Source organism: Hemibagrus wyckioides, linkage group LG13 (genome assembly GCF_019097595.1).
Source record: "Hemibagrus wyckioides isolate EC202008001 linkage group LG13, SWU_Hwy_1.0, whole genome shotgun sequence".
In the NCBI taxonomy this organism is placed as follows: Eukaryota; Metazoa; Chordata; class Actinopteri; order Siluriformes; family Bagridae; genus Hemibagrus; species Hemibagrus wyckioides.
The window spans coordinates 10904263-11048441 of record NC_080722.1 but is presented as its reverse complement, the minus strand read 5'-3'; the positions used below and the strand labels follow the sequence as shown (position 1 = coordinate 11048441).

General features: G+C 36.2%; 1 protein-coding gene across 1 annotated transcript; it reads right to left on the bottom strand.

Moving 5' to 3' along the window:
* Window positions 1-27615: 27615 nt before the first annotated feature.
* On the bottom strand, window positions 27616-128923 carry LOC131363251 (cadherin-12). The gene is made up of 12 exons (XM_058405595.1): window positions 128627-128923; window positions 92958-93424; window positions 77213-77507; window positions 68112-68231; window positions 63818-63985; window positions 61518-61705; window positions 48690-48943; window positions 45480-45616; window positions 39989-40110; window positions 35218-35335; window positions 33589-33840; window positions 27616-28915 (listed from the first exon to the last, which is right to left on the bottom strand). Exons 2-12 carry the CDS (start codon window positions 93207-93209, stop codon window positions 28392-28394), a joined length of 2430 nt encoding a protein of 809 aa, XP_058261578.1. The 5' UTR covers window positions 93210-93424; window positions 128627-128923; the 3' UTR covers window positions 27616-28391.
* Between the last annotated feature and the right edge of the window lie 15256 nt (window positions 128924-144179).

Genomic DNA, 144179 nt, shown 5'->3' with positions numbered 1-144179 from the left:
CACATGGATAACATCTATTACAGGCTCAGTAGACAGATGGCAGTGATTTTTGAGAGCTGGGGCACAAGGCTGACCTTCAGATCAGCCTCTTCATTGCTGGAGCTAGCTACATGCCAGAAAGAAGTGTGGTAAGTATTCATAACACATATAGTTGTTATTACTCTACGGCATGGGGTCTGAATAGAAGGACAAGACAAGTAGTTTTGGCTGAGACATGCTTGAACTTAAAGGTCATTTCTGAAGAAGGGAAAACATGTTTGTTAATTAAAAAATAGAGAGGGCATTAATAAGTGTGGTTTCATTAGGCAATTTATGATGTTAGTATTTTCATGACACCAACGACATCACTAATAGAAATGGTGTAATTAAATGATCAGTGCTCAAACACTGGTTTGGGCATAATAACTTTAGATGCAGCTGAACATATATAAATTCATTGCCACTTATCAGGTTCAATGTCATGGTGAATCTGGAGTGTATTCAGGAAGCTAATCCATTATAAAATTCATGGGCACACTCACATTGGGCATAGGTACCAGCTTAGTGGGTGCTTTGGAACTCCATCATCCCAATAAAAAAATATACAGAATACCACACTTTAGTAAAGACAATAGTTGCTGGATATAATAACAGTTCTATTAGAAGTTATAGCATCTATCAGATGGTCTCCATTTATAGCCAGAACACATTAAATCCCATGGACTCTTGAATACATATAACCCAACTAGTCTAATGTTAGGCTCTGTATTTAAATATGTACATTGATAATCTGGCCATTTATTGAAACCGTACAGCATTTTATTCCTGAACTTTCCATTCACATACCACATTACACCTAAATTGAGAAGACATCTAATCCTATTTGTTGGCATTATTAAAATTTGGATTGCTCATTTCAAGGGGCCATTCAAATAGGCTAAATCTGTAAGAACCTGATGACAAATACAATAGGTTTGATAGGCTATGTTTCACATGGGGTCCCTGTACCCTCTATACTACTGTATAAAGTGGCTAGAAGCCATTTAGATTCAGTGTCAGCTGGTGATTTAATGGCTGCTTAAATTATAAAATCTAAAATAAAAGGCTATATAACATGGTAACATAGTACATATTTTATGGCCATGGGTAACCTACTACAATATACAGAGCATCGGAAAAGTATTCACAGTTCTTCACTTTTTCCACATTTTGTTATGTTACAGCCTTATTCCAAAATGGATTAAATTCATTATATTCCTCAAAATTCTACAAACAATATCCCATAATGACAGCGTGAAATAAATTTGTTTGAAATCTTTATTTTTATTAAAAATAAAAAAGAATAAAATCACATGTACATCTGTATTCACAGCCTTTGCCATGACACTCAAAATTGAGCTCAGGTGCATCCTGTTTCCACTGATCATCCTTGAGCTGTTTCTACAACTTGATTGGAGTCCACCTGTGGTAAATTCAGTTGACTGGACATGATTTGGAAAGGCACACACCTGTCTGTATAAGGTCCCACAGTTAACAGTGCATGTTAGAACACAAACCAAGCCATGAAGTCCAAGGAATTGTCTGTAGACCTCTGAGACAGGATTTTATAGAGGCACAGATCTGGGGCAGGGTACAGAAAAATGTCTGCAGCATCGAAGGTCACAATGAGCACAGTGGCCTCCATCATCCGTAAATGGAAGAAGTTCCAACAGGACTCTTCCTAGAGCGGGCCACCCGACCAAACTGAATGATCAGGGGAGATGGTCCTTAGTCAGGGAGGTGACCAAGAACCCAATGGTCACTCTGAAAGAGCTCCAGCATTTCTCTGTAGAGAGCGGAGAACCTTCCAGAAGAACAACCATCTTCCATCTGCTCAGATGGAAGGAACTCTTCAGTAAAAGGCACATGACAGAAGAGCCTGGAGTTTGCCAAAAGGCACCAACAAAATTCTCTTGACTGATGAAACAAACATTGAATTCTTTGGCCTGAATGGCAAGCGTCATGTCTGAAGGAAGCTAGACACCGCTCAAACCCGATTGAACATCTCTGAAGAGATTTGGAAATGGCTATGCACCGATGCACCCCATCCAACCTGATGGAGCTTGAGAGGTTGTGCAAAGAAGAATGGGATAAACTGGCCAAAAATAGGTGTGCCAAGCTTGTAGAATCATACTCAAAAATACTTGAGTCTGTAATTGTTGCCAAAGGTGCTTCAACAAACTATTAAGCAAAGGCTGTGAATACTTATGTACATGTGATTTTTTTGTTTTTTATTTTTAAACTTTAAACTTCTCTCACAACTTTTCCATTTTGGAATAAAGCTGTAACATAACAAAATATGGCAAAAGTGATGCGCTGTGAATACTTTCTGGGTGCACTGTACAATTTGGACATACTTTTTACTGCCATACTATTTTACGTCTAGCAGAAATGCAATGTAGCCAGTCCACCTACTATGCATGCTTTTGGGAGGTTGGAAGAAACTCACACAGAATGCAGAAACTATATTTATAAAGTAACTGGAGCTCAGACTCCAGAACCCTCAATCATCCAAACTACCTCATGAGTCATTGTTCTACAACGGAACAATGTGCGTTTCAATCACACAGGATCCCCTCTGTTTCCTTGCTCTAGGACATATGAAGAGCACAATGTAGTCAGCATGAAGAACTGTGCTAATAAGACTTGCTAATGTTTACAAAAGGAGATGGGCAGGAGGGACAAACAGATGGTGATGTACTCTGTCATTAGGACTGCTTAAAACTATTACACATTCACATTAAATCACATTACATGCACTGTATGGTAGTTGTCATAATTTGCAATTGAAATATATATGAATAGGACAAGGAAATATTATAAGTGAGCACTCCTTTCCCTGCCTCAGCAACCATGGTACCATTTCTTTGGCTTTATTCATTTATCTTCATTTATGACAATAGTGTACATACAAAAGATGTCTATTTGAATGTGGTTCCAAAAGAGTAATTACTCAGCAGCTTGTTCTGTTGCAGAACAAATTTGATCTATCACATTGTTTAAAATTTAGGTAAGGAAAAGCTAAGCTATTGACACCTTTCAGAATGTGCATGTCTTTATTGGACAAACACAGCTGTGTATTGACAATTAGGGCTCCATTTCCAAAGGTATGGATTGAATTTAAATTTCAGCAAGAGATACAGAATCCCTTGGGTTGTTAAATAAGCAACTACTGTACTGTATAGGTAAGCTGTGTGTGTAAGTGTGTAAATGTCTAATCTCTGACTTTACAGAAAAAGACACACCTCTTGGGACCGCCCCAGGTTAAACACTGTGCACAGGATTATGAAACAGGAAAGAATGTTTATATATGGCAATAGCTGCAGGTGGTAGCTGGACAAGCACTGGTGGCTAATTTACAAAATGACAGGATTTTCCATTCACAAGGCAGGCCTAATAACAGGCCTTGGCATGACAACATATCTGGTATAGATGGAACTGACCTTGTTTCAGGAACTGATGCAGCAGTGAGGTGATGGGTGGAATAAATTTGAGAAATACCAATGAAGACAGAAGGTTGGGTTGTTTTCTTTTTTGCTTTCATATCTAGCTATGCTAAATGTAACAAAACTATGTAAATATATGCATTTACTTATATGTTTTCTCCATGCTTCTGAGGTTTCCTATGGTTACTCTGGTCTCCTCCCCCAGTCTAAAGACATGTGTTGTAGTTTGATTGGTGTCACTAATTGTCATTAAAATGTGAATGAGACTGTGAGTGTGTGTGTGTGTGTGTGCAATTGTGCCCTACGATGGGATGGCATAATATCCAGGGTTTCCTGAGACCCCAACCCTAGTCAAATATATGATTAACACATTCATTTCTACAATGAATAAAATGTAGAAAATATCCCTAAAACACTCAGTGGTTAATTTGAAATCATGCAAACTAACAAACCGTTCAAATAATTATTTAATAAAATAAGTGAACAAATATTTGTTTGCAAAGCAGTTTGACTTCAACCAGAAGATGGTGCATCACTGACTTTCCAAACACCTCTTAATGAATATGCAAACCCCTGTTTGGGCTAGCAATATATTTCGCATGTAAAACGATGTGAGATTGAAGTTTATTAAGACACATGGGTGAAGTTGATAACAAATAATCTAAACAAGGCATAGCAGAATTAATTAGAATTAATGTAAATATTCGGTTACTATGTTAGAAATATATATCCTCCATTTCATTGGTTGATTATAAATAGCTTCAAATATATCTCTCTATTTTTTAATATTACAAACCTTTTTTTAAGGCTACCTAATGGCATGTTAGGATTTTTATTTCGCACTGAGTATCTGCCATACATAAATGTCACTCTGCTATCTTAAACAGTTTACTTTAAAGATGCAAAAATTGTCAATGCGGTTACTTGTTATTTGTTAACTTTAAAAAAAAAAAAACATCATACACATTCATTTAATTTATTATTTTTTAAACATTATAACTGAGTTGAGTGCCTAGGGATGTGATTGGCTAAATTTTTTTATTGTGCAATATAAAAAAACATCCAAGCAATATGTTGGGGGAAAAAAGATCAGTGGAGTGAATGGACCTGAATCAAGCATACTGTAGGTTCCAGTTGACACTGGCAGAGGAGTGCAATACTCATTTTATACCCATGACTGTACTTTCCTCTGAAGTTCTCTTATCAATGACCAGGCTAATTAAATGAGGGCCAAACATGTATTGTTTTACAGCAGAATGAGACAGAAAACAATCTGAAACAAATAACACAGCATTACCATTTGAATGGGACCTGGAGGAACTGTGCATTATTAAACAGAACTCTTAGAGGGTGAGATAAGATCCATCAATAAACAGGAAGTAGCTTTTTCGGGCAGAGCAGATGACCTGTTATGTGTGTGTTTGCACAAGTGTGCGTCGGTGTGTACTGACGCAAACCAGCCCACAGAGTGAAACTTTATCAGCAGAACTACAAAATAACTAACACAGCGACAAATGACATCATTGAATTTCTGTGTGCAGGGGAACATTGTGTATATATAAGCAACTGCAAAATAGGTACTGAATATTGCTCTTTCAGCACACTGCTACATTTATACACTAATTAGACATGAGTTTATAAATTGTTCTGATGGTTTGAAGCATATACATTTTGCATTTTTGGCAAAGTAAAATGATCAAAGATGAAATACGTATGTGGTGGCAAGTGTGCAATGAGTCACTGATAATTTTCCCTTCCAACATTCTGGACCTTATGGTAAACACATCCTGGAGGGCTCCCAGATTTCTTACAATCTTTTCAGTCTAACATTGTGTTTTGCAGCCTGCCCTAGCCGGTAGTATCAGGGTTTCTCAGAGGCAACAGATCTAAGTTCAGACTTTTATTGTGCACAGTGTAAAAATAACAACAAATAGCAAAAACATACAGACTGTGAAAAAGGTTATAGAGGACAAAGCAATACATCAACAGAAGGATGATAAAGATACACACAAAAACCAGAAGTTAAACAGTGGTGCAAATCAAGGTGAAGGAAGCGAATGACCAATGAGACATGTTCACTGAAACATGCATGGGCTGATGGGTAATGTACTTCACGCACCGATTCGGCATGACCATGACATGTATCAGAACCAGACCAGGTTGTTATGGGTTTTGGAAGAAAATAATAAGGATGAATGCATAGGTCTTAAGAAATAGTACAGAGTGTTGGCTCCCCAACATCTTGCCTGTTTAATAATTAAGCTGGCTTCCCAATACTGGTCCCAATTCCCTGGAACTTCAACATCCTCAAAGTCATCACAGCCTTGTTTTGCGTAGTATCACAAGAGAGTGGTCAAGGACTTCTGTAACTCAACTCAAGAAATAAGTATATAAAAAGAAAACAATTTTTAAAAAAGACATTATTTGTTCAAATATGAATATTTAATTATCCACTGAAATGGTTTGAGAGAGCTTGTATTTGTGTCTTTATGGGATTTTAAAAAAAAAAAATAATCTGATAACTTAAAATAATTATTTTTACACAACAGTCTCTATATACACAGTAGGAATAAATATGTGATTTTTAACTATAATACATGCAAGAGAGCAAATCAACAATGACCACAAATCAATATCTATCTAATACATTATTATTATCTTCAATGAGAGCTCAGACACTGAGCCAAAATCACTGTAAAAGAAAATTTCACAATAAAAGAGCTGAAGGAAGCAAAATGTAATATACAATATACCTATGTACTATTTTAAAACGAACTCCATTACATTATCTTTGCTCCTATGGTAATTTGTTTTCTTAAGACATGCAGTTATATAGAGGGAAATAAATTATAGAAAAAAATATGGACTGTAGATCTCTTTTTCAGAACATTTCTGTTCCTGAATGAGTAATGGTATTCACCATATAATATAGTTGCAGTTTTTCACCAGACCATAGAGCCTCTATGATTTTCTTATTGATTGAATTTTCTATGTGCAAAGGAAATATTAATCATGTTAATGGGAAACATAATTGGGATCTAGTATTTTAAATATGAGTGGCTTTTAATAATAACTGGTTATTAATCCATCCACTAATGTCTAGCATTAGTAACATTAATATAAATTATATAACATTATGGCATAATATTGTGTTGGTCCCCATTTTGCTGCCAAAAGGGCCCTGACCCGATGAGCCGTGGACTTCACTAGATTCCTGTAGGTGTGCTGTGGTATCTGGCACCAAGATTTACACAAGGGTGTACATGGTCTACAACAATGCTTAGGTAGATCGTATGTGTCAAAGTAACATCCACATGGATAGCAGAAGCTTGCCTTCTTCCCATTGTGCATCCTGGTGCCATGTGATTCCCAGATAAGCGACGCACACGCACGCACCATTCACAAGATGTAAAAGAAACATGATTCATCAGACCAGGTCACCTTCTTCCATTGCTCCGTAGTCCAATTCTAATGCTCAAGTGCCCATTGTTGCCACTTTCAGTGGTGCACAGGGGTCAGCATGGGCACCCAGACTGGTCTGCGGCTATGCAGCCCCATGTTGCCCCATGTGCAACTGTGATGCACTGTGTATTTTGACACCTTTCTATCAGAACCAGCATTAGCGTTTTTAGCAATTTGAGCAGCAGTAGCTCATCTTCCAGCCTTCGCTCCCCACATGCATCAGTGAGCCTTGGCTTCCAATGAATCTGGTTTACCACTGTTCCTTCCTTGGCCAATTTTTGATAGATACTGACCACCGCAGACCAGGAACACCCCAGGGAGATGCTCTGATCCAGTCATCTAGCCATCGCAATTTGGCCCTTGTCAAACTCGCTCAAATCCTTATGCTTGCCCATTTTTCCTGCTTCTAACACATCAACTTTGAGGACAAAATGTTCACTTGCTGCCTAATATATCCCACCCACTAACAGGTGCCATGACGAGGAGATAATCAGTGTTATTCACCTGTCACTGCTCATAATGTTTTGGCTGATTGGTGTATCTATCTATCTATCTATCTATCTATCTATCTATCTATCTATCTATCTATCTAATTAAATACATTATATTAGATTTGTAATATATATATATATATATATATATATATATATATATATATATATATATTTTTTTTTTTTTTTTTTTCTCATTTTCTCATTTTCAGTTTTGTGATATCAATGTAATTTAATCTTAACCATTCTTAAGCTAACACACAGACCCAACAGCTTACTGGGGAGATCAGAAGACTCCAGCAATAACAAGAAGACTAGAGCAGGTTCATGCATTTGCCATGGGCTGAATATGCTCAAAATCTACTAATCAATACATCTACTAACCTTACACATTTTTAGTGTATTCTCTGTTTCCACAGTGTGGGGAGCTGCAGATATTTCTGTAGCAGGCCAGTGTTTCTAAAACATTTAATAAATCTGGCAAACTGCCCATGCTCACCACCAAAAATCACTCCACAAGCAATACCAGCAGGAAGCGCCTTTATAGAAAAGGCTAATCGAATAATCAACATAACCCTATGTTGTTAAAATTATCAGCTCAGTACATACTGCTTATCACTTTTACTGTACCTTCTTCTTTACTTTAGGAAAGACATTGAATGGACTTGTTCTTTTTTATCTTCCTAGTTTTTGTCCAGGTATTTATTACCTCAAGAATAAGATAATTTCATCCACTTTACAAAATCTAGTCTTCTTGTCCTGAATAGTCTGAGCCTTGCTTCTCTATTTGTATGGTTGTCTGGTGTTTTTGTATCATCTGCATTGCTTCGCTTGCTTTTTTTATGCTTCATAGGTCGGTATTTGTGTAAGCTTTTCCATATCAAATATTTCATTTGTAATGACTTTCAGTATTCATTTTTTGTATTACAAAAATGCATTTTTGAAATGAAAAAGAAGGTGTACTAGATTTGAAGGACAAAACATAAGTGGGTACAGACAGAAAATCTGCGCAGAGCGATATTCTGGGAAGCAAGATGAAAAATTCAACAGCACCTGTGAGCTTTTTATTTGGGCTTGGTCAGTTAATCAGTACTGTAAACCTTTTATAGTTTCAAAACAACTAAAGTTGGACGTTTTCAGCTCACCTGCTATGTGCAACTTACAGCTCAAGGAGAGTGAGAGAGAATGTGAGAGAGAGAGATCACAAATAATCGAGGGACAACAAGGCTCAGGTGTTTCATGTTAGTTATTACCCCTCTAGCTCATCCCCAAACAACCCCCTCCCTGTGCAGACCCACAGCAAACCACATGTCCACCTGCTACTCCTTGATTAAAATCAACAAGATGCTAAAAGAATTTAATGAAGCAATTTATCGAAAAGACTAAAAATGAATAAAACCATATCATAGTTTAATACTAAATTACTAATACTAGCAAACTAAAATAATAATAAAAAAAATCCAATACATATACATATTTGTGCTGTCTGATTCACATTCACTAATTAGGTTTGTGCAAATAAATCCTTTAGTATAAGATGTGTGCTGATTTACAGCTATATATATTTTATTGTTATTGCTTATACTACTCCGTGCACTATATTTGCTACCATTTTTCATGATTTTTATATATTTGTTATTTAACTGCAAACCACGAATATTCACTTAAAATGTAACACTTTACATGCTCTTGCACCAAATAATCATCATCATCAATCACAGATGATAATCAATCATCATATGCACAGAGAAACAAATTTAATGGATAGCAAAATATTGATGGACTTGATAAATATTGATTATTTCTGTTGAATTTCTGTGAAATCAGTGTTATATTAAATACAGTGAGATGATTCCATCTATCTTAAGCATAACTGTATACTAGGTTATTAAGAAATGTTGATAGGTAAGATCTAACTCTGACCAAAGCAGTTGATCAATACAGTTTAATGGCAGCCAAAAAAAAAGTGTAAAATGTATAAAGGTGAAAACTTTACATTTACAAGAAATGTAAACCCCTGCCATCTGAAGTTGCTCTTGCTTAACCCAAACAATAACTGATTTAAAGTATTTGTCAATAACAATAATTTTATAGATGTATGCATGTAAAAAAATAACTAAAATAAAATAAAATAAAATAATTACAATTATGGATATTTTATTTGTAGGTTGATTCAAATGCACTTAATGCAGCGGGAGAATGAGGTAAGGTTCACGCACTTGTTATTAATCGCTCTAATGACATCTCTCATACAGTGAACGCAGGCAGAAGAATGAAAACACACATGAACGCTGTATGAAAGAACAAAGAACTATGTGGATTAAGTGAGGTAGACATCTGTTCTGAGGAGAACATTATACAATTGCAGCACAACTCCTATTTATAATGTACGTCTGGCACCCACTGACATGGTGACAGTTGTAGAGGAGTAAAATCACTTCAACAGGGGAAACCAACTTCTCTACTTAGCATTCAGAAGCAAAGCACTAAGCAGACAACATCTGTGAGGGGCTAAACTTTGCCCCGTGTCTAGAATATCAGACTCATCTAAAGCAAAAGAAGACAGCTGACTATGAACAAATTTATATTTGTTAAATCAATCATACTATGAATAAGCATTTATCCCCTTAGGGAAATTGGTATGTTGCAGTTACTAACTGTACAATCTAGGTAAAGTAAAAGTAGAAAAGATATATATATATATATATATTTATTATTGTCTGTAGAGCTTCCCCGATCTGTTCTCGGGTCACAGGGAGCCTGTGCCTATCTCAAGCATCATCAGGCATCAAGGCAGGATACACCCTGAACAGAGCGCCAACGCATCACAGATGACACACAACAGGCAATTTAGAGACTCCAATCAGCCTAGAATCATGTCTTTGGACTGTGGGAGGAAACCCACCAAGCAAGGGAGAACATGTAAATTCCACACACACACAGTGAGCGGGAGTGAGACTCAAACCCAGTACGCTGGAGATGTAAGGCGAACGTGCTAACCAATACCATGCCACCTCAAAAAATATAAAAATTAAAAATTAAAATAAGTAAGTTAGAAGTGTATGTGCATAACAATGAATGAATTTCTATTTTCAATCTTACTGATATAGAAGCCAGACTTTAATAATAAAGGTAATTGCGCATGTAACAATGTATTGCACTGAAAAAAAATTATTGCACATAAATTAACGATATTATATAATATATATATAATATTATATAATATTAAAAATATTATATAAATTTAAATATAAATTATAGAAATGTGTCATGAAAATCTATAACTACATCAAGAACCAAGTGTCTAACACTCAGAGGGAGGAGTTTAAAATACCTCAGCTGACAGAAGAGTTAATGCTTGCTTTATATTTTATTTTATAAAATATTTAAATTGGTATAGAAGTGAGTCAAAATACCTTCCATTTCTGCCTTTCAGCCTTTACCTATTGTTCATTTCATGCTCCCAGCTGTCTATGAACTAGAATGTTTATTGTTTTTTGGGGGGGAACAGCAATAAAGTGTCCACATTTCTCTAAAACAAATGCTAAAAGATGTTCCAGCAAGGTAGCTGATAAAAGGACGTTCTGCAAGTGTCAACAAAAAGAATAAATATGGCTCAGCAATTATCATTCCTCTCTACTGGTCCCGATCTTTCAGTGTTTCTCATTGTTCATAATACTCACCAGTCTTTCAAGAAAATAACGTGAAAAAGATATGATCATTACTGTTTCATATGATGAGATGTAGAGGGCAGTGGAGATGGACATAACATTCACTGCTGACAGCAGGCAGGAAAAGGGGTAAACATTGTGAAATGTTACGTGAAACTGGCAGAGAGTGTGTAGCTGAGCAAAGAAGGTGAAAACAATCACAAACATGTCAACTCTCAATGATACGAGTCACATTGATCTACAACGGCTATTATATAAGACTAAATATCAGACACAGTACTTCTGACCTCATCCACATAAGGAAAATAGACTTCTTCTTTTTTTTTGGCAATTTTGACGGGCTCAAAGCTGCTTTACAGCTTTCAAGGCATTAAACGACTCAAGGCAAGAACAGCAACGAAAAAAATCTCTAAGGTAGAGCTATGAGGAAGAAACCTTGAAAGGAGCTAAAACTCAGACAGAGCCCATTCTTCTTTGGCAGGCACAGTGATATAATCATGAATATATCATCTATATTTTATAAATTTCAGTTTATGAGGAACATATTAAAAGACAAGTAATATGGATACCTGCATATTCCCTGGATTGCTATAATAAGTTTCACTACTTAGGTATTTGAGGATGGCAACAGATGATGGGAGACTAAAAAGCACAACAAACAAACAAACAAACATTAGCAAACACTGATGCAGATGGAAGATCCTGATACTGTAATTATGAACGGAAACTAAAGTCCTAAACTTTCAACATAGTGGAAGAGGGTACAGGTTCTCCACTGAATAACAGGATTTGTTCATTTTTCCAAATGCAGCTAATTGATAACGCTTGCCATATTGGTCATGTTCATTTTTGTATATCAGCACCCATTCTGTACATTTTTACACCATAAAAATAGCTTGTATTTGATTAAAACTTCATTACCATCAGCAAGCTAGCTAACTGAGTAATATGTGTTGTGCTGTAGAAAAAGTAAAAAACAAAACAAAACAAAAAACATGTTCTTTCCGACAGCAAAGCTTGCAATTTCCATTTCAGAAAATTCTAACAGCACATGAATGCAGCATAAGTTCTGCAGCTAACTCGTTATCATGGCAGAATCCTCTAAGTAGACCTGGACACAGTGACCAAACTATTGTGGCTCTCACAGCATAATTATCCAGGATTCAGCCTCTGTCATAGCAGTTGGCAATTTCTGCAGAAATCATTCTAAAAAACGTACATAGCAAGCGACAAAATTTTGCTAAGCACATATGTTGAATTGACTTGCAATACCATAGAGACCTCTTTAGTCTGACAAAGCAGCTGCTGCTTGACATAATTAGCCAAATCATTGATCAACAGCACTCTCTAAAAAAAACTTCGGCAATTTCTGAAGATTTTGAGTGCTCCCTTGCCTAAAAGCCTCCTATATAACGTCTATACTGGCAGCCAGAAGTAATTACGTGTACTACTAAATGGCTTCTGGGTGTTTCCTCCTTAGTTAGCCACCTAATTTTGAGCATTTGTTGAAGATGAAAATGCTACCCCTATCCAAAGTAGAGCTTGGGGCAATATATCAATTCAAAAAATCTATATACCCAAACAAATATGTAATATTTTTATCTATCTTTCAGAACGAATATAGATCAGCAGTACAAATTATTCTTCCCTCCCTCCCTCTCTCTCTCTCTCTCTCTCTCTCTCTCTATTGTAGAAGATGAGACTTTGCAGCTTCACAGTGACTATGAATCTCTGTCACAAGACATTTGAGCTAATGATCTGTTAAAAAGAGAACCTTTCCCCTGACTTGTTCATAGGGTAGTTCATTAGGCAAGTTGGAATCCTACACTAGAGTTTGCAACTGAATATAGTGAAGTGTGGGAACTGAGACCTCAGTGTTCCTATGGGAAGTCTGAAGCTATTTGATATTTTTAGCTTAAGAACACCAAAAAGTAAAATTGCCCTAATATTTCTTTCCTGATCCTTGTATCCGTTGATGCAATCAGTACATGATTTTATATTATAGTGCTTTCTAGTGACTCCAAGTAAAAAACGCACATTACTATTTTGATATAGTAGGTGCACTGAGTGGATGAATGGATAAATGGAACTGTGGAGCATAAAGAATCATGTAGTTAAACATGTAGCATGATAAATAATGTGTGGAGCCTTGAAATACTTTCTTGAGATACATCTTAAAATATGCATAGATATATACAGTAAAGAATGTGCCTGTACGAATGCACCAGTATATGAAGTGATGTCCAATGTGCCTTGTATGTTTTCTTTCTTTATCCCATTTTTTTTTTTCTAGTTCTATTTAGAGGGAGCTATACAGATACAGGTACAATTGTGGTTTACAAAATCATTAAATAATGCATGAACATCAACATGTTCAAGGTTTTACAACTCAAAGGGTAACTAAGTGGTAGGAAATTCCACAGCATTTAAAAGCCAATAATGTCAGCATTGGCTGAAATATTGGAGAAAAAATAATCTTTGGAAACTGAAAGAAATAAATATTATAGTTATATTATGTGGAATGTACAAATGCTATGCAATTGCAGTTTTGATCATAATCACTAAGAAAATGCAAAACATTCGATTAAAGAAGTCTAAGTAAGCTAATAATAAAAATACTGTCAAAGGGATTATAGTGTGTGTGTGTGTGTGTGTGTGGTTAAGTAAGGTACATGATAGATAAAGATGTCATATAAAAATACTCCTTGCCCAGGTGCTGTGATACAGTTCAAGGCGCTTTATTTGCTATGTACATATTACATACATGTAATGTAATGCGGTGAAATATTTTGCCTAAGTTCCTCAGGCCACAGTGCTACAATCAACAGAACCAACTACATGCTAAGAATGCAGACCAATAAAAAAAAAATAATGTAAGAACACATATATTATATTATATAAGTAGACTGTATATGTATAAGAGCATGTTTGCAAAGTGTTATTTCACTTTTACTACATCAGTTTGCCAGTTATTACAATTTTACTGCACTGAGGAATGACACATAATGCTTTTTTAATGTTATTGAGCTTTCCTGAGACAAGTTGGTTATGTTTGCTTACATCGTAGCAACTGTTCCCTCACCAACGTCTTCTGTATTCTCTTAAATTTTAAAAGAGGGAAAAACACAGCTTGTCATGTTACTGAGAATGTGGAAAGTGCAAACTCCTCTGTCCTGAATACCCTACGGTGTCAGGGACCTTACAGACAATGCACACACTAGACTTTTTCACAATGCATTAGTAGTTAGTGGTTAGCAAGTTTGTCTTATGCACTCATTCTAAAACTTCATCATTTCTGTAGTAACTTATTCACAAGGGCTTCTCTGATTGACAGAGCACAAAATCTAAAACTAATAATAAAATACTTCTACTATAATAATAATAATAATAATAATAATAATAATAATAATAAATAAATAAATAAATAAATAAATAAATAAATAAATAAATAGATTTTTCCAGACTAATCAAAATTTACACATTGAAAAGTGGCATCTTATGTCAGTGACTGAAAAACTGACACATAAACACACATTAGTAACTGCAAAGGACATTGCTGCATACATTTTTAATCTAATTAAAATTGTTTTATAGTGGTACACTGAAATGTGGCTCTACTATACACAATAATGAATTTTGCTGTAAAGGCTTTAGACTGTGTAGTAAACTTTCTGCATCCTGCATGATTTAATATGTGACCTTGTGTCAGTATCAGCCAGATATCCTTTCTCATATATTTCACCCTGAAGTAGACAAAATAATGTGCAGGGGGAGAAAAAAAAAAAACAACAATAAAGAAAAAACTACTCTGTGGCTACAAGAATTATGTTTGAGCTTTATCTCACAGAAACTAGTCTTGTTTTTGGGAATCATGTTCTACATGTTTAGAGAGTTGTAGTGGGGAAATTGAATTTTGTGAAAGGGATGTACTTTCCTTTCATATATAGAATTTGTTACCAGGCTCTGTGGATTATAGGCTTTGTTTTCTTGTTATTTCTCTCTTTTTCTTTCTGTTTTAAATTATAATGTAGCTTGTAATGTAGAGTGTAATGCATAAGAGAACTGAGAGAGGTCTGTCGACATTATTCTTTATGGTTTAAGTGCTGTTTTGTTGTTTATCGTTTCATATCAGTATTAAAATAAAAATGTCTACTGTACTTTTTTTTTAACTGTAGTTTCCCTATAACACAAACATGATTGTTCAGAAGAGCTATGGATATAGAGATTAAAGGAAAAACCTGCTGGCTCTGTTTTACAGGTCGAAAGGGTAGGAGGCTCCACAGCAGTAAAACTGTATCAGAATCTGGAGGCAGCATCACACTGAGCAGCAGAAGTGCACATATAGCTTTGGCAGAGAGCTATTTTGTATGAAAGGAGGATGCAGCTGCTTTAAAGAGTACTGTGATCAATCAGAGTGCAAGCAGGGACTCTCAGCAAACCTGAGTGATTGTGTGAGGTGTAAAAATGTCTTTCTTTCTGGGATGTAAAAAAAAAAAATGAAGCAAGATAAATCATGTCAGAGCTTTTACCACCCTCAGTGTGAAATTTCAATGTATAAAAAAAAGCGAAGTGAAAGACAATCAGAAACATTTTAGGGGGAAATAGGAAAAATAAAAATAACCTGGTTGCTTAAGCGTGTGCAGCCTGTGTTCAGAGTAAACCAATCACATTCAATCTAATCACATACAAGCTGACATTGATAGGAACTTTATTAAGTAAAAAGATCATATTTAACCTCGTAGGTTTGTTCCTTAAAATTGAACCTAATAGTCATTATTTCTTTGAGAAGCAATGTGTCCAGTGAAAGATAAAAAACTATGCAAGTAATGTTTCCTAATATGTAGTTGAGGATTGTAATGGTTTCACAGTACACACTGCTACACTGCTGAAATAACTGACAAATAATTAAAAAATATATCAATTCAGCTACAGCAGTACCAGGTCCAACTCATTTATAATCGTTTTTTTCCTGTAAACAGGTGTTCTTGTGGTGTCAAATTATTCTGAAGTAGAAAAGATTTAGAATGGTGAACTGTATATAATGAACAGTATCCGGCGGTTGGAATTATTTTCTTATCATGACACTGTGCTAATGAGATTTCCGTAATGGGATCTGCTACCCCACCGGTGTGTAAAACAATAGTCCAGTGGACGTATGAAGTGCAGGATAGAAATTGCTCCGTATTGGACAACTAACTCTAATATTTGTGAAATTATAGCACAAGAGCTGCACACTCTATAACATAAAAACCCATTCTGAACCTTGAAAATGAATTTAATACGGTGTACACGATGTCCCAAATGTCTCCATACAAAATGAAATGAAATCAACACTTTTAAGCAAAATGTCTGCCATGCTTAACAGGAAACATCGGAAGCACATCACACACAGGACACTGTTGCTAAACTTACTAACAATTTCAAAAAGAGTGAAAGTATACAGGTATACACTGTACACACACACACAACTCACATTATTCTGCATTGGATCTAGTCATTTAATAGAAAACAGGATCCATTTAGAGGCTGCTTTTAGATATTAATGGTAGTGCAGTAGGTGGAAGCAGGTTATCTGGCATACTTGTAGATAAAAAGAGAACAGAGTCTCTTTTTTCTTATTAATTACAAGCTTTATATTTCTAGTACCACTTGCAGTGGCAATTGTCTTCCTTTTAATTTTCATTGCAGAAACAAATTAAACGCAAAAAGGGTTTCAGCATGACACTTTTTAGTGATTGGGTTAGTCTTTTTGATTTGTATGCACAGTTTTTACAAATATTTCTTCAATCCGTTTCTACATTCAGTTCTACAATTCCTTCACTTTTATTTTTGGCAATGTGACCTTACTTCTAACAGGTATTATTTATGGCTAAGAGTTCCTGATACAAAACCCACACAGCTTTCTTCTACCTTATCCCTCCATATTCCTGAGGGGAGTCTTGGGTGATATTAGGTTTCCTAAAGGCACTAGAAGTATCTTTAAGTAGATCCTGCTGTATGATTAGTGTGTGTGATATGCTTTGTATTTCTGGCTATTTACATTTAAGACTTTTAGTACATTAAAATATATCGTTGATGAGATTTCCTTGTGTGTAAAATTACATTCGGAAATGCACTGAGAAGTACTGATGCACAGATGTAGGCCTGTGTTCAGAGTTGAATTATGCGCATATCATGAGGATTTAATATTGAAATAGTCTACATCTGCATTCAAACCTTAGATGTAACTACAGACTTGCTTTAATAGTCATGCAGGAGTTGTGCGTGGGGCTGAGATTGCCTACAGCAGAGATATGTTGCAGTTATGCATGATTCAGACCCTGAACTTAAGCGGATTTATCTTCCACAATATTGACTTGAGCTAGGAACAGCATTAAGTCCAGTGCCATTGTCTGCAAGTTTATTGTAAATACAGATTGTCACCCAGACATGTTTTAGACTATTAATGCACTCAGTGGTAATAATAAATGCATTTATGTGACACTAACAGATTAATTACGAAAAGAGTGAAAAGCCCTTAGAACAAAGAAACAAAAAGGTTTGACAATCTGACATGCAGAGCAAAGAAGATGCACAATATCATGACAAGCATCCAGCAAACATACAACAGAACAAAACCATAGCTACAATTTCCCTAAGACGGATAAATTGGGATGCTAACAATTCAGTAGCTTGCTGGATAACTAGCAAACCAATTTCTGTTTAAAATTGACATTTAAAATCTGTTTAAAAGCTGCTTAAAGTTCACATGCTAGCATCACTCTGAAAGATGTTAACGTTTATGCTTATGTTAAGTCAGGCATATGGAGTGTCCTGTTTGTTCTGCCTTCTTGGGTTCATCTCTTGTTTATTTAGGAACTTAGATCCATCTGCCTACTGGTTGACCTTTTTTAATAAATGGGAAAAAATAGAAACACGATTATTGGGAAAATCATAAAAAAATAGATTGCAATATGATGCTTCTGAGCTTCTTTGAGTCACCATGACAATCCTGTAATAATAATTTACAGGCAGCACTGAGTCTAGGGAAATTTGTACTAACATGTGATGCACTAGCTCAGATATATCAAATGTCGTCATCATGCCCCAACTTCAGGCACAAAAGAAGTTTGACAAAATTGCTGTCAGTAAACGGAGGAGAACGGATGCAAGGAAAGCTAAGCAATTTGTGCTTTAATCTGAAAGGAAGTGAGTAATTTATTTAAAAATCTTTTAAGGGATTTTAGATTTTCTCATTGTAAAAACTATATCTTTATCCAGATGTTGTTTCAGCTATAGAGACAAGCATAGGCTAGTGAAAAACCAGCTGCACTTTGTGTTTCTGTGTATCTTTGTACTTTTTTTATTGTAATAGCACACACATTTCATCCACCAATTTGCAATTTTTAGTGACTAGACATAGTTTTATACTCTTTAAAGGTTCTTCGCAACCTAGATCAAGTTAGCAGGCTAGCTTAATAACTCACCTGTGCTTAGCCTCAGGGAAAGCACTAATATTGATCTTACAGTCCAACACCGAATTCCAGCAGGGCAACATTTCACCTTCAACAAAAAACTTATATGTTAGCTAAAGTTTTTGCTAAGTTTGCTCTGTACATTATGTGTTGTTAAGATTCCACAGAATGAGTAGAGTTACACAGCAGCATTGGTGACGCATGAACGTTGCTGCATTACATCATGCAGGGTTACACTAAAGGATAACCAACTAATGCTAGCCAAAAAGAGAAGCTCTTGTTGAACGTAAGAGGTTTTAATTAATGCCTAGCGCTCACTAAATGTGCATGTTAAATTATTCATTCTCATTTCTGTAAGACAGAGGAAAAGGTGATAATCACAACAGATAATCATAGCCATTATAAGTATTTGTATCCAAATTTACATACTTTTGCACTAAATATTTAGTGTATATATGGTTAGGGACTCTCAGTCCTGCAGCCTGGATGAGATTCCTAGACGGGGAACCAACCCAGCCACTGCAGGATTAACTCTCCGTGCCGGTCCCAAGCCTGGATAAAATGGGAGAGTTGCATCAGGAAGGGCAACCAGTGAAAAACCTGTGCCAAAATCAAAATATGCAGATCGGATGATATGCTGTGGTGACCCTGAACAGGGAGCCTGTTTTTTTTTTTGTTTTTTTAATCTTGCAGTAGCATTTTTCTACCCGAGATGGTGAAATCCTAAAATCTAGCTGCTTTTAATATAATTGTCCAAAGTAAAGTAGCTTACTGTAGATGTATTAATAATGAGCAATAAATGAAAGAAAACAACTGCTAAGAGCCACAGACTGATTTGGTGAATTAGAATGCAGTGTGTGTGTATTTGTGTGTATGAACATGTGCTTTTGTGTATGCTTTGGAAACTCGGTGTGAATGTCTGCATTTGGTCACGGCTGAGCTAGCTAATCTCCATATCTGCCTTACACAGCACGGCCTCTGGAGTCACATTTTCCTCTCTGCTGCTGCCCTCTGTCACTTCCAGGCACAGGGGTATCACTAGAGTTTTATGGGTCAGACAGGCTAAGCTTTTACTAGCCGGGTCTGGAAGCACGCTCCCCCAGAATTCATTGGATGTTTTTGTCCCCAAAATGTCAGTTTGTCATGAACTTTTAGAGTAACAATAGGCAAAAAAATGATTAATGACTGGTCAAGTTGGCAGTTTGTATTTACATGCTATACATTCACCTACAACAGGAACAGACCAACAATGGTATTGAACTTGATTAAAGCTATCTCCTAGTTGCAAATACTTATATAATATAAAGGGCTTTTACTGGTGAATTACCATAGAGGTAAAACTCTTAACCCTTTTTACCAGTACACTACAGCTCCACTCCACCAGTGGAATGGAAATCAACTTAAGAAACATTTGTAATCAGTATAAACAAATGGATGATTTTATCACCACAAATATGATATAAAATTAGTCAGGACACTGTTGCCTTTCAGTGTGAGATGTTTTAACCTCTATTCAGATAACCTTACACAGAAATGTTAGATGCTAATGAACAAGCACCTGGGGCATTTCACAGAATAGAAATGGATTTAATATCACCATTTACTTTGAAGATAGAAACAATGCTCAATATGGGCACACCAAAACAGGCAGAAATTCCTTTTTTTTCCGTCTCTGGTTTCTGCATCAGACATGGTCATATGGTATTTTCAATGTGGAGAACATTACTGGAACAGTTCGGATTATATTTATTTGTAAGACTTGAATATTTGATGAATAAGGTGCTAACAGTGAAACAACTGCTCTTTTATTTATTCCAAGAAAAATAGGTTACATAATATTGTGGCATGTGAATAGAAAGTGGCATTATACTCACAGTTGTCAATATTACCAGCCCTTTGAGTTCTTGATTTGGTAAGTGTTTAACGTGGATATGGATAATGAATATTCATTTTTAGCATGATAAACAACTGCTGCTGACTGACAAAACTCAGCTTTCTATTATTTATATTATATAAATATGATGTATATTAGATAAATATGATAAATATTATGCTTATATTATTTTTATTATTTAGAAAATCTACTTAATTCTAGAAAATTATGTTATGACCAGGCTGTGAGGGTAAGAAATCATTTATTTTTTGTCATTGCATGCTAACAGCTTACATTTTAGCAGTTGGGTCAGGTAAATGCTATCTATTTCCATCTTCCTGTTCCTGAATGAAGCTAAAGAGATGCATGTGCCTGGGTAGAAGGCTTTGTTTTGTTTTCATATTAATCTCTTTACCCTAGGTTGAAACACTGAATTATTCATTTTATGTACTGACTCAACCTTATAGAAAGGAGGGAGGAAGAGACAAGCTGGTTTGAATGAAACACCAAGAGGAGCCAAAACATTATTGAAGCTTTAGATAAGAAGCTGCACAAGACCCTTAAGCCAATTTGGAAGCTCTGACAGGATGGTGCCTGTTGGAAGATGCTTCCTTGCATGAGTTAGCAGGTGTTTGACAACAGACTGCCTCAATGCTTGTGTGGAAAAAGTACTTCCTGTAGAGTTCAGATAGCATGGGTTTGGTGCAGTGGGGGTCAGGGAAAAAGCTAAGACTAACAAAATATCCAAATAGAAACTATGCATAAAATTAATGTCTAAAACTGACTTCTTATGATACACTATATTGCCAAAAGTATTCGCTCACCCATCCAAATAATCAGAATCAGGTGTTCCAATCACTTCCATGGCCACAGGTGTATAAAATCAAGCACCTAGGCATGCAGACTGTTTTTACAAACATTTGTGAAAGAATGGGTCGCTCTCAGGAGCTCAGTGAATTCCAGCGTGGAACTGTGATAGGATGCCACCTGTGCAACAAATCCAGTCGTGAAATTTCCTCACTCCTAAATATTCCACAGTCAACTGTCAGCTGCATTATAAGAACGTGGAAGTGTTTGGGAACGACAGCAACTCAGCCACGAAGTGGTAGGCCACGTAAACTGACGGAGCGGGGTCAGCGGATGCTGAGGCGCAGAGTGCGAAGAGGTCGCCAACTTTCTGCAGAGTCAATCGCTACAGACCTCCAAACTTCATGTGGCCTTCAGATTAGCTCAAGAACAGTGCGCAGAGAGCTTCATGGAATGGGTTTCCATGGCCGAGCAGCTGCATCCAAGCCATACATCACCAAGTGCAATGCAAAGCGTCGGATGCAGTGGTGTAAAGCACGCCGCCACTGGACTCTAGAGCAGTGGAGACGCGTTCTCTGGAGTGACGAATCACGCTTCTCCATCTGGCAATCTGATGGACGAGTCTGGGTTTGGCGGTTGCCAGGAGAACGGTACTTGTCTGACTGCATTGTGCCAAGTGTAAAGTTTGGTGGAGGGGGGGTTATGGTGTGGGGTTGTTTTTCAGGAGCTGGGCTCGGCCCCTTAGTTCCAGTGAAAGGAACTCTGAATGCTTCAGCATACCAAGACATTTTGGACAATTCCATGCTCCCAACTTTGTGGGAACAGTTTGGAGCTGGCCCCTTCCTCTTCCAACATGACTGTGCACCAGTGCACAAAGCAAGGTCCATAAAGACATGGATGACAGAGTCTGGTGTGGATGAACTTCACTGGCCTGCACAGAGTCCTGACCTCAACCCGATAGAACACCTTTGGGATGAATTAGAGCAGAGACTGAGAGCCAGGCCTTCTCGTCCAACATCAGTGTGTGACCTCACAAATGCACTTCTGGAAGAATGGTCAAAAATTCCCATAAACACACTCCTAAACCTTGTGGACAGCCTTCCCAGAAGAGTTGAAGCTGTTATAGCTGCAAAAGGTGGACCGACGTCATATTGAACCCTATGGATTAAGAATGGGATGTCACTTAAGTTCATATGCGAGTCAAGGCAGGTGAGCGAATACTTCTGGCAATATAGTGTATATGAACAGCTTGTGTGCCCCAATAAAGTGCTAGTCAAAATGGATCAGTGTGAGGAGTGGGACTGTGATTCACAAAGCACACATTATCCACCATGTCTTTAAAACAGCATGATATATCCCAACATTTTTATCCCACATCTGCTCTGTCAGCATAAAAAACTATTTTCGAAACTTCACAGCTTTATTAATGCAGTCTGTAGAGTTATTGGAGCTGGAGTAAAATTTTGATTTTTCATTTGAGGTTAGCCCTGAATATAAGATTTAAAGAGAAAATGTCAAAGTAAGCAATGACCTCATCTTTCATTTAATTCATCCAGAAAGCAATTTGCAAGAATGGAGTAATGTTATTTGCCTGTTTATGATAACTTGTTCTCATTCATTAATAATAATAATAATAATAATAATAATAATAATAATAATAATAATAATAATAATAATAATAATAGTCAAATAAGCCTAAATCAAATAGTAAATATAACAGTTTATAAATATACCGACTTTTGGAATGAAACTCTTCATATTATATTCATAACCAGAGCTGTCATGATGCGAGAAGTGGTAAATTTGATTAACTGAGCAGCTTTCCAGATTTCTCAGCTGAAAAAGAAGAAATTTAGCTGAGAAACCTGAAAACTCTTTAAGCTTTGTGAACTGTGACTCCACTGATGGCATTTAAACATGCTCTTATCCATAATGTCATGCTGTCAGCACTGCAAATCAATGCTGCCACTTCCTATAGAATCAAACTATTTCCTCCACTGCTAGCGATGCATACAAATGTGCACTCTCACACAAAGTCTTGGCACTGTCATGATGAATATAAGCCTGCCACATTTAAATCATAGCAAGTGAAGGCAGGAGAAAGAAGACAAGAGAAAAAAGATGGAGTCAAGAAATCAAGGAAAACAAAGTGGGACAGAAACACTTGTTGAAACTGAGGGAGTTCCTCATTGTTTTTTTTTTTTTTCTTTTCTTTTTGTCTCTGTAGGATTGGCATTTGCACATTATCAGATTATTAATATAAAGAATGAAAGAGTTAGTTGGTAGTTTTTGGTGGTAATTATTTAGTTTTCTTATGTCATAGATACGAATGTGTAAAGAACAATAGGAAAGTGTAATGGAAATCAGACCTTGTTTGCTGTACATTTTGTAAACTGCTACAACAAAATATTTAACTCCATCTTTCCTTCTTGTTTATACAGAAAATGCAAAAGTATCTTATGCTGAATGATGTTTTGTAGTTAATTGACTTTAACTGAACTGTGATCGGTGAAAAAGCTCGGAAATGTTTCTTCCTCTCTTTCTTCCTTTCTCAAGTCACTTACGTTAAATTACGCTAAATACAGTTCTTGCCATGATTTGGCAGCAAGTGGATGCAAGTGCAAGCTAAAATCTTTACTAACAAATAATCTTCACTGTTGTCAAAACAGGCAGCCGATAAACATTTACGCACCCAGAGCAAATTCTTTACATACTTAATTAATAGAATGAAAACTGGAAGCAGGTGTGTTGGACTTAAGGTTAGTATGAGTGAAGTCTGGGCTGGATTGGGATCAGGAAGGAGAGTGGAAGCTCCTGGTTGAACAAAAAAGCAGAATGTGGGTGTTGATTACATTAATACATATTTTTACACTCACTGACCACCTTATTAGAAATAACTGTACACCTACTCATACATAGCCGGGTCTGGAAGCATGCTCCCCAGAATTCATTAGATTTTTATTTGTCCTCAAAATGTGAGTTTGCCTTTTTAGAGTAGAACTTTTTAGAGTAATGATAGAAAAAAAACTGATTAATAATTGGTCAAATGGGCAGATAGTTTGTATTTACATGCTATACATTCACCTACAACAGGCACAGACCAACAATGATATTAAACTTATTTATTAAACTTGACCAAAGCTATCTCCTATTTGCAAATACTTTCACTTACATTTTCATTAACCTAGGTGACATAAATGCATATATCAAGGTCTTTTACTGGGTAAAAGATTGAGGTAAAACTCTTAACCCTTTTTACCAGTACACTAGAGCTCCAGTCTACCAGTGGAATGGAAATCGACTTATTTTTTATAAACATTTTTATAGACATTTTTAATCTGTATAAAGAAATGAATTATTTTATCGCCACAAAACTGATGTGAAATTAGTCAGGACACTGCTGGCTTTCAGTGTGAGATGTTTTAACCTCTATTCAGACAAACTTACAAAGAAAGTTTAGATGCTTATGAACAAGCACTTGGGGCATCTCACAGAATAGAAATAGATTTAATATCAGCATTTACTAAGAAGATAGTAACAATGCTGAATATGGGCACACCAAAACAGGCCTTTTTTGTCTCTGGTAAAAATGAGTTAAATTAAATTAACACAGTATGAGTTTCCACATGCACTTATCCAGGCAGCGAATCATGTAGCAGCAGAGCAGTGCATAAAACCATGTAGATGGAGGTCAAGAGTTACTGTTAAAGTTCACATCAAAATTCAGGATGGGGCAAAATGTGATCTCAGTGATTTTGACCATGACAGATGGGGTGGCTAGAATATTTCAGAAGCTGATTTCTTGGGATTTTCACTAACAACAGACTTTTGAGTTTGCACAGAATGCTGTGAAAAACAAAACACTTTCCAGTAAGCAACAGTTCTGTGCACAGTAATGCCTTGTTGATCAGAGAGGAGAAAAGCCAGGCTGATTCCAGAAGACAAGATGGTTACTGTAACTTAAATAACACTCAGTGAATAACACACAATAACAGAAAATCATCTTGGAACAACATGATAAACCATAAGGAAAAGACCGCATTGAGTTTCACTGCTGGAATCTGAGGCTGCAATGGCCAGTTAAAGAAAACACCGCCTAGCCTACCATATAAATCTTATAGACGACAGGAAAACGCCACAGGATTGCCTCTCAGTCATGTGTGCAAATTAAAGATGTAAGCTGTTTTATTCTGTTATTTAAGTTACTTAATAGGAGTGTGTCATTTTTGTCATTAGTCAAGGCTGTTTAATGCTAAAACTGGCTGAGAAACACCCCAGAACAAAATCACAATGTCTATGAACTACTGCTACATTTTTATAGCAAAAGACAGTAATTACTATCATCAAACTGTCAGGCTGTCATTCTTTCAATTTACTGCCTCGGCCCTGTCAATAGACAGTCAATGCCTAAAGACTGCAGAGGTAGAGCTGTGACAATGCTGAGGAAGAGGAGTGAGATAGCACATTTCTATACATGCAATTCAAGCAGTGTGTTATGCATCTTGCAGATAACATTTTTTTACTATAATCTTATAAAGATACTTTAGAACAATGCCTCAGTAAAGCCTGATGAACTTATTACTGTTGCTTTGACCCTGGACATGTACTATAATCCAGTAAAAGCAAGGAATGAATACTGGTGGCATATTTATTTATTTACTTACTTACTTATTTACTTACTTATTAAAAATTTGTAATGAAGGATGTGAAGTGAAGTATTACTCCAGCATTGGTCCATCTGTAGGAGCAGCTATGTCAGGCTCTCCCCGGCCTGCAAAAGCAACAGTGTAAGATGCAGCAGATTGAGCCCACTTCAAGACATTCATTATCCCCTCCTTCTCCCATGTGATACTGTTGATGAGCATCCTCACCCTGGTCAGGATGATGCCCCAGGACGATGTTGAGACTCACCTCAATATGCTGGAGTGTGTATGATGATATGCTTGAGTGATATTTTTAACATTGGCAAGATTATGCATGCAGATTTTAACAATAGCATCTGCAAGGTTTTGCTGGTCTCTGATGTGCCTCTGCTGGCTGGCTGTACTGCACTTTGTACATGGTGGAATTACAAAATCTATTCATGAACACATGCATGCAAGCACACACACACACACACACACACACACACTATTTGATGGCCATAGTAGGAGCGAATGGAAATCATTGGCTCTAAATGAAGGCTTCCAGCAAATAAGAAACTAAATGTTTGTGCTGGTCCTCAGTTCTGGGTTCATATTAAAAATTCTTCCAGTGTACCAATAACATGCTCATAAACACTCTAAATATGACAAACATTTGGGAAAATACTGTATGATAAACAAAGAACTCAACTCATTTTTAATTGCTTGTTGGACTTTTGGGAAATTTGGAATATTTTATTTTGTGTCCATTTTCTGTCCTGCTGAAGTTATAACCACATGTAACAGTCATTTAACGGAAATAGACATTTAATGGAAACTTAGAAACGTAGAATGTGGAGATACAGATGATTAATAACAGATTAATAACAGAAAGTTATGGGCACTGAATGAAATCATGATAGTGCTTAATAATCATGTGGATTATTTTTTATTCAATAACTGTCAGGTGTTCATTGGGTTTGAATGGTTTTAAAAATAACTGTTCATTTTTAAACCATAATCACAGTCTCTATTTTGGTCTCTATCTCCCATCAGTGCTTTCTGATTTTGGCACAATTTAGTTTAGTTATTATGAAGTGAAGTCTGAGTGGTTTCTAATGCTGTGTCCAGACATGAACAGGCCATGCCACATCCATGCTAATTTAATGTATCAGAATAAAATGGATGACTGGATTTGAAATATTTCCCTTTTCCAAAGTGAGCAGGTTGAACCTGCTGGGATGGTATTATGTGTTCAGATGAATGTGTACACTGAGTGGCCTTCTACCGCATTAATGTTGCCTTGTGTACAATTATTGCTATTTGATTTGTGCCTGTGACAAGAATTGGTGTGCTAATATAGATGTTCATTCAACCCATAGCCACAATCTAGAGCAGGGTAAAGCAGTTTTAGAAGATAAACGAATGAACGTATGAACGAATGAATGAATGAAACCCATACTTTAGACTCCCTAAATAGGCCATTCACTGTCAGTAACCATTTTGTTAGGACTGTTGTGCATCCAAAGCATGTCCTGTAAATTCTGAGTGCCAGGTGGGGACACCAGTCCATTGCAGGGCTCCCTGCACACAAATTCACACACTTATACCCACCTCAAGTCAGGGTAGTTTACACAGTTCACCTACTGGCATGTGTTGGGAAGTGGAAGGAAACCAGTGAACATGCACACAGTCACAAGTAGCAACTGTTCCACCCTGCATGAAATTATATATATATATTTTAAAAATAGTTTTTCTAAGAGGTGTTTATTTAAGAAAACAATGTGATACATGATTCAATATAGTAGCTCATGTTTAGCCCTAAACTGATTTTACAATTAACATTATGTACAAGTCTTTACAGTTTCCTCACAACACTTCAACATCCATGTTAATGTGAGGAGCACATAATTACAAAAATCCCCCAGTGTATTCAAAAGAAGAAGAAGAAGAAAAAAAAAAAGATTGTGATAAATAGAGATAAATAGATTAAAAAATTCTAAAAGAAAAAAAAACAGCCTCACAAATAAATAAATATAATCATAAATAACACTTAAATGATCTTTGGCCAAACTTGGGCCATGTATATATTTGCCTCCTGTAATCCATAGTGAAGCTTGTCTCAACATTATTTAAGAGGAGCTAGAGCACTTGACATCTTTAGCACTGTCTCGCTTTTCTGGAAGGCATGTGTTTGTGTGGGAAGAAGTGTGTAGGGGTAGTTTTGTGTGAGCATGAAAATCAGAGGTAAAGCAAAGGAAAAAAATCTATTGAGGCACTTTTTACGGATGTTTTCATTCCATTTTTTGAGTTTTTTCTTTCCTTAAGCACTGAAAACAAGGCAAAAATAAATAAATATGAGCAAAAATAATAGTCTTTTGAATCCTAGTCAGTTTTGTTGCATGGGGAACGGAGACAAACCAGCGCTCACAATGTTACCTTAAGGGTGAAAAAAAGCATTAAAAAATAAACAAAAATGGTAATATTAAATGAATATAAGGTAGTGAAATAAATAAACATCTTGCAAATTAGCATTTGTATTCATCGTCAGTGTTTGTTTTCTGTGGTACTTGTGGAGGTGATGTCAGTCTGGTTTTGCGCGTGTTCTCCAAAGATCCCTGCAAGGGTTTTGAAACGAGGTCCCCACTCGTTTAGGTAATCATAATCCTCTTCTGTGTCACCATTTAATGACTCTATGGAACTCAGACTTTCGCCCACCGATCCCTCGCCTTCATATGCGTAGGTGGCCAGTGAATCATAGGGTGGTGCAGAGTTATCGCCGTCATGTGCCTGCAGTCTCTGACTGATGAACTTCTGAAGGTCTTCACTGTCCTGTGAGGCGGGTAACGGCTGAGGAACAGAGGCAGCCTCTGGTTTAACGTCCCTCCGATAAAGATTGTCTTTGATGGCTTTAGGGTTTCGGAGAGTGCTAATGTCAAAGGCATGTGTGTCCTCCTCGCCTCCACCCTCATCATCATAGTGGATAACATTGTCTCGGATGTCTTCTTTGGAGGTCATAAGGGTTTCCTTTTTCTTCTGCCGGCGGACTCCCATGTAGAGCACTACGATCACTGTGGGGGGACAGAGGCATGTTTGTAAAGACATAAGTACAAAAACGATTGGTTTTAAAGGAAACAGTTTTTTTGGACCAAAATCGGTGACTGAAAAGGAAAAGGATAATGGCAGAAAATTCCTTTGTTCTATAAAATCAAAGAAGAAGGTTTGATTTGATATCCAGAATTTACAGTAACAATTTCTTGCCTCAGATTGCCAACATCTTCAATCCTGCAAAGTCTAGCCAGGATGTGCAATCGTCATCCATTCTGTCTGAATGCTTTAAAGTGCTGCAGAACCTTCTCTTTCCAGCCTTCTGACTTAAATTTTACTGAGCAATCGGAGAAGAAATAGTGCCCTTTGGCTAGAGCCTGGTAAATATAGATATGCATGTTCATGAATGCAGTGTAGTCTTCTCAGTGTGTGTGCAGACTGATGTGTTTTTTTCTTCAGTGTGGGGGTAAATAAAAGGGGTGTAGCAGTATATAGTGCCTGTTCAGGATGAAAGCAAATGTTCATAAATTTCATAAAAGTGAAGAATTGTGGAATATTACACTTGCGGGAAGAACATGACACCAGCAGGACCAGAGAAATAAAAATAACCCAGTGGTTTATGCCCTCTCACTTGAGAGATTATGGCTATGAAACAACAGCCCCCCCAAGTGATACACATCTACATTACAACACCTAATCTGTGTGTGTGTGTGTGCACATGTGTGTGTGTGCGTTTCTCAGGGGGTTATTTTTGTATGTGTATTTGGCCCCAGATAGGCAGGAGAGCAATTGATAATGCATTTTCTTTGCTCATATAGAGTTTTAACTGTGACTGCCACGGATGCTGCTGCAGAACTGAAAGTGGGTCAAGCTGACAAATAGAGCACCTATAATAGAGTTCGCCCACCATGTCGCTCCCTGAATATTCCTTCTCTTCTCCTGTGCATGTGTGTTTACTCAGTGAATGATTCGCTCTATCACAAGGATATGACTAAAAGAGCCGTAGGGGTCTGTCTCATTCTCACAGGCACGAAGGCAGTGAGGCAGTGAGGAACACCGGCCTTTAGCTAGTATCCTCCTAACACCTTTGCTGGTATTCTCTTATCAACAGTGCACTGGAATCTGGAGCAATGAGAAATTCAAGGATGACACAATGTTCTGTATCATCTTTTAGCTGAGAGGCTTGTAAGATTTTGCACAATATGTCATTGTCTTTTCATGCCCCGTAACCATCACATAATGATGATAGGAAGAAGGAAGGGGCTTTGGCCAAGCAATAATATGTAATATGTGTTGTGTAGATTATTATAGTGAAAAAAATAAAATAAAATAAAGAAAATACAGGAAGCCAGTTGTAATTCGGCTGTAGACACAGCATATGACCCCTGCTCATGTTTTGAAGCTATATACATTTACAGATTTTATCTGTTTAGGAAGCAAAGACAAGGGAAGATAAGATGCATTAATGAAAGCTGTTTTGTTGGTCTGCTCTGAAATCAGACATCAGAGTATTTAGGTTTCATATTTAAATATAAACGAAAAATAAATACATACACTACATGGCCAAAATTGAGACCACATCAAATTTTTTTCCCGTGCAAATTGGAAAAAAAAAAACCCATAAGGTTTTAGAATTCTGAAATATTTAAAACAGAGAGTAAATGTTCAATATCTTGAATATGAAATAATCAAGATTCTACATTCTGCATAAGTTCCTATTTGTCATATTGGCCATGCTAACTGCTTTATATAAAATGTCTGATATTTCTCATGCTTAATTTCTTCTATTAAACCATCCATTTAGACAACACTGATGGATTTGATCTAAAATTGATTGATGAAGTTTTTTTCCCATCCTCTAGCTGCAATGCAAAATAGTAGCATTTTCACTAGTGCTCCCAGACTTTTGGACCAGCTGTGCTGACCATCACATCCATATGTGCTTGTGCATGAACATCCTATTCCAGATTTAGTCCTCCCTTTGCTGTCATTGGAAGGCCTCCACTAGATTTTGGAATGTGACTGTGGGGATTTGTGCTCATTCAGCCACAAGAGCATTAGTGGGGACTGATGTTGGGCAAGAAGGCCTGGCACACAGTCAAGGTTCCATTTCATGGCAAAAGTGATCAATACTAGAGCACACCAAGACATTCTAGACACTTCTGCTCGCCCAGCTTTGTTTATTAGGATGGATGGATGGATGGATGTGAAGCTCAGGTGCCCATATTCTTTTAGCCATAAAATCTATTGCAAGATACAAACCTGCCGACTCTATATTTACGTTAATGGCATTTGGCACTTATTCAGACTGACTTTCAGAAATGATTTGAATGTGATAGAGACTATCGATACATCTATACTGGTTCAGTAGGTCACAGACTAAAAATACTATCAGTTTAAAAACTCTAATGGAATGGAATGTAGCAACAGCAGAGTGCTAGTACAGGGATCTTTAGCCATTGTATGAAGAAATCAAGAGACTTTTTGGACATCTAGGGAAAGGTTATTTCATCACCAAGGTACCAGAACATAGAAGAGTCTTTATGCATACCATCCTTGTACCCTGATAGATGGTGGAAGCAGTTGTGCAGTACTGGAGGATCGGAGGAAGCATGGTGCAATGCGGAGAGTTTTCTGACAGACATTTAAATCATCCAACTCGCTAGCCATAGTGATATCTATAGCGATTCACCTATACTATCATCAATCATCCCATGCCCAATGCTTACATTTAAGTGGAAAAAGAAAGTCTGCATCCAGCCCCAGAGTTGATCTGAAACAGGTAATGTATAACATCTGGCAGATATATCAAGAGGAATGAGCAAAGACTGACCAAAAATTTTGGCAGTGCTAGAGATGTTATTAAAACTGAGAGGATTCAGAGCTGCTAAGAGGATATAGCTGAGGTTGAAGGTATTTCTGTAAGCAAACGGGTGGATATAGAAGTGCATACTGAAAATATCTCAGTCACAATATGAAAGGGAAAGGGAGCAGATTTTTGGTCTTCTTGTACACTATGGCAGATCTCAAACTTTTTTCAGTCAGGGATTAAAAAAATACAGACACACTTAGTACGGTATTTATTTTGCCTATTTATTATAGTTTTTTGTTTTCAATTGTTTTTGTACTATTAATACTATTTATTGTATTAAATACTGCCATTATATTAAATATTACTGAAAAACATTAAACCCACTTCAATCTTTACATCCTCAAATTATATGAAATTCATTTATTGATATTTGATATATAGCTAGCCAGTATGGTTTGGTTGCAAAAACATAAAGCATCTTATTTTGAGTAAAGTGTGTACTGTGGATTAATTTGGCATTGCATTCTGCATTTTGGCATCAGACATTAGGAGGTGATGCGTAAACATTATTTAAGACTCTCAACACTATGCAGAGTATCAGCAGATTTCGCATTAGCTCTTAACAGTGCAGTGATCTCTTTCTAAACTGTCCTCCATTACCACTTAACACTGTGCTTGCAAATGTTAGGTTTTGCTTTACCAGTGTATTTTATATGCTGCTACATGCTCTATCTGTTCATGCGCCATTTAGATTATACTCCTGCTGCTCTGTGTAGTTAGTGTATAATTAATGTTTACCTTTATATAATTATCCATGATTTCCTGTTCATTTTTCTGTGCTGTGCTACACTTATATCTAAAACTGTCATTATACCAGTTAGTAATAAATCACATTCTTTCCCCCTCACTTATGTCACAGGAAGTAAATGCATGTTTTTATGTCATTATGTCACATCTATCTAAATTATTTCTGTGGACAGTCACTGGAGTCATTAGCTTATCTTGTTAAAAAGGTCCTACCTTAATGACCAACAAATCTTCTTAAATCATCATTGTAAGGAGGCAATAAGGGCTCTCTAGCCCATTCTTTATGCTCAGTCGTTTACTTTATCACTACAGAGCCTAGAGCTTAGAACTTGATGAGTAATTTAGACTGGGCCATAACTAAGTCCACCTAGCTAGTGGGGACTTTTTTTTTAATATGATTCTGATTAGGAGAGAAGCCACCATGGATGATATCCCAATGCCTAATTAATAAGTGCTTCCTAATTAACTGAGCTTGGAAAGCCCCTGAAGTCTGTTTATTTTGATCCACTCAACAAAAAGTCTTCCAGGACCAGGTTGGCTTATAGCTCATGAGCATAGAACTTTAAGATTATTATTTTTTAATTAGAGAAAAGTGATAATAGAGGAAATATTCATACATTGAAAAAAGGCAAATTGTTTTGAAAATCTTCAGTTCCAAAAAAGGGTTCTCTTTTCTGGTTTGTAACCCTTCCTTACAATCATCTGATGAGTGCACTTGATGCAAGCAATACATACATTTTGTTAGCTTAGTAACTGTGATGCGTTCCAAAACTGCACTCCACCATCTGGCTGCACTAATGATTTTGTCCTCGATTAAAGGAACCTAATTACTGAGATCATCTGCATTGTATCTGTAGCCACTGCAATCCATTACTTGGATACATTTCAGTACCCACAATGTATGGACCACTGTAAAACTATTCAGCAGAAAAAGTTAGGTTTTGTTTGCCTAATATTACCATAATCTAATGACTGTGCTGCACTGTTACACAATGATATATTTATATATTTCAATTCCCTGTTAATTATTAGATTTCTTTTTTTATTCCATTTGGTCATAGCTAGCAATCCACTCACCTAGCAGTATGACAATGCAAAGCAGAATAGCGATCAGTGCTCCGGTGCTGAGACCCACAGGGAGAAAGATGGCCTCTGCACTGCAGGTCAGCAGGGAGCCGTCAGAATCACAGCCACACACACGGATGGTCAGGGTGCCGGTGCTGCTCTGTACTGGGTAACCGCTGTCCTCAATCACTACCGGAAGGTGGTAGATCTCCTGAGCACGCCGCCAAAAACCACTGCGTAGGGTTACAATGCCTGCAGTGTTGTCTGGATGGATATGGATATGGGGAAAAAAAAAGAATATTAAAAGAAGTGTCTATCAAACAGCAATTGTAGCAAAGTGATTTAATAAAGAAGTGGGGAAAATTTGAATAAGTAAAGCTTGGTTTATTCTTCAGAACAGGCTCTAGAAAGGCTCCCATGTTGTAGGAAGACACTTGAAATAGAGCCTAGTTGAAGCAGATTAAAAAACTACCCTTTCCAAAATGACCAAACTAGCTTTCCTCCAACTCAGGGGTTGACCAGTATGATCATCTGAATTAATGGGGTGAAAAGTGGCAAAAGTGCATTGGTCAAACTAATTGCACTGCCCATAGCATGGAAGAAGCAATATCCAGTCTAAATTAACATGGCAGTAACTACTTAAACAATTTCATCGATCAAGGAAAAGAGACACAAGCAATTCTGAAAGTAATCTACATGTTTTTGAACTGCTAGTACTGTTGATCACTAAACACTTATAGAAGGTGTAATGAGTTGCACGACTTTTTCAGTCAGAGAAGTGATTTTATTTCTCACGAAATCAGCATTTGGGGACTTAGGGATCGACTTAACTTACCCCCACACTATGTTTTTTGATTGGGTTGTCCATTCAAGATTAAACCAGAAACCAAAAGTCACATTTTCAGTTAAATGTTTCCCCATTAGCTGTCCCTTGTTGGTTGCACAGTTATCCTCCAACTGTTCTAAATGGACATTCTGAGCTTCCTGAAATTTATTTCAGATTAAAGGATAAACCAGGATTACAGATGAGGTGGGCTGATGATATTAAAATTCATACAAATTAAAGAACGGGCTTTCTTGCAAAGTAGAACTTTGTATGCTCTCAGAAGTAAGAGCATTTTTCATTTCCACACAAAGACTGTGACCTTAAATTTCAGACATGTTACACTTGGTTGATTCTTCTTCTTCTTTTTTTTTTGTTCTATATACCTGAATCACTTACTGTGATTACCCTGTTATTTCTACCACATCAACATCTGTAGGAATGCACAAATGTCATTTTTTGTAAGAACTATAACTGCTAGCAGGTTGATGCATAATGGAGATGGCCTTGGTGTCATAGGAAGGTATCAGCTGCTGGGTGACAGAGGTATAATCACAAAAATGTAAATGGTTGTGTTTACAAAACAGCATCTTTAAAAGGGATCAAGCTGATATCCTGGCAGAAATATTATCTACTACATCTTGCAAAATTATATTTCTCATTTTTAAAACTTGATTTTGTTGTTCAGAGACAGCATAGAAAATGTCACAGCTATAAAAAAGTCATATATTCAAAGACATACTGTATTCAATGCAGACATGAATGAGAAAAAAAAAAATCGGTAGGATATAATCAAGACTGAATGTGATGAGACTCACTTCCAAAATCTTTGATGGTGAAGTTCTTGATTTTTATCTCTTCCTGTGGTGATTTGAATGAGAAATTATGTTCTGTCATTGGAATGTCTTCATCTTTTGCGCTGAAGATCTGAATCACCTATGGATAAAGGACAGGTTTGTAAAAGTGGCTCAATTACTGAATGGATGTTCAGTATTTATTTACTTTGGTGTATCATCAATATAAATGTATATTTTTGGCACGCAGCTTAAATTGATGTCTTAAAGCTGATTATGTTGGGACTTTTTTGGAACCAAATGCAACAGCACCACCAATGGTTATAGCAAAAATACATAGAATGTTATGAAGAAGCAAAAATCAAACTGAATGAATAGGTGGACCGTTTATTTAATTTAATTTAATTTTATTCCATTTTTCCTTTTTATACAGGAGAAACTAAAAATAGTTATAGTATGTACAGTTTGTTCAATCAAATAGTAAAGTACAAATACACAATAAGAAGCCATGCAACTTTCTAACAGACAAAAGGTATAAAGTTTATGCATCCTTTCAAATGTTCTGTATTTCTACAATTTGACCAGAAATGTAATTAGATCCTCATCTAAAATTAGATAAAGAGAACCCAATTAAACAAATGGTACATGAAGATTATAGTTTGTAAATCTATTAATTGAGCAAAATTGTTCAAAATTTTATATGTTTATCTAAAATGGTTTGTGAAGCTCTGTGAGTATGAGTTATTAAAAAGGGGTCATTGAAGTCATGTGTATCAAGCCACAGGATGGCATTCAGGCATGAGTTTAGCAGTCCCTCCTCATCACATATGTTTATGGAACTGTGCTATGCCTTCAAAAAGAATCCTGAGTTTTCGATTCTCACCAAGCTGCTTAGTAAACCCTTTCTAAAGAGTCTGGCCTCCACCTATTTACTGATATATAAATAGACGAAATTCAGCACCACTGTTACTCTCCCAATGTATGATTCTCTAGCAGATATCACTCCAAGGACATTATGAATATTATTATACAGAAAGACACAAAGAACCAACATATAAGGACCTACAGGCCATTCTTGTATAGAGTAATGTCAATGTTCATGGGCTCACCATCAGGCAAATACTAAACAAGCCTGCATTGAAGCATGGGGGTGGTAGAATAATGTTTTGGGGCTGCTTTAATATTCATATCCATGTTTTATATCCATATTTTATGTTCGGATTTAATATTGTCGTGGGCGTGGCCTAAACTGAAATGGATTTCTCCATTCAGTTAGTATGGCCTGTGAATTCGGCCTCTGACAGTTTCGCTACACTGTAAACCCTAATGTTGTCTTTACTTAAACAATCAAGTGATCATGACTAAACATTACTTAAAATTTTGCATTTTGGCCCTGTCACTAAAAAATATGAGTTAATGTAACTTATTTACCTTCAAAATGCATAAACTTAAGATTTCAAGTGTTGTGAGCTCAAAATTATGATTAATCATTTGAAAAAATAGGTTTACTTGAAACCGCTCACTCTGTTCTTCCTTTAACGTGATTTACCATGCAAGGAGTTATAAATAGCAACAAGACAACTAATGCTCTGATTGGTGGATTTCAAAATTGGTTTTGGCCTCGACTGTTGCTGACACCACAGTTCAAGACGCATGATTTTCTTCGTGTCCTATGTTCGGTAAGGGAAATTATGTAGATATAAAGTTATTTTGTGTGATTATTAAGAGTGAAATATGTTTATTTAAATCCCTGTGGTACGTTTTTATAATAAATGACAACGCAGCCATAATTACAGTATTTCCCGGTCAAAACTTTTACAGTGTAGCTATCAAGTAACGGTATTTTATTGATGGTTTTGTGATGGTATGATAACTGAGATATCAATGATTCTGTATTTGATTCGTAATACTGAAACATGTTAGTTAATACACTTAATCATCGTGCAATCGTGTATTTCTGCGGGAAAGAACATGGCAGCCACTTCCGAGACTAGTTAATTTCTGCCCGGTCAACTTGTTTCTTATTTTACCTATGAGATATACATATTTTATGTCGCCTAATCGTTTTTCTGTGCGAGATACATGACATCTACTGCTTAACGTTACACCATGTGGGTTATTATTTCCCGGGCAAACGTTGTCAGTGTCGCCATTAATTAAAGAGAAGGCACAGGTGATGTGATGTGTGATCTACGATGTACCTTAAATGGTTTGAACTGCGAGAGGTGTTACGCTTTCTTCGTAAGTTGAATACAGGAGGTGGTCTGCCGGAATGTGGCCAACTTTTTTGTACAAGTCTTCAAAATAATAAACGTCATTTATACTGCATACTTTAAAAAGTGTATACAAAATTCTTTGCAGGAAACATGTAAATTTACATAAACTCAAATGTATGCATGTCAATATAATTTTAGATTAGGGTTAGTGATTAATTTTTTTCTTAATAAACTTTCTGACAAACATGCATTGATGATAAACCTTTGATTTCTGATCATAACACTCTATTTATACCTGTTTTTTCACTAGGTGTCTGATCATCGCAACACTATCCTGGATGTGTCAGTGGGCATCTTATTTGAGGACACTGATCTTCAGCCTTCCAACTCCTTGCATTTGACTTCTTCGATTGGAATAATTCTTGAAGGCCAAGTGGTTATGGACAAAATGCATGACCTCCCACAGGCATTTTCCCCCTGTTACACCTCTGTAGTGTGGTTGTGACTCAATAATATTTCCATTACAGTATAGTCTGTACTGTAATATTGTGAAATTTTGGTGAAAGACACTATATATGTTGAGTTTTTATTATAGTTTGCTATGTTTGCACAAGGCATAAACGGTCAAATGTTAGTGTGACCTAGTGTGTTATAGTGACCTATTTCCATTTCAGTATAGTGTGTACTGTATTTTTATTAATATTGTGACATTTTGTCAATAAAGAAGATTAAATATGCTGTGCATTGTTTTATTTCAGTTCGGTGTGCACAAAGCTTGCAGTCAAAAATTAGAACTTCACTGAACAGTTTCAGTTAAATTTCCATGTTGAATTAACTTAAATATATAAATAGACTTGAAATTAATGCCAAGTTAAGTGAACATAATCGTTTAAGTACATTGAATAAGCACCAAGTTTGGTGAACTGAACAATTTAAGTACAGTCTACATGATCGCTAAGTTAAATAAACTAATTAATTACTTAATTAATTACTTAATTAATATGCAAGTTTTAGAAGATTCCATTACTCAATTGAATTGAGGGAATGAGTTTACTCAAACAATTTAGTTCAGTCAACTTATTAGGGTTTTCAGTGTATATCATTCATTACTCTCAAATAGAGATGAGTAAGGGGGATTTACCTTTACTTATAAATGCACTTATTCTTTTGTTTATACCTGCCTATGGTATATTTATTCAATTTCCCAAAAACCACATTACTTGCCTAATTTAAATCACCCTGATCAGGCAGTTAACACACATAAGTAAACAAATGTTGATTAAGCAAGGATTGTCATATTAATATCTGTCTTGCATATTTTATATCTGATAGCTTGCCTGTGCCTACTTGTGTAATAGTTCTTTGTTTATTTGTTTTTTTGCCCCACACAATGCTAGTCATGACCCACACCTCCAGTACTTAAATCTATGTTCATTTCAAACACATTATCAGTTTATTCCGAATAATGTAGTCAGATTTGTTGCTTACCTGCTAGTATAGGTATTGAGATCAGTTGCTTATTGTCTTTACATTCACTGTAAATGTATTTCACTGAGTATCATTCAAGGTACTTCGGCTGAAGATGCTTTATTGTTACTCTCTGTGTCTGTGTCCATGTAAGCACTGGGTGTGTTTTTATTTCCTTTCATTTCTGAAGGATTGGCCAAAATGTGTCGCCACAGGACTGACTATTTATACCTGACACTCTGAGTGATCATAATCTGCCTCATGCAGTAGGAACACATATCTCATATTTTATCCTCTGCTGCTCATGCCTGCTCCAGCACCATCCTGCCCCGCTGTTAACATCACCTGCTGCATCGCTGCTATGAACACTGCAGGTGCATGTTGAACAAAGCGATTAGCTCTGAGCTAATGCATCACTTAGCCACATGTGACCAACCCATCATGAACATCCGTCAGCCCATGCTGCTCTACCACCTGATCACTGCCAGGTAGTTCATCATCACAGCGCGCTACACAAATTTGTCAAATACCCAGAAATCCAAACAGCTAGAGCTAATCTCTCATCAAAGTCACCAAATGTGAAAAAAGTGATAGCTGGACCTTCACAAATGTTTTTGCAGTTTGATAATATCCCAAAGATTAAAGTTACTTATGCAAAGTGTTTGTTCTTACTGCTATTGTTCTTTTACCATTACTCTAAATGTATTTTTTTTTCCCCTTATCTTTGAGAAGCTAGCTGCACAAATTAACTCAAACGTAGAATAATACCTGGCATCAATCATACCTACATTGTCTCCTACTATAGCTGTGACCCAACCCCCTCACACACACACACACACACACACAGCCACAACTGCCCTGCAATTTTAATGAATGCGGTGGCATGCGAAGTGTGTCATAAATCATCTTAAATGGCTCATTAGTCCAGAATTGTTCTATGACTTGCATCTTCTCACAACACCTTGTTGTGCTCTCTTTCTTTTCTGTTTTTTTATACAAACTTTGTTCGTGTGTGTGTGTGTGTGGTGAGTGTGTGCATGTGTGTGTGTGAGAAAGAGAGAGAGAGAGAGAGAGAGAATTAGAAATTGATCCACATATTACTAGACACTCACCTGTCCTACTTTGGCACCTTCACACACGTATGTCTCGTAAGGTATAGCCAACTCAGGAGAAAACTCATTGACGTCTAACACATGAATTGTGACTGTGACTTTGCTGGTTAGGACTGGGTTATCTGTAAAAAAATAAATAAAATAAAATAAAAAATAAATAAATAAAAAAGGGAGAAAAAGCACAGACATGGTACTTTAGACGTTGTGCTGATAATTTGAGCAAATTATATTTATTATTATTATTGCCTTAAATATTTTTATAATTATTGCCTTATTGCCTAAATAAATATAGTGCTTTGTTCTCAAGCTCCAAATAATGTTTTTTGATGTAGAGCAGAAAAGATGAGAAGCTTCAGTAACTGAATTTTTGGAACATGAATTCAACACAACACACTATAAAGTCTTACGGTTTCCCGAAGCTAGGACGGAATTCATCAACTGTATAACACTGACATCATGTGGTCATATTAAGAAAAGCTCAGTAAAGATACAGACTTAAATTTGCATCATTTATTTCACTTGTGCAAGAGAAACAGGAACCATTAAATCACCTTTATATTGGTGATTATGGATTGTTCTTTAAGTAGAATTCAATGGCAATAACATCAACAGGCATGCCTCCACCGCTAACAAGCCTAGTCATTTTGTTACTTATTTGAATGCCTGAAATACTCTAATAATATGCTTCCAACAGGAAGGAAGACATTTGACCTTGTTTTGACCTTGACCCTCGTTGGCTCAATTGCAGAATTGAATTATTTGCAATGATATTTATATAAAAGTGAAACATTCAATCACTTGTTCTTGAGATGTTGCACTCACGAGAATCTCGGATGGTCAGACAGTTGAAAACATAATGCCCCCACCACCTAGTGGTGAACCCATTGAACCCATTATTATTTTAATAATAGCACAAAAATCAATAGGACCATGTCATTTTTCATCCATTACCCAAAACCAAGCAACTCAAGACGTGAATCCATACGCATTAAAAACAATGATAGAGCCAAACGCAGTTGGAAGATACAGTAACCTTAGCTAAATAGTTGTCTATATTTTGACTAACAGTACAATTGCCATTACTGTTAACAGGGACAATTAGACTCAATAAAACAACCAACATACAAACAAACAAAAGTAATAAATGTATAAGATGCATAGAAACATTCTAGATATTATGCTATTTGTGGGCACACTCAGTAGATTTGAATAAATACCCATGAATCATTAACAACAGCTATGAATTATGCAGTAACCAGAGTGAAACTAATGTCGTTATTATTAAGTCTCCTGACAGTTTAAGGAGTCAAAGAGCCATTAACTACCACAGACTTGGCCTCATGCTTGCACACTGGCAACAATTCACATGTACAAAGAGTTCATACAAACATTTACAAAAAGTTAGTGTTAGAGTTAAAGGTGAGTTTAGGAAACATACTTTACATGAAAATAAAATTAACCACACTGCATTTTTGCCTTTAAATTAATTTAATTATAGAGAGTTACAGATGTGTAAATGTACATTTAAATAGTTTGTGAATCATTTACCTTCACCTTCTAAATGATCTTATGAACTTCTGACAACCCCTAAATCACGACTTTATAAGTAATTGTTACCTAATTAAAAATTATAAATTGATCATTAATAAAGTATGTTATCAAATATATTACAGATATGCCCTTTGATCATGCATATTAAATCATTTATAATGACATTTTATAACTGGTTGCTAATGCCTAGTAACGGAGAAGCAATGCTTACTAAATGATGACAGAAGTATTTACTCACGCTCATCTAATGCTTCATAGCATGCAGCCGTTAATACTATTATTACAAATTTCTAGACTATAATACTTCTTTCTTCACCTATTTCCCAGTGTCCTTTTTTATTTGTTTAATAAAATAAATTATTTATTTATTTATTTATTTATTTATTTATTTATTACTAATCAAGTTTAAATTAGATTTTTAAAAAATAAAAACATGTACATACATGCTGCTGAATAATTATTGTAGCACAAATTGTGCTGAATATAGTATAATAAGACTTTTGGTAATAAATTGAATATAATTAACTGAAATAAGAACAAATGTCAGGGCATGTCAAAATATCTCCAGAACCTGTAAAAAACAATTAAAGAGAGAACTATTCAGTATTTTCTTTGAAGATGCTGTTGATTTATCCAGGCTTGAAATGCTGTGCTATCAATACAAACCTAAAAAGCTATTTAGACTAAATAGTGATTAGATTTAAAATATTCTTTTGTCACCTATTACTTCTTAAACTGCCAGGAGAGTTAACTCATAACTACTGTTAGTACCATTAGTACTACCATATGGATAATTCATAGCTGTTACTACAACTTTGTGATTAATAAATAATATATAGATATATTTTATATATATATATATATATATATATATATATATATATATATATATATATATATATAATAAAAAATGGAGCTTTCAAAGGTTGACAACAGGAGATAATGGCACCTAGGTGACAACATGGCTAGCTCACGGAAAGCCAGGTCAAAGTGAACCCAGCAGACCTACAGTGTTAAACTTGATTACTTACAGCCATGATGCTGTTTGAATTCTGTGTGTGCGGTGCAGTGGGGACATCAGTGTGGAATGAACTTTTATAGATTTGATCCGTGATATGAGTTTGTGGTGGCTAAAGGGATGGCTTAGAGAAAAAGAGATCTATACTCATCCCCGCTGGGGTCTCATATACAGCCAAGACCTTTGGCTGACCTTGATGGAGAAAAGCAATCTTCCTGGCAATATAGTGATGTGTAGAAGTGTGTGTGTGCATCTGTGTTTGTGTGTGTGTGTGTGTGTGCACGTGCTCATGAGCATGTTTAGGGGTTGTGTAGGCATAGCTTCTCTGTGTCAGATCTGCCGTAGTTTGGAGCCATGCCATTCAAACTAAAGTAAGTTATAATGAGAAACCTTTCAAATGTTTCCTGTTCAGCTTATTTGAATGAAATTTCACACTGAATTTAACTACACTAAATTGTTATTTAAGGTCCAGCTGTGTGAAATGATAAGCCTGTCAGACAAAATGTCTTCTCTGTCTTCTGACTAAATGGAGCTATGGCCTGTGGTGTCTGGTGTGAAGCTGAATGTCAGCACACTGCCAGGAGCCTGCCAGAGATCCAGACAAAGGCTGTCAACATAAAAGGTTATTGGTGCAGTTTGTCACCAGTTTGTCATTTACAATAGATTCATGACCATTCTCTGATGGCTATAGTTTTTTTTTTTATTTAAGCCAGAAACAAAAATATCAAGAATTCTTTTTTTTGGTGAAAAACAAAATTTTATTGTACTGACAGTTATGTATTATTATATACAATTCCTTTAAGTATATGATTTGACATCTATGATATAAGTGTGTAAACAGCATTGTGTTTAGAATCCAAAAATCACTGCCATAGCCCATAGTGGGGGTCTATAGAAGGTATGGCTTAGAAATGCACAAATACAATAAAAGACTTTGTAAGAACATGGACAACAAGTGGGAATATTCAAGGAACAACTGGGAAACATACTTCTGAAAAATCAAGAGGTGGAAAAAATACTGAATTAAATCAAAGAACACATGGCGCAATAAAAGTCTAGGCTTTGCACCATGCCCTGAGGGATTTGTGGCACTATCTAACTATGATTTATCCATTATTTTTAAATAATAATAATATTATTATTATTATTATTATTATTATTATTATTAAAATTATTATTAAAATTTATTTATTATTTTAAAACTCTGGCATAGTTGTTACTTAGTAAATAGTTTTACATTAACAAAATAATTGATATGGCAAACATTCTTTTTGTTATTTTTGGTAGAAAAAAATAATTATAACTAATAATAATGTACCAATTTAGATTTCAAATAGACATCAGCACTTTGCTCTTTATTTTGACACTGAATTTATTTCTATGTCTTTATCCACTAGATGGTGCCATGCTCTTAAGTGATACATCTACACACGTAGTGCTTTGTGCTACATTACCATTGGGGCTGTAGTCCAGCTGAGGTTATACATTATACCTATATAAGGAATTAGTTTGGTGTAGGAATTGATGGGAGATTTAGAATAGATGGCAGACTTTCATAGTTGCTGCTAATATGATAGAGACCATGGCCTGTTTTTATAAGTTCACACGCTGACTAGCCTCTAATTAATGTCATGCAGCCAAATGCCCACACACGTTTGCTGCATTAACAGAAACAAGGTCTCAGGAGCATGCTTCTCATTACCAGCAACAAGTACACTATTTTAGGACACAGTGCTGACTCATCACCTCATATAGTACCATCAGCAGTATTATTTCTGATTTCATATCCTCTAATTCTACAACATGTGGGACTGCACCTGGCTCAGGGGGTGAGAAAGAGAAGGAAAGGAGAGAGAGAGAGAGAGAGAGAGAGAGAGAGAGAGAGAGAGATAGGTGTTCATGTTTAAGCATATGGATATTTGCTAGCAGGTTTATAAAGCACATTGAAAGTTGTGATATTTACAACTTGTAACTTGTAAAATGTTTTAATAATAATAATAATAATAATAATAATAATAATAATAATAATAATAATAATTGCCAGAATGTCAACTATAAATTACAGCTGTTTTTATTATTTTTTTTAGTATTATCTTCCTAATCTTAATAAAAGCAAATCAATGTACATTTTTAAGTTCAGGATTTTCTCAGGCGGTGGTGTTTCCTGGGAGGCCTGGGATTACATTAATTCTGTAACATTCTCTCTCTTACTATCAGTGTCTGCTACAGACCGATAAAAAGAAAAAAAAAATACATATTAATAAATGTGAGCTTCCAACACTGAATGAACAAGTCTCACTGCAACAGAACCAAAGTTTTACAGACTAGCTTCGCCTCCCAACAACTCCACAAATTAGCATTAGCAAACTGTAATTAGCATATCAGCAGCATGAGCATGAGAGACAGTAAGACCTTAACTTTTAATAGCCTTACGAGAATTTTCTGGTTAATGAATGTAGAGTGCAGCATTTGTAATTTTGTTTGAGTACCACGAGTGCATGTTTATAAAGGTAGTAGACATTCATGTCTTACTTTATAAAACCAGAACTGGTGAAATGGCATTTTAATGTATTTAATGTTGTTAGCCTTAAAACAGCAACTCAGCTTCTCAAATTAGCACTGTAGTTTCTGAACATGTAACAAGGTGTTAAAAATTGTTTTGTAATTAACACTTGATAGCTGTCTGCGAAGACCGTTTAGGAGATATTACCTTGCATAACTAATTAAATTGGAAAATAAAAAAAAGCTTTAATCAGCTAACGGCTGAAGGTCGTAGAAAGGAAATGAGTCTGTTGTTAAATTTATAAGGTCAAAGCAACAAGACAGACACTTTAACAATGAAACCCGTTCAAAGGAGACATAATATTTCAGCTCATCATTAATTACTTCCAGACCATTTGGGGAAAGTTGGAGCATACTTACTAACTTTGGTTGCCACAACAGTAATGTTGTGTTGGACTCTGCTCTCCCTGTCCAGAAGCTCATTAGTGGAGATGGTTCCTATTACAGGGTCGATGTCAAAGAAGCTATCCAGGTCGCTTTTCCAGTCAATAGAATACCTACAGGGATAGAATAAAAACTTAAATTACTACTAAGCATATGGATTCTATAGGATTCACATTACTGAGAAACATAAATGCATAATATTTGAACATAATTTCCAGCTTGAGCATTAAAAAAGATGCTTCAGCCATGAATTAAGTATCAAATGGCTATGGCTGAGAGATTATTATTATGTTACATAGTAATTTATACAACTAATCCACTAATACGATTGGACAATTCCATTCCAAACTGGGATGTTTGTGTCTCTCAGCCTGTCTGTGTTCAGCTTGTAAAATTCCACTTCTAGCAGCAGTCCACTTAAACTGTTACTACAATAGAGTTAGTGACGTCTTCAGTGCACATGCCAAATAATACATTTTTCATGAATATAACATTGGACTTCAAATATAAAAGCTCTGAATTTTTAAAAACCATGAAAGCTTGTCAGAAGAAGATACAAAAGATTAAAGGAAGCCAGTTTCATCAGACGCACTTTTAATGGGAATTTATAAATCATTGTGAGCTAGCTTCTTCAATATCTTTCTTTTTTTATTATTTCTGGAGTAAAAATAAACAAAATATTTGTCTATATATATTGTTTCTGAAATGTCACTATAGCCGAATCACAGCCATGCAATATTCAGTATAATCAAACTATTGCTCATTCAATATTGCTTGAATAGATATCAATAACTATCTATCTGGTTCTACTTCCTTTCATTCCAGAACTTCTAAGGTAGGGTCCTTTAGTTTTACTAAAATTTTCATCACCTTAGGAGCATGAACTCATGTGTGTAGTCTAAAAAAAACATATGGTGCATGACTCTACATGACGTCTTGTTTCCTATTCTTGCCCAAGTGGATTCATGTTGCTGAGTACAGTGTTCTAGTCCACTGACTTTTATACTAATCCTATTATTGTCAAATAATATTGAGTGCACTGATACAGGAGTTAGTAGTTCTAATAGTTGACTTTTTGATGTCTATGCCAAGGACAAGACATTTGGAATATTTTGGAGTTGGGCATAAAGCATCATGAGTGCTGTATGGCTAAATTGTTATTATCTGCAACTCTACTAGTGAAATTCTGTATGTTTTGTTGTATATTGTGAATGCTCTGCACCTGTCAACCTTTACAAAGATTACAAAGTTAAGTGTGTTAAGTGCAGACAGGCACCCCGGAGTATTGGTCCAGGGCACAGTTTTTCTCTGCAGTGAAGGGAATTGCAAAAGATGCTCCCCAAGGCAGGAGGAAGGTGTAAAGAAAACTTGATGGAAGATGGAAAAATGATTCTTGTTGACATATAAGGTATAACTGAAACCTAGAAAGGAAATCTGTATGAGCGTAAATACAGTGTACTGGACAGCAACTCTTAGAGGAATGTCTCTTGTGGGCATTATGCAGTGACTTTGAGTTTATTGGGTGCCTTCACATCCCATGTGCTCAGTTTCAGTGAAGCTAACTCTCAAAAGAACACAGTATTAAGCCTCTGGGAGATTCTCATCCTCAGTAGAGTACAATATTTGCACCTTAGGTAATTTTTTTTAGGTAAAGAATGTTGAGAGATTTATATCAATAAAAACAGAATCCACACATAAGTGACTTTCATCCTCAGTAGGAAGCAATATTAACACTTTTATTGATTATCAGTCTCACTAAAGTTTGGTGTATTCATGAGTGCTGTCTCTTTTTATCTGGCATGATGTGCCATCAGGACATGAACCCCTGTGGCAACCTTGATGTGTTCAGCTAGAACAAAAGGTAACAGTATAACTGTTTTTTTATGGCTGAATTATTTACATTAGAATCAAATGGCAGATAAAATAGTCCTCAACTGAAGCTGTTGGTTTCAGAGAATAGGTAACCAAGCAACTAAGATTTAATCTGCAACATTATTGTGAATATGTATTCCCAGAATTCAGTAAAAAAGTTTATCCAGTCATTTATGTATATAACATAGACATATATTTTGCATAGCTGCACTGTTGAATCTGTCCAAACCAACATATATAATTGGAAATCATTAGCACAGAAGTGAGGTACAAGATTTTGCTTGCTGATTACTTGTTCAATTAAGGGGGAACAATAAGTTATGAATTGTTTATAAGGCATTCTCGAAAACTGAAGCATGCTTGTATGGTGTTCATCCTTGCATTAAATGATATATATTAGATGTAGGTCACAAGGAGCTAAAATTTGAAATCTGCATTGGATGCACATGATTCTCATGAGATGGAGAGAAAATAATCTGCATTAAAATGAGAAATGCTTTCCTATGAATATGTTCAAAATGCCTAGCTGAAATAGAAAAAGGGTTGAAAAGTGTTGAAGTTAGCAAAGGACGCTTTTGCTATTTTCCTCTTTCAGGCGTTATGCGCTTCCCATATAGAGTTCTAAGGCATAACTTTAAAAGCTGTTCCATACACAGGGGTGCATTCTGTGGCATTGTTTAGTGCTGAGTGAGTGCAGCACCAGAGAACAATGCTAATAGTTTTTAAATAATTCAGCATGGACAAAAAGTAAATGTATATATTGAAGCAACTCCTAGAGAATGAGTTATTTGTTTGGCCATCAGAGCATTGGAGCCATCACATAGCACTTATACTGTGGTCACGACTAACAGGAGAAAAAAAAAATTCTATTAACCTGGAGTGCAGAAATAAAGGAATGGGGTGCAAAAGCAGTCTAGTGTCTTATAAAGAAATATAGATGAAATGGGGGGAAAAAAACCTCGTGTTATAGGGGTGATTTTCTTGACATGGTTTGGATCCACCTGTCTCATTAGAAGGAAGAGTCACTAAAATCATTCCAAAGTTCTTCTGACTGATCAACTTTCTCCTACAATGAACCTTTTCCATTATATGAGTGTTGTCTCTTCCAGAATAGCAATGTCTCTATTCACAGGACAGAAAGGTTCACTGAATGATTTAATGAGAATGTAAATGATTTACATTCTATGTTATGGTGTTCCCAATCACCAGATCTCAATTCATTTGAATGTCTGTGGTAAATTGTCTTGATAGCTCATGGAGGCCCAACATATTATTAAGTGTTATACAAGCCTATTTGTGTTCCCAAATACATACCTGACCAAGCTGTTTCCTGCATCCAAATCCTGAGCAGTCACTGCTCCAATAATAGTGCCTGCTGGTGTGTCCTCATAAACATCCATTGTGTAGTATGGTTTACTGAAAACAGGAGGCTCATCCACATCCAGAACATTAATCTTGACAGTTGCTGTGTCTTTAAATGGACCAAAACTGTGAAACCGTGGGTCCAAGTGTGCATTTGATGCCTCAACTGTAAAGGTATAGGCCTTTTTTGTCTCGTAGTCCAGAGGCTGTGGAAGAACGGAAACAAATGAATAAATAATCTAGCAAATGACTCATTTAAATGCAGGAGTTTCTTTGCTCCTTCTGTCTGTAATCAATGTAGTAAGTGAATATTTCAGTACTTGTCACTGTATCAAGCCAGAGAGTTCCTGGTTTTCATGGACATCATGCAATTTGCGTGCTGATTGGAGCGTTATGGGCAGTTTTGCCAAGTGTGTGTCAGAAATGAGCTACATTTAAACTACCATCATACCATATATTTTTCTCTTTAATTTATTTTCATAAATTAAATTTAAAGTGAATTAAAGTAAATAAAAAAATTTAAATTAAAGTAAATGTGTAACTCATAGAAAAATAGATAACAATTTGACATCATCTTAGAACATTGATGAAATTATTCAAGAAAAGTATGTCTTTTAATATTGCTTGTCAATTAGTCAATCAGATCTGGCAACCCTGGTCACAGTACATACAACCAATCATTAATTTCCCAAATGTAACAAAGAAATTTAAAACCTTAAACATGACCCGTGTTGCTAATTATCACAATATTATGGAAACTGTAAAAAGTCAACTGCAAAAAAACACAGTTTTACTTTCAATTCATATGGCATGTCCTGGAGGTGTTATATAAACACTGTCAGCTGCATTAAAACCACTTAATTCTTAATTAAATGACATGTTAACCATTTAAATGGCTTCCACGCTGCTTACTTGTTCTGTCATGAGTCATTGTTTAATGAGAGCTTAATTTATTTCATTTATTAATACATTACATACATTAAAAATACAGTCTTTACACTGAACTTGCATTTCCACTTCCAGTCCCAGTCTCAGTCTTTTTGACAGCTTTATGGGTGACCATATTCACTACTTCACATCAGCGCCACTTCACTTCACACAGGGGGCATCTAGTTTGCATGATGAGCTACAGCAGTTGTAAATTGAAAAAAAGCTGCACTGAATGTATAGGCTTTGGCAACCATCCCTCTATCTATCTATCTATCTATCTATCTATCTATCTATCTATCTATCTAAGAATTGTCTCATTGTCTTGTTATCAAATCTTTCACTACAATGAATCATTGTTCATCAATTTTGTATCTGAATTTGTATAAACCAATATGACTTTACTTGAGGAAACACAATATTCTTTAAGAAACTAAAAAGATAAAGACTCTTGAACATCCAGTAGAGTGGGTCATATCTTTAGCTACAAGGAGATATAAAGTGAACTTGTTATGCCCAAGATCACTCTGAGAATATCGAGTTCCCTGACATCAATTTCTCCGTTTCTCTGAACATTCTTTGGTTGGGAACAGACGTGTTTGAGAAATCCCCCAGCAATTATCACAAAGGTCAAAGAAGCCTACACACACACACACACACACAAGATACAATGGACAGAGAACACTAGAGAAAATGCCGTTTTGCATTTTTTTTAAACGTAGTAGTTTATCAGCAGTCACCTGAGTTACAGTTGCATGAATTTTAGAATTTCTTAGTATTTGATATTGCCTCTTTTTGCTACAGTGACACCACAACTGAGCTGACAAGCTGACATGGACTCCACTCCAAACCTGAATATTTATATTAGACCCAATGGAGTGTCATCAGTACAAGTGTTTTAATGGAATGAATAAAAAGAAGGAAAACTTGACCTTCCATTCGAAGCAGTTAACATGGTCAGTAGCACAAATTTGCATACATTTAAATACGGACCTAGAAATACGGTAGAGCAGAATCTTGAATATTAAGTATATTGAGCTTTCTTTGTTTTAAATATTTAAATACAAAATGCTAAAACCTTTGATTAATTTCCAAGTTTAAATGAAATACGATGTTCAGTGGCTTCAGATTTTTGCATGTATGTGAAATATTACATATTACAAAAAATCATTATTGTTAATTAATGCTATGCTAAATCAAATTCTAAGCCTAACTTTATCAGCAGCTGGCTTTTTTATTTTTTATTTTTTTAAAGCTGCAGCTTTTGCAAAAAAGCAATTTACCTCATGGGGATCAGCCACATGTCAACAAAAGGTGTTGGCAAGATATAAAAACATGCTGCAACTTTGATCTTTGAAAAAACAGCAGTTGTGAGTGTGTGTGTGTGTGTGTGTGTGTGTGTGTGCAATGTCATTGAAATGTAAAGTTTAGAAGGAGTTTCAAGGTCTCCATTTAAAGTTTATGAACAACTTTACTCCCTAACACAGAGCAATGTACCTATTCATGGAAATTTGAAGCTGAGAATTCTCTGGGAATGTGCTGATAATTAGCTTTTCAAAGTAAGAACTACAGCTGGAACTGTTACAATGTAATCTACACTGTCTTGTTCACTTTTCAAATATGGAAGGCATTGCAATATCAAGTTATTGGTCGTGCTCCTTGGCAGCGTGCTGAAAACTGCTCAATCAGTATGTTTTGACTAAAGGTATATAGCAGTCCAGAATGAATATTCTCTCATTTATCAGGTGAATGAGATTCCAATAAGCCCGGACATTTTTCTGGACTGCTGATGGGTTGCCTTAAGGAGAAATTGGGAAATCAATATGCTGTGGTGATGATGGTGCGAAGGGAGGGTGGGAGAAAGATCGTCCATTCTGCTTCTGTCCACTCTTCAGCAGTAGACGTGCAAGCTGATTAAATGTCAGAAGAATCTGTCGAATTATTGAGGGTTGTGAGGGCTAGCCAAGCAAGAGTGTCAAGTGCATCATTGCCCTTTTAGCATGTGCTACTGCCCACATCACAGCAATATCCCTAGTTAATTATTCTGCAGAGTGATATGTAGATATGTAGATAGAGAGGGAGAGAAAGAGTGAGAAAGACAGCGATAGAGACAGCGAGAGGCTGAGAGAGAATGCCATGATATTGAGCTGATGGATGAAATTTTATAGGTAATTGGGGCATTTACGCATCTGAGCACTGAGAGCGAGATGCAGTAAGATGTTTGTGCCGGTTTTCAGACATAATGAGGCTGTATTCTGCGCAATATAACTATAAGGACAAAAATGGTATGCAAGCCTTAACTTGCACCAGGCAACATAAAAAAGCCCATCTCACTCCTCATACATATGCATTTGAGGGAAGGTCAGCTCAGAAGAGGTGGGGAAATGGAAAGTGCACCTAATTACATATTTACTTCGATGGCACAATTAGCGGTGGCCCGGTTTGTGTGTGTCATTTCTTTCATGCATATCATCATAAGAATTTATTAACATATTCATCATTCAACATATTAAACAGGACCGTCTTTTGTCTAGTGATGCCACTGTCAACCACAAAAAAATAAACAAATAAAAATAAAGTGTCATTGTCAGTTGTTACGTTTATCTTTATTCTGTATATCTAATTATTTAATTTAAACCAATTAGTAAGCCATCCATGAAAATGTTTATGTAATAAGCACTATTAGTACATGATCTTCCTTTTTAAACTTTTCATGTTCTCTTTGGTGTCAGGCTTTTTGACAGAATCGCTATCAACAGTTTGATCTTCACACACAGTGTATTTAGTAGGCAGTTTGCATATATAGTAGATGTAAATTGGATGTTGATTTCAGATCCACCGCAGGCATATCAAGCTTTCACTGTGCCTCCTTACATACTATGTACAGATCTAGTCCTGAGAATGTCTATTTTTCATGAACCTGTATAGTGAATAGCAAAAAAAAACACAAGGTATTTTATTTGCTAGTTCTATCATATGTACTTGCCAACATGAGTAATTAATCATCGATCTAATGCATTCTAGTCAAATAAATGTTCTTTATCTGGCCACACTTCCACTTCCATTAAACTTATACATACTGTAAGTGTAATGTAGACAGTGAGTTTCTTTTTTCTTTCTTGATATCTATCATTCTGTGGTCTTTCCATCCTTTTATTCATAACACAAAATACATCAAAGGTCACTTATTTGAATACATTGGTATGTAAGTCATTAAGACACCTTTGTTAGGAAAGGCCACTCACCTCTTCCAGTACAGTGTGTTTACTTGAGCAAAACTTATTTTCCTATTGTGTTTCCTATGTAGTGAATGACATTACACTAAATGATGGATTCATAATAGACTTTATACACCATATTTATCTATTTATGTAAAAAGACAAGGGGGAGGGAGAGAGAGAGAGAGAGAGAGAGAGAGAGAGAGAAAGAAAGAGAGAGAGAGAGAGAAAGAGAGACTGCTCAAACTTTACCAAAGCAAGACACTTTGAATTCAGGACTTCACACTCAAAACGCCTTTGATATGATAATGCGATCTCTATTTGCACCCGCTGTGGAAGCCAGCAAAGAAATTCAGCAGATCTTCACCCATCGCATCAACACCAGCTGTGGAAATTGAATAATTGTCTATGTAAGGGTTGAATCAAAGAATCATCTTTGCATAGGTACATGCATATATGTGCTTATTGCTAATAATTGATCTATTGGTCCTGCCTACTGATGCAAATATGAGATTATTATTTACTTTATGATACACAATCCCGTATAACAATTTAATTATTTATAATACTATAAGAACTGCAATCCCCAGGCTGTCAATATGGATCATTTACTTCGATCAACAACCTACTGTGTAAATCTGCTACATTTCAGAGTATCCTGCCCTTTTGTTCAGGGCTTACTCATGTTTTTGTATAGATCAGTTTGTACTCACCATCTAACAGAGAAATTTCAGAGTATTTTGATTTCAGATTTTAGGCACCGGGATTATAGTGCATGTAGGTGTTCAATAAGTGATAGAGCTCATTAGATTTTCTAATAATATAATCATATTTAGTTGTACCATTTTATTTCCTGTTACTAAGCAACGATTTACTTTATAGATTTCATACATTAAAAAATTAGTGTTAACCATCATACAGTTCATTCACTTTTGTGTGATATGCCTTTGACGGTAGCTTAAAAAATATGAGATAATTACATAGTTATTGTAGATTATGTACATGCGGAGAAGTGCACACAGAGTAATCGCCCATTTAAAGATGTTTTTGTTCTTGTTATATCACTTTGTGGTACTTGTAGATAGATAGATAGATAGATAGATAGATAGATAGATAGATAGATAGATAGATAGATAGATAGATAGATAGATAGATAGATAGATAGATAGATAGATAGATAGATAGATAGATAGATAGATAGATAGATAGATACTTTATTCATCCCAATGGGGAATTTACAACTTCCAGCAGTATCAACAGACATAGGTAATAAGGTAATAATAATAATAAAAAAAAGATAATATAAAATATAACAAAAAAACTAAACACTAGAAATTTACAGGTATAAGAGATAATAAGGTAATGTGCTTTACAGATTTAATTAATTAAATTAATTAAATCTGTTACAGCAAGAAGACTTGTTCATGTGTTGTGTACATGCTTTGACCCCTAGGGTTGCCCATGTCCACCTGCTGTGATAAATAACAACTGAATTCATTTTCTGATAGCAATCCAACTGTTGCTGTTCAGAATTTCATCCATATGTGGTCAATGTCTATAACAGTGTCTATTCATCAAACAGAACACTTCATCTTTCAGTAATGCATTTCTAATCCCTGCATGAGTTATTAAAATATCGTAACGGGTAGGGTTAAGTGAAAACTTGTTTTTGTCATCTACTTGCCAAAGCATGTCTATTAGTCTTTTCTTGTGGTGTAGCTCCCGGTTCATTTGGCTGTTTTCTTTACAAGAATGCTCACACTGTGGAGACCCATCTGCTTCTCCCTGGTGTTTTCCTCTTTTGGAAACCAAAAAAAGGATGCTGCATTTTTAATACGGTCTGGATTTGTTTGTGTTGAGTGCACTATTACAATAGCTCAAATGCATTTCGGGCTTTCTATTTTTTCTTTTGCTTTCTTTCTTCTTACTTTCTCTCTAGAGTGAATGAACAAATGGATTAAAAACAAGCACAAGGATGCAGTAAGTGGAAGCATGCTCAGCTTCCTATGGAGGTCCCCAGGGCACCACTGGCACCTTTCGTGCAGTACTGCGTGTGGGCAGCATGTGCTTCTGTCTGCTATATCAAACACCTGAGACAATTGCTGGAAAGCTCACACTGAAGCGTTCCTTAGATTATGAGGTAGAAACCAAATGACTGCTTTCCATTGTTGGACAAGTGAAGCATCTTTTTTTTTTTTAAAAGTAATAGTTAAGAAATATTGATCCATGAAAAACTAATAAATAAACACACATTAAACATGGTTAAACTTTAATATTTGTGATGACCTTTAATGCTAATTTGTTTGTTCTTATTTCCATGACAACTGCATGGGGCATTGCATGATTGGAAACATATGAGATAACAGTCAGAGTTCACTGTTGCACCTAAAACCAAAAGCACTACTTTCCTCACTTACCACTTTCCAGTGATGTCTATTGGACTTCCAGTTTACAGTGCTGCTATAGAATGTGTTACAGAACGGCTTGCCTCAACTAATTACTGAAATATGAGATGTCAAGCATTATGGCGTGATGACAGTATTATCAAGAAAATTTGGAGCTTTGGCTGCTGATCTGTTTGAGCAGAGTGTAGATATAGCATGTGGAAGTGAGACAGCAGGACGGACTAAAGGATTAAAGCCCTGCTGCATTCCACTCTTCAGGTAGAAATGAAAGAAGGGCTAAATCCCATTGGTTCCACCAGCAGCAGGTAGTTGAACAATACTGTGGGTAATGTCAGTAAAAAAATGCAAAGAATTATACATCATTATAGATCACGGGTATCTTCATCAGCATATCTGAATGGAGAGTAAAACAGAAACAACAAATAACCACCAGTCAATGCTGTGCTGATGCCGACAGTAAAAAAATTGATAAAAATATCTTCAGTACTTCAGTGCGTCACTGTTTTGAGTATAGGGAGTGTATTTATTCCTCTATACAGAAGGCTTCTCATAAACAGGGAGTCTGTCACCCAAAATCAGAAGTGCATACAACAGACTGATACTAAGGAGGGGGTAAATGATGGTGTTGTTTTTTTTTGTCTAAATCTGTAGGGTATATGATGCTACCTCATTATGGAAACAGTTGTACTAAACAGAAATGCACAATTGTGCTTTCAGAAAATGTGTTAAATAGTGATTTAGCTACTTGGTTGAGCAGTCAAATGTGTAATTACTCCTACACTGTCACATGTGCCAAAACATGCACAGGCATACACCTTCATTGTTCAAGGTTTTATCACTTTAAGACTTAAAATATCTCATTTCAAAAGCTATGCTCCGATATTCCATTTTGCACCTACGTGCTGTTCTTTTAACATATTCAGAGTAAAATATCAGAGTGTAATCTCACACGTTCTCTCATTGTTTTGCATAAATATCAGTCCGCTTTCTTTGTGCTGACTTTTTTAAGCACAAATCTCTCACTCCTGCCTTGTTCAAACTAATAGCCTCTTGTTGCTGTGAACTAAGCACATACTCTGTTTTCTTATTTGCTTGCTGTTTGTTGAGGCTTTATGTATTTTCTGCTTCAATCTTAAGGGGCATCTAAAGGTGAGGTTTAATTTTAAATATAGAAAAAAGGGGTTACTGCTGGTGAGCATTTGTCCAAAAGAGGCAGCTCCCAAAACTTAACTATAGGTGGCATTATAAACTCCTGAATAATTCTGGAAATCAGCATTACACACCAAACAGCACCACAGATTCTAACAGAACAACATAACCAGTGATGTGTGATTCACACCACCTCATTTCCTCTTTTTAATTATGCTCCTAGCTGTCACAACCATTTCTTGGGGTGCTTGAGCCCATCATGGTCTTGTTCAATCATCTCCTATGCACTAAAGGCTGTAACTCATCAAGACCAGGAGAGCTGTTAGCAGTTAACATGCTCTCTGGAGATTTACAGTTCAAACAGGAAATTAATGACATTTTTAATGGAGGGATGGAATGGCTCACAGTGGCTGTGACATGGGGAGAGCTCAAATGATGGCTCGAATGATGGTCATTAGTTTAAGAGGGTTATTTGCCCACCACTGACTTTGAAAAGTGAAATTAGAGTTTAAGAGAGTTTTAAAGGTTGGATAAGTTATAAGAGATGATATTGCCTGTGTGCTCTATTCCAAACTTTACCTTTCATTTAGACTGTTTAATTGAAATTAATGGCGTTTTTAAACCTAATGCTAAAAGAACTAAGCAATCTGGGTTTGCTACCACACACACATATACACACACACATATAGCTAGACTTGCATCTTATTCATTACTTGTACTAACCAGTGGGAGGAAAGAGTGATTCATTTCTGATGACTAATCATCGTCTGACCCACTTTAGGGGATTTGGGGAATATTGTAGTGTTGGCCTGTAGAGCACAATGCTGCTTAGTCTGCACTGCATTGTTCCTGCAGCATTTCCATTACACTCTTTCGCTGAACACTGCGTAGATATAGGTGATATGGTGAGCCCCAAGGTTTCTGGTTCAATCCTGAGTCTGTGCGAACTTTTTTGTTTTCCTAGTGTCAGCATTGGTTACTCCAGGGTCCTTTGGTTTTTATCATATCTCCCATGTCAGTAAGTTTATATTGGAAATAAAATCCATTAAAAATGGACTGGCTACTCTAAATTTCCCAAATGTGTGTGTGTGTGTGTGAATGTTTCTGGATATAGCTACGTCCCATTTAGGGGGTTTTCCTGCCCTGTTCCCAGGATATGCTCCTGATGACTGTGACTCTAAAAGGATAAAGCAGTTACTGAAGATGAGTCAATAAGTATATAGACATACAGTTTCATCTACCACAGATATGTACACATATCTGCTTCTAAATGGGATTTGTGGCTATAAGCCAGCCATACATGATACTATTGAACTGATCGATTCCCCAAAGCTCACTGCTTTTTAATTGCACATTAGACTCGCCATGATTGCCATGCTTTCACTGAACAAATAATCGCATGCATACTATCAGAGCAGCCGGTCCATTAAGCTGAGAAGAATGTACACTAAAATCCCATAATGCAACACAGTGATTGTTGACAAGTATAGTATCTAATGTCTGGAAGAAAACTGATTCTATTTTTCATTGTGAAGCTATTACTGTTCATCTTTTGTGAGTTATAAAACCTAGTACTTATGCTATGTTCTGTACAGGTACCCTACTGTAAAATGTACTTCACTGTAAAGTTACTGTGTGCATGTGTGTGTAGGTATTCAGTGTGTAGTCAGTGTGCAGCTAGCAATAATTCATTATGCACTACTCTGTATGGTTTTTGTTCTAATATTTAATTGCTTCAATATAAGACATAAATTTGTCAGTGTCAGTCACTTCCATGTCTTTGTCACATTTAAAAGAAAGTCAAATGGTGCCCAGCTGCCAGTGTCTCATTATTGTTTTTTTGAAGTCGAATTGCACAGCTCCTGCCTCCTAGTTAAAGTCCATTCTGTTGTAAAAATCTAATGAAAATTTTCAGACTTTATAGTTTAGTTGGCAGGATTATTGTGTATGGATTTATAAATGAATAATGTCTACACACGCACACTTTTCACTTATCTGTTCCTGTATTTTGCTCTTATTTCAATCTAATATAAGACCGACCTTCCTCAGTTCACTCATGTAAGCTATAAACAGATATATTTAAAAGAAAGCAATAATAAAAATAAGTCATAAAAATGTACGAGTCATTAATGGAAGCCAGTATATATAAAATGTATTTATATACATTTATATACGGTGTGAACATATGTTGTTCAATTAGAAATTATTTACAAATATATATTGGAGTCTGTACTATCTTGTATGCACATATGCCTACACACATACACATATACACACTTTTCGATGAGTAATTGTACATAATAATGTTTTTCCACTGTCTTGTCTTTGCTCTGTTTGCACCTAGTCATACACTTTGCACTTTATGTGGCTAGGAGAAGCTTCTGTCCTAGCTCTGTGTTGTTGTTTTATTTTTGTGTTTAAACTTTGTTGTATGTTTATGTAGCACCAGGGTCCTGGAGAAACGTTTCATTTCACTATGTACTGTGTCAGCTTTATGTGGTTGAAATGACACTAAAAGCTTCTTGAATCTTGAATAATATTTATTCTGTAAAGTACTGAATTGTAAATAATCTATAGGTAAATGTACAATTGTCATTTTAACTTGGTAGTAGCATGATTTTAGTTTAACAGTCCTTTAGAGATTGCTGGAGTAACTGGATTAAGTGGATTATCTTAATCATTGTGTTCAACAACATACAAACACTCCTATTAAATGACTATGGTAGGGAGGGGAAATTCAAGTATTATAAGTATCCAACATGCTAGAATACTTAGAGAGCACTGGAGTAAAGATTATATGTCAGTTAAGTTATGAACAAAGAAATTAAATAAAAAAAATGACGTGTGATTTGACATGGATATTTTTTTTAGCTCAAATTATTTTGAGTTTACATGAATAGAGAGAGAGAGAGAGAGAGATGTGTAAAAAAAGAAGGACTGAATCTCCTATATTCCTATATGTTTAATATCTTAGATATATTCCTCAATGGGAGGTAAACAAATGTTTCTGAGACACATCCAGGTACACAGTGCCAGTAAGTGTCACCCACCCTGCTTTCAACAGTGAAAAATGAGACATTTTTATGAGGAAGACAAAGAAAAAGAAAATGTGATCTTTTATGGCTTGAGGCGACTGGAGGAAAGAAGATGCAGTGCCGGAGTTTAGAATTGACAATAATCTGCCTGCTTTATACTTTCAGATAGGGTTTTCTGGGTGGATGACTGCTGTTTATGCAAGCTTTTCCCAGCTTTATTTTTTTCTACAATTTTCATCTCCCTTGTGATTTTTTATAGCTTTGTGTTGACAAATGGAATTCGAAATCACTAGCAAAGCATTTTATCACTTGAAAGATTTAATAACAGGAGGGTATGCCCAATATATACAAGTGTGTGTGTGTGTGTGTGTGCGTTTGTGTGTGTGTGTGTGTGTGTTTGCAAGAATGACGGATATGCTTAGGATTTTTGAAATCACATTTCATCAGCTCAAATAATACAGATACTTTAGTTACTTTTTAATATATCTTTGCATTACGTGATTTCTAATTAGAATGATAATTTGTAATCATTAATTCTATTTATACTTAATTTGAGCTCTCTATTTGAGTTGAGGTAAAATAGAATAATGTATAAAAATAAAGTGCTTAATATATAAAGTTGAAAATAAGTGCTTAATAATAAAATGGAGGCATGTCTCTGAGGCGTATGCAATTCTGACCTTGAACATAAATCCATTTTTTTAGCTATAAGATCAGCCACAGTGAGAAAGTATTATCCAGGATAGACAATGATGACGGGTAATGCAGATTTTGCCCGTATTTTTTGTATTTGTACATATACAAGGTCTTATTCGGGTCTCCGGCAGGCTAAAGACTGCAGCCACTACCATCAGTCGCTAGAGATCAGGGGAGTGAGGTTTACCTGCACCGCTGGCCTCCATTACACTTACCCCTCAAAACCTCACTCCCATCCGGGTCAAGGCACCAATGTAACCCCCTGGGTTCTAGTCGCACCAGCTCGGAGCAGGTCTCACGCATGGTAGGCGGGTACACTAACAAGGAGGCTAAAGACTACAGCCACTAGCCACTTGAGATCAGGGGAGTGAGGTTTACCTACACAGCACCTAACGCTGGCCTCCATTACATATGTAGTATAAAAGCAAATGACATATATACAGCTTCGGGTAATGTGGTAAAATGCAAGTGACAAGAAGAAAAAAAAATTAAACAACATCTAACATTATCACTATTATAGTGATATGTTGCGTATACATTAAGTCCAATTGCCATAACCAGGATGTGGAAAGCATGCTAGTCATCGCAATCATGTTGATTTGCAATCACATTAGTTGGCTGCTCATCATATAAAACAGCACATTTTTTTCATTATGAAATAAAAGCTGCAGAAAGTGTGAAAAATGCTATTTTATGCTATGCTATATTTGCCATTGATACTGAATGATTCGTGCCCAGTTTTGGTTAGTTTGCATTCCTATCTAAAGAAACTAAGTTTAACAGACTAAGTTACTGCACTTTTATGGCCCTTAGTACTTGTTTTTTTTTTAAAGTAAAAAGTTTTAATTTGTTCTTTGTGACTTCATAAAAAACTTCAGCAATCAGCATAAAACAAGTGGGAGACAAAACATATTTATGTCTTACACTAATTAGGTATCCTTTTAGAATACTAAGCAACAGCAAATCCCACGTCCGAAAGTCTACGACAGACCACTGACACACTGCTATATACTGCAATTATCTTATTCTATAACGTTCACTAAAGTAACACATTTTTGCACGACACAAGTGACACAAGAATCAATATTTCTACACAAAATAAGCTATTAATTCGATTCTGTGTAGTATAAAGGAACTATAGTTTTAGAAGCTGAACAAGCTTAAAAATAGGCTAGAGTTAGAGATACTAATTGATCATGGAAAAAAAAATGTGATTACATAAACTTCTGCATATTAATTATAAATTACAGTATTTTTTTTTTTTGTGTGTGTGTGTGTGTATGTGTGTGTGTGTGTGTGTGTGTGTGTTTAAATGCATGTACACTACATGTGTCAGTAATTTAGTCTTACCTGTCTGAGAATAATAATGCCTTCCTGATTGTGTTCGTTAGTGATGATGTCAAACATGGCTCCTCCATCTCCAGGGACAATGTTATACTCCACCTCAGCATTCTTGCCAATATCCAGGTCATGGGCTTTGATTCGTCCAACAGCAGAGCCCACCGCTGAAGATTCAGGCACACGCAAATGGAATGTATCTGATGTAGGACACACATGATTATCCTTCTCATTAATTTATACCTTACAGTTGGGTTTATTTAGACTTCACATCCATACAAGGAAATTTGGGGAAATTCATGCGAGATCATTGTTAAACGTATAAATGTATAGGGTTCGCTGTAATGAGACATTCAAAACGACATGAACAGTACTGATTACTTCAGTGGGTGAGGATGATGTGGTCCATGAAATTTAAAAGGGATAAACCAATTATTTACTTTGGAAGCTTTCAATAGTCTGTTGTACTGATAATGCACATGATATGCTTTAACATTTAACTGCTGATTAGAATATTTGCTCTTTGGTGAAACAGTACACCTTTTAGCAAGCAATTTACCGCTTTACAGTGAAGCTCCCCTTTAAAATGGATTTTCCAAATCTATAAACCAATACATATTTGAGGTTGGCAAATTATGCTAAGACAGTTGTTCAGTTTGTAGATTTTACTCAAGCATAACACAAAGCATTATACTGTTCCATCATATTTTCCAAATAATCAATTAAGCTTTACATTAGTAAGCCGTAACTATGTGTTCCATCGCATCTTGTAAATACACTTCATTCTTTTAACCAGCCATAATTTAACAAAACTGAATTTAATTATGATACATTTGTGGTTTGCCATGCCAAGGATTCCCCAGATCCTTCCTGAATGCCTTGTTTAAAAATTTCTGGAGTCACCACTGACAGCACTGATTAGCTGAAGTTAATTCTCAGTGGCCATTTTAGAGGGGAAAAAAACACCTCAGCTAATTGCAAAGTCATTAGACAAATTAGAGCAATGTACTGAAAGAGACAAACAGAAAAAAACATCCACAAGGGACAACGTCCAGCACATAGTGAATGTCAGAGCATTCTCTCCTGACCTAATTACATAAATATCCACTTCCAGTATATCAGTATAAAGTAACTATTAATATACTACATGAAGACACTGTATGTGCTATGAGATATTTGTGTTACTTGTGTTGAGCTACAAAACCTTTTACTAGATTTGACTGATTTTGTTTAGTTATGTGGAAGAAACATTCACCAAAATCAACATTAAGGTTAAATAACAGAGAAAGTATATTGTCTAATATAGTGTCATTATTATTTGAATACACATTTATTCATGCTTGCTGGGGATTCTGTGACAATCCCTGAAACACTGGACACAATGCAGAAATACACCCTGGATGGTATGAAGGTTCGTCTCAGGACAGCATGCGTGCACACACACACACACACACACACACACCTTGTAGTTAATCCACCTATCGGCATGTTTAAGGAGGTGTAAGGAAACCCACAAAAACAGTAGTCAGAGCTCTGAGGCAGCAACGCTATCCACTATGCATCCAAGCTTCCCTCACTATGACCAAATTGTTGTTATTAATCTGAGGACCATGATGATGAAGTTTACTAGTCAAAACATCGTAATGTTGCAAATGCAATGTCTTCAATCATCTGTAGATATTTTAGTTGACTAAAAAACAAGTGTATGGCCAGTTCACTCACTGCTTACTGTACTTATGCATTTGGATTACATTATAGAAATTATTGCCCTTTAATTCCTTCTTTCAGTGGCTGAACAGAGAGAATTGCAGTACAATGGTTCCTAATGTAATTCCAAGAGCATTCAAAATAATTAGCCAACATTATTATTGTTTTATCAATATTTGAAGTGGTTTTCAAATAGAGTATTTGATTTTAATTTTTTCTCCAGAAAAAGAGAGGTCATTTGGTGAGGAGTTCATTCTCTGCATCTGAACAAAGCTTGTTGCTTTTATATTTTAATAGTCTTTACTCTTTACTACTGCAAAAAGCTCTCCTAATGCTTTTTCAAATGTCAGAAGGAAGCTTTTACAGATCAAGCAACATAGGGTTCTCCTGAAACAGGGGCAAAAACTCTGAATATGAACTTGCTATAAAGCTGTGTTAACCAAAAATATATGTTATTGTGTGTGCTGAAATTGCACTGTATTATTACTCTCTTTTGGTTATTTACTGCAAATTACTATTTACATGTTAGGGCAATGTGGATGAATCATAATCACTGTATGAATAGCTTGAATTGAATTGAGGAGTATAGTAATGAAGTGGCTTACTTTTGGAGAATCTTGGTGGGTTATCGTTGACGTCACTAAGGGTGATGTTGATAGTTGCGGTTCCTGCCAGACCTCCTAATTGGCCTCCCATGTCTTTGGCCTGGATAAGAACCTGATAAAGCTCCTTTACTTCACGATCCATTTTAGGTAGAGCAGTTCTGATAACACCTTTACATAAAACAAACAAACAAATAAAATAAATAAATAAATAAATAATAATAATAATAAATAAATAAAATAGAGACAATCAGCATCAGTTTACAGTGCAGGACATGAACAAGGGAACATATTTAAGACAAGATCAAGTTAAAAAAAAAAGGTGAAATAGGTGAAACAACACAAGACACAGCCAAGGGACAGAGCATTAAATGGTCTTAAGTCATTCAGATGCACAGAATATAATGATTCAAAATGTTTGTTGTACATTCAATACTCCAAGTGGATTTCAAACATTAAAATTGGTCTTACAATTTAATCAGCAGCACTCATGCTTGCTCATGATATACTGCTTCAGACCAGAAGGCTGATCTGAGTTTTGGTTTTCTTTAAAATGCAAGTCATTATATCAGAAGTTCATTCTCTATATCTGAACAAAGCTTGTTGCTTTCATAGGTTTGTGCTTTTTTTCAGTACAAAAAGCATGCCTAGTGCCAGAGGAAGCTTTCACAGATCAAGCAAGCACCCCATAGGTCAGATTAGACATGGAGGTGGGTGGTTAAAAGGGTCATGGAGGTGTTTGAGGCACTAGTATCAGGTAATATGGAAGTTGATGTCACATTTTATCTCTTGGGTTTGTGTGCCGGGGAGCACCATGAAAGGCATTCATTTTTGACTCTCTTATCATCACGTTCGGCAAAGCACATGGCTCTGTGAGGAGCTGAATGATTGATCCCACCTTCCTCCCATTCTCATTTTCTCTCCTATTTATCTGTTTTTTTCTATTTATATCTCTTACTGTGTGTGATGTAGGTCTGTACAGGAGTTATCAATTTTGTTATAGCATTACATGAGGAAGGTTGATTTGTCCTTCCTGTTACAGTACGAACCCCTTGGGCTACACAGGAAATTTAATCCTAGGAAATTGAATCAGTACTCTGTGTGGTTCCAGTGGTAGTGATGTCTAAATGCATCCTAACTGAGGGATTTTAGGGATGTCAGAGCAGTGATGAGTGAATACATGCTTACTTATTTATAGCTGTTTATCCAAATAATGCATGATGTGTTTTGATTTAAGCCACACGCAGCAGCTTTTGAATAGTAGGAGGTCATATTTTATTGAAGTGAAAACCAATCAATTAATCATGATTTTATTCTATTTTATTCTATTTTATTTATTGCAGTTTCTTTAATATTTTTGTTATTTTATGTAAAATAAAATGAAGAAAATCCATTTAATGTCAGTCACTTTGCATGAACTGGATTATTGGACTATGTGAAATGTAGCACCTGCTCACATGAACATTGATCTCTAAGGCTATTGACTTGACAGGATATCTATTGCTTCCCCACTTTTCAAAGTGACTTACAGTTTAGAATTGGCCTCCAATGTGAATCTATTGCTCAGACCAGCCACAACGTAATGAAATCAAGCAGCCTTTCACCATTTGTTTAATAGGGTCGATATGTTGTAATTAAATAGCATCCTGTGCATTGACTTCATTCTGAGAGGAAAATTTCCATTTTTTTTAATTAACCTCTTGTAAGTAGGTTATTATACAGTACTGCGCAAAAGTCTTAGACACCAAACATGTTTATGCCGACTTAGCTTTTGTCTTACGTGCCTATATTAGGTCTAATGCATTACTATGTCAATGTTAGAAATGTGTTATTTGATCTCCGTGCACCTTTTATTACAATTGAGCACGATGTTCCAGATGAACTAGAATATTTTGTTGCAGTTTAGGGAATGACTTTTTCCTGGCTCAGGTCTTAGCTGATTGCTATCAGCTTGTAAATGTAACGGTTAATAGATGACTCTGTGCATAAAAAAAGTAGGTTGGTTTTTCACAAGGCTCTATTCTGTAGCCACTGCTTTTTTTTTGTTATATATGTTGCCTCTGGGTGCAATTATTTGGACACATGATATTAGCTTCCACTGCTTTGGTGATGACACACGGCTGTTTTGTGTCAGCAAAACAAGATGACAGGCACAAGCTTAATAAAGTTGAGAAATAGATAACGAACATTAAAGCCTGGGTGCTGACTAACCTCTAAGTTAGTAGAACTAAGTCAGAAGTATAAGTACTTCTACTAGGCAGATCAGCAGCTTGGTGTAAAACTCTTTCAGCTCCATTACGCACAAAAGTGAAGGAATGTGCTGTGATTGACTCCAGTATATGTATATACAGTATACATTATGAGCACTGACAGGTGAAGTGAATAACACTGATGATCTCCTCATCATGGCCCCTGTTAGTGGGTGGGATATATCAGGCAGCAAGTAAACATTTTGTCCTCAAAGATGATGTGTTAAAAGCAGGAAAAATGGGCAAGTTTGATAAGCGCCAAATTGTGATGGCTAGACAACTGGATCGGAGCATCCCCAAAACTACAGCTCTTGTGGGATGTTCCCAGGAACATTGGAAGGAACAGTGGACGGCCAAGGCTCACTGATGCACATGGGGTGAGAAAGCTGGCCCGTGTGATCCAATCCAACATCTCAGCTACTGTTGCTCAAATTGCTGAAGTTAATGCTGGTTCTGATAGAAAGGTGTCAGAATACACAGTGCATCACAGTTTGTTGTGTATGGGGTTGCATAGCCGTACACCAGTCAGGGTGCCCATGCTGATCCCTGTGCACCACTGAAAGCTCCAACAGTGGTCATGCGAGCATCAGAACTGGACTACGAAGCAATGGAAGAAGGTGGCCTGATCTGATGAATCACGTTTTCTTTTACATCACGTGGATGGCTGGGTGCGTGTGTGTCGTCCTGTAAGTATCCTCTAAGTCCTGTAAGTTGTAAGGTGGGGCCTCCATGGCTTCCATAGGCCCCACCTACTGGACCTAAAGCATCTGCTGCTAAGATCTTGGTGCCAGATACCACAGCACACCTTCAGGGATCTAGTAAGGTCCATGTGTAATATTATTTTTTTTACCTCAGAAACATTGCTAAGTGATAAATATATCATTAGGCGAAGCAAAAATAAGCCCTCTTTTCACATTTACCTTGGTCTATTTTTGGATATTAAAATATGTTCATAAAGCTCCAGTTCCAGTCCAGAATGCAGCAGCTAGTCCATAGTGCCCTTAAATTATCCCTGCTGGTTTGACTAAGTAAAATTTAGCTTTGATTATAAAATTGTACTAATAACCTATAAAGAATTGAATGGTTTCATCCCACAGTATCTGAGTGCAGGATTTTAATCAGAACCTAGGCAAATTCATTTTTTTTCTCTTTTGCAGCAGCCTTTTTAATTAGTGTTTAATTAGTGGACACATTTATTCAGTCTCCAGGTTGAAAACCTATTTGTTTAGAAAGTACGGTTTAATCATTTTTTTCTTCACCTTCTTTGAAGGTACAGATCTAAGGTATTACAGGAATAGACAATTATGGATAATCAGAATGTTTTGATGCTGTCATTCCACACCCCATGCCTCTTAGGTTGCTGATGTCCTAGGGTGCCCTCATGCTTGTGTTACCTTCTGCTATGCTGTCATATATAGACCTTTCTAAAGATGTGCACCTTCAGTCATGCTCATGACTCAACCGTTGTTTCAGTGGATATCATCTTTTTATGATTTTTACTCACAAAACAGTCATACTGAATACTCTTTAACACACTCTTTGACTTTATTCTTCCACATCTGTATACTGTAATCATTTATAATCCCACTCTCTGGTGTAATCGGAATGGATTTCCTTTTAAGTCTGGTTGTTCTCATGGTTTCTTCTTCATGTTGCCTGCCATGCTTATTAGTGATCTAAATCTACATCTAGATTTCTGTAAATCTGCTCTGTGACATTATCTGTTGTTATAAGTGTTAAACAAATAACAAATTAAGAAAAAATCAATGTTTGCTTATAATTGTTTATAAAATTATTTGTACATTCATTTATTTTTATATTTTATTTATTTTTTTATATTTATTTGTTATTTTATAAAACTAATGAATTACATTAAATAATAAATCACATTTATAATGAAATAATTATCAAGGTTGTTTAAGTTTCTTGGAATAAGATGATTTCTTTGAAAAACTGCACAACAATATAAGACTAATTATTATTATATTATTTTTGGATATGTTTAACACATACTTGAATTTTATTTTATTTTTTTTACATTTTCCTACCTGTTTCAGGCTCTACGGAGAAGTATGGCTGTCCGTGCAGAATGCTGTACACCACTTTTGCACTGTTGCCATAAGTGGGATCGTCTGCATCTGTTGCTGTCACCTTTGTCACGTACGTTCCTGCAAAAAGACACATGGGGTGAATAAAAGTCCTGTTTACTTTAAAATATTCTACATTTTATTACTAAAGAAAGTGTGATTATTCTCTACCCTTTAATAGCTGAAGGTGAACTTGATTTATCTGAAAGCGATGGTCATGTATGTGTTTCTTTACAGCAGTAGGCTATATATTTTTAATACATCAAAGTAATCAGCTTATGCTAATAGGCTTATGCCTTTATTAACACAGCACCCTGTGGCTAGCAGGTGGTTAACAATGGCATTAAAACTTTGGCTGAGCAAGATCTAGGCTTTAATCCAATAAACAAAGGCCAGCCATGTTTGACAGCATAGCAGTGCTGTAGGGATGCTGGAGGAAGGCCATGGTCTTATTTAGGATGTGGTGGAGAATTAATAAGAGAAGCGGTGCTAATATTCAGTGCCGATTATGTATTCTTAACTGAAATGTATTGCGGAAATGTTTAGCTCTCTAAATTAATATAGTCTGGCAGCACTAATTAGTATGATTATTTGTTTTTTATTTTGATTTCATGATTTTTATTTTTTTAATTATTCCCATGGCATCAATGTAAATAAAGATGCAGTGTGGTGAGATTACAATATGTTCCCCTTAGGACCATGTGGCAACACACACCATAATAAAATATCATGATTCAGAAAACTAGATCAAATAAAATACATTCGGTCCAGTGAGGTCATGGCAGAATGAACAGTATTAGCTCCATACAACAACAGGAAAATTATGATCAGGAAAAATGTTGGCTGTCGCAGGCAGCAACGTCTAAATGTAGCAGCATCTGTGGAATAAATTAAATGAATAAAATAGAATACAGTTGTCATGTTCTCTTGTGGAGTGTATACATTTCATACAGTCCAGAGTTAATATCAAGTAGTGCTTTTTCAGTAACTGTTAGGATTAGCTTTGTTGGCTTCTGTGCTTAACACCTTGTTTGATTAATTAATTTGACACTTATTTATAACTACACACCACTGCTTGAAGGAAGATAGGCCTAATCACTTTCTTTCCAGTCGGTTTCCCAAAGAACAATGGCTAATTTCTGTAAGAATTAGCCTACTAAATAGACCCCTGAGTCAGACATGGCACTCTGACGTCATGCTTCTTGGCTGCAAAAACATAGTGGGAGAATATAATGATTTTTATTAGCAAGCCAGGCATTGTTTTCTAAAATGTATTATTGTGTTGTTGGGTGTTAGAATCAGGAAATATTTCATAAACACATCTGTTCATACTGCATACATATCAAAATAGACCCTTTTCCAGGATCTACAGAGCACAGTTATGGCTACCGACAATTAGTAGAAATGATTGATTGAAGGAGCTTTATCTTTTCAGAGCCCATTTCATCCCTGCTAAGTAGTCATATCAGAGAAGCTTTCTTGCTAACTAAAAAATATAACTTATATTGCTTTTACAAAGCTATATAGCTATCTACTCCTAAAATCTACTCCAAGCAACTAGTTAGCTAAGACTAGATAGTGTAACGACCTCGCCCTCCCAACTGCAGAGAAAGCCATCTCTTGAATATTAACATTGTTCCAGGTCAAGAACACTTTCTGGTGTTACTGCTTCTTAAACCATGCTCATGCTGTTGTTCAGTGCGAAGTATTGTTAATCCTGACTACTTACCGAGTCGTTCTATGTTTTTCATTGTGCCACTGTTTCAGGGTATTGACTTTGCCTTATGTATGTAAGGTATGTGGATAAGTATGTGGATTCCTGACCATCACAACCATATGTGGGTCTTCCCACAAAGTTGTCTAGCATTCCTTTGTGTGGATTAGAATTCCTCTTCTGTGAAACTAAGAGGCCCAAACTTGTTCCAGTATGACAATGCCCCTGGGCACAAAGCAAGCTCCGTGAAGACATGGTGTGCCAGGGGTCGAGTTGAAAAACTTGACTTTGAGATGAATTGGACCACCAACTGTGCAACAGGCCTCCATGCCCGACATCACTCCTGAACCTCACTAATGCCCTTGTGGCTAAATAAAAAGTTCCCAGAATTACACTTACAAAATGTAGTACAAAGTCTGACTAGAAGAATGCAGGCTGTTATAACTGTATATATGCAGGCTTTATAGTAAAAGGGAGACTAAACCTGGAAAGGGATGTTAAGCGCATATGAGTGTTATGGGTGAGATATTTAAATAGTTTTGGACACATAGTATATGCCTAGCCATTGCTGGCTGGAGCACAGCTCAGGATTATTTAACTACTGATAGGGCGCCAAGTCATAAAGATCTTCTAGAGTTACAGCATTTGAAAGTGTTAGCTTGGCTGAACAGCACTCCCTGTCTTTTAGTGGTAATCTATAATAAGTAGATAGCAATTTAGCTAAAAATCAATCTGATTCCTAAACGAAATTTTTGATTTTTTTCTTCAGATCAGATCATAACATGTAGCACCAGGTTGCTAGATTGCTTACATTTTTTTGCATGGTTGTGCATGTATCTGTTTTTATTTACACTGAAGTGATCTATAAGCAATGCCATAAGAACTGGGCCTCTGTTCTTGTTCTACATCTCTGACTCAAAAGAGACCATAATTCATATTTAACAGCAATTTCTTACAACTGCTAACCCATCCTAGTATTATTCTGGCCACAGTAATTCTCCTTCTTTCCCTTTATCCCAAAGAAATACTGATTCTTAATGTATAAATCCCAAGCATATAGATCATACAGGAATGATAATTACATGCCCTTACAGTAGATTAAATATCAATTCAGTTCTGTTATTTTTTTTTATTTAAATATTGATTATTTAATCTGATTTTAATAGAATTTAATACGTATTACTTTAGGCAGATTATATATCACATTTTTGTAATTTTCTCCACAGACAGTATACACATCTGGGCCACATGGAAATGTAATATGGTCCATTTGGTCAAAATCCTTTGACATTCATAATAAATTTCTCTTCTGGATCACCTCTGACATTAAGGTATATGGCCCAGATATGAACACAGGGATTGGGGCCACATGTGGCATGTCAGACTATACCATAGTAAGCATTTCCATATGGACTGATTATCAAAGTTTTTCAAAAGTTCTCAGTTGTCTAATCACTGATTTTATTTCTGATTATTACTACTCTTTAGCCAAATTGCCACATGGTAGCTTAAGAGGCTCAAATAAATGAATATTTTATTGTAGTGTATATATTGTCAGAAATCTTATAAGGTTACTCATGCTAGTGTTAATTACCACTGAACACAGTAATGTAGTGCATGATGTTTGCTAGTACTCAGTTGTTGAATACCTGGATATTTCTGTCTAATTGTCAAATATCTTAACTACTGTAATTTTTAGTTTATTTAATACTTTTTGCGCCCAAATTTTTGAAACAGGAATTCAAACTCCTAACATTTTATTTATTTATTTTGATGCAAAATCAGTCACATTCGTAAAGTGTCATTTTCTTAGAGATTGTTGTTCTTTGAGAGTCCTTAGAGAGTATTTAATCAGAAATAATTGGATAATGTGTAATGTGACATTATATAGAATGCCATTATTGTTATACTACTGATAATAATTACTATTTTGTAAGAAGCAGCTGACTGTTGATAATTTCAGGATTAACATTAAGCAAAAAAAAAAAAAAAACACAAAACCTGAAAACCATGAGGCCATGGACATTAGAAGAAAACGGGAAGTGGTGAAGGAAGAGGAGGAAAATGAAAAGCATGTCATGCCATTATTTTCAGTTTGGTAAATATGTTTTGCAAGCAGTTTATGTGGCACTGCCAAGTATTCAAATAGTACTTTGTGAAATAAATTAACATTTGTTTGTTTGCCTGATTAGTTTATGCCCCAATCTTTCTCTACTATCCATAACTATGTGGCCCTATATGCAATACTTAGTGCACCAAATGTTGTGAAAAATGTCCAGGGTCAACACCAGGAACAGGCAGACAAGGCAGCAAATAAATCCAGATATTTTTCAACAGAATAAAACAGATTTTTCTTAAAATGTTAAAGCGTGAGTCATGAGTCAAAACATGGTGAGGCGAAAACAGGTCATATACAAAAAAAAAATCATAACTCATAAACACATCTCAGGACAAGGATGGTGCACAAACTGATCAAAAGGGAGTGTGACAATAAAAAAAGAGTGAGACGCTCCAGGTTGGATGTTACAGATCTCTTAACTTATTATTTAACAAATTAGATACCACGAAACAACACATTTGGGCATTAATACACCCACTGGCTTGTGGTGTGTCAGCTATGTATGTGAGCCACACAAGGGCTAGAAACACCATGTAAACAAGTTGTGTAAGGCCTGAATTTGGCTATATCAGCTTTTAACTATGTCTGTCCTCTGACAGAGATGTGGCTGTGTTGTTGAGTTGCTGTGGCTATACAACTATGATCCATATAAGATGTTGGTTGCCATATGGTTGGCTGTATTATGATGGTCTTCTGACTGTTCAGATGTGGGCCAGATTTGTAGGCCAGATATGTGGCCTATATTTGTCTCAAAGAAAATCTGTTGACTGAGTTACATCAGAAAAAATAAAAAAATAAAGTCACTGCTTAGTGTAACATGGCTCTTATTAAAAAGCATCACATGCTTCATGAGTCAGCAAACCCCCAGTGACCAAATGCATTTGAAATCCTTCATTCATCTATAAAATTGCCAAAACTATGCATCTGATATAGAAGTTGCTTTAAACTGCTATATGCAGTCTTGTCCAGCTAGGCCAAGAATAATGATGTGTACAAACTCACACTGGGTTTTGTTTGACTAGATGATGCTTGAATTTCTCTTTCTATTGAAAGAGGTTTCATTTAATTTTTTGTTACATTTCAGATCAAGAGAAAGACAATCTCCGAGTGAATTACCTTGATCTCTCATCCTCAATGGGGAAAGCATGAAGAGTGGCTCAGATCAATGTGGGGCACACTGGGTATTATGCTGAAACAGTGACATGTGGATGTACTTGAGCTGTTGTTATTTATCTTTTATTCTTTCTGGAATTGGCAGTATAAAAACATCCTGCTCCTTTTTAACATAAAATGCATTTTATTTATTTATTTATTTATTTATTTATTTATTTATTTATGCATTTGGGCCATAAATGACCAGTTTTCACAAAAAAAGGAAGAATAAATAATAAATTATAATAAATAATAATTAAATTATTAATAAATAAATCATTATGAACTCTATGGCTTTACAAATTGGTTCAATAAAATGTGACCTTAATACTGTGAGGTACTCTGGTTCATTCTTGACCCTGATAGAACATTATAATATAATAATAAGGTCACGAAATGAAAAGCCTATTACACTAACAATATTCACATATCCTAAGGGTACTTAACAGTAATTTCTTATTTATTTACTTCTTTATTTGTTTCCTCACACTCTCATATCCATAACTCTCAAATGACAGGCTACCTGCTAACTTTAATTAAAGTTAGAGTAAAGATGGCTGTTTGCCAGTAAAACCAGGACCTGCCTTTAAGAGTGATAATGCACCATGCTGTCACTCCCTTTAACCAAGCACAAGTCAAGCAGAATGATTCTAAACTTAATTACACTCTATAAATGCCTGATTCACAAGCTAGGTGCAAAGGACTGCATACCCTAAATCAAAGCACAGAATAAAAGCGAGAGGACTGAAAAACAACCACTGCTGGTTTACAACCTTTGGGTTTTATGCTTTAAAATGTGTTTAAAAAGGTTTGAAGTGACTGGTTTAAGATAATACATCAGTAACTACTGGCTGCGTAATTCATTTTGGCATACTTGCTTGCATTATTTCTGATATTTGTTGAAATGTGTAATTACAGACACATGGTCAAATAGCAATTTCAAATCCCTGTAGGCTTTAGTGAAAAACCATATCTGAATCGAAAGATTACTACAAGTGCGGGGATTGTATAAATTCACATTAAACATCATATTCAAGGTGACAAGTCTATGTTGAATTGGCTCCAGTATGTAGGACAAGGTCTGAATTATGATGAGTAACACACATACAGAAGTGGAAAATTGTCCGCAATTGTACAAAACATTGAAGGGTGTTAGGCATTTACAAATACATTTAATCACAGACCTCTGCCGTGCCCATGCCCATCTGTGAAAGCAAAAAGCATATGCATGTCTATGTGACTTAAAAGTAACCAACTTAAAAAAGTGGGTCAATGCTTTGATTTGCAGTAGAGCTTTTCAGATGCTTAAACCAGCCATAAATACTACAGAGCCTTCTCAAGAGCACTTTAGAAAAGACACCTGGATAAACAAGTTTAATAAGACTCAGGGGTGAGAAACACATACAGTATTTCATGAGTAGGGCCTTGCATGGATAAAATGTGAAACGGCCTGTAAAACCTGTTGCATGAAAATGCAACCAAATTCTGGCAAACAGCCAAAACAGTGGTAAAATTAAGACTTTGACCAAATTGGATTTTTATTTCTGTAACATATCTTGTAGAGGTGTATCGATATAAACAATAAAACTTAAAATATAAAAATGAAATATAAACTTGATAGTATATTACCAGCAATTTAGGTTTCAGCAGTCCCACTTTATAATCACAAAGTATTTGAGTCAGTTTGGACAAGACTTTGTGTGTTGTGTCCCTCCATCTGCACTATGTTTGACTGGATCAAGTGTATTGACTACTTGAAGAGAAGTACTGTGAATGCTTGAAACACAACAAGAAGATGGAGGCTGACAATCAGCACTGTCTGTTCTACAAAGCAATTGACTTTATCTTGTCTAAGCAACTTTGGCATTTTAGTCTACTCTTATTTCATTTGTAACTAGATCGCCAGACTAAATACTTGACGTAGCAGCAAATCTTTTATTTTTTCAATGTGAGCCAACATCTGTATAGACAAAGTGCATTCCAACAGTGAATTGCAAAAATTAGGTAAATCAAGTTGTAACTTTCTCAGAGAGAGACCCGGATGGAAATAAAATCATCGACTAGTACCTGTAAAATAGGAAGTTACCCCAGGGAGAGTAATCACATCTGAATGGGGCTTAAGGTTTCCATTTTCAATTGATTAAAATATTCCACAGAACATTTGAAACATAATAATGACCCATTGTGAACGATCCATTCAGGCTCTTAGTAACGTAAAACAAAACAAAATCTGTGCACTCGAATATAACAAAATTAATCAGGGCTTTAAAGACATTAACACTTGAGCCAAGCTTTCACCAGTGTGACTCTCAAGGTGGGTAGGGGCTATCTGAAGAGATTTGGATTTCTCATTCTGCTGTTAGCTAGTTGCACTTTTCAAATCAGGTAGATCTATAGAGCCTGACACATGTTTTTGAATCCTTCTCCACTTCCAAGTAGAGTCTCACCTTTGCAATAACTTTCTAATCGCTGTGGTGATTCCTTTAACTCAGATTGAATCAGCTGAAAAAAACGCTGTTTAAATGCAGCAAAGAGACGTGTGTGTGTTTGTGTGTGTGTGATTTGCTCTACTGACTGAAACAAAAGGGTGACTTCTGCACAGATGTGTGGATGTTTTCCTGGTTTTTGCACTAGTGTATGGTACGCTTACTTTGTGGATTAGTCACATTGCAATGTTTTGGTCCACCACTCACTGTAGCTTTCGATCCACCACTCTTTGTGGCTTACTGGGAAACCAAAGTGCTCCCATACACAAGACTTTAAGATTTGGGGGAATCTTACAACTCCTGCTTTCTACTGACTGAAGCCACTGTTGCTTTTCCCAAGCTAATACATTAATATGAGAAAAACAGAGTACTACCCCTTCATTCGGGATTTAAAAAATAGGCTACTTTTTCAGAAGCAGCAGTGTTACCTTGATTATGTTTAAATGGGTATAATACTTCACATAATATAAGCTGTGTTTTATGACAAACTGCCTACTTGATTATGCAGTGAAAATCAAAGAATATGCTAGAATTTTCTATCCCAGCCTTCTTGCCTGTTCTGTATGTTACCTCTATGTACACTATATTGCCAAAAGTATTCGCTCACCTGCCTTGACTCGCATATGAACTTAAGTGACATCCCATTCCTAATCCATAGGGTTCAATATGATGTCGGTCCACCCTTTGCAGCTATAACAGCTTCAACTCTTCTGGGAAGGCTGTCCACAAGGTTTAGGAGTGTGTTTATTGGAATTTTTGACCATTCTTCCAGAAACGCATTTGTGAGGTCACACACTGATGTTGGACGAGAAGGTCTGGCTCTCAGTCTCCGCTCTAATTCATCCCAAAGGTGTTCTATCGGGTTGAGGTCAGGACTCTGTGCAGGCCAGTCAAGTTCATCCACACCAGACTCTGTCATCCATGTCTTTATGGACCTTGCTTTGTGCACTGGTGCACAGTCATGTTGGAAGAGGAAGGGGCCAGCTCCAAACTGTTCCCACAAAGTTGGGAGGATGGAATTGTCCAAAATGTCTTGGTATGCTGAAGCATTCAGAGTTCCTTTCGCTGGAACTAAGGGGCCAAGCCCAGCTCCTGAAAAACAACCCCACACCATAATCCCCCCTCCACCAAACTTTACACTTGGCACAATGCAGTCATTATAATATATAATATATATATATATATAATTATAATGCGTTCTTATAATACAGCTGACAGTTGACTGTGGAATATTTAGGAGTGAGGAAATTTCACGACTGGATTTGTTGCACAGGTGGCATCCTATCACAGTTCCACGCTGGAATTCACTGAGCTCCTGAGAGTGACCCATTCTTTCACAAATGTTTGTAAAAACAGTCTGCATGCCTAGGTGCTTGATTTTATACACCTGTGGCCATGGAAGTGATTGGAACACCTGATTCTGATTATTTGGATGGGTGAGCGAATACTTTTGGCAATATAGTGTATGTTATATACAGTAACAGAAGATTTTCCATGCAGCCCTCCAATAATCCAATATAATCACATTTTCTCCTGAAACTTTCTTAATGAACTTATTTGCAAAGTCAAACTAGTATTAGAATGTCCTTACCCACAGGCGACATCTCAGGGACGCTAGCTGTATAAGGGCCCTCCAGAAACTTTGGCTCATTGTCATTGATATCTTGAACCTTGATGATGAACTCAGACTCAGGCTCCAGAGGCCGGTTGGTGTTGATGTCCACAGCTTGTGCTCGAAGTGTGTAATAAGGCTTTTCTTCCCTGTCCAGGCTGCGTAAGGCATGGATGTCTCCAGTGGTCTGATCAATAGTGAAGATGGTGCCGGCCCCCTCTCCTGAGAGAGTGTATTTCACCTCACTGTCTCCTTTGTCCAGATCTGTGTGGAGCTGAGAGCAGAAATATAGAAAAAGCTACTGAGGATAGTGATCATTATAGTCACAGCAGACGTGTCAATCCTTTGTGTGCATCGTAGGACATTTTCTAAATAGGCAAATGTGTCTATATCAATCTTCTATCAGAAACTCAACTATATTGACTATGAGTCAATTAATAAAAAAAACATGACACATGACATGCTTAATATATAAATTTTACATTTATTCCCAAAATGTGATCTTTCAACCAATTTCGCACATAGCTCAGTTGGCATATTACAGACAGAAGTTAAATGAAAAAAAAAAAAAAAAAAATATATATATATATATATATATATATATATATATATATATATATATATATATATATATATATATTTTTTTTTTTTACTTTTCATTTAGTTTTTGACTTTGATGATGAGACTCATTCCGTTAGCTGGATGGTAAGTTAACTTGACCTCATTCTGTCTGCACTTGAAATTTCTTTTCCTTTTGTTCTTCAGAAGACGTTTTTAAGCCAAAGGGATAAATGTTCACTCAGAGTTACTCACTCATCATATCACCTCCACCTCCACTGATACCACATGGATCCGATTTACACACATTCAGAGTTATGTCAGTAATTCTTACAGAGTAAGTACTTACGAAGCACACATCCAAACATATCCACAAGAAATGTTGCTGTTGATTTATTGCTGAAATACAATAATATACTGTGATATTAATCATTTGTTGGCGTAATGGAAATTCATTTCTAGCTGATTGTATGTACATTTACCTTAGTGAGGTTCTGGTTTTAATTCTACTCGTATTGATATTATGAGCATTTTATTTAAATAGTCAACTATTAAATGGTAATACACAAGCAATAATCCTCCAATTGTCTCCACTTTGGATTAGAACAATTGCAGATGTTTAAAGAAACGAGGTGTTTCAAAGAGAAAAGTGGCACTTTTCCCTCATTAACTTGTAGCGGAAAAGTCGAGTGATCCTAATTAAAAATTCCATTAGGCTAACAATAGTAATCGATGGTATAAAGAGATTCATTAATGGGGGAATTGCACTAGAGTACTCTATTTAATATGCTTCCTCATCTGCTGAGTCCTATGGAGTGCAAAGGATAAGTAAGTCAGTAGTCGCAGGCTCATATTCACAACCTTTTTCCCCCTACTTCCAAATATTTCATTGCAATGAACTGAAGAAAAAAAAATCCTGAAGTGAATGCATTAGGAGCATTTCAGCCAAATGTTCGGAGTTCTCTCATCAGTAAGACGTCCTTTTCGGTTTGTGCACAGACATCAACACAACGGAAGGTAGTGTGAGGATATCCAGCAGGCGTAAAGTACTAGAAGCAGGAAATAATCGAGTTATTATCATGCAAATTCTAGTAGGAGAGAGCTGTTGAAACACACGGACTGGAAAAGGGGAGGCAGGGAGAGAGAAAGCAGGAGAGCAGTAAGGAACAATTAAGGGTCAATGGTGAGAGGTAAACTCTGTGTGTCTGTGTGTGTGTGTGTGTGTGTGTGTCTTTTGCAAAAAAAAAAAAAAAAACACACGCAATTTGTTATTCACATTCTGAGATAATAAGCACTCACATTTACAGCTCGACTGAGTAGGAAATTGTTGTTGTTTAATTTGCATTGGATCAAACTCCTATCCCTTTAGACAGCGTCTGTTTGCCTGGGTGCATTGTGGGGTAGCAGACAGGTGCTGGAATTCGCCCATCGAATCCTTTGCCCTTCTTTTAACGGCAACAATTAGTAGTCAACTCTGCTGCATTGCGATGCTGGAGGTACGTAATGAGATGCAGAAATAATAAGTCCCATTATGAGCATATGGGCATGTGAAAGTGTGAAACAGTTCAGTACATGGAATGCAAGAGGCTGAAATTGAGAACTTTGAGAAAGCTTAAACAGTCACTCTATGTTGACAAATATGTTGCCTTGAGATCTGGGGAACAGATTAAGATTCAAATTACTTTTCTTTAATGAGCCAGGTGACAGCAGTCTCCATTTTGGTCGAATCAATACTAGGTTTTCTCTATGTATGTCTTTAAAGGGACCAGATTGCTTTAACGATAGATTGTTAGATTGCTGTAACGCATGAGAGTAGGCATGCACTATTAAATCTTCAGGATGAAAGGGGGAAAAAAATCATGGGACTACCGATCACAAAGGAAGCAGTTGAGAGCATTGAGAACATTAATTTGTAGATGCCTGGATTTTATGTTTATAATACCTGGATTATAATTATATCAAAAGCATATAATTTATTACAGAGCCACCTATGATGCCCAAACACAGTGTCACTCTGATTCTCAACAATTCTCCTTTTAATATAATGATATATTTGTGATTATTATATATTAAAAATGTTACACTTGGACTATTTCTATTTTAGGACCATACTTCAAGCCATTTGGCAAGAAACAGAAGTTTTGCCTTATTAAAATAACATTCTTAGCTATAACAACCTCCTACAAAGGTACTACTAAGAAAATTTTAGGGTTTCAAAGAGTCGATTTTGAAGCCAGATTTCTATGCCAGTTTCTACAAATTTCTTTACATGTTAGGTCCAGTTACACTGCTGACAAAATCCTGGTTGAGACAAAATTACACGGTCTCCAAACCAGCTTAGTTATGTGTAGGTAGTTAATATTAGCACATGCTGCATAACCTTTTTATCTAGGATAAGATGTGGTGTAAGTAGGAAATATATTGAATAGTTGGTGGTGCATTTGGGACAGGTTTCCGATACAAAGATGTGATTTTCTAGTAATCTCAAACAAACATCAATAACTTTTCAGGAAAATTATCTTTGTTTATATGTATTCTATGTATAGTATTTACAATAAACACCTCAGGTTTTGTAAACACTTAAGCCTTGTTAAGCCTTGTTTATCAAGCTAGATATTAACAGATTAGACTGTAAATCATTCGCAGAGGCATTTACACGAAATATGTGGAATTGATGAAAATGCAGTTAGTACAAAAAAAAACGTTTGTATCCTTCCAGATATCCTGAGTTTACGTACATTCATAAAAAAAAGAAGAAGAAGAAGAAGAAGAAGACTCAGTGATGTGAACCTTGACTGATAGGCTATAAATTGTATATTTCTCCACTGGCATTTATGATATGGATTATACTGACAAGTTTACATTGCATATTTATTTCAAATGCATGAATGAATTTAGTGGAAATTCCATATTAATGACTTTAAAATTCTGAATATAGCTGCTTTGTCTTGTCTAAGGATCACTGGGAGCACAAATAACAAGGAGAGAGAAAAATAGATGGAAAGAGATGAAACCCACCATTAGCCACATAGTCAGTGTCAGTGTACTTGTCAGTGTGTTGGAGAAGCAATTTGGAATTAATCTATAAATTAAGACATGTAAGACTAGTCGGTCAATTAAGACAAAATAAATGGCAGCCTGTAAGAGGAAGAGTAAGTGTTTGTGTTAGTGTCTGTGATACTATTTGTCACGCTGTAATCGCTGAGCTGCATTACTTGAATGTTTAGCACATGTTGTTCTTCATGTTCTTTCACCATGTAGTCATCATTTTTTCATATTCAGCTTTGTTTTTTGTTTTTTTTTTGCATCTTTGGGCATCATTAAATGTAAATCTGCTGTCATGTGAACACGCTTGGGTACTTATGGATGACTGACAAAATACACACTTGAGCAAAAACTAAAGCAACGTTACAAAAACCGTGTTGGAATTTTTAGTTCAATTTAGCCTGCAAAAACTTTAACACACAACTTTAATAAAAGATTGATAATTGAGGCCCATTTTTCATAACATTTTTCATGAATTGCTGCACATTGATTTTCTATGCACCATGTCCCACAAGAAACATGAAATAGGTTTTCCTGCAGCGGTGAATAGGATCCAGCTAAAATAACATTCAAAAATGAAGAATGGCACAGATGAGAAGGGCATGCCAATAAAATAACAGCAGGACAAAATGTTTAACTGGTGTAGTGGGAGTATATATAAATCTTGCCGGTGTATTTCAGTCGACACTGTGCTGATATTTCCGGTCTTTACATATATGCCTAGGTACATGATGACATTTCTCTTTGGATGTGCTATAAAACATTTCGATATATAAAGTCTTAGGTCTTAATGTCATATTTATCGATTCATGTTGTCAATCCATTAATTTGACAGATCCAGCTAGATACCAGTCTAATTAATTCCCTGATGTGCTGTATCAAGAATATCGATGTCTCTCTGCCAACATGCAAAATGCTAGCAATTAACTAGCTGAATGTTTATATTTAATATCACAGGATGTATATAGCTACTTTGTCTAATCTAAGGATCACAGGTAGAATTGATAACATAGAGGGAGAAAAACTAGATGGAAAAAGAGATAAAAAACCACTGTTAGCCATATAGTACTATTCACCTTGCTCTAAATTCTTGTGTCAGATTGTTGGAGAAGGCTGATAAGTGATACTGATTGAAGCATTAGCAGTTCTGTAATATGCCTGAAGAGCGATTCAAGCAGAAATCCCATTATTACAGTAGGTCAATCCAAAACGTGGGGAGAAAAATATTATATTGGCATTGCAGATAAATGGCATCGTTATCCTTTCGTTTTTAAGATTATCTTTTCAGTTGTGCTTCATGCTCCGCCATCAACATACATTACCATTGTAAATGTCTTCAGCTCCCTAAACGTATTATAATGGCTCACTGGATTATTGGCAAGTCACATGCATAATTGGAGGCAGGGTAAATCCTTACAAATGACTCCACATCTGCAGCCCCAAAATTAGTTTGGCATCACGTCTAAATACAGCAGATGAGTGAAAATACCAATGTCTGTCTCCTTATCTATTCCTTGACTTTAAATATGACGGTAAGTTTATGGCTTGTATGGCAGTTGTACATTCAAATTGTAAGAATAAAACTTTACTGTTGGCTGATTTGGCCTTAATGATGCAACTGTAATATTTTATGAGCATATTATATTTTATCAGTGTTCAGTAAGGAGAACCTTATGCCAAACCTCACCCTATTAAATAAATTCAAATCTATTAGTGTTGACTCATTGACTTGTTTGTGCGAGTATAAAGCTGGCTTTAACAGCAAAGGTGCTTGCAGTTACAGCGTTAGGTCAGGCTTCATATTGCTATCCATATCTAAAGGGTCATTGCACATGGCAAAGAGTAGTAATAAAAAAAAAAACAGACAACAGCTCAAAGCTCAGCAGGATAAAACATACACTTGGCCATGACAGTCACAATCTCACCTAATGCTTTAGACATGCTTCATGAGCAACAGCGAGTGGATAATTGTGATGCGCTTTGCGAGCTCTATGGGAACAGTAACCTTGATTATCGTGTAGGTCAGTTGAGAGATTTCTCTCTCTGGTCATTTGAGCCCAATTAGCGTGGAATAGAAGTTGTGATTGTATTACGCAAGTTAATGGCTTGGTTTAGCTTGTAGGTCATGTGGTTATGGAGTGTGTCATGCATTTGCCTTTGCATAATGCTTTAAATCACACCTAGACATTACACTTTCTCTGGTATGAAATATATACACTAAATACATTTCAAACAAGGCAACAGAATAAATCTGTTTTAAGATTCAACATTTTAAGCGTTGGTAACAAATTAGAAACAATTAATATACAGCTCAGTAATTAACGATTAAGAAAAATTAATAATTAGTAGGAAGTTCATCATGTTAATTAAATGCCTACTGGTATTTTATGTAATTATGTAATATAGTACATTCCTAAAAAAACGTATATTGTGCAGTAGGGAAGACATATTTTTGTAGGCCAACCTGAAAGTTAGCATCACCCTGGCTCACTCAACAAGAAGCCAATAGGATATTTCCACTGGCTTTTGGATTACTGCAGAAAATAAGATCTACTAAAGATAAAGATCTACTGTGCTCTTTTTCTGGATGAATCTGGCTCCAACTTTCTGGTTGGTGTGTATTTTATTCTAGAATAAAATGTGAAAATATATTGAGGTTGTGTTGACCACAGACATTATTTCATGTATTTAACCAAAAACCCATTCAAAAAACCATTGATTCAGGATGATGGAACCATTCAAATGCACAAATACAAGCTTATTTCCGGGTTCATTCCAAGTCAATTTACTATCAGGTGACTATATGATCACTGTTGTGGTGGAATGGGCAACTCCCTATATCCATGCTCCAAATTCTAGTGGGAAGCCTTGCTAGAAGAGTGGAGGCAGCAGGAAAGCAAGGACTAAATCTGAAATTGAATGTTCCATCAAGCAAATATTTGTACAATGGTCAGGTGTCATCAAACATCAATTGTCCATATATTGTATCTTGTTTAAAATACATCTATATATTTTTGGTCATTTAACAATCTAAATACTATAATACTAACTTTACTTTTAAATAGGTTGCACCAACAGATTTCAGCTCCAGACCTAGGAAATTTTGCACAGTTTCAAGCGTTCTCTGTTCCAACATTTATCTTTCAATAATGAGCTGAGGAGCCCTTTGAGAGTTGGATCAGATGTGTGGGGAATAAGAGCATGCAATGTTTGTACAATCCTCAGGACTGTAATTGAGAATCCCTGACACATCTAATATTTGTTTATAAATAAGTTAATCAATGCATTTACCAACGTTTACTGACAAATTGAAGCTGCTTGGATGTAAATATACAAGCTTGCTTATAAAACATTACAGAACCTTGAATTAAATGTTCAATTTTTATTACAAGTGTAATCTTGCATGATTGAACTGAGTAGTGCGAAAAAGACACAGGATATTAATGATAGTTCTCTGGACGTGTAAATTACAGAGCCTTTAGCAATAAGCATGGAAGAAAAGATGGGTGGAAAAATAGGAATAGGAATTTAAAAAAAAAATAAAAACGTTATGCACGATTGGTCGTGCTGGTTGTGCTCAAGTAAACATGCTGTATTGGGAGAAAGGAGTGGCCTTTCCAACAAAAGTGCCTTATTGACTTGTATTCAAATAAGTGACCTTTCTGATATGAGATGCTTTTTAGTCATAAAACTAAGATGGAGAGACCACATTGTGATAAACATCAATAGAAAGACAGACATAATGTCTGCTGTACTGTATATATATATATATATATATATAGGAGGAATAATTTATAACTTATAACCAAATAATAATTTATAACCAAATAATTTATGACATGTAATATATATATATATATATATATATATATATATATATATATATATATATATATATATTACATGTCATAAATTATTTGGTTTAATATCAGTATATACTATATATTTTGTATGTGTAGGACTGTGTAAATGTGTAAATCATACATAAGCACTTTATAAGGTATTTGTGAATGCTTATATTAAAATTCATGAAGTGTCCATATTCAGTATGACTTTAAGGTGCACCTCTATGTCATTTTATTTGTCGTAAATACAACCCTGCATAAATATATATATTTTTTTTTCCATCTAAACTCAGACAAAATTGACCTGACTTTGTCTTATTGCCTTGACATTGTATGTGACCATATTTTGCTGACTGAACTATACAAAAATGTTCCTTCTAAATTCAAGATAAAAGAAGATTCATAAAATATTCATGTCATTTACCATCAATATAGTAAAGTGGTATGGAGAGCAAGTTAATTCATAGAATTTTTGCGACAGGTATGTTATACTACAGTAGAACAAAATTGTAACGCAAATATAAAACTATTGCTATATAACTCTAGCTATATTACTACAATTATAGTGTAATTATAATTATAATTATACTATATTACTATGCAACTATTGCTTTGCTTGTTACTTAATTTTTTTTGGCAGTGCAAATCATTTGCCTTTAAAATGAAAATGTATGAATGTATGAAAACATGATTGCTTTTTGAAAACAATTTACAGGAGAAAATGCTTATCCATGTCTTCTAGATACACAAATACCACATGGCGAAAATTGAACTAGTTTTCATGTAAGATATCCATATATCATTTCAGGAAGATGTTTCTCTCTCTCATTCCCTCTATCTCTTCTTCTTCTTTCTTACTTGCCTAGTTGCCAGAATAAAATTGGTCCCACATTTTCATATGACATACTAAGCATCATTGTCAAGTGTTGGGTGCTGATTATTATCGACAGAAACTGTAAGAAAGGCTAGAGTAAATATGTTTTTGAGTAAATATATCCCATTCTGAACATTTAAACTTAGCTAGGATATGGATGACAACTTATATAGTTATTTCTGTGACTTTTATGTATATACAGTACATCAGCATACGGGACTACCTTATTTAGCTACTCGATCCATATATTTGTCCATCCATCCATCCGTCCGTCCATCCGTCTATCCATCCATCCATCCATCCAATTTACTTTATCTCTTATTCTAAACAGAATCAAGGGGAACCTTAAACCTATACCATGGGACCCGGGGCACATCTTGGGTTGGGTGCCAACCCATTGCAGGACAAAATTTCACACACATTCACACACTGCGGACAATTTAAAGATACCAATCAGCCTACAACACGTCTTTGGACTGGGTGAGGAAATCAGAGAAGGAAACCAGAGTACCCAGAAGAAACCCTCGAAGCAGAGAAGAACCTGCAAACTCACAAGGCAGAGGCAGGAACTGAACAGAGGTGCAAGGCAAGCGTGACTTTGTTTAAATGTTTTCTCAGCGACAAATGTTAAATTAAATTAGAAGTAAATACAATCATAAAACAATAAGACAATATTATAAATGAATTAAAATGCCGTTAATCATACTGTGTCTTTGAAGCTGAAATAAGACAGCGTGTTATGATGAGACAATGCTTTTCTCAAAGCCTAACAATTTGTCAGTAAAAGGTAGGAACACTTTATTAAGTTGAGGTGATACAGCATGTGTTAAGTTTGCTGTATTTCTAGTTCATTGGACAAAATGTGTTAGATCAAGTTATATTTTAAAAGCTGCTGAATAGTGAGAGTGGAAGCCATATGACACTATACTAATGTGTTATTTATATCTAGATCTATTCATGCAGCAATGTACTGATAATATTCTAGCCTCCGATGTTTATTTGAATGCATGCCATCTTCTTATTTATATATCATTCCGCTAGTCTTTCTATTTGTTTAGTTTTATGCTGCATCTCACAGCAATTAACAGTAAAGGAAAACAGTGATCTTCTCAGTCCACATTTTTTATTTTTAGATTAAATCACATGAAAGTTGTTCTCTAAATATGGACAACTTTCATCACGTTAATACAGTTGTCATTTTTGAACATAAAGTCATAAACTCTGAATACGGACCATCTGCATTAGGGCATTCTTGTTGTGGATCCATTTCTTTTCAAGGATGATTATACAAAATTAAAGTTCTTTCATGGTTAAACTGTTATTTTGAATAGAGAATTATGAGCTTGTGGTAAAATGTACTTGGCAGTCTTTAGTTATTCATCCTGACAGCATGTATTTATTTTTAAAAAAAGTTTGCTTATGGCTTGTAGCTCAGATTTGGAACACAGTGTTTTAATGGCATGGTGTTGTCACACTAAAAGACCAAGCAAAATGTTGAAGGAAATGGACATGACAAAAATGGTTGCTTTATGTCACAATGGTTCAAAGTGTGAGCATAATAATATCCCAAGGCTAAAAGAAGGCTGAAGAAATGCAAAGCACATACTCCTTTTTCTACTTTGTTTATTCCTTTGACACTCTGATAGGGAAAAATGCCAAGAGAGCACTTTTCCCACTGCTTGCTCAGTCACTCAAAGAGAAGTAAACAAATGTTAGCAAAGTTTGCATTTATTAATTCAAACTATCTAATGGCACTAATAAACACAATGTCATCTAGACACTTTCCCTGAATTTCTGTCAGCATGCATAAACTCATGTAAATAGTGGCAAACATACTGGCAAATAATAATTAATAAAGTAATAATTATGTAATAATTGCAAAAGTAATATTTACATATTAAGCAATAATTAGCCTTTTGTTAGGATTTAATTATCATACTCTTTTGAGAACTGCACTGTGTTTGTGTCAGTTGATTGCATTTTTCTCTTTTTTGTCTCCTTCATGTCTATGCTGTCAGGGTTTATTTGCATGCTGTCTCAGCCTAGTAGACCTGACAGTGAGAAATTGTGAACAAATTAAAATATATATAGAACATCATATGGACCATCAGCATATTAATATGGCAGGCTATGACAGGCCCAGATTCACATTTTCCACATCCTTGCTCAGAGGTGAAGAACAAGGACTAATGGATAAAAAGTATACTTCGGTAGAGTGCAAATCTTCTTTCTCAGTGTAAGGTACCGAGAAATGCAAACTGTCATTACCACCCATCCTTGACCAGAGAGAGAGAGAGAGTGATGTAAGAGCGTAAAAACAGGTGTAAAATGTAGAAATGTCTAAAAAGGTTATTAAAAATAATAAATTAATGTCAACATGAATACTGAATACGTAAAATATAATAGATAACATATTGTATAACATATAATAAACATTATTATCTTCTGTCAAAACTACTGAGACTCTATATCACTCTTTTGCTATATCACTCTTGACTCTTTCCTTATTAAATGGGTTTGGTAACATATGATGTTGATGCAGAAAAATGTGTGTGTTGGTTTACCTTTATGCTGAACTTTAAGATATCTTGTGGGTATAATAGAATGGATGTGATGTGTATAAATAAATAAGCAAGCAGATTCAAGTAAGTATTAAGGAAAATGAACAAACAGAAGATTAAAAGTAGGGTTTCTCCGTCACAACACAGCACCAATAAATAAATAAATAAAAACCTCCACATGCAACTGATTTGCAGCACATTTTATATGATAACTATCAACTTTCTGCCACAAATATATGATATATATCAACATATCAAACTTTTTACTCAACTGCTATGCATGCTATTTTTTTTTTTTTACAATGTTTAACAATGCATTTTTTTTGCACATTTTGAAGAATGCTGCATTACAATATGACATTACCACACAACTTGAAAGCCCCGCACATGTGACAATGCCACGCATTTGTCTAAAAATCCTATGCAATTCTTCAACACTAAAGTTTAAATGCTTTTGTATAAACTCAATAAAGTGCTGTTGATAAACTGAATAAACTGAAACTTTGCTTTTCATGAATGCTGCTGGCAATTTGCACAGTAAACACAGAGCTATTCTATTTAGGTACATCAGACAGTCCATTGCTTTCTTTGTTGAGCATCACTGCTGGGACTGAAAATGAATGTGTGCAACCTTTAAACAAGGATAGCATTTTACGTTGGGAGAAAAAGGAAAATATAAAAAGACCCAAAACCATAAGGGTTTCGACACTGCTTGGATCTTGGATTCTCATTTGCATAAAGTTAAGCTTTGTTGTGTAGCATTGCCTGAAGCTGTCAGTGTGAATACTTGAACACGGGGGCATGGGGCTTAAAAATGTTTAATTAAACGTTAGTTTGTCCTGTAGAAAATACTGGGGAAAGAACATTATTTTGATTGATTGATGAATATATTTCAGATGACCTTCTTGATGCCAGCAGTGCCAGGCAACAATAAGAGCAAAATGTTAAGTATTGGGTAATAATTACTCTAGAGATGAGACACAAAATGAATACACAACAGAATACAGCAGCATTTAATGAATTTTTATAGGCTTATAATTAATCATGGAAAAAAAGAAACGTCTCCTCACAATTATCAACTTAGGTGGTGTGACAGATTTGGTGATTTGTTGTCAGCCCATCTTGCCTTGAATATTGCCTCAAGCGCAAGATAGACATAGCACTCAAAGTGGAATTATCAGACATTAATAACTAGCAGAACAAGTGTGTGTGGATGAATTTAGAGCAAATGATTAGCAGAGAAACAAATGTGATCCTGCAATCTTTTAACTAAAAAAAAAGCTTTGAAGATGTGTGTAGGAGCTATGAAAAAAACAAAAAAAACAAATCTACAGTCCGCTAATGCAAGTTTAAGAGGAACTAACAGGAGAATGATTTATGTAAAGTCTCAGATTTTCGATTTATAGCCTGGGATTTAACCACATTTGCTTCTACAATGGTGAATTCTATTATACTGTAATGTGAAAAAACTTTAAATAAATGGCTTACAAATGATGTAAACATACATGTTCAAACTATTCAGTCAAAGGCAAAGTGCCACTAAGCAATTCTTTATAGTGTTAAACACTAAATGCCAAAGCTATCACTTATGTCAAGTCAATGATTGTGGCTTTTAATGCATACAAAAGCAGAAGAGAAACTACATCATTTACACTATGGCAGTGTCATTATTGGGAATAATGGCCAGCTTTCTCCATTTATGTTCCTGGCAAGAGCTGCTATCGTTGCACTTATTAAGTTATGATGAATTAGTCATAAACATATTCAGTATGCTTTACCCCTTCCACCATTCCACAGAGGTACTTTACTCAAGAAATATACACACATATTTCCTAAAGACCTTACCATTGTAACCACATACTCTCATGCTCGTATGTACACTCTTAAGTTCTAAATCCTCTTCTTGCTTGTTTTATTAGTATGGGCAGACATTTCCTATGATTTCTGATTGTCTTACACAGGGCTTAGAGGCTACATTTCTTTTTCCTCGTGTATACAGCCCAGAATCTGTCCATTATCATAAAGTCTTGGCCAAGGTTTAGGATTAAGTGACTTGGAGTAAAAAGAAAACAGTCTCTCCCATCCTCTTTCGACTGCCTTCACACAGTCACAGAGTTGGCTACAAATAGTGGCGTGTGTTCAGAGTGATTGCTGTGGCACAGGGGCAAACCTGCCCGAGGAACTATTATTCCTACGAAAGCCACATCACTACAAATGACACTTCCAGTATACTTAAGACTCTTTAGATGTTTCCTTTTTTCTTCCTTTTCTAAAAGTGACCGCAGTGACCACAAGTCTGTCAAAACAAAATGTTAGATAGTTCATACATTGTACATTGTGCCATATTCTGTGCCCTGTACCTTGAAAAAGAAAGTATTTATCCACCCTAAAAATTTACATATTTTGTAGCATTACAAACTGAAATGGACCAAGTAGTTCAGAAAACTTCTACAGTACTGGAGTATTACGTTTTAACCCACTCTCCCCTCATTTGTTTTAGTTTCAACTCTTACTTACCTACTCTTACAGCAAAGTTTGATAAGAAACATCCAGAAACAAATAGCATCATGACAACTGGCATGTGGCCGCAGGAAAATTTTCACACACACAGTAGTCTATAGAGTTTACACAGAAGAGTAAAAAAAAAAAAAATTGGAAGAGTGACAGTTCTGCAGGTGGAAACACCTTGATAATAAGCGGAAAATAGCCAAATTGGATCAAGGCTGCCAGGAAGGACATAGTAACTCATACAACTCATCTTAGCATGCACAAAACATCTAACCTTGAGGTGGATAGGCTACAACAGCAGAAGACCACATTGGAACCCATGCCTGTCATTTACATTTACATTCATGGCATTTGGCAGCCAGCCTTATCCAGAGGTACTTACAGAAGTTCTATGTAGTCTCTATCAGTAAATACATTCCGATACTGGTTCACTAGGTCACAGACTAAGAATTCTGTCAGTCTTAAAGCTCTGTTGGGATGTTATATAGCAAACCTTTTTCTAGTTTTTAAGTGTTAATTTAAGTACTTCGGGAAGAGGTAGGTTTTTAGATGTTGTTTAAAGACAGCCAGTGACTCAGCTGTTCAGACATCTAGGGGAAGTTCATTTCATCATCTAGGTACAAGAACAGAGAAGAGTCTTGATGCTTTCCATGTACCCTGTGAGATGGTGAGACCACTTGAGCAGTGCTTGAGGTGAGGGGGGTGAGTGGTGCAGTGCGGCGTGTGATAAGTACTTTCAGCCAAGAACAAGATTCAGAAGGCAGAGGCTCAACCACACTGAACAGCCGAAGATTAGAAAAAATATCACCAGGTCTTTTTTGAGTCTTCTTCTGCCAGAATCTGCACCCTTCTCTGACCAGCGTGGACCCTGATGTGGTCTTCTGTATTTGATGCTCATTTACCTCAATGTTTGATGTGTTGTGATTTCTGAGATGCCTTTCTGCTCACCACAGTTGTAAAGAGTGCTTATTTGAATTACTATAGAATTCCTGTCAGCTCAGACCAGCCTGCTGATTCTCCACTGATCGCCAAGTGTTTTAGCCTGCATGGTATTTTTTGTTTGTTTGTTTGTTTTTCACACCATTCTGTGTAAACTCCAGAGATTGTGTGAAAATCCCAGGAGAAAAAAGTTTCTGAAATACTCATTCTAGCCTATCTGGCATTAACAACCATACCACGGTTAAAGTCACAGAGATCATACTGTTTCTCCATTCTGATGCTTGGTGTGAACACGAACTGAAGCTCTTGACCAGTATCATGATTTTCTGCATTGTGCAGTTGCCACATGATTGGCTGTTTCAATAACTGCATAAACTTATATATGTAGGGGTCTTCCTAATAAAGTAGACGGAGAGAGAGTAGAACCCCAATTAAGTTTGTATCAGTTCAAAGCTGTAACACTACAAAATGTGGAAAGGTTCAAGAGACATTGTATAGAAAATGATATTGCAGCAAAGATTAGGAACCTAATTTATGCAGCCGTCCCATTAAATATTTGAGAACACACCAAATTCCCTTATATACTATCTAAAGAGATATGACAAAATGTTTATTTACTTGCACAAGCACAGGAAACCTGGTGAGTAATTATGCAAGGCATTGTATCTAAATGGTTTAGGAATATATGGAGGTGAGGGGCTTGACATGGCGTATAGCTCAACAGATTGTTGATAAATCTGTCTTTTTTTTACTGTCAAAACTTTAAGCACGACCACACTCTGTGTAGGGTCAGCAGCAGTCACTGACTTCAAATAAATGGACATATATAAGGACATATTTTAGTTCACTCACCAGAAAGCCCAAGGGAACATCCCTATGATAATGCAAGGTCGATATGAAAGTGTCGGCAAGAAGCCAGCATGTGTATTGATTTTTGTCTTTATGCTTCCAGAATATTAAAACAATAGAATACATGCACTACTATGCACACACACAATGTCTGTTTTCTATGATTAAAATAATCACTCTTTAGAGACTGGAAGTGACATTTTCGTGTAATTATTAGAGTTAAAATAAAAGATAGTATTTCTTTGACTCTTTATTAACCTTCTAGTACTCTACAGCCTGGTTGTCATTCTACCTCGCTTATGATATATCTTTTCTATCTCCCTAGTCTAGTCTCCCACTGTGATTTTTTTCTTTCCTTTTGCTCTCTAAAGGTATTATTCAGTTCAATAGTCACTTCCATGCTTGATGTGACTATTGAACTGTATAAAGCCTTTGGATAGAAATTGGAAAGGAAATGTAAAGTGCAACACTACATTTGAATGCAGGTTACTACTACAGAACAATCTTGGCCAACTTGATATTTCAGGAATCGCATTTTTCCTTACCTTGCCCACATACTGAGGGTCAGAACCCATGTACTCCTCCAGGACAAAGAACTGGTTCCATACCCAACCCCTTTTAACCCTCTGAAAGCTTCCATTTGCTCCTCTGTTTCCTGCTGTAGACATGGATCTGTGGAGCCAACTAAGTCCCAGACGGCTCTGGTTCTGAGCTGGGTGCACAGAGTGGAGAGGAGCCGGAGAGCTCTTCTCAAACAGGAAGCACAGGAACAGCAGCAGACTGTTGCTCTTCAGCATTGGGCAGTCCGGAACAGTCCTTTTTTTAAAGTCCAAAGAAGAGTAGGAGATGAAAATGAGAGAGCCAGGGCACAGGCGGATAGCTGAACAATGAGGCGTATGAATGGGAATAAGAGAGGAGTAAGTGAAGGCAGCACCAGGTATGAAGTGAAACCCTGGTGTTCCTCAAGTCCTCTTCTTAGTGCTGGTGAGTCAGTCAGTCATGAAATCATCACCTGTAAAAAAAAAAAAAAAATAAATAAATAAAAAAATAAGTTATGCTGCTGATGTGGCTGAAAGTCAGTGGAAGAGGTAATGCTTATTTTCAACTATTTTAAACCAATGTACACCACAGATAAATGTGTTTGCATTGAATTCTAGTTTAATGGCTATATTCCTATCACCTAGGAATAGAGAATTTGTGATTACATATTCATGATTGACAGTATCTCCAGCATTTCTGACTAGTGATAAAGAGAACCCACAACATGACTGCAGCAGGTCTGGAATAATCTCTGTTCATTTGGCAGAAGATAGAACCTTCATTTAAATCAGCTCCATTTTAAGTCACTGGTTGTCATAGATATCAGGTTAAAGAATGGATGCGTCAGGATTCTCACCCAGTTATAAAACACCTGAGCATCATTGGTTGTAAAATATATTCTACAGATGCACCATACGACTATCTATTCAAAATACACCAGGTTGCTTTAAAAAGGATCAGACATTATTACATGGTAACTAACTTTCCTCTTACATAAATTAATTTATCTGAAATGGCAAATTTCTTTAGCGTGAAATAACAGAAGAACAAACAAACAAAGTTAAGACTGTGTTTTGTCTGACGGAAATTAAATGTAATTATGGGAAGTGAGTGTCTCCAAGAGATGGAGAAAATATATTTCACAAAAGAATACAGTGCAGCCTCGGAATACGAATGCCCTACCTTACGAATGTTTCACCTTAAGAATTTAAATTTTGCAAGAACTGAATGCCTGCTAAGTTACGCGAGCTGTTCAAAACTTGTTTGCGTCCGTGGAAAGCCAAACAAAGTGAGCTTACTAATTTTATGATTTTTTTTTCAGTTAGCAAAAGCTGTTTCGAAAGAGTTAACCCACGATACCAACGTTGCCTTTGGCATCCGTTCAAATGCTACGTGATATTTTGTTGACAGATTGGTGGCATCTGTTCTATTTTTAACCCAAGCTTGGTGGCACGACTTCCTGTGAGTACCCTTGACATGGAATGCTTGGCTTGGGTCAGTTCTTTGTAAGCAGCCACACAGTTTACATATGCTATGTAATGATAATATTGGCTTATCTGCATTTACATTATTTCTTATGGGAAAATTTGTTTCACTATACAAATTTTCGCCTTAATAAGTTTTGCTATAAGACTTTCTTCTGTTGTAAGGATAGTTAGGGAAAGATAACAAATAAGGATTTACAACATATATGTTTTCACAACATATCTGTAAAAATAATAAACTAATCTAATTTAGGAACCTGATTTTATTATTTACCTCAAAATTCGTAAAAAAAAAAAATCCTAACATATATGTTCATTCAAATGCCTAAGCATTTAATTGCAGTTACTATTACTAATAACTGGTTAACCCATCCCAACCATCAGATTACTGTAGGGATATACAGCATGAATCTTTATACATTTACAGTTGTGTACAATTACATATACACCTGATTTTCCAAGTGTAGAGTGAGGTTATAGTATCTGATTGAATTTTGATTCATTTCTGTAAAAATACAAATGAACACAGGTAGCAAATCAACAAAGTACATCATCACTAAATCTCATTAGCAAGTTCTAGTGCTTTTTTATTATATTCCACCAGTGAAAGTTACTCCTCTCACACCTCCAGCCCTGGCAAGATGCCAACCCAATATTGCTTTGCTATGCCTCAGTGCGCCACACTTCTCTCATTTGCTTCACTGGCTGCATGATTGATCGTTGGCACTTCGTGTCTGGGTCAATGTGCTTATCAGGTGACCTGTGTTGAGCTCCACCTGCTCCAGCATGGTGTTAGGTTTGGCAGTGTTTAAACGCATTGAGATGACATTGCCAGCAGCCTCAGCTAGACCACAATAGCTGGAGATGCCGGCATTTAAGAAACTGGCCTGCAGAGGCCCAAATGCAGCTGTCCTCCAAAACATGCCAAGCTATAAAAATCCCTTCAGGCTTAGAGGTAGACACCAAAAGTGTACTTGACCTTGGATATCTGGAGGCTCCAGCCGAGCAATATCAAATAGCCTTTTACAGAACGTTATATTGCAACAAAGATTAGGAACCTAATTTATGCAGGCGGTTTCAATGAACAAGAAATCGTTCCATTAACGATATGAGAACATACTGGATTTCCTTATACACACTCTAAAAGGATATGACAAAATATCTATTTACTACCACAAGCACAGGGAAGCTGGCTCCCATAACCGAGTAATAGCAACACAGCAATGAAACGATGACTGTATTTATTTATACACATAAGTAGATTTCAGTGAGCAGTTTAAAGAAATTGGCAAGAATATTGTTTCTCTCCCAGTACAATTGTTCTTTGACATAGCATGTCTTAAGATAACACACCATAACGCTTCTGTGGTTCAGTGCAATTCAGAGTGATTCTATTTATTCATAGCACAGTGAATAACACATATAACCACTTATACCTGAATGTAAAAAGGTAACCTACAAGTCAAACTGTAATGCTATATTCCATTAACTGGACGCAATGGAAATAAAACCTCATATTTGCAATGTCTATCGAAAGACTTTTAAGGGAGGGGGTGGGTTTGTCAGAAATGTTGATGCCATGTCGGTTCAGTATAGATGGAGATGACCTGGAGTCAAACTCATCTCAGTGCACCAATGCTGGTGAAATATAGCTCTTATTACATTTACCATGCTGTCTGAGTAAATCACATGTTCCGATGTTCACTCAATTAAGGGTTCCAAGTCCCATGACAGTGAAATTAATGGGTAGTGGTCAGGGAGAACTCAAAGAGTAACATGAGGTGGATTTCAGTCTGTAAACATGATACAAATATCACTTAAATAATGAAAATAATTAAAAAATACACCTAAATTAATAGTGTGTGAATTGTGAGTGTACGAATTTAAGAAATATTCTAACTATAAGAATTATTATTATTATGCAAACAATTGGCATTAAAATATTAACCAAAAATTTACATTATTTTACAATGCAACCAAGCAATGTAAAAGATGATTAAAAATATAGCAAAGTAATGTAAACACATGAATAAAGCAAAGTTTAGCCTAAAAACTTTGTCTGTCTATAGAACCCCAGTGAACCTTGACTATGATACTACATCTCTGTTACCATAGTACTGTATGTAAAACTGTCCAAAGGCAATCCAAAGAACTGGAAAAAGAAATGGATTAAAGGATTCATTTTTTATAATGTACAAAGTATTTAAAATAGGTAAAATTCAGGGTTCGAGCCTTTTTAACTACTGATCAGAAGGTCACAAGTTCAAATCCAAGCAGCACAACAAATACTGGGTTCTCTATCAAGACCCCAAAACATCTCAGTACTTTTATATATATTTTCAAATATATTCGTTTCTACAGTGCTTTGGATAAAAACATCAGCCGATTAAGCAAATGTAGCCCAAATATTAAAAGACATTTGAAACCATACTGTGTCAGTATTAACATTACTTATTACTCCAGATCTGCATAGGATATAATGATTGATCTTGTGATGGAAGTCATTAGATGATTTGCATGAATCAGTAACGGTGGAGCAGGACGAATTGCTGGGTCTAAGACTGGCAGCTGTGAAGAACTGTTCCAGACAGAAAGATTGATCTACTCAGGACAATTCCCACTCTTCTGCCACTGTTACTGATTTGTTCAATGTCAATTCTGAAATAGCACAATTGCATGCAGCGTTTCTCTTTTGTTTTCGAGGAGGCTTAATCTAACAGTCCTCATCACTGCAGCAATACTGGAAAATTCTCAAGTATTAATCTGAGGATGCTTTGAATGACAAGAGTGCCCTCAGAATGGTCCTTCTGCAAATTATGGTGTCTTTCAATAAGTGTCTGTTTCAAGCAGGCCAAATTCAATAGCAGGTAGAGTAAATCATTTTTTGGAGTAAACCACCGAGTGATCAGTATGTAATGGGACTGTTGTTGATTTTTCCTCTTGATTTCATCAGTTAATATGATCATATGCTTAATATTCAAGTTCTTATTCACCTTCCAAGTGGTGCAATAATATACGCGATGAGTACACAAATTTGATTATAGCATCTCATTGACACCATTGTCTTTGGTTAATTCCATTGACATGGAACACAGACTCCAAAGATTATCAAGGTTACGCAGCAAATCTTGTTTCATTTATTCCCACAAGTGCTGCTTAAAAGTCAAAACTCATCAGCCTCTACCCATCTCTCCCTCTGTGCATACATAATCAAGACAAGTTGTCACTGCATAGGTCATCTGTGTGATGGTAAGGGTCAGCGTTTTTCCCACGCCTGATATAATGCAGCATTACTTCTTCCATAGTTTCTTGAGAGTACTGAACAATCTGATGGTCATTTTTTTTTTCTGGCCATATATTGCACTGAATACCTGATGAGAGGGGTTCATTAGCATGTGTCAGACGCAGCGTATACTGCATTGACCCACGCGTCGGACTCTGATAATGTGAAGCTGTGGCCTGACAGCGTTCCCTGAGTGTTGTGCCAGCATTGGTATAGTGTTCGCTCAACTCATCACCCCCAATAATCAGCAAGCATATGGCTTGCCAAGCTGCCAGCTCAGATTAAGAGGGATATGAAAGTTATTCGTTGTCAGGCTTGTCGTAAACTTGATTAACAGATAAGCAGTTGAGATTGCAGCAAAGTAAGGGAAGAGGGATGAGATTAATCTGGTGGAGAGATCTACTTAGAGGTTTGCATCAAGAGAAGGAATTTTATTTATTTATTTATTTATTTATTTATTTATTTAGCTATTTTTGGGGGGTATGTGTGGATGTGTGTGAAGGAGGGGGTCATGTTTTTTTATATCTTGGTCTATTTTATATTGAGGAAAACAGACGTTTCATTTATTTTTGTATTTACTATTTTTTAGCTGAATACCTACATCTAAGCCTAACCTTAACAGCTGTAATCAAAAGGAAATAAAAAGAGAGTATTCTAAAGTTTCAGAGTGGATTCTGTGAGAGAAAGAGAGAGAGAGAGAGAGAGAAATAAAGAAAGACGAATATTAAAAAGAAAGGAACTAAATCAGACTAACAGCAAATGTAGACCGGACCAAGCTTAATAAATAATCAAGTGCAGACTCATGAATAAAAGATGGGTGGGTAAATAGTTTCTGAAAGTGGTTGTAGCACTTGTTTCCTCAGTGGAACAACCCACACAATGGTTCTCACAGTTACATCCCTATGGATTCCTTTCACCCTGGCAGTAGCAGTCTCAGGGCTGAGGCTCTCCAAGATTACCCAGATGACATCTCAGATCCTCTTGAGCTTTTCATTTAACCGGTGCAGTTTGCACCCAGCACATTTTATATTGCAACACACATTGCTAGATTTTTTTTGGCTCATGCTCAGGCACATTTTATTCCTCAGCTACCAGGCCTGCAAAAATAATAAAATAATTTTAATGGACAAGTCTACTACCCATATATCATCTTCTAAAGAAAAGCATACAGTTATTTACTTTAGGGAAGGGTTACTTCCCTGAAATGCATTTTTGTCTGACAACAATGAAATATGGGTTTTGGTAAATGGATTTTGAATTTTATAGTTTATGTTGTGCATATGGTTTTTTTTAAAAAAAAAAAAAAAAAACATAAACATGGAAACAGATGCAAACAGGCTGGCAAGTTTCCGTGGAGACTAGCTTTAGGCAATAACTATCACTGAATGACTCACAATGACTGTGTCCATATGTGAAAAGGCATGTTTGGCTACATTTCCCAAATGATTACATATACAGATTTTATTCACCTTTCTGCTACATAGCACTGGCAATAGGGTATTGCAATATTAACACGGTTTTATTAGAGGGAAATTGCTCCCCCAGAGAGAACCAGATGTTTCACTGCATCTTCTCTCAAACAAACTTCACCGGCACACAACTTACATTAACTGCATATGGCTGTTACTTAAACTAATTATTCCTTTTTTCGCTTCTTATAATGTCCAAGGATCTAAATAAAAGTTTCCATGTACCCACACTTTGCTCTACTTAGGTATATCGTTATCTTCCTAAAAACTACTTCAGTACAATTCAGACTTTATTTAAATTTGAGTTATAATTATAAAAAAGACAATTCAGAAATCCATTCCAAGTAACTTTAGCTGTGTGACTGCATAATTCTAGGAATAATTGAAATTTATTGGTGAAACGTCTACTTATGTTAGGATTTTCTTGCATAACTGTGTACAGATTCATGACACGTTTCAAAAAGGAAGCATAGTCTTTCTGACACCTTCAGTAAGCATCAGGGTCTGAAGGATCGGAAGCCAATCTAAGGGACACTGGATGGGATGCCAGTCCATCTCAGGGCATCACGCACGCACACACACACACACACACACATTCACCCACTGGGGCAATTTAAAGTAGTCAGTCCACCTAGCAGCATGTATTTTGGAAACTAGAGAACCTGAAGGAAACTCACATGGTGAGAACATGTGAATCTCCTCATCTGAGTGAATTCGGTATAGTTCTCTGAATGGCAAACTGACACTTGATTTTTCTGCTGTTATATTGGTGTCAGTGTTCTGCATCATAACTAATATTATTCTGACATATCTGAAAAAAAATATTAGCAGTTCTTCCAATTTTGCTGTCTAACAGTCAAACTCTGTGTGACAAAAAAAATATCCCCTTGAATCATGGAACCACAAAGCAAGCTCGAAAGTTAGTTGTAAAATGGGTATCTGTTTACTTCCATTTCTGTTCCGAGTAGATGAATCCAGACATTGAGGTCATGCTATCAGAAATAGAAGCTTAAAAAGGAATCATCAAACATGCTTTTCCATTTTAAATGGGCTAGCCACTGTACATTATTGGACATGAATATTCACATACCAATTTGATTACATGCTCTTTCCACTAAAATTATGCAAATGCTCTTTGAAAGGCGGTTACAGATACAAGCTGGTGGAAACTGAGAAGCAGATGAATTAAGTCATTCATTAAAGTTCCTTAATTAATTCAACGACTATCCCTATATTTATCTGTTTTGTTTTTTCTTCTCACTCTCAATTCGCAGTCACTTGGCCTACTGAATGACAGTAAAAATCTGTAAGTGAATGAACGTGAACTCTCCTTTACCCCTGTGTTAGCCAGTAGTAGCTCACAGACAAAAAATGCCTAAGGCGAAGAAGAGGGTATATGAGTTCTAAGCCTACAAGCCCCTATGGGAACCTGTCTGGCTCGGCTGCCAGAAAACCAAGCTCTTATGATGCAACAGACAAAGCATGAATCAAACCCGGTGATTATGAACGAGTAGAATTATTTGACAGCTCAAAAAAGTATTCTTGTCATCTGAATTATGTATTTTCCTCTGGCTTGTCATATGTCAGTATTTTTTTTTAAGACTAGACCTTTTTTCAAGATTCACAGTACGGGAAAATGGGGGGAAAAAACATACCATTCTTCCAAGTCTTAAGACACTCTGAAAGCATGTGAAGGGTATGAGATGCAGCGTGACTGTTGTGTATGCTTTAGAGAAAAAAGGAAAGCAGAGGAAGAGAGACTAAAGAGCAACCTTTAAGTAAGTGCTGAGCTCTGCATCCTGCATTGTATAGCTTGTCACAAGAGAGTTTCTTCTTGAGTTTAGTGAATGGAAAAAATAGTAAATGCTTTGATGATATATGGCAATTTTTTGTATGTGTGTATGTATGCATCTATCCATCTGTCTATCTGTCTGTCTGTCTGATTTTATTTACTTATTGCAGGATAGTAAGGGGGGAAAAAACAACAAAATCTGAATGTAGCACACAATTATGCATTCTAGTGTGCTTGTGTGGTGTATAGGGTATCCAGTCAGCCTTAGAATATGGAAATGAAGTTATTAGTTTATAGGCAGCTCTGGAAGCATCTTAATGCGGCACAGGAGGAAAAAAATCAACATTCAAAATATCTCTTTCAATTAATGTCTGTTGATGGTATGGCACTTCTGTGTGAAGCTTGGGTTTTGAATGTATACACCAGATATTTAACAGATATCTAAAAATAAAAAGGAAATGTGCTGTACAAACTTTTAACAAAGACAGCTGAAGTTGAAACTGTCGAAAGCATTAGCATGAAGGAAATGAAGTCTTCTGGTTCAATAAATCACTTGCCTATCTAATTCTCTCATTTGCTACATTTCCTTCTTGTTAAATGAAATGCTTCATTAGGCTGTGTTAAAAGCAACCTGTCCCTCATGGGAGTGTTCTCCAAATAAATGACCATTGTATTATTTTACAGCATGTTGCCTAATGGAAACACTTTTAAAAGCAACAGTCTCTCTTTCTATTCTGCTATAGCAATTTTAATGTCAGTCATAAAATACCCCATATTATAAAAGCACATTTCTGGCAGGTTGAAACAAAAAACAAAAAAAAACACATGAATAACACTTTTTTCAGCTGAATGATGTCAATATTCTGACTTATTATCACAAAATTCTGCCTAAAAGTCGTATAACTTTGGTATTAGCTAGATATTATGATGTGTTCTCACAATATAGTGAGATGTGATTTTAAAATTCTCACTGATTAACTCGAAATTTTGACGTGTTATTTTAGACTTCTGGCATATCTCAGTATCCTGACATGTTTCGTCAAAACGTATTAACTAATTTTTTATTACATTTCTGACATATTTCCACAAAATTCTGACTTATTATTTAAAATTACGCACCCCCCCCAAATTCTGACTGGCTTCAATATTCAGACTTATTATCTAAATTTGGAAGCTAAGTTCTGAAATTCTCAAAGTTCTGAATTATTATCTTGACCCTACATATGACGTACATACTACACGTGTGTAAATGGAACAAGTGATTAGTGTAATAAATAATTTAACGTTTGCTCTTTCTTATGGTCCAGCTATCCATGCTACCACTTTGTTACACTAATTAGCTCTGACTTTAAAAGGTCTATTTGCTTGGTGTGAAGAACACAGTTCATAAACTATTACAATGGTCATTATAATGCAGGAGTAACAACTGTTTGCCAAGAACATTCTGGTTTGGTGGATAATTGGACACTAGTAAATAATAAAACGTGAAGCTTGGGTGAACTTGTGAGTCCCAGTTAAAATTCACACACAGACTGTCAGATAGGAAAGGATAATGCCCCAATTATTCATGCCCAATCACAAACGTTTCTTTCTTTTTTATAATGCTGCAAATTAAGAGCCCTCGGGTATTAACCAATTGTCTCTTCTCTTAATAAGCAAAGCACTTTACAGGAATTAGATGAAAGATGTTGACGTGGAAATTTCAACGTGTTCAAGGACACACCACTGTAGCTCTTTGAGCACTTGACTAATGTCAGTAGTGTGTCTGCTGAAACAGCTAATCACAAGTGTTTCACTTCCTACAGGGCGTTCTGCTTCCTTAATTACTTTCTGTGATTAAGATAAACCCTGCTGATGCTAGTATGTATCTGTCTTATTACTTCAGCTTGTATTGTCGTACATAAAATACACACGTATTAAAGTGATAGTCAGAAACCCTGCATTTTTACCGACTTCTCAATAGGAACTGGCTCCATTTGCATGATTATGGTGAGGTGGGGGATTATGAGATGGGTGGATGATTGGGGGGGTGATGAGAAAACAAATTTTTGAGCTTCTGTAGCAGTGACAAGCTCATACATAGGGAGCTGATAAAGAAGTTGATTGAATTGTACTTTCAAGGCGCAGCAGTAAATGAAGGCATCAGAGCGCTGATTTGAGAGCTCTTAATGACAAGTCTTAAATAGGGCTCAATGTAACATGGTAGTGCTATTCATGGAGCAGCTTTAGAGAAGGAGGAGGAGAAGGAGGAAGAAGGGAGCATCTTAATCATTAGATGCCTGTGCCCTGATGTTATCTGACACTTGGGTGATTGGCACTTATAAGTCTGAGATAAGGTGTGTAGTCATGCTGGCTTTGGTTGTAAACATCCTTAGAAGAAATTTAGAATAGATATTTTTATTCGCATATACTTTTAAGTTATTATTTGATGTAAATAAATAAATAAATAAATAAAACGGTGTTTAACACTCTTTTGTAAGAAAGTGTTTGGAAGCTGAAAATTCACAGGTGAACTCAGTTGAGGCCAAAAAAATAGACTTGAATGCTGTTTGCGTGTGCCTGTGTTCAGCACTGAATTTATTTGTGATGTCACATTCCAGAGTTAATACTGTATCTCATATGAAAGTAAACATTCAGGGCTTTAAGAATTTGCAGCTTTTGTAAGTGTTTATTTTTCTACCTAGCCTAATAAAAAGGTTTGAATGCTATTTTTTTTAATGTGCCAGTTTTGTACTGTGTTTTGTATTAAAAAAAGTCACTTTACCAGTGTTATTGTATGTAGGTGTGAATTGTTTACTCAACAGAGGGCTCAGACCCATCCCCTTCCCCATCACCCTGCTGACCAAAAGCTAATCACAATACTCTACACACAGAAACCCAACAGTGTCATTACAAATCCTATAACAGACTTGTAGTGATGAGATAATTCATTTTTTTCCCATTATGCTAATGCGAGACAGGGTTAATTTATCAGCAGGTATGTATCCATAGCATTTTAATGTCTTCAAGCACTCAAATATCATGATCAGCTTAAGTTCTAAATAAATCCTGTTAAAGTTGCAGGTGGGGAAAACATGAATATCTTTTTGTGATATTATAAAGCTAATTGCACATTTTTAGTCAGTATCTCACTGTCGGTGTCTATTGCTTTTTCTTCTATTAAAGTTCTGGTGAGAGCATTGCAAATGCCTCAAATTCAATCCCAGTGAACTGTTATAATATGCATTTTGAAGGACACCTACCTGAGAAGTTATAAGGGAATATTAAGGGTCATTAAAATGATTCCATCTCATTTTTACAGGTTATAAATATCTCATTTTCTGGAACATTTTCTTCATCTTCTCTACTTTTAATATAATTACACTCATTTTCACAGGCACTATTCTATCAATATGCTAAAGAAATGCATACTCCTATTGCTTCCATGTACCTTTGCACAGGGAATTGTTACATACAGTAGAAATATTCTGTTCAAGTGTTTAAGTTGCACATTTTGATTTGGTGCATAAGCATATTAGTGTGTTTTAGTGCTACAGGATTCATTGGCTCATTTTTTTTTATTACAACTCTAATCTAAATGCAAATTCTGACTATCCTTCTCAACCAAGATGTCTGGAAGCAGCTTGTAGATATTAGATACCAGTGATGTTTTCCTTCTCTCTCTCTCTCTTCCTCTCTCTCTCTCTCTCTCTCTCTCTCTTTCCTTTCTTTTATTGTTTTGTGGAAATTCAATAAAGGCTGAAGGTGGCCTGTTGAGTTAAAATGGGGCCAAGGGAATTTTGTTGAAGTACTTCCAATCAGAGACCAGGGCCAGTGTTAACTGAGTGCAACATTTATGATGAGATGCACCCTTAAATAAACAAGGTTTGCTGGAGACACAATCTATCAAATCATCCTGTGGGATATGGGCGATTCGTATTGTGCATATGTGTTTGTGTGCGGGTGTGTGAGTGTTAATACCACATAATAGGTTTAAAATGTGGTTAGTATTGATGTTACGACTTAAGAGCAGGGAGTCACATTGATGGGACACAGTTTGTGGATACATAACACTGGCAGAATATTGATCTTCTAGAACAGCACCTTGCTTCCTTTCCTGTAATAAAAGACTTCTCCGACTACAGGAATTCTGCCTGTGTTTCTTGTTCCTTACTGCTTTAAATCATTTGTCAGGCTGAAAAATGTGATGTCTCCTTGATGCTCATGTTCCTGTCTATGTTGGCATTTCATATTGGCCAGCGAAGGGTCTAGCAAAGTGCTGATATGGGCAGCTCACGCTAAAAGGGTCTATCCTTTCTCCTTCTTGCTGTCCTGCCCATCAATCTTTCCACTGCTTATCTGATAGCAGGGGTGCCACCCACACATCCCTCCTAGCACATATACACATTTATTTGGTACATTCATAACACAGAGACATGTAGTACTGTGTGTATCTAACTTATGCTTTGAGTATACATACAATATAAGGCTAAATTTTTAGTCAATTTCCAAGACCAATATTTCTCACACATTCATCTCCGTAAACTGAAATTAAATTATGTTTGTTCTTATTACATGAATAAAGCAGCAATGATGAAACATTCCACATACAGCACCATAGTAACTGCTGTGATATTAGGCAGTAGTTATTAGAAAAAAAATGTGCTGTGTTGAAATGTGCATTTCATTCCATTTAAATAAAATATGTGGGGTTTTCAGCTCCATTTCAGTTTCACACAAGGATTTCTCAAACATATAAACTAAGCTTTAAATAATGTATTTCTCATTATAACAATCATTTCAGTCAATTTTTCTGTGTTAGTTTTTGATAAATATTAAAATGCCGCCAATTCTTTCCTGTAGGTTCGAATTTAGACTCTACCATATAACGAAAAAAATACTACAGTAAGGGGAAAAATAATCAATGATATAGGCAGTGAAATCTGAAGTTATTATTTTTTTGTAATAGCATATCCCAAAGTAGTTTATTCTTCTTACAATAGTAACTTGCCAACACTAACAAGTAACAGCTTTCCTTCTGTTATAAACATTGGAAATTTTGACACTGGGGATTCATGTCAAATATGCCATATAAATGTATCCTTATCATATCAATACACCATATAAACAATTACACATAGTTTTGGAACACATAAGTCCTTACACAAGGCCTTAAAAGTCCTTGTGTAAGTACAGTTATAGAAATGATAATGCCTTGGTATGGTATCACAAATCTATGATTTTGCTCGCAGTCAAATACAAATTCAAATTGTATTAGTCAGACATGACCAGGAAATAAAATCAGAATAAAAAAAATACATATACATCAACCAGGCATAACATTATGACCACCTGCCTAATATTGTGTTGGTCCCCCTTTTGCTGCCAAACACAACAAACTGTGATTCACTGTGTATTCTGACACCTTTCTATCAGAACCAGCATTAACTTCTTCAGCAATTTGAGCAACCATAGCCCATCTGTTGGATCGAACCACACGGGCCAGCCTTCTCTCCCCACGTGCATCAATGAGCCTTGGCCGTCCATGACCCTGTCGCCGGTTCACCACTGTTCCTTCCTTGGACCACTTTTGATAGATACTGACCACTGCAGACCGGGAACACCTCACAAGAGCTGCAGTTTTGGAGATGCTTTGATTCAATCGTCTGGCCCTTCGTCAAACTTGCTCATATCCTTACGCTTGCCCATTGTATTGTATATTGTATATTGGATATATATATATATATATATATATATATATATATATATATATATATATATATATATATATATATATATATATATATATATATATATATATATATATATATACATATATATACAGAATATATCTTATTATATCTTATTATATACATCTTATTATATCTATAATATAAATTGCACACATGCATGCAAAATGTTCACCAATATTCATATCTACACCAATTATTCACATCTCATTTGCAATAGGACATTCATATTAGAGGTGTATCATCGAGAGAGGCCAATTAGCACATTGTTTTTGAACTCACTTGTGAGGCCACAAGCTAAGTGCTTTGCTTTTTTTTCATACGCATTATGTGACACTGTTTACTGAAGACTCCTGACCATTCTATGGTTTTGCACTTCCTCTATAGAATAATTATTTGAATGCATACTATCTACATGTCTACTTAATGCCCAGATGATGTGTTAGTTTCAGGGCCTAATGTGACTTAAAATGGGAAGAGAGAAATGCTGCTAATATGTCTGTGGTGTTTGATTGTGCTTCTAGGTAATATTAAACTTTAATGAACACAACACTGTCTAAGGTGGTGCTTCTGCATGAGATAAGCTTTAATATCTGTTAGATCAAAGTAGGATGGAATCAATACAGCATAAGAGAAACATGAACCACAATGGGGGGACAACTACAACAACACAACACTATGTGAATGAATCTTCTAAGTTAAGATATATGGTGCAAGCCTCAGCAACTGATATGAAGCTGTTTGAAAATAGATGAGACAGCATTCCATTCCAGCTGAACCACCTACACGCAGATACAAAAACAGTCTCACACTCACACACACACACACACACTGTACTCTCCATTTCCTCTGTACTGTATTAATAGTGGAAGAGTTGATGCAGAGAAGCACTCAAAATGTGTGTTTTATTTGTTCATTAACGAGGAAATTGTATAACACAACAGCTATATGAATAAACTTAATATAAGAGGAGAACGCATATTTCCACTCATTTGAACATTGTTTACTTTGTAATTTATATAATAATCCATTCAAAGTAAACACTTTTAGCAACTCCAGAAGCAATTACGTAGTATACTATATGTGATATGGTCCAATAAGCATTATGAATAAATAATGAGTGGAATTTTAACATAGAGAAAGTCCTGATTAATTATTTAAACTCCAAAATGGATTTAACATTTTACCACAAATGAATTATAGCTTAACAGCACTGAAAATGGATAATAGTATAAACATATCATGTCAAGTTGCATAAGCACTGGTGGGGAAAAATTGTACATATTTACTACATTTGGTAGAAGCAAGATTTAATTTTACCACAAACAATATAAGTATACACTAAGGAATAGTGAAATTTCCAAGAGTCAAACTGTACTTCTTTCATTATTTACAGACATTAATGCATTCTATAACTTTGAAAGAATAATGACCATGCTGTAGAGAAACTGAACACATTTAAATTCAGACATAGATTTCTGAAACAAACCACCAATATTTTATATATTTTTCAGAGACAAAGTTAAGTTCTAGTTTTTATTGATATCTTCAATTTCCTTTAATAATTCAAGTCCTATAGTGTTTAAACATGCTGTATATGCTAAGTAAAGAAGTAAAGAAAATATGCAGGCTCTAAGGATCCTTAAAGCTACAGCATGGTTCTTGTAAATCTTTCCACTCATTTGGAACAGAAGCAGGACTGTGGAAGTTCTCTGGCAAAGTATGTTATTAATAAATCATTTTCTTCAAGGATGAAACTAGACAGACTACCAAAGCATTGGTGGCCAGAGATGTCAGCTCATGATAAGAGTACTTTTTCTGCCCAGACACAGTGATATGTCACCGAAGATTTGTCACCTGCGCTGTGTGATAGTCACCAGAGCAAAATTGATACCGTATATCATCAAGCAATTTTACTTTCTTCAGTCGTTCTTTTCCAGTTCAGACCAGCTTTGAAGGCTTGGCTGAAATGCAAAGGTGTCACAAAACGAAGTGTGCAATGAACATCCTGCTTCAACATTGATAGCTTTGCTGAATATTTTTAAAAAAAATTAAGTTTGACAAAATTTCAACGTACTACTTATTTTTACTTATTTTCTGTTTTGTTGGTTGACTGAGTTTAGTCCTCATCGAGTTGTCACGTCTGTAGCTTCTTCACAGCCTGGGTAGCATACACATCAGTTACAGAATTTTTTCCATAAATAAGATAAATGAGAATTGTTTGGGTAAATGAGGGCTTTCTGTTTTAATTAAAACTTTGATTGTGTTTTTTAATGAATCTTCTTTACTGCAATTTTTGTGATGTAATGAAGGAGAACTAAACTCAGTGGGTAACACCAAGTTTATTGTAAATTATGAAACACAAAGCTGATAGATAGATAGATAGATAGATAGATAGATAGATAGATAGATAGATAGATAGATAGATAGATAGATAGATAGATAGATAGATAGATAGATAGATATTATTCATGGCTAGGCCAAATTTTGAGTTAAACTGAATTTTTATTTGGTGAATCTTCTGACTGGAAATTCCATAAGAAAGTGTGCAAGGACTGTAAGACATTGTGTAAGTGACCATTCTGGGTTTTTCTTTCTTTAATGAAAGGGTACCAACAATTTTGTCCACATGTGTAAGTTATCCAAGCACTTGAATAATGACAATGGCAAAAATGTTTAGTGTTTTCAACTAAATAGATCTGTCTTGTACCAACACTGCCCTTGAGTACTCTACATAAGGGCAGTTGCATTCACTCCTGATTGTATTAAATAGTTGGATTCACATGCCCAGTGAGCCTAAAATGGACCAGTTGACCTTGGATTTGCAGGGAATTTGGGATGAGGATGAATCAGCTATTTTCCACTGGTTGTTAAACACAGATTCTATGTGAAAATAGACCTTGGCAAGCTTCTCTCTCTCTCTCTCTCAGTCTGATCTAATGAATCAACATGTTCTCATTCCCAACACGTCAAAAGTTGAAGCATGGACAGAAGCCCTAAGTGTTGCTGCAAAAGCATCCAAAGTTGTTTCCACCATTGCTTCCTGACACTCAGCAGTCTGATTGTTATGAATATAAATACCTGTATCACTGATCTTTTAGTAGCATGATTGGTTAACTGATTTTTATGATAAAAATTATGGTGATCTGATCTTCTGTCAAAAGCATGGTGCATGGGGCATGGTGGTGCAGTGGGTAGCATCCCCACCTTACTACTCCAGTAAAGGCGTATATTCCTAGGGCCCAAGGGATACTAATGCATAAAAAACGGAGGCCCCAAATACCCCATTTACAGTATTAAGGCTCCAGAGTCTACCCAAGCATAGTGTATTGGGTGCATTAGAAATGGAAAGACAGCTTATAGATGTGCAGGACATACCAGCAGGTCTAACTACTAAAATCAATCTATGTACTGTCCTTATACAACAGACACCCTCAACCCATCATGCTTTCAGCTCTTCACCTGTCACTGATGACATAGATACATACAGTATTCTTTAAATCATCCAGGTAACATTATACCTCAAGTCATACAGGTTGTGTAACCCCTATTACTGTGTCTGTATGGCTGAAACAGATCCATTTTATCGATCAATTACAATACATAATTCACAAGTTATATCTAAGTGGCCACTTTAGTAAGTAGGCCTATGCCAAGCAATGAATCATATCAGGCTTAATGTGGCTGGATGGGCTATGTGTAAAGAGGAAAAGAGTATACAGAGGAGGTGAACCTAGGTAAGGAATGGGTTATGGCAAGAAAAACAAATAAATAATAAAAAGCACAGAACAAAATAAACATAATTGAACATATATTTCTGACTCACATAGGGCCACTTTATATTTAGGGTCATATATAGTAGATGCATGAGAACAGGATTTGACTTACTAACTTTCTGCCTTACATTTTTACCTGTATATCTACCATTTGTATTTACCATTTCCTCTGACGTCTAATTTTATGCTCTTGCAATATCCCACTATCCCTCCACCTAATGAAATTTCCTTTATGTAACTTGAACGTTCATTGGAGAAACAAATATTTTCTCTTGTGCTTTATGGGCTGTTAAGCACACTGATATTGACTGAAAGGAAGGCAGCGAGGACATTTCTCAATTAGTTTCATGTTACTATATAGAAATGTGAGCATCACAAACACAGTAATGACATCTTACCCCATCCATTATGTACTAATGAAATTCCTGTGGGCAGAAGTTTATGTTTTCCCTGCTCATGTTTGATCGGTTCCAGATAATTTACCAAGAAAAAACAATCGTTAATTGTCATTAAACACTGGCCTATAATTAAAACTAGTGTAAATCTGCTATGAAATGATGTTGCCCAGAGAGCTGTTTAAAAACACAGGCAATTTAAACCAATTTAATTTGTTTTCTGGTCATTGGACATATTTACCTAAATGATAGCTCATTATCCATTTAGTTTGTGTCTATGTATGGGAATGTATGACAGTGTGTATGACCTTTTGACTTGGGGAAGTGTCTTGTGAATATTCATGCCTAAGTGTGGCTGCTTTAATTCAAATGAGCAGATGTGTGATACATACTGTACACTACGGACTACTGAAATCTAACTTTGCTGCAGAGGTGACAAAGAACATTATGCTTTTGTGTGAGATGTGTTTTCAATTAACAGGAAGTTCTCCTTACATTCCATCCATTACAGTCTGCCCCAAGAGAACAGCCATGCTCTACTAATGCTGCTCGATATCTGGCAAATCAAGATTCCTTAAGATGTGCTGGCTGGACTGCTGCTTGTGTTATTTGTTTAATAACTAAGAACTGCTTAGCACGCATCACAACCATGACTTTGCTCAGTTGCAAAATAATGAAATAGTATTAATTCTGACACTGCAAGAACTACAGGAATTCATATATGCCATATCTGTTTATTTTTTTTTCCCAGCACATCCAAGACTCTGGTGAATATGATGATGATGATGATGATGATGATGATGATGATGATGATGATGAAGATGATTATTATTAATATTATTATTAGTTGACATTTTTATTTTTTTAGGCTTCTCTTTAAATTATTGCAAGGCAATAGATTTTTTTGTGATATGGAAATATGGGCAATCTGAAGACACTAAGCACTAAGTCCTCTAAGCACAATAATCAAATGGCACATTAACCAGAGGTCATTCTAATGTACTATTGTAATCATTCTGATAGTTATTAACTCTAAAATATTTCAGGCGATAATACGACATAACTACCTTAATCACATTGAGAGAATCCAAGACCCATGCAAATCCGTTAATAACCATGAAAATGCCTTTGTCAATGAATTGGCCTTTTAAGATCCCTGTCAAATGCAAGATTACTTGTAATACTTGAAATGACATTTCGCTGATTAAAAATGATGATGTCCTTTTGAATGGGAAGTAGGGAGGTCAGATTCATTCTGTAAAATACATCCTTTACATGCTTTTGCATTTTGCATACTTTTTATATACTAGGATCAGGTCAATTAATTATCAAGCATTTTTTTTTAATTAGTCAGGCATATTACAGCAGGAGAAAACCATAAAACCCACTCTGGGGCTGAGGACAAGTGCCAAGAGAACTGGGTTTAACGTGAACATTCACGAAAGTTCTGGACACCAGACAGCTCAACATATCCAAACCGCTTGGAGAAAACCCATTTATTTGACTGACAGTTTACCCGTCATGTGAGATTTGTGTATAGCTACAAATATGCAAATATTGTAGTGTCAGGTCCTAGTGAATTGAATCTACTCCTCAGAAGCCTTTGGACTGAAGGTGAAAGCCTCATAAAAGCGGCCAAAATTCCCACTGCTGTGTTTTGTCTGTATCTAACGTATATGTTACCATGCAGACAAGAGCCAGTTTTTTTTTCTTTTTCCCACAATTGAATTTAGCTTGTGTTAATCTGCATTTTGGTGAGTCCTGCCTTCTGTTATTCAGAGAACGGCAATATCTCTCTCATCCTCTTTGCTACATTCTTCACTTCAGAGAGTCCTATTGAAATATTGAGTAGCTCCGTTGGAATCCTTACAATAGCTGTGAAAAGCTTTTTTGGCAAATTCTTATTCTGATATCTCAGCTCTATTAAGACATCTTCACTCAGGTATGACTAGAAGTAAGAAAGCCAACGTTGAAAGAATGGCACTGAACTACACAAAAATGCTCTGACACCGATGTATAAAAATGTAAGGGAAATCTATCGTGCTAAAAATCATCTCGAAATTAGACGGTAGGTTCACATTCACATACAAATAAATTAAAAATTCTATAATATATTAATATTAATATTTAATTAAAAAAGTATTATATTGTTAACTTATTGTTAAATTATAATATATTGTTAACGTTTATTATGTAGTATATAAGTGTACCTAGCAGGAGTGTATTAGTAGCTTAGACTAAATGTGTCTAAGTTTAATTCCAAGTAATATTCCAAAATGATTAACATTTCTCACAGCTACATTTGGCAGTCATGCCATGGCGTGCAGTTCATTTTAATAGCTGCCATGGATGCTAATCAGGAAACTCTGTTCACTCTTCAATGGAACAATTAGATGAAAAATTGGAATCTGTCTTGTAAAATTCAAATTGTTAGCACGCTCTCTTAGGTGTGTATGATGTGTGCATATGTGATAATTATTTCAGGCTGATGAAAAGGCATTGATTAAAAATGGAAACAATTTGAGAATCTCTCTCTCTCTCACTCACACACAAACACACAAAACCACACATATCAACAGTGATTTCCCATGTGATTTTTGTCAGTAATTTCTTTAACTCTTTAGCTGAACTGCAGTAGTTCCTCCTCAGTGTGTCAATCATTTCGGTTGCTTTACAGTGCTTCAAAGTTTGTCAATGCATTGCATTAATAGTATCTACTGTATATTACTGTAGCTCTCGGTGTGTGACTGTATGCGAAAAATGGGGCACTACTGGTGGAAGACTTTAAAGTGTAGGTATACCAGAAGCTGCATACCACCACCACCACCACCACCGTCACGATGAAGGGATAATGACATGCATACCAGCAACTTCTGCAACATTCATGAATACATTCATCCAAACACCCCTGGGATGACATACAGAGACCTATACGCTCTACTCTCCTCTCTCCTTCTTTCCTGTACTGTAATGTTATACCGAATTGTGGCAAGGAGCAGAGCTCTACTTTTTCTAAAACCAGCAGCACTGATTCAGCCCAAGGAGAAATGGAAATTGGCTTTCTTTTTGAAGATATGTGCAAGATTAAAATACAAGCAGCATTGCCTAAAATGTGTAAGAGACGCAGGAGTTACAGAAGCATCAATCACTTGTATTATATAACTATATTGGGGTCACTTATGGTGAAAGCTAGTTTCTATATAAATATGATGCTCAACTTTTCCAGGAACATATGCTTTTGCCATTGTTTATTGTAACAGTTAATTTCTTGGTTTCATTTTAATCGATTACATTTCTCATTCAGCTTCAACTGCTTTATCCAGGTCAGGGGCATGGTGGATTTCAAGCCTAGTGGTAGCACTGGGCACTTGAATTCACCTCTAATGTTATGCATTGCACCATGCAGGGCACCATTCACACACACGTTCACACCTATGGATAAATTAACATAGCTAGTCCACATATCTACATGGTTTTGCACAATGGGAGGAAACCTGAGAACCTGGAGAAAACCCACAGAAACATGAATAGAATAAACTATAATCCATACACTCAGGAGCTCAGGATAAAACACAAGACCCTACAGTGGTGAGGTGGAAATTTTACCCACTGCAGCTGTTTTATTTTGGCAAATTCCCAAGCTTTCCAAACTGAATAATTTCCTACAGTTAAATTCTATGGAATGGCAGACTGCATTACACATTTTGTAGAAGGATATATACAACCATGTGAAAAAGTGCATTAAAAATAAAAAGTGCATTGAAAATAATAATATTATTTAATATATAATATTATTTTTAATAATATAAAAAATAATATATATATTTCCTTTTTTTATTTAATTATTTTAATCATGGCCTAAGTAACAATTGTGGGCTCCATGCCATCTTCTGCAAATAAACAAACAAATAATTTCCGATGACATACATTTTTTTAAAAAAATGGATTTGGATTTGTTTGCCTTTTTCTTTTCTTTTTTTCACATATAACCACAAACAGCATTTGCATCCACTTGTATGGAAGTGATGACAACCAAATATACCTTTTTATTTATGTATATTTTTATTATGGTGCAATAATGGAATGAAAGCACAGACAAAATCAGGCTTTTTATGGTGAATACTACTGAATGTCTGTACTAATGACTAATGCACTGATCTCATCCATAACCACCAGCCACCCAGCTCAGATTAATATACACAGCTGTATTTGATCTGTTTTACTGTCTCTGAATGTTTGTTGATGTCTATATTGCAAATAAATAGCTTGTGCCTAATTTATTTCTGCTGTAACAAATTGGGTTGGTAAATTCATATATTTTCCTGCAAGGATTCATTTCAAGATGAAAATATGGGATTTTCATCTTGAGATGCCTATGGCCAGTTTATCTAGTATTATCAACGAAAATTAATCCTGCAATATGCATACTACCAACTTGGTCCTTATTTATGGTACTTATTTTGTCATGTCTTAAATATTGCTTAATTTTCATAATTTCTTTCATGAACTTTAATGGACTGATTAGTTTTAAAATTGAACTTGAACACATGAACCCCAGTGGCAAGCAACAAACATTTTGAAGACCTCTGCCTTTTGCAGTCTTTCCATGTAAATTCCATTGACTCTTTGTACAAGTGTTGACTAATTGATTGGCTCCTACATTGATTACTTTCATAACCATCAGCCACCCAACCCACAGTCTAAATGTGAGCAGCGGTATTTTGTCTGCTGTATTGTCCCAGTATAGTGCTTGATGGCTGTATAGCATATAGAAAATCTTTAGCTTCATTGATTTGTTGTTCTGAGACAGGCCTCAGTCAGTTTGTCATTCTTCCAAGCTCTTTCAACATTGTATTTATTTATTTCAGAGAATTCCATTAAGGCTTTCGGGTAGTTAGTGGACGAAAAATAGCCTTGGAGAATTTCCCTATATAGGTTTATGCATTTAGGTTGAGATAGATAGATAGATAGATAGATAGATAGATAGATAGATAGATAGATAGATAGATAGATAGATAGATAGATAGATAGATAGATAGAAGAAAATAAATAAATAAATAAATAAATAAATAAATAAATAAATAAATAAATAAATAAATAAATAAATAAATAAATAAACTCTTCACCATCAGCTGGGAATGTGGACTTATTTGTTTGTTTATTTATGGACCTGTGCTTTCTCTCTGACCCATGTTTGATGGAGAGAGAAAAAGTCTGAATGTGTACCAGGAGGTTAATGACCTCTTTCCTTCACCTGCTGTGTATCAGTTCCAGAGCTCAAATTAAACTCCCCTGACTAACAAAGGCACTGTAGAAAATGCACAGTTTCTATGATATCGGTTGATTTTGAAATAGATGACAAAACAGGCCCATAGTATGTCATTGAGTGGCCTTTTTATTTAAATGTAGAATTAACATAGTATTCTCACTTCAGTCACAGCTTCTGTTGGCTTTCATGAATTTCACTCTTACTATTCTCGCTCTCAGCTATCACACACTATTCCCACTTCTCTGCCACCTATTTCCCACCTGAACCAAATGGATTAACCTCCACCTATAGCAACCCTTTCAAATTCATCATGGCCCTTGGTGATTACGGTTAGGGAAGTGGCTGGCACGCAATGACCTTCAGAAACACTCCTCTCACTATTTCCCGTCTCTTCAGGCTCAAGATGCGTGGCTGTGTCAGGATGATTTCTTATTCCTTTTTTATGGTAGGAGTGCAGCGCTTTATCTCTTCCCTAGGTTCATGGTTTATAAAGGAAGCAGTGGCAGTATGTGGGGGCCAATTCTTACTTGAAGTTGTTTACTCAAAGCACAATGCAAGACAGAAGATGTCCTTTGCAGTCACTGTGATTTAGGGGAGTGTTGTGCAAAGATGGGTCATTTTATGGTAAATTGTCAGCCTTCTGAATAATTGAGCAAGAAACAGATGATGATCGTGCTATCAACTCACTGCCTCTTTTTCCGCCTTTCTTTTTTTTATGAGAGCCATAATCTTAGATAAGAAATAAGGGTACTCTTGTCCTTGTGTCCTTGTTTGAGAGGGCTTATGGGAATTAGAGTTTTTTTTGCCCTTGAGCTAGTAGGTTCGTGACAAGACAGCGGTGATGTTGGAATGGATTGTGGGTCAGATCTGACAAGGCGTGGACAGGATGTTAAGACCTAGTTACCTGCTGCACATGCCATTCATCACACCACTTACATTACTATCCTGGTACAATAGACACTTGAATCAGCATGAAAATATTCGCATGTAAAAGAGGCTTTTTAGTGCACAGTAGAGCTTTTCAAATTTAGTATGATGACAAAGTGATAGTATTAGAGTACTACAAGCATCCTTCACTGTTTTTGTTTCCCTTTATTAATGCAACCTGAGAATATTGTTGGGTTTTTTTTGGACACACAAGTATTAGAAGGTTCTATATAAAATAATACTTAACCTCCTTCTAAAATCTGTGTTGAAATAATAAAGCCATTCAGAGCCCAAAGCCCAGTTCTAGTTCTTAAACCCAGGAAAGAATTTGTAAGCTGCAACAGGACTGCAACCTTGCTAGCTGAATAGGACAAAGAATAAGAATAATGTGAAAAAGGATGACTGGAGGAAAATGATAGAGAAAATTCTGCTGGACAATCTGAGCAGGAGTGTAGAAGCCCTGTAAAGTGACAGCACATCATGGATCACATCCAGATCCACCTCACTATTACCCCTACCTAGAAAAAGCTGTTTTCACGTAATGTAGGCTGGCAAGACTGAATAATGCTTATCCAAGGACCAAGAACTCTAAGACAGCTGGAGGAGGAAGAGGGCAAGCACTGAGTGAAGAGAGAAGAAGAAATGTGTTGTCAGGTTCCCCACCTTTCTCATGTACTGTTTTTAAAAGAAGTATTACTGTTAGACGTTGTTAGACACGGTTTACAACTCAAAGGTGTTTGTGATGTATTATCTGTCCATCTTCAGTGTATTTCTTTTTTTTTTTCTCTCCCTCCATCTCTCTCCTTTTACATGTTTGCAAGTCAGAGTGAATAGTGTGGGAGTACAAGAGTAAAAACCCTTATATATTGTCAGCCAAGAGACAAGAGGATAATTTTATGCACATTAGTATTTGAAGAAGGTCAAATGCTCGTAAGTCAGCCAACTGTTTGTTTTTGTTTTTTTTAGGACGATCTTAAACTGTTTTGACACATATTGGTTTAACTGAGATTCAGTCTTTAAAGGGCCTAAACTAACATGTCATTTCAAAACCATCTTATATAAATAGTGTTTAAATCTCACCATTATTAAATGAACATGAATGAATGAATGAATGAATGAATGAATGAATGAATGACAGTCAAAACTATTGTGAGCTCAAAGCCCTGTACTGTTAGCCCTAGTACGTATTTGCTCAGTTAATACTGTTGTGTTGTAAAATGTTTGATGGAGCAAGTATGACCCCACTATTGAAAATCATGACTCAGTGGACTGGGTAATGACTTAATTTCAGAAACCTCTTTTCTTCATCTGCATAATAAAATGAAATCCACATACTGCTCAGATGAATAGGACTTAAAATTTTTGGTGACATTCAGCAGTAGATGAAATATTCATTTGCAGGAATACGATGGAGGTGGGGAGCACAGTGGATTAGTGGTTAGCACGTTTGCCTTCAGGTTACGGGGTTTGATTAACCTCTTCGTCTTGTGTGCATAGAGCTTGCATGCTCTCCCTGTGCTTTGGGGGTTTCCTCCAGGATATCCATCTTTCTCCCCAAGTCCTCCCCAAGTGCTGTAGGCTGATCTGCATCTCTAAATTGTATGACTGTGTGAATGGGTATGTGAATGTGTGTGTGCGACTGTACCCTGTCCAGAGTGTCCATTGCCTTGTGCCTGCCCACAATCCCTTGGGATAGACTCTATGCTCCCCACAGTTACAGAAAGAAAAATGTATAGTTAAAGAAAGCAGATAACTAAGTTTAAATGATAAGAAATGCACATTTTTGGGAAGGATTTTCAATTATGTTTTAGCCTTTAGAAAACAGTATGGGTCTTCTATACTGCCAAACATACTTATGCTTAAAATTGGCAGATGAAATATTGATTTTCTGTTCATGTGTTTGATTGCCTTTTTTCTAAAACAGGAGACAAAATCATTTCTTCACACATCTGAAAACATCATGTGTGTGTCACATAGTAAGGGTTGGGAATGATTCTTCCTTCAGAAATCTTTCACAAGACTATTGACATTTAAAGGACTTCTTCAAGGTCTTTGTATTTTTGTTGCAAACAGCTGAGAGCTGAGACTTCATAGTCTCCCCTCATCTAATCTTTCTGTACCCCTTGTCACTGCTTGTCTGTCCACATTTTGACCATCACAAATCAACATTTTCTGTCTTCCATTCTCTTACTTTATTAACCTTTTGTCCAGCCTCTCTTTGTCCGTCTCTAAGTGTGTCCTCAATCTATTTGTCATTATCCAGCATTCAGAGATGTGCGCTGTGTAAGAGTAAGTCTGAGTTAGACAGAACAGGAGAAATATATTTTACGTATAGGAGGTACAGCAGAAAGGAAATGAAATGAAAAGCTCAGGCTTGAAGCCCATCTCAACACTATTATATGTTGTCTCCTTCTCTCTTCTATCTCCCATAGTGTCTGTAAACTAATAGTCATTCACCTGGCTGACAGGAAATCTGTTCTTCTGTGCCAGTGGGGGTGATCTGGGTTATGTTTAAGGTTAGAAAGCCCTGGAGGAGGCCATCACGTCCGTGACTCTCCTCATGTATTCCTCAGGGGAGTCCTTTAGCTCTGCTGCTCCTCTTCTGATGAATGCCACTGGCATGGTGAGCCAGGCTCGCTGCACTGATAGCTGTCTGGTGGAAAGGACATTCAGCAGTCACAAGAGCTTCTCAGAGGGGATTTATCTAGTGGCTAGAGGTGGTACTTGTGATACATAGACACACACACAGCATAGAGTCCATAGTATTGAATCTTGCCATATCACAAATCCAATTAACTTAATTTATTTCTATTAGACATTTCAAAATGCCCTGGATGATGCAAATACTTCATAGACACTACTGGATATGCAATACCTTAGGTTTGTTTTGCACATACATTTCTTATGCATGGTCTCATAGTCCATATGAAATTGTGAATGTGGCCACAGGATTGGTTTACCATAGCTCATACTCAGCCTTCCATCTTAAATTTATATGTGAATTCTGGGTTTCTGACCATCTGTCAGATACCAATTAACTATATATAAATATATATATATATATATATATATATATATATATATATATATATATATATATATATATATATATATATATATATACACAGAATATATCTTATTATCTAAGTGAATAACACTGGTTATCTACTCATCATGGCAGCTGTTAGCGGGTGGGACATATTAGGCAGCAAGTGAACATTCTGTCCTCAAAGTTGATGTGTTAGAAGCAGGAAAAATGGACAAGCGTAAGGATTTGAGCGAGTTTGACAAGGGCCAAATTGTGATGGCTAGATGACTGGATCAGAGCATCTCCAAAACTGCAGCTCTTGTGGGGTGTTCCCGGTCTGCAGTATCTATCAGAAGTGGTCCAAGGAAGGAACAGTGGTGAACACTATATAAAGGCCACTGGTATGAAATGTGAATGTGACCGTAAAGTGTGCTGTTGATTCAATTTGCACTGCATTATCTTCCACCCTTATATTTTCAGATAAATGCATCCTCCTCTTTTCACTTCAATTACTTTTTGTCCAATAATATGCTTTTTCCTTCTCTTTCCCACCTAAAATACACCAATACCTTCTGTAACTCAATATTTGTATGGAAGTTTCATTCTTTTCTGTATTACTGCTAAATAATGCTACCACTAACCTTAACATCAGTAACATAAAAGATGTTTTTCTGTCAGTTTCCTCACATGGACCGTATAAACATCCTCACAAGATTAAAACTGTCATATAATGTATTCATATCATTATGTATACTGAAGAGCTTGAAACACACACACACATTCCCAAACTGTCATACAGTTATAAATGTGATAACAGTGAAACAGTACTTGGCTAATTGAAAATAATTGAAAATCTACTGTGCTGTTCATATCCAAAAGGCAAGGAACAAACACAGAAAAAAATGTTGAACACTGGAAACTCTGGATCATTTTTGTCACAACAAATAAATAGAAATGCAGTGATAAATACACTAATAAATAGGGGAATGCTAGACACATGTGACTACATCGATGAATCACAGAAAAAAGCATAGACTAGACCAAAAAAAAAAAACTGGACTTATAATTACCCTTATTTCTATTGCTTTGTTTCCATATGAAAACAGTCGTGTGGATTATTCTAAATTTGCAAGCTGGAGATCATCTCGCTATGCTCACCTCATATACAACAAGTGTTGACTCAAATTTCTAACCTAACTGACCCAGAATCTAGCCTCAATAAAACTCTTTATATTGATGCCATTTGAACCACATAGAATATCATCAACTTGGTTTGGTACATGGCCTTTCCACAAACATAATGACTAATAATACATAATGCCCATTAAATATTACACTAACTAGACACAGCAATTATGTGGCTCTTAAGCAAACTTATTATAACACATTTTATTTAACCCATTTACCTTTCTTCTATACACAGGGCAAAATTTGTCAAGGGAAAAAAAACTGACTGTCGAAGAACTCACAAAAGGATCTTGCCAAAGTTCGGTTTGTGATTTGTTTGTGTGTGTGTGTGTGTGTGTACGAGCAGTGAGTGAAAATGGAGACAAATCAATATAAATGATGGGGGAGAAGTGGCTATCATTCAGGGGGGAAACAGGTGCAATATCTCTCCCAGATAAGGGAACATCCATCACAGCCAGACCTTAATTTGAGATGTTTAGGCTCCCTTCTGCTGATTGTCACTGTGTGTGTGTCTGTGTGTCTCAGTGTCTCTGCGTGTGTGTGTGTGTGTGTGTGTGTAAGAGGTAAAAAAAGAAATAAAGCAATACAGGTTAATTGAGAGGGCGTGTGAGCATTGCAGTGGTGTTAGAGTGGTGTGCTGAATGAGTAAATAAAGGGAGGAATCGAACAGATGACTTAGGAATAAAGAGGTGTGAAAGTCATCAATACTGTCATGATCTCCTTTATCAAAAAAATATGTAATCGTTGACAGAAATCATAAAAGGACAGTAACTTGTAATTTCATCTACAATAATCTAATTCCTATACACATACTCACACACATGAACAAACACACACACACACACACACACACACACTAGATTTTTAGAGCTTATCAGTGTTTGGAGAATTCACTTTATTGGGTTGTTTAAACTTTAAATAGCCCAAGGTAAAGTGAGTTGCAGCACAGCAAATAATCTTAACTATCGATTGGCTTCAGCGGATTCTACAGGATTGACGTGGTATTGAGAGCAAAACAACTCCTGTATCTGGATTAGCGATCAGTTAACAACTTGGGTATGGGATAATAATGATGCTAGATACTAAACGGTATTAGGTCTTATTATCCTTTGAGGACCTTTATTTAACATTAAACAGCTAACAAGCACTGTACTACACCTAAATCGAAGTCTATCCATAACTTCAGCAACCAAATGGAAACCAACTGCCGGTTTATTTATTGTGCATTTGTGTGTGTATATACAGTATATTCAGTAAGACAGCTGAAATCTGTTAGACTCTTGCTGCCATCAGCACTTTGTGAGCTAGAAAGCGAGACACTATCCTGACATTAAAATGGGCAGGTAGAGAGGTGGGTGTAAGGAAGTAAAATAAAATGTGTTGACTGAAAGTGGGCCAGGCAAGTGAATAAAATTAAAGGGAAAAAAAGACAAGACCACTGAGACTGGGAGTGAATAGGAAGATGTTAACTTGGTAATGTTCGGCAGGCTGAGGATGAAAACCCAGGTCTTATACAAGTGGGGTTTGTATCTTTACCCATATCAGTAGCGTCCTCATCAGCTCTGTACAACCATATCCTCAGCATTCTCTGCTGTAGTGACATGTGATAGTCAGTTACACAATAATCCCACAGGATTACCCTAGATCTGTTCTACTGTCATAGCTCTGTGAGTAAGACTACAGTGGAATTCTCCTTAAGCAGCTCATGCCTCATTTATCCGTTCATTCAAGGCCATAATGGAGCTTCATCATTGCTACACTGCCTTTCAGGGAGATCTCTCTTGACCGAATACGTATTGAGCCTCTGTCCACACACTGACAGACCTTTCTCGTGTGCTGCAGATAAGCAGTTGAACTTTTGTCCTTAATAAGGAAGCAGAGAGTGGTGATTTGAAATGAAGAGCAGCAAGCTTACAACTGTCAGGAGAGAGATAGAGAAGCTTTTGAGGGTAGGTATGCAGAAAATACAGCGTATTTAAGAACTGTATTCGTATAATGTGGTTCATTAGGGATTGTGGTCATGTTAAAACCCCTGGCTCCAAGTTTATTCCAAGATTGCTTTTGTGAAGTGGAGTCTGTAGCACAATTTAATGATTTTCTTTCTCAAGGATGCTTGATGGGCTCAATTTCATGATGTATGAAGGGGAAGACAACACTGGCTAAAGCTAAATAAATAAATACTTTCTTCCCTCTTTGCATCAATTTTAGAGATTTACTGGATACATCAAGCTGTCCTTGATGTAGATTCTTTATGGCAAAGAGTGCAGAAATGCATTCTTTTTTATTAGTGATGGTGTGGAGTATTTAACAGTGTAACATGCCATAACTTTTCCGTTTAAAAATGGCAAAGTAATAGCAAAGCACTGATGCAGTGAAATGAGATTTGTGGATTACTTTCTGTGTGGATATTTGGAAAAACAAAACAAAATAAAAAATATGACAGACGTGTTAAAATTAAATGAATGTAACTGCTATCATTTAGAGTTTAGAATATAAATTGACTGACATAATTATCTGATTTTGCTGATCAGCCAACTAGGCAAGCTTCATAAATGGCACATAGGTTTTATTGTGTATATTTTTTGTCACATGGCAGGCTTGTCAGTAAACACTTTATCCTGGTCAGGGTCTCTGTGGATTCTATCCTGTGAATGCTTGGTGTGAGTTACTCTGAATAGTACAGCAGTCCATCATAACCCACAATGCACACACATTCACACCTAGAGGCAATATTTAGAGCATACAGTCCACCAGTATGTTTTGGACAGTGTGGACGCAGAGAACACCACAGCACAGTGTAAGCTAAGGATAAAACTAGATTTACCCATTAAAGAAAACAATTAAAGATATAAAGAAATGTATACACACACACACAAACACACACACACATATATACAGCTCTGGAAAAAAAAATAAGAGACCACTGCCCAATCTCCAGATTTGAACCCTATTGAAAACCTCTGGAATGTCATCAGGAGGAAGATGGATGGTCACAAACCATCAGGCAAAGCTGAGCTGTTTGCTTTTTTTGCAAAAAGAGTGGTATAAAGTTACCGAACAGCAATGTGAAAAACTGGTGGAGAGCATGGAGCCAAAACGCCTGCAAATCGGGGTTAATCCACCAAATACTGATTTCTTAATGTTATTTAGCCAAAGCATTAACACAGTTTGTTTACAAATGATTTGCATTGTGTTTTATTTGAGTTATTAAAGCTCTGCAAATACATTTCTTTATATCTTTAATTGTTTTCTTTGTTTTCTTTAATGCACTCTCTCTCTCTCTCTCTCTCTCTCTCTTTCTCTCTCTCTCTCTCTCTCTCTCTCTCTCTCTCTCTCTATATATATATATATATATATATATATATATATATATATATATAAAATGCATGTATGAGTCAGAGACTCTTTACATTTCTTTACACATTTGTTGTTAATGTGTGCCATTATTCTAAATGTCAGTTTTGCACTTAAGAATATTAGTTCTCTATTACTATGTACTGTGTGCTCTGCTACACACATAATGAGAAAACGGAGAAGTAAAAGTGGAATTTTATCATTTAATACTTATGCAAATGAATAATTTCCTATACAATGAACAGCCTTCAGACAGCAAAAGACTTTTTTTTCTGTATTTGACCCACATCTAATTATCAATCTGATGCTGCTTCTGGCCCTTTTCAGAACAGACCCTCCACAATAATGCACTCTTTTTGCTTTAGATGCCAAAATGAGCTGTGATGAGCAAGAGAAAGAAGGGGAACAGCCACTAACTGACAGAAAGAGCATTATAAAGAGAAGGAGATGGGAGGAAAAGAAAAGGAGGAAATGCTACTTCTCCTACTCCTGAGTCTCGCTGCTCCCATGTGCTTTCAGCTGATTAGTCATCAGAGCACCCAGCAGGAAAATCACAGAATCTTTTTGTCTCCATTTTTCTTCTGCTTCTTTTCTTTATCTGATCCATTTGTGTACACCAGTGGTCAAAGGAGACCTGCTCATTAAGGTGTGTGCTTCTACAGTCACTCTGGGGAATATGTGCTCTTATTTTCTATACTAGTCCTGCTTTAGTTTCTCCAGGGAGATGAAGAACATCAGGTTGTAAACCTACTGAGACAAACGGCACAGGACTTGACTGTAAAAACAAAGAATGATGTGAGCAGCGATGGGATAAATTCAGTAGTTTCCTGAAAAAGACACCTTTCTTGCTTCACAGAACAAATTTCTACTAACAAAATTAACAAAATGAATATATAGAGCTTTGAAAAGGTTGTAAAAAAGAATGGCATTTCTTGATTTACATTTCTTGCATCTTTATTTTTCAACGCTTGCGAATGTCTGATTTGACCTTATAAAATTCTAGGAGTGCTGCTTATCGAAAAGTCTACTAACAAGCCACTCTGACACTCTGACTTCCATAACTTATGCACACTGGGGGTAAAATGACTTGCCACAATAACAACAAATGTACATTGCAGAGGAGCAAATTCTAGGTTGCCGGCATTACATAATTAAATATAATGCTACTTAATACTGCAGCACATTCAATTCGCTGTGCAACAGTAATAGCTTAAACGCACAGTACTTACATTTAGACTCTGCAGGACTAAAATATTTATAACTAATAGACTTTCCATGCACATGAGCACTAATGTGGTCTCACACTTGCCAATTGGTAACAATCTTACAAAAAATAAATTAGAACTTAGAAAGAGTGACAGGCTTACCATTCATACCTTTTCCTTAGGACTTATGAAATCAAATCAAAGCACTTCAAATACAGCCATATTACACATTCCCCTTTTCTGCAAAATATACAGGAACAGCTGTGATGGGGTTCTGTTCTTGGCTGCTTAGAAAGTGACATTTATAGAGCATGCATACTGTGTGCATTTTCCATATGTTGGTAAACTGTAAAGAAGGAGTGTATCAACCTGAAAAAATGTATTCAGCATCAATCTGTGGATGTGTGTTTCAAATTCAAAACATGCTGTCGACATCCACCTGCCCAGCAGTAATGTGATATTATCCTTGCCCTGGAATCAAGGGAAGTTGTTTGTTACACCTTCTGGCAGCTTTAAAAGGTATCATGTTGTGAATTCTCATTCAGTGTCTCAATATATCTTTTGAATGGTTTATCAGGCTCAGAAGCAATATCATCTCTCTTCCTAATACACAGGGGAAGAGAACAAAGCATATATGATCCCATACACTGCCTCATTGTATGTGTGGTATTAATGGCTAATCGCACCTCACAGTAGGTGGTATAATCCCTCTGTAATGAGACAAAGTGCATTCTCTTTGTAATGCAATACGTATCTTTGTAATGTCATATACACTGATCAGCCATAACATTAAAACCACTGACAGGTGAAGTGAATATCATTGATTATCTCATTACATTGGCATCTGTCATCGGTTGGGATACACTAGGCAGCAAGCGGACAGTTAGTTCTTGAACTCGATGTGCTGGAAGCAGAAAAAATGGGCAAGGGTAAGGATCTGAGCAACTTTGACAAGTTGCAAATTGTGATGGATAGATGCATCTCCAAAACAGCAGGTCTTGTGAAGAGTTCCCAGTATAAAGAATGCTGCGTATCGGGCTGCTTAGCTGCGGTCAGAGTGCCGATAGTTACTCCTGTACAGCACTGAAAGTGCTTACACTGAGCATGTGAGCATCAGAACTGGACCACGGAGCTACAGAAGAAGCTGGCCTGGTGTGATGAATCTTGTGGAAGACTTACATGAGGAAGAGACGATGCCGGAATGTACTACGTGAAGAAGGCAAACTGGTATTCATGTGGATGTTACTTAGACACATACCACCTTCCTAATCATTGTTGCAGACCAAATACACCCATATTCCATAATGGCAGTGGCCTCTTTCAGCAGGAAAATGCACCCTGCCATACTGCAAATATTGTTCAGGTATGGTTTGTGGAACATGACAAAGGTGTTGACTTCCAAATTCCCAAGATATCAATTCAATTAAGTATCTGTGGGATGTGCTGGAAAAACAAGTCTGATCTGTGGAGGCCCCACCTCGCAACTTACAGGACCTGAAGATACCACAGCACACATTCAGAGGTCTAGTGGAGTCAATGCCTTGACAAGTTAGAGCTGTTCTGATGGCACAAGGGGGGCATACACAATATTAGACAGGTGATTTTATTGTCGTGGATAATCAGTGTATAAAAATATATTGTCTCAGGGAGTTTTTCCTTGCCACTGTCATCTCTGGCTTGGTCATGAGCAGTTGAAACCTAAATCTATGGTACGTTCAGATTTCCACAGAATTGCTTTGTAAACAGGATAAAGTTTAAGCTTCCTCAAAATGATCATGGAATCGTTTTTGATATTAAAAACCTTGTTGTACAATTCTACACTTTATTACTTTATGACTTTATTTATTTTCCAAAAGTATAAGCATGCGCTAATAACATAACATTCTCCTGCTGAATACAGCACTATGGGCATTAATGTTCATTGTTATGTTTGACATGATTGACTCATCTCCACTGAGAATCTATTATCATCAGTACACAGTCTCACATGAATCATCCACTTGTGGTCCCCCGGACTGTCATAAATTTTTTCCTCTTTTCCGGAATCACTTAAAAAGGCCCCCTGATGGTGCCAAAACTCTCACAGCACCGGCGTTTCAACCTCTGTTTTTTAACACTTAGCAGCGCAGACCAACAAAGCACACATGCTTTTATATGTAAATGTTTGATGTGCACATGGAAAAAGGAATGAGAAATCTCACAGACTAAATGCACACCCACATCTACACACAATTACTGAAACTGTAAAATGGTGTTGAGTAGTAATCAGAGCCCTGTGACTTCAGTCATTTTATCTGTGCTGTATGGAGTGCACTTTTATCTCATCCTTTAATGTCAAGCCAGCAAAACAACCATACATCAGCAGAATTACCTCTTGTAACTCTATGTCCACTGCACTACAGGCACACACACCTGCACACTCTCTTTCTCTTCCAAAAATAGGGAAAATAAATGTGTTACTTCCAAGAGCACAAGACTGATTGCTGAACTGTGTAAAGTGCCCTGGGCTTATCAGATAGAGAAAAAAAGTAAGTGCATCTCCCTGCTAGTGGGTTAAACTTCAGCCAGCCATGGGTATTCAGGTTCTAACACAAGATTTTCTAGGAGTTAAAGGCTTTTTTTTTTCTTTTTATGAAATTCCCTTTTAGCACTCCTCTGCCCTCCATATCTGTGCAGTGCATTCATTACTGCTCCACTGAAAAAGCTAACATCAGCAACCACACACACACACACACACAGAGCAAAGAGCTATAGAAAGGAAAAAGATTGACATACCTTAGTTGTGTCCTTTGCCAGTAGGAAAATATATCAGATGGAGATACCTTACATGCGTAAAATCCAAGCGCTTCACAAACTCTCCCTTTTCATCTGTCCTCATCAAACCCCTTGGGTTTGCTCTTCACCTTCCTCTTCTCCCTCCTCGTTGAGTCCTTTTAGCTCTCATCTACTTTCTCTTTACCCTGCTCGCTGCCTGACTTGAACGCTCATCGCTCAATGCACATAATCGGGAAGTGAGGCGCGTGCCGCTGCTAGGGGGAGAAAAAAAAAGGAAAAGGCAGATGAAGAAGAAAAAGGCAAAGAGGGTGGGAGAGAGAGAGAGAGAGAGAGAGATTGGATGTCCCTGCACTTTTGGAACGCTGTGAAAAAGAGGGTGGTAAAGCAAAAGAGAGAGAGCGCGCTTGTGTCCACAAGCCGGTCTTAGAGACAGGATGGGAGAGGAGGAGCACTTTGCTGAATAGTGCTGCGCTGTTCTGCACTATCGTCTGTGGTGTGAGTGATTAGTATGAGTGTAACCTGTGTCAGGTCCCCAGAGTGAAGGATCTTCATCAGGCAGATTAAAGAGACAGAGCAGCCACCCCTCTACACACATCATCCTTTGTTCCCTCCCTCTTCTCCTCCGCTCATCACTTGTTCCCTGTCCCCTGTGGAGAGGCACTGGTGTGCACTGTGGTCACCACGGGATATTCTAATCGACTCCGACACTCTGGCACATGGGGACTGCGACTCATTCACGCTGATGCACTAGCACATGGCCCAAAATAGAGAGTAAATTTCAATTGTAAACAATGTGGACTGTGTGTAAATAACGTGTGCATTAGTGTTAAAAGAGAAAAAAACAAGTGTTTGTGCATATACATTAATCCTGAGGTTTGAAAAGCATGCTACTTTTTTAAAAACTTAACATCATTTACAGAAAGGTTGCACAAACTTCACTTGAGGTTTTTAGACAAACATTTGTCACATATGGACCATTCCCACGTGATGTATTTTTACAAATGTTATTTTCGTATGTAAGTTCATTTATCATTTGTTGAAGTGGCATGTGGAGTTGTTTTTAAAATCGAGCATTGCTTGACTGGTCCCACCATCTCTCAGGGTAGAAGAAAAGCATGCATCAAGATTTTCTCTGTTCTGGGAACTGTCATGGTTGTGCCGAATCTGGCACAGGACCTGACTCTGATCAACCACTGCATATGACAGGATCATGGAACTGACATCACATGGATATTTGCAGCTGATTCACAGTTATGTGTAATGAGCATTAGTATTTAATTCAAATCCAGCACTGTACACTATGTCTAGGTTTTGTCTTTTCTTTTCATTCTCTGTTATCCTTTATCCTGTTTTCTGTTATAATTTATGTCATTTTTCTGTTATTACCTTGCTTCACTATAACTCGTTTTGCTTCATAGTCATTATGGTTCATGTAATGTTTTACTCATAATAACCCAAATCTGCACTTCCGTCCACCACACAATTCCATGACAGCACCTAGGTAGTAAAATGAACTTACAGCTATACATATGTATTTTGTTGTCTCTGTGTTTTTCATTTGACATTGATATGTTTTTCATTTGCATATAACAAAAGAAGTGCGCACTGAAATCATTCTCATTGCTGGATGCAATTACATGCATATCACCAGACATGTTAACACAAGTTCATCATGAGTGGGAGACACAACTCTGCCTGTGTTTACAAAGAAATGGCAATCATGTAAAGGATTTTTGTTATGAAGTTACATTTTCCTAAAAAGTGTTTACTTCCTGTAGATATAGAGACTTTTGGGACACTCTATATTACTTCCTTAAAAGAGTTTTTTGGACTGATAGGACTCTTAATCTGTGACCTAGTGAACCAGTATCCGGATATATTTATTGATAGAGATTTCAAAGCACTTCTGCAAGTCACTCGGTATAAGGCTGTCTGCCAAATCCTTTAAATGTAAATGTCAGTCATAATTCCAGGGCATAACAGTGATGAAAACAACATCATCTTTTTCACATGTAATTACAAAGTATTCATATGTGGAAAAAACTAATATATATATATATATACACAAACTATCATGCCTTTGCATTTATTATGATCAGATCAGATTTCTCATTTTGTCTGAAAAATTACCATGTTAATGTTACATTTATTATATTTTTATGAATTCATTTATTTGAAATCTATTCAATTTTTTCTTTCTGGGAATGTTTAAACCTACGCTCTCCAGTAGATTGCAGACCCTCATTAATGCTGACCTACTTTAGAGCAATCCTGATGTACTATAGTGCCAGAACCATGCTGTTTTTAAACATGGATACTCTCTCACAGATTGGTGTCACTCAAGCTGACTCGTTGCATCAACCTGACAATGATTGGATCCAAACTTACAGGTTGTTTGGATCCAGAGTTCATTGGCAGGTTGTTTGAACCCAGGCCAGTGTCTTCCATGCTCATACTATTCTATTGTCGGGAGTGAGTTGGATGGTGAGCTGTAACCTTTAGGAAGAGGGCCTGTCCTGGTGTGGAAGAGTATGCCATGACATGCATCAATCATCTGAAAGGTTACTGAAGACTCATATTCTCTCCCAACAATTTTCAGCTTGTGCGATCTGACTGGGATGTGTGCAGGTCCCCTGGTTTAGCTAGACAATCTTACTACAGTAATTACACTGGAAAAATGACTTTTTTGGGGTTGATAAATATATAATACACTTTAATTGCATAGCATTTACATAAAATTAACATTAATTGCCATCCTGTAATGGCATGTAAATAGCATAGAGAAATTAATATTGCAACCTTTTCTGGCATTTTGCTGTACAGATCAAGTATGGAATCAAATCTAGCTGCATATACACTGATTAGCCATAACATTATGACTACATACCTAATATTGTGTTGGTCCCCCTTTTGCTGCCAAAACAGCTCTGACCCATCAAGGCATGGACTCCACTAGATCCCTGAAGGTGTGCTGTGGTATCTGGCACCAAGATATTTGTAGCAGATCCTTTAAGTCCTGTAAGTTGCGAAGTGGGGCCTCCATGGATCAGACTTGTTTGTCCAGCACATCCCACAGATGCTCAGTTGAGATCTGGGGAATTTGAAGGCCAAGTCAACACCTCAAACTCGTTGTTGTGCTCATCAAACCATTCCTGAACCAATTTTGTTTTGTGGCAAGGCACATTATCCTGCTGAAAGAGGCCACAGCTATCAGGAAATACTGTTTCCATGAAAGGATGTACATGGTGTGCAACAATGCTTAGGTAGGTGGTACATGTCAAAGTAACATCCACATGGATGACAGGACCCAAGGTTTCCCAGCAGAACATTGCCCAAAGCTTCTCATAGTGTAACCCGGTTCCATGTGTTCCCCAGGAAAGTGATGCACACGCTCCTGACCAGCCACGTGATGTAAAAGAAAATGTGATTCATCAGACCAGGCCACCTTCTTCCATTGTTCTGTGGTCCATTTCTGATGCTCACATGCCCATTGTTGGCGCTTTCGCTGGTGCACAGGATGCACAGCATGGCCACCTTGATTGGTCTGCAGCTATGCAGTCCCATACGCAAAAACTGTGATGCACTGTGTATTCTGACACTTTTTTTTATTAGAACCAGCATTAACCTCCTCAGCAGTTTGAGCAACAGTAGCTCGTCTGTTGGATCGGATCACACGGGACATCCTTCGCTCCCCATGTGCATCAGTGAGGTCATGACCTTGTCACCGATTCACCACTGTTCCTTCCTTGGACCACTTTTGATAGATACTGACCACTGCAGACCGGGAACACCCCACAGGAGCTGCAGTTTGGGAGATGCTCTGATCCAGAAAAAAAAATTCAAACATCATTTAAAATAATTGTTTTCATGATGTTTCATGTGTTTTGCTATGTATTATTTTTGGAATCTTGATGATTAACAGTAAAACTGTGTGAGTATTAATTTATCAGAATCAAAATATTGGCTATTGGTCAAAAGCCAGAAACAATTTCATTATATGCAGCACACTTGTCTAGTAAAACTGCTCCTATGCTATTTCTTATTGATGGTCTATGAAACCTGCAATAATCCTACAGTACTTACTAGACTAGGGTAAAACTGAATAAGAATGTGGGGTAAATTGCAAACTGTTGCCTCTGGTTTCTTTTTCTTTGGTCAATTTTCTATGCAATCTTTTCAGTGCATTGTTATGAATTTCTCTGGAATTCATAGTCTCTATAAGTTTCTAACCATCCCATATAATAGCAAATGACACTGAATATGTTTTTCTTTTCCCTCAGAACAGTTTGCTATTGTAGGCTCTCATGTGCTTCTCATGACATAACTCATGCTGTCATTTGAAGTTTCACAGACAGTATGTACATACATTTTCTGTCTTTCTGTCTTTCTTTCTTTCTTTCTTTCTTTCTTTCTTTCTTTCTTTCTTTCTTTCTTTCTTTCTCCAGAATTCCATGTCAACAGGCTTTGTTCAGCTGTGTTTTCTTATGACCACCTATGACATTTGCTCTGTTTTGCCATTTAGCATATAAATACAGTGCACAATGCCACCACCAGCAACATCTGTTGAAATATAGCGAAAGCTTTCTGAAACTGCTCAATATGATAAGAAGACAAAAGAAGAACTGAAAGAAGCTATGAACAAATCTGAATTTGACAATGAACAAATGTTTCTACATGACAGTTCACTGTCCAAGTTAGCACATGTAAACAAAGTTAACTAATTATTTAACTGTGACAAGCAAATAATTACATTATATAGGTGGTCTTGTGCATAGACTACACATTATATCTGGATCACTATTAACCACTGAGTTTTATGTGCCTCTATTATTCTTGGATGTTTACTTAAACAGTTTTTTTCCTCACCAAATATAAGTGTTTTAAAATCAATGCTGTGGTAAGCTGACTTCTCTGTCTTTTTTTTATTTAGATGGTTTATTAATTTTACAAATATTTATATACATTACTTTTATGTGGTGTATATGTAAGAGACAATATAATAATTGGCCTTGTGGAGGTAACTGTCAAATTTTCTGAACTGTAGAAACCTATATAAGCACTCAAATGGTACTTTGAATTGTCATGGTTCTATATATAACCATTGCCTTTCCTACAGAATCCTTGAACTTTTTTTCCTAAGTGTAGGCCTACCCTCATTTCTATTCAGCCAGTTGCAACTTGCCACTAGATTGATGGATAAGGGTATTAAAGTGTGATTAAACCTTAAAATGACTTTTTATCTTGATTTTCAATTCAAATCAGTTTTCTTATTTGATTACCAATGGTCCATTGATGGCTGGCATTACTGCTATGGTAATGGCAGCTATTATTAGAAATGTGAGGGTTTATTAGATCTCCAGATGGTGGTGCTTAGGCTTGCGAAAGAGTCTTTTAGGTTGTAATCAGGTGGTCTTGAAAATCTCACAGAAAATTAAAGGCTTTGAATGATTTTAGTGAATGCCCTCAAGTTTACAACACTACATTTTATTTTTCATTAAAGGACCAATCTTTTTGCTTGGAAACCTGACTGGCAACACTAAACTGTATTAATCCTCATTGTCATCATCTAAATAGTCTAGGATCAATGTGCAGGAAGTCTTTATCAAAACTCTGTCCATCATCCAAAACCATAGAGCAGGCAAGGGTAAAAACATGACTAGCCTTGTATATATAAAGCTATCAGAAATAAACAAAGCTCAGAACTATGAGATTGGCAAGACTTCACAGTGTGATACTAAAAAATGTGATCTTATATACTTGAAATGAAAATGTGAACAGGAAATTGGGGTCGGAGATTGTGCTAGAGCTCCAGGGAAGTTCTGAGTAGAAGAGTGAATGGGTTTTTAGAAGAGTTGCATGGGCTGTGGGAGCTATTCTATATGATGGAGGTAACTAATTTATAACTTACTGGATTAATTTGTCTGAAGAGATTGAAAAGACCAATGAATCTAGGACTTAACTTTCTTGAGAGAAGTTTCAGACACAAGTCTTTGCTATAGCTGTGGACAAGGGTCAACCTGGATATTCTGTCATTGTGCTTATTGTAGACAAGCACAGCATCGGTGTTAACACACGTTAGGAAGAAAATGCTAGCAAGCATACCATTTAGTTTAAGAAAGTAAGTGATAGGGGGTTCCATTATGATATGGCACATGATATTACGTACCAGTTTAGTGGATCTCAACCACAACAACACACACACACACACACACACACTACTATTAATACTACTACTCAGATTCCTGTAAATACATGTACTACAAGCACAGTAAAAAATTAAATGTGTATATATACATCTGTTTCACTCTTACACAGACTTACAGATGCTACACTGTTGTCTTGTTATTGTTCTCGAAATGTTTATCAATTTATTAAGCGCATACAGAGAAATAAAAAGCACAAATTATTTTTTTCCAATTCAGTGGAGATGCTTCCCAGACCATGTCTTGCTGAAGATTCACATGTTTTCTTTTAAATTAATGTGTCCTTTATTTTTTTTTGTTTTTTAGATGCATGCATGACTGGAACTGTTCCTATCTTACATAAGCCTATTGGTAAATGACTTTCAACATGAGTTTAATTTGTACATAAATTGACAAAAATCTGTGTCTCACAGATGACCTGAAGACTGAAGCAAAGGGGCAAGAGCTTTGTCTATGATATCCATGCAAGTCTTGCAGATTGAGCCCAGCTTCTTTCATCATAAACTTAATAAGTACAATTAGATGGGAAAATTGCCTTAATACTCCCCTCGTCAGCAATATTATTAAGTGGAACATTAGAAAAGAAAGAGTATGCTTCTCTCACTTATGCTGAACTTAAAGTTTGGAGTTAAATTGATAAAGGTTTTTTTTTTTCTTCTAATTTTTTTTTACTATATCAAATACGTTTGGAGCACTGACTAGATTTAATGAACGGGATGAGTAACCGAGGATATGGACTGTAACATTTGCAAGTAAACTTAGTTTTAGCTGAGTGTGCTTTCAGGGAAACCCTAGAGACTTTTGTCATTCTAGCCTCAGCCAAAAGCAAAGATTTTACAATGATGAAGGATGATTATTGCTGTAGGTTTACACACTTCCGAGACTCTGTACAATTTATGCTCATAGAGCAGCCTATCAGCATGAAGCCAGAACAGCAGTGTAAATTGTTGTCTTTGCCAATGAATTCTTATTAATGTATAAAAATAGGGATCCTCATTTGTGTAGTGATCGAGACCATTTGGGAATTTATCCCAGTAGAACTACTGGTGTTTTTAGCTCTGCTTCCCCTAAACTTCATTAATGTACCCAGAATTCTGTTAGAGAGCTAGTATCGGGAGCTAAAAATAAAAGTCACAGTAAGCCCATTGTACTTGCTGAAAGCAGCAGCTTTTAGTGTGGCACCCCTGAACAGAAGACATGAGCATACAATGTTCAAAATTCTTTAAAAGAAAAGTATTGTATATTACACAAAGTTAATGGGATCAGAGTTGCTGGGTATCTGCTGTAATCGATATGTACTTCATTCATATTGTATTGCTTATTTACCGAAATTGCACATATTTTTAAACACAGTGTTGAATCTGTATCTTGTCTACTTTTTGGGGACAAAATTGGAAAGGTTTCTCTCGCATAATTGTCATTTTAAGTGTATGGCAAGATTGATATGTTTAGTATTTCCCAAAAGTTGAAAAATGCTAGAATTAAGATTAAAAAAAAACAACAACAGTATTTAATAAGGAGATCAAGCTTTGAAATCCTTTAATTCAGCCGTTTAGCTTTTGCCTGATGATTTTGCTTAAACACTGTGAGCTGGGTATTCATAAAAACATTTCATCAAATAAAATGAGTTAATCCTTTTCGAGAAGATTCAACAAATAACAAAAAATACAATTGGTAATAGTAACTCTGGAACTGACTATAAGCTATGTGTTTTGATGGCAGAAACATGAATAAGCCATGATGAATTAGTAGTAAATTAGTAGTAGGAGAAGTAGTAGTAGTAGAAGAAGAAAAAGAAGTATGTTTTATTTATTTAGTGCTTAAACCCAAGATCAAACACATAGAAGAAAATCAATCTGATAAGACAGGGACAAATAAAAGGTCAAAATAAATGACAAATAACCATAAAAAATGACATGTATATTAGGATCAATAGCATGACAGAACAAAATTTAAGGACAGAAAACATAAGCTGACTAAATATACTTCTATAAGAGACACTGTTCACATCAGCCTGGGGAATCAGGATCATATACTGGATCATCCAACTCATCCCAGTTTTTTCTTTCTTTCTCATTTTTTAGTTAGGATGATGACATTAAACTGCTTTGTTGTCAGTCATATCACAAGTTTATTAACCTGTTGTCTGTAGCTAGCTATATAAAATGTGTAGATATCCTGAAGCAAGTTGCATAAAGACGTTATGGAAGCTATAATAAAATTTAATGCAGCTGAAGCATGAACCAAGGAGGAAAAACGAGACAGAGTCGAATGACATGCAACCCAGAGTTGGATTATGTTCAATAAAGCTGATTTTAAAGAAACTGGGTGTGTGAATGTGTGCTTCTTTCATTTTAAATTCCGTTGTACTTACTATCAACTGTGAACTTGATTAAAATGGAGTCTAGCTGAAATGGTGTCTATAATAATACCATTAAAATTCGTTTTGAACCTAAAGATGTTCCTGTGGACATCAAAAGACATCATAATAACTTTCATTCTGGATCCTGAGAGAACTGCTTTTGAACTTCTTACAAAGACATTTAAAGGACGTCTTTTAGACGTGTCTCTGCTTAGAGCGTATGGACTACACAGATCAAACATGCACATGATCCTAATCTTCTTAACTCGCATATGTCTGTGTACCTGCTCATGTAGTGGGGGTCTTTATTTATATAAGCCACACACTGGTGATAAAGTTGCTGTAAAATTGAAGAAAGAAGAATAAAAAAGAAATAAAGAAAAAAGTTTATGCTCTCAGGGATTATCTCAAGTAGCAGACAGGTTATACTCAGTCACACTGTGCATGCTCTCTCTCTCTCTCTCTCTCTCTCTCTTTGTTTCTGTGTGTCTAGAAAGGACTCAGGTGTATGAGTGTCATTAAAGAGAAAGCTAATCAAAGGGCCATGTTGTCTCCTGCAGTCCACAGACCAGTCGAGTCCCCTGGGCCAAGGGTTGTGTATTTGTGTGTGTTTTATATATATAAATATATGTATATATATATATATATATATATATATATATATATATATATATATATATATATATATATATATATATATATATATATATATATATATATATATTACAATTCAAAAATGTGCATGCACACAGGTCAACTACTTGGAATGATGCACTGTTGTCCATAACTGAATGATTTTTACCACATTGGAAGACTTTGAATATTCAATCAGCACTTTGTGGTGACCCTTCACTACTAATATATGACGTCTGAATATTTATGTGGTAGTAGGACCGTGGTCAAGCACTGATTTGTGTGGAGGGCGGAGTAGAGCGTGAGTGGTAATGATGAGCATGTACCTATGGAGGATTGACTAATCTGTGGAGGACCTGTGTTTTCAGCAAGCAGCGGTGAGGTGGTAGGGGAGAGAGACCACACAGGAGATTCATGCTGACCTATATTGCACTGTGCATTTATGTTAGTGTGTCTCAGGGTGAGACCATGAGCCAGAAAGTGCTGAAAAGTGCCAGGAACAAAAATAACAATAAAAGCTCTTTTGAGTTGTCCTAAGCCTGCCTCCCAGGTATTCATTCTCACACAAATTCAGGAGAGTGTGATACAACTACATGTTGTCCTGAACTGAATCATATGTCTATTTTGTATTTCAGCCAGAAGTAAGTTCTAGCATTTTTCATATATATTTTGAGACCTATTCTATTCTATTCTATTCTATTCTATTCTATTCTATTCTATTCTATTCTATTCTATTCTATTCTATTCTATTGTTACAATTATTCATTTTTAATCATACTATTATGAACTCAATTGCAAAGATTTTAACCCAATTTAACCTTAGCTAAAAAAACACATCCTGAACCACTCTACTCTACTTAAAAGGGGTAATCATTTAATCCTTAATAACCAGTACACTGGAGCTCCAGCTTCTGCCAGCGGAATGGAAATCGACTTATCAGACATTGTCAGTCAGTTAAAAAAAATTCTGTGAGTCTTACATAAAATTAGTCTGGACATTTGGCGTGTGAGATGTTTTGCCTCTTGTTCAGATAAAGAGCAGTGGAGATGATGCCTTCAGTGTGATGCTTTTGAACAGCACTTGGAGCATCTCAGGAAGCAGAAATGGGTTTGACATCTCCATTTACTTTGAAGATATAAACATGTGTGTGAAAAATAGATATAACTGTTTTTGTTTTTTGGAACTTTTTTAAAAGAATATTTTGTCCCTAGAAGGCTAAATAAAAACAGAAAAACGTAATATAAACTACAAATTCTTAAAGCCTCAAGTATTTTTATATGAGTCATTAACCACCACTCTGGAGTGTGACATGGAGAGAAACTCAATGCTGAACCTGGAAACCCCCACAACAGGCACAAATTCCATTTTTTTCTGACTATCAGTCTCTCTTTCATATCCCGACGCACTGAAAAAAAAAGCTCATTGAATTTGCTTAATTCAAATGCGCACATCAGTCCATGTGATTGAATTGAACAACATTAACAGAAATTGCTTTTATACATTCAGCATGATTTGAGCCTGTATTTCTAAAGCCCTGAATAAAATCTAACACCAATCTCACACCTGAGCTGAGAAATTACCCCACAATGCTGGTGTTTTGCAACAGACACATTACTGCTGTGCTATTCTACCATGCCAAAATGTAATTCTGTAGGTTCTAGTTTCCCATCAGCAGCAACATCCTCATGAGATTTCACAATGTAATAGGTTTACATTAACACTATGTGTCTTGATCACACTCACTCTATATAATTCAATCTAGTACTTGTGTTTTAAATCAAGTTCAGTATAAACAATAAAATCAATGTTCTGTTGAGAAGCATAATATTTTTGACATAAACTATTTGTCATATTTTTTTTCTGTAATCTGACCGAACACATTCCTTTTTCTGAGTGCATAAATGTCAGGCAGCTACAAACAAAAGTCTCACTGATGCTCTTGACTTGACTGATCACTGCGTACATCGATGCAGAACTAATCCCTGATTATATGAGTGAGTTTCATCCTGTTTGTTAAATTTCCATTTTATTCCATGGGTCTGTGTGGGTTTCCTCTGGGTTCTCTCTGGTTTGTAAATGTACAAGACTTTTATAAAACTGGATTGAAATTGTCCCAATTGAATATCTAAGATCAGTTGCAAGGCACAACTGGAGAGACTAATCACAGTAACCTGCACTATCTAGCAAGTGCTCTTAAAAATGTCATGAATGAACCCTAATTTTAAATTAATAGGGGAGACATGGAGTGCTTATTTTGCCTGGCTTTTTCTGGCAGACTCTGGAGAGAGCAGCCTTGGTTGTTGATCTTTTGTAATATTATTTGCTGTAAGGGGAATGAGATTAGGATTATCTAAAGCATGGGTTCTCAAAAAATGTCACAGAGATGAAGGCAGTTGGATGCAGTTGCAAGCGTATTTATTAACTGATAACAAATTGTCAAGCAGAATCCCTATTTTTTTTTGAGTTATATACAGTTTAGGATTAAACTGAATTCACGTGGCCAGTGAAACAGCTTGCAAAAACTGAATCATAAATTCAGAATATAAATCCAAATTTAAAATGGTAGACTGTGATTCTTTACCACTTTTTTACCTTATATCTTTCATTTGGAAATGCTGATGTAGTGAAAATGATTCAAGGTACATCATTGGACTGTTAGTACACATTTTAGAGTAAAGCATTACATGTACACTACGTTTACTTTTCCATGAAAACAGCTACTTAAAACAGGTATAAAGGTGTATGTATGTAGTCACACTAAATGCAGTGACAATGGGAAAGAATGTGTGTGTGTGTGTGTGTGTGTGTGCATAGTTGTGGTATACTGACCATGGCAGATTTAGGAGAGTTAATATTGCCACTATATGAAAGAGAGAGTGTATGTGATAAGTGATGAGAGCTGACTGGTGCGCTGCAGAGTATAGGAGTGTGGAAAGTGCATCTGACAGTCTTGTACAGGTGTTCAGATGAGTCTTGGGAGTTGGGGATGGGGAAAGAGAGAGACACAGAGTGAACAAGATGAGGGGGAACAGTGAGGGAGGGAGACAGAGAGAGAGGGAGTGGAAGTGTGAGTGTTTATTGAAGGACTGAGCTGAGATCCCACTTCAATATCAAAGACTTTGCTACCCACTAGGCCACAGTGCTGTGAGAGAGTGAATGAATGAATGAATGATTGATTGAATAAATGAATGAATGAATGAATGAATGAATGAATAAATAAATAAATAAATAAATAAATAAATAAATATCCATCATTCAACATTTCTTTGCTGGATAAAATAAAATGTCCAATGGCATAGTCATTCAATTCTCTCTCTCTCCCTCTCTCTCTCTCTCTCTCTCTCTCAATTTTCTTCCTGTGCCTGGATTATGATAAATATACTGTCATATTTTGCTGATGTGCTGGAAATATTACATAGCCATAAAAGACAACATAAATATATCTAAACATATTTTACTACCTCACTTAGTGTAATAAAACTACATGTTTTTTATGCTATGCTCTTTTACTGTGTTGTAAGTGAAGGTCTTGCCAGAGATGTTAGCTTTCTGCTGTAGTAGATTTTAATAGGAAGTATAGTGGGTGTAAATAAAACACTATGGGACCTCTGCAGTAAACAACTATGTGTGTGCATTCAAAAGAGCAAGATATGGCGCAGTATATGAAGAATAGGATGGAGACTATAATTAAACATAACTTACAAAACTATTTCAGAACAATCTGTCTGTTTATCTGTGTGTGTGTGTGTGTGTGTGTGTATTTTTTGGACACACAGATACAGATTTTCCTAGTGATCCGAAGCAAATGCTAAAGGTTGATGCAGACAGGAGGAGTATGGGTAATCTCAATGCACTCGCCCGTGCCAGTCCTTTTCATTTTATGTCCAGCGACCATCCTCAGCAGTGCATCCGTCCTGCTTTAGGCATAATATCTCCTCACTCAACATTTGCCAGGGTTTGCCCATTCGCCCACATACACTATTCACTGAGGTCACATTGTGCATGATAGGCTGCACGCTATAATCAATCTTGTTTTGCATGCTAATCACTGGAATGTCAAGGGCCTGAAATTGTGGAGAGCCAAACTTTTGTTTTGCCACTTACTGCTGTGGCAAAACACATTGAAAAATGTTACTACAATTTATTCATTGATTTGGGTACCCTGATATTTGTGCAGTGGACTTGCTGTGTGCTGTGTTATTAGTTATTTGTCTACTTCTACTTACTTACTGTATATGTCTAACTATATTATAGTAAGAATGACTTAATAATAGTTTACAGGTAAAACAGTGACATTGTAATGGATGTTGTAACAGGTGTGGAAAAAGTCTTGTCCAAATATCTCTGAGGCCCTCTCATGGCTGGCTACACTACACATTTTAAACCCTGCCTATATTAGTGAACAGTCAATGAATAAAAAATGCATTTTAGGCTACACCTTCACATTATTTATTTTACAAGTTCACTTGACCTTGATGTATCTTTGCAGAACTCGTGTGCGAGTCCAAGCTTTTCAGTGCACTTTCAAAAACTCAACAAAAAAATGAACAAATCCACAGAAGAGAGTCCGTCACGGACTTGCGGCTTTCGCAAGTTCACAGTTCAAGTTCATGCTCCGTGGTTTGTGTGTGTGTGTGTGTGTGTGTGTGTGTTTGTAGCTATGCCTCTCTCTCTTTTGTTTCTGCAATCACTGCAAGCAGAAAGAGACACATATAGCAGACTGGCAGTAATAAGATACAGGTGAGAATCATCATGCATTACCTCCTTCATTAACCTGCCTTTTTTCCTTCTGCAGCTAACACTCAAACCCCCCAGTGCTACATTCCCCCTATACTTTTACTTACAAGAAAATGTGTTTTAAAGGAAGTATTCAGTGATAATGATTAGAGGTGTTGTTAATGACAGATTTGGACTTGGCAGATGAATCTCATGAACACACATTTCCACCATGCTTCTAAAGCTCTTGATTCTCCTGTAAAATGTTCTAAAATTCATTTTTCTAAATTGTTGCTCATTTTATGTCTTCTATTATGGCTGATATTATAACTAGCAAACCATGACTGAAAAAGTGCAGATAATGCTAGCTACATTTCAAAACAACTTATTATTGACTGTATGAACTTAGGTAACACTAGTAGCATAGTAAGGTTAGCCAGTCTCTCCTTTTAAAATAAACTCTACCAAGAGAATAAATGGATCATAAAAGATGCACTTTTCTAGTCATATGGGTCACTAAATGAAGGGCAGAGCTAGATGAAGATCATAGAGCGCAATTATATTTTTGCTCAAAAAAACAGGTTGTATTGAGTGTAAAAGTTGATTGCTGTTTAACAGTATAATTTTAGTTGGTCATGCATCAGACAGATAGATAGCAAATGAGAGCTCTGTCATTTGTGATTGAAAACTCTAAAAATCTGTTCTTGACAACTGTAAAAACAATGTAATTGCGCACATTATATTATAAACACAATTTATCATTTTGAATATAAAGTAATATTGCTGCATTTGCTACTTTAAGCTAGAATTTAGGTCACACATAATAACATACCCCTCACCGTGTACATTCTTTGAATGAACAATATAAGCAGATGAGTGGCAGACCTACTGTCTGACCTGCAGCGACTACTGCCCATGCACTTCTGTGCAAATTTGGTCAAGTCACATAATTCCATATAATGGGAGTCAATGGTGCCATATAGCTCACTCACTCATTTACTCACTCACTCATTCACTCACTCACTCACTCACACACACACACACACACACACACACACATATATACATATACACTATATTGCCAAAAGTATTCACTCACCTGCCTTGACTCGCATATGAACTTAAGTGACATCCCATTCCTAATCCATAGGGTTCAATATGACGTCGGTCCACCCTTTGCAGCTATAACAGCTTCAACTCTTCTGGGAAGGCTGTCCACAAGGTTTAGGAGTGTGTTTATAGGAATTTTTGACCATTCTTCCAGAAGCGCATTTGTGAGGTCACACACTGATGTTGGACGAGAAGGCCTGGCTCTCAGTCTCCGCTCTAATTCATCCCAAAGGTGTTCTATCAGGTTGAGGTCAGGACTCTGTGCAGGCCAGTCAAGTTCATCCACACCAGACTCTGTCATCCATGTCTTTATGGACCTTGCTTTGTGCACTGGTGCACAGTCATGTTGGAAGAGGAAGGGGCCAGCTCCAAACTGTTCCCACAAAGTTGGGAGCATGGAATTGTCCAAAATGTCTTGGTATGCTGAAGCATTCAGAGTTCCTTTCACTGGAACTAAGGGGCCAAGCCCAGCTCCTGAGAAAACAACCCCACACCATAATCCCCCCTCCACCAAACTTTACAGTTGGC

Coding starts and splice junctions, on each gene's coding strand:
- LOC131363251 (XM_058405595.1), bottom strand. CDS start 93,209: ATGCTGAAGAGCAACAGTCTGCTGCTGTTCCTGTGCTTCCTGTTTGAG. Junction 77,508..92,957: donor ACCCTCAGTATGTGGGCAAG/GTAAGGAAAAAT, acceptor TTCTGCTCTCAG/CTCCACACAGATCTGGACAA. Junction 33,841..35,217: donor CACCATCAAAGATTTTGGAA/GTGAGTCTCATC, acceptor ATATCCATCCAG/ACAACACTGCAGGCATTGTA.